Source organism: Micropterus salmoides, unplaced genomic scaffold (assembly GCF_014851395.1).
Source record: "Micropterus salmoides isolate LMB-PRFRI ecotype aquatic unplaced genomic scaffold, ASM1485139v1 Ms_hic_scaffold_15, whole genome shotgun sequence".
In the NCBI taxonomy this organism is placed as follows: domain Eukaryota; kingdom Metazoa; phylum Chordata; class Actinopteri; order Centrarchiformes; family Centrarchidae; genus Micropterus; species Micropterus salmoides.
In genome coordinates, this window is record NW_024040596.1 from 14,463,971 (window position 1) to 14,586,024 (window position 122,054).

Consider the following 122,054-nt stretch of genomic DNA (forward strand, 5'->3'; position numbering starts at 1 on the left):
ATTTATCTCTAGTAAGCTGCCATTTTATATGAGTCAAATAAATGTGTTTAAACTTCTTACTTTTGACTGTTGGTGTTTTTCTTCTTGTGTTTACTGGTAATTGATGGTCCTTTTCACATAATGAGTCACCTGTTGAACATTTAGAATAGGTTTCATTTTGTTTTAAACTCAAGATATTCAGATATCTGATCAAAATAGGAATATGAGCCAAAAATGCAGGTGTGGTTTTCTGCCTTTTTATATGTGGAAAAATACCTGCTTCAATTTCCTGCCTTTTAGAGGCAACAACTGTGTGTGTTTTGTTTCCTGTAACTGCAAGACTATCTTCTTTAGATTTTGCTAACTCCTGAATTCAGCTTCCTACATGTCTCCCCTCTTAACAGTATTTCTGTCGATCAACTCTCTGCTTTATGCTTTAGTGTATGAAATACACGGATGGTACAGACTGATTTCATGTTCAAACCTTTGAGTACACAGGCAGAAAACTATTGCAGCAGGGGTTCCTGCAAGTTAATTTTCCCATCAAATGCCGCAGGATAAGATTCTTACAGTCAAATCACTGCTGAGGTGACCCTGTAAAACTTGAGGCATGGCCATAAGACCGTAAAGGTTTGGAGCAAGTAAATTACCTCAGGGACTGGACATTGTGTCAAGCACACAGTCATGAATTTCTTACAAACTATATCAAAGTCCTGCTCAGCCAAATCCATCCCTCAGCTGGAGTCCCATTGAGATGCATTAAAATGTAAGAACTCGCATTTAGGGCTGAACCGAGTGTCTCAAAAGGAAGATATCAATAATTTGGTAATGCTGATGGTTCACAAAATTCATGCAGTTGTCACATATGGCTGGAATCTGACTTAGTGTAGCATGACGGCTCACATGTAAAGCTGATTTATGTGAAAATCCACCATAAATCGGAATTAATATGTATTATTTTAATGTTCATGAATCACCGCTTCTATTCAGGATCATAGAAAAATGTTAATTCTGTTTTAGGGTGGATTCTCCCTTTACTTTAACAGTCGTTTGGTTTGACATAAGAGAGCAGATTACAACATTTGACATTTATCTGACATTTAAACCTGGAAGGAGAAACTGACTTACTTCTCTTCTGCACAAATACAAACTTTTGGAGTTGACTATGAAATTGTTTACAGCTGTGATGGCTGAGCTGGTCAGTAATTTAGTTGGTTACAGCTGGTTAACTGAGTTTACTGTATTTGGCCTTTTTAGAATGATCTTTTCAACTGTTTTGGGCCCCCTTGTGTCAAAATCCTTTAATACTAAAGTGCACAAAGTGAATGCATGTAGACTAACAAAGTGCAATGCACAAGACATAAATAATGGTTTTAGAAATTATTAATAAATCATTTACAAATGCTTTACAGTTGATTTGGATTCCATTAATTAATAGCAAGTTTTGCGTTGCCAGGTTGAAATAAAATCACTTTGGTGGCTGTTTATCCTTTGTGTCGGTTATAGTTTAGTTATAAATGTTAGTATCTACTCCAGGGTTTCTCTTTTTCTAATAAACCGTCAAGTCTGCAGTATGTCATCGATAAAGTGTTTTTATAAGAATCCATCTTACTGATGAATTAAAATCATAAAATAGCATGCCAATTTGTCTCATTATCCTGGGGGAGAATAAACATCAGCAAGGGATTTTTTTAACAACTTGGCAACCCGACAGGTGTTCTTTCTTATAACTGATTTATTAACCATTAGTAAAACAATTAATTGTTAGTTAAACAGTGTATAAAGGGTGCCTTCTAAAAAGTGATCATGAAAATACTGTTCACACATTCAGATGTTGAAACCATTTACAATATGACTTGGGATGACTTCCAACAGGTCTAAGTTATTAAAGAGCTAAATGTAAACAAATACACACACAGTTGTGTAAATGACAGATTAATACAATGTTGCTCAGGATGCAAAGCAGTGACCTACCTGTTTTCTGCACATTTTTAAAAAACTTTATACAACAAACTGTGTCACCCACTGCTGCCATAACTTGATGTAAACAAGATTGATCTCCACTAGTTTTTTATCAGTCAACAGTGTGACTACACTACTCCTGTAGCCAGTTTTGTAGTTTAACATGGCTCCAGTGTAGCCCAGCAGGACTCCCCCTTTCCCTCATGACTGTGTGTAAAGCCGTGGGAGAGGACTGGGAACATTAATCCCTTCAAAGGAACAGATCTAATTCAAAATCTGCCGCTCCAAACTAGTTGAGAGGACAGTGATTGTTTCTGCAGGGAAGCCAGATAAAGATCAGAGAGCTGATATAGAAAACTACAACTTTCATTTCGACTGCTCTGTCACAAAAGTTTGGATATTATCTTACGAAAACTGCATACTTTTTCCATCATAAAATGTTTTGAAACAAAAAAAGGAAAGAATATGATATTGTACACCAGTTTAGCCTTTGTGTTAAAGTTCCCTTACATTATAAATACCGCTGTTTAATTTGGATGCATGGGATCTTGTGCTTTTCTGAATGAGAACTTCTTCATTGACCTTTCAAATTTACAAGGAATCTTAATTGAGACATGAACATTTCAAGTGCTGCTTTTGTCACCTGATTTAAAACAGAGGTTTCCCTTTATGTCATGTTAAGTAATATGTTATAATTTGAATTAGCTGCTGGAAGTTACCCTAAGGCTCTAAAAGCTTACATTTTGATGCTCAATAAAGAGAGGGAATGGGGGTGGGGAGTTGTAAATCAGGAGTAAGGTTCTGATAAAACAAATGATTGAAATGAGCAAGGAGACTATTTAAATAATTCAGAGAGGGCATAATTAAGTGTTTAATGCCCATGTTGTAGTTCAAAGGAACAACAAAGAAAATTTAATTCAAATTAGAAATGTAAAAGAGACGCAGATTCTTCCGAGATGAGAACTTTGTGTTGAGTCACTTGATTTGGTCTCCTTCCTCCATCAAACAGTCAAGGCAACTCTCTTGGAGATCTCCAGAGATAACAATGTCACATTGTCACATAGGGTTCTGCTACAAATCCTTAATTACAAAAAGAGGATCAGATGACTACAGCATCCAATACCGGGGTCTCCAGGCGGCATGGGGGTCTTTGATCAAGAAAATCCAATTATTTGTGTATATACATTTCCCACATAGTGATTACTTCATTAATTGTCCCGCCTTTATCTCCTCCCTTCCCATCCCCCCTAATAATCAGCTCCTTTATCCAGACCAACAAACACACCATAGGAGCTTTGTGGATTCAAAGGATTTGCTTTCCCCTCTCAAAGAGCCGCTATTCTTTGATGATTGGGCAGCGGCAAACTTCAAAGTAATAAATCTTATTTCTGACTGGCTGGCGGCCCACCAAAGTCCTTATCAAATTCTAAGAAGTGATCCCTCACTCTTCAGATAGACCGAGGATATCTCAGAGAGAGGAAGCACACAAGAGTGAAGACCTGCTCGACACGAAATTTTACTGCGAATGCATATTTATCCAAATTAGTGCTGTTATTTTTTTTATTGTTTTCATCGAGAGGGAGGAGGACGTTTACCATGGCAGCAGTGGCTGTACTGCGGAATGAAACACTCCAGGCTTTTCTTCAGGTTTGTGCGCAAGTTTCTGTAGTATACTTTACACGACTTTAATAACTTGTAAACTTACCCAACCGAATTGGGTTTTACATTTGGGTTACGACTTCTCTTGTGTAATTATATCATAAGATAAAAGTCTGCTACTTTAATGGGCCAGTGTAATATTTAATTACTAACGCTGTTTTGCGTGTTAACGACTCCTGCTGCAACATAACGCCAACTTTTATGTCACATCACGATTCTGGCTACAGGATCGATCAGCAGAGCAGATGGCATTCAAACTATTTAGACAAACTATTCCATCATTCGGTTAAATATTAAAACGCAGCGAATTTTCTGTCGTGTTTTACCTCAAAGTGTGTAAGATAATGATTGTAATACAGAAAATATGTGTCTCGGTTATGCAGGATCGCACTCCAAACTCGTCTCCAGAGAACTGTAAGCACTCTCCGCTGGCTCTCCTGGCTGCCACTTGTAACCGGATCGGGCACCACCACGGATCCAACCCCACAGATTTCCTCCAGGTCCCTTACGACCCGACTCTGGGCTCCCCTTCGCGTTTATTTCACCCGTGGACTAACGAGGGGACCCCTCAGAGTAGCCTGGCCAGCAACGCTACTTTCGGACTATCCTCAAAGCCCCAGCTGTCTGCGCACATCCAGAGCTCCTTCAGCTCGCACCACGAACTGCCCCTCACCCCTCCGGCGGACCCCTCGTACCCCTATGACTTCTCCCCTGTGAAGATGTTACCTTGCTCCATGCAGTCTCTGCAGTCCACCTGCCCTCCCACCTACGTCCCCGCAGTCAGTTACGCAGCCCCAACCCCCATTCCGCCCGCAATGCCAAGTTTTGTCACGGGACCCTCCGGCCTTGTGCACCAGCAGCAGAGACAGTTGTCCCCAAACCCTGGAGAGGATATTCCGTGGTGGAGCCTCCAGCAGGGGAACCATGTCAGTCACACTTCCTCCCTTGGTCCCCATCGCTTCCAGCTGCAGAGGGGCTTGGTTCTGGGACATACGGACTTTGCGCAATATCAGACGCAAATCGCGGCTCTGCTGCACACAAAGTCCCCTCTCGCAACTGCGAGGCGGTGCAGGAGGTGCAGGTGTCCTAACTGCCAGTCCTCCACGTCCAGTGACGAGCCGGGGAAGAAGAAGCAGCACATTTGTCACATACCGGGTTGCGGGAAAGTTTATGGTAAAACTTCTCACCTCAAAGCGCACCTGAGGTGGCACTCTGGGGAGCGACCGTTTGTGTGCAACTGGCTGTTCTGTGGGAAGAGTTTCACCAGGTCGGACGAGCTGCAGAGACACCTGAGGACTCACACGGGGGAGAAGCGCTTTGTTTGCCCAGACTGCTGCAAGAGGTTCATGAGGAGTGACCACTTGGCAAAACATGTCAAAACTCACCAGAACAAAAAAAGCAAGTGCCATGACAAGACCCTTGACCATGTCAAAAGGGAGGACACGAGGAATATGTTGTAACACCACTTGTAGTCATTTAAAACAGTACAAATCACTAGTGCAATACAGTCAGTCCTACATTAGTTAAAAGTACACAGTGAGCTGCATTTTATAGGGTATTTTGTTTAGTTTGGTGGTTGATTTCTTACATACAATAGTTTCTAACATTTGCTGGTCTGTGTAGCACATTTTTGTATATATAAAGTTTCCTAATTTAATTTGGGACCATGGAGAACTTATAGCTCATGAGTTTGGATTCACTGTCTATATCATATGAAGAAGACAAGTTTTCAACTTGTGTTTTGATCATTGTCTTCGGTGGAAGATCTCACTCCCCTGTAAATTCTATTTAATAGCTTTTGTTGAATGAAAGTGTCCGTTTTTTGCTCCATATGGGGTGTTTTTAAGCATGCTCTTGAAAAGATCTGCTATTGTTGATATGACCCAAATACTGTGTGAGAATAAAGATTATAACATTTTCCTCAGCTCAAGAATAATTAATTTGATATCCCTGATCAACTGGCTGATGATATAGATTCAGTATTGCCTGGATTAGTGTGGCTTGTGAAATTGTTGTCAAAGTTACTGCAGTCAGTTTATTTTTAGTTATTAATTTCTGTAAAATCTTAAATTTAAGTGATTTGAGGAAGAAAGTGTGCAAATATTTAGTTTGGAGCAGTTGGTGATGGAAAAAAAGTGAGTCATTCACCTAAAATAGAACAGTGTTCAGAATAGCCAAAAGTGATTTTAAAGACGAAAAAGATGTCTGCATTGAAATCCAATTTTGTTTTTCCATGCTACTCTACTGCTATTGTTGTTTAAGCTTTAACATAAGCGATGCGATATTTAAGTTTTGAGAACAGAAGTTGAGTTGATCTGGACTGTATTTGAAAATCTTCGCAGGAATGTTTGTACATACACTGTCTAAAAATGTACAATACAATGTTAAACAGTGAAATAATAGCTGTGTGAGCCCTGATATCTGTCCGCCAACTGAGTAAAAACGGACATAAAGCATGTTAGATATTCCTTTCCATCATATGTAGACCTGAGCGCTTCAAAAGTGCATACATGTGCTAATATTCTGAAACACAATTTAATTAAATCCCAAACTCTACAAGGTAGGTTTATTTGTCATTTTACAACACAGGATTGTATAATGGGATTTAGTTTTTTGTGCCCTTTATACTACTAACGAAGAGCAAACATTATGTACAAAAATTATATAAAGATATACAGCTATTTTGCATGATGGAGTACTGAGGATGAATTAAGGAGTCTCACAGCCTTTAGGGAAGAAGCTGCTCTGGAGCCTGGTGGTACAACAGCTACTATAGGTAGCAACTGTACTTTTTTCAGTATGGATGTACTAACTAGAGTATATTATGAGGTGAGAGGGTTTGCCAAAAATGTGCTCCTTTTCATAGATAAAAATGCAAACAACCCTCAAAATAAATTAAATTAAATTGTACATTAAGCTGTTTGGAGAAAATCACTCGTTCACCACATTTTCTTCACAGTTGATGTTAATTTTTCCTGCCATTAGAATCAACTGCAGGAATGCTCTAATTTGTTAATGCCCTCTAATAGATCTGGGGGATTGTTTTGTGCCACAGTTTTTGCATTTAGTGTTTACCCCTGAGGACTTTGCAGTGACACTGAAGGCTGAGATGAGACCCATTAACAGAGAAACACTTTGCCTTTTACCTGGAATACCGCTGAACTTGTGTTACACACAGGATGTGTAGCGAGTTCAATGTCTTACCTGTCTGATTCAGTTACTCAGAGCCATAATGGGCAGTTTTTTGACCAAACTAATTGTCTGAAAACTCTTTCTAACTTCTTCCACCCATATTTTCCCATAGTGACTGGGGACTTTAAGTGACTTTCTAGTAAAAAAAACTAACACAAAACTTGATTTTCTAACCTTAAGGCAACCACTTCCATACAACTAATCAGCACAGAGAAGTGATGCACTCTTCAATACCTAATAGATCTGAACGATGATCCAATGATCCCAACATCGAATTCAGTAACTCAATTATGCAGAGTAGCACTGCTGCATGCCAGCAGTGACACTGTTGTCCTGTCTGTTTCTGAGGGATCACTCAAAATGTCAGTATGAAGAGAATAACCACTGCCAGTCATTGGGTTTTTGACAGTTTTCTGCCTCAACAGCGCCCCCTTTTGTAAGTTTCCTCAGTGGTTCGTCAGAGCAGACAAATATTATTCTAACAAATGTAACTGATTCCTCTAGAGGTCCATGCTTGAAAGTGAATTACATTTGACATCAGAAAAAGACGTTTTATCATTCTTGTGCGTCTTACATGTTGTGCACTCTGTTACTCTACTCTTATAAATCAACCTTTAACTAACAGTGCAGTAGCTTTATTCAGGTTTCCTTGTTGTATGGTGGTACAGTTTGCCGCAATATGAGTTAGAAAGTTTTGCCTATTTGAAATCCAGTTTAGTTCAACTCAATTCATCTGGTGACTTAAAAGTGCAACCAACTGACTTCAAAATGCAATTTAGAATCTAATGTAAACATAGAGGTTGCCTCCACACCAAAATTCAAAATACAATAATATAATTGTACAATAAAATAATATAATAATATAATTTGAACCTGCTCACTCCCAAACTGACTTCAAACTGACTTCAAACTAACCAAGGACAGTTGCTGCAAATTAGCATCACCTGGAAGCCCCATATTTCTTATATTTGTTGCACTATGTCTCCTTATACTACGTAACAATCTTGTCCCTATTTAATAAAAAACTAATAACTAAGTTATTATGTTTACTAGTGTTGTTAAAGGGTTGTTTACATCAGTAATATTTGTTAATAGCAGCAAATCAGATCTATGTTTCTTAATGATCATCAAATGAAAAACAAACAAAAAGAGTTTTATATAATTCTATAAGCCAGATGATTCAGTTATATGCAGTCTGAATGCACCTGTATTTTATATGGGCAGAAATTACTGGTAGGCCCTTTAAAACGAGCAAGACTATGCAGTTTTGTGTTATATTTATCAGCCGTTGTATTTGGACCAGAATTTGCATATTATCCTGCACTGTACTATACTCTCTTGTATATACAGCCTTTTGTACACATGCTGCTATTTGCACTTGATAATCGATGTGCAAGTGAGAATGTGAGAGTTCCAGTTTTACCAAATCCCAAGAATGAACAATCTGCATGACTATTAACATACATTCATGACAAAAAGAGGAGGTATGTAGAAAAAAAGCTCTAGTGGTGTGATGAGATGTGACCACTTGAACTGTAAAGTCTTTATCCCAATTTTATGATCCTATTATAAAATGAAGCCTATGGATGGATATGTTGAATGCACCCGACTGGCTCTGCACAAAGGCATTGTTCGGCTCTGATTTGGCTTCATTGTCCAAGACAGAGTCACTATTCTTTAACACTGTAGGAGGCCATAATGCTTAATTGTTCACGGAAAGGAAATCATTTGTTGTGGCTTAAGTTTATTTCCTAGAAATGACTGAATGAAAAGTTCAGATATTTATATTATAAATGCCTGTCCATGTAGGGTTTTAAACAATTTAGTCTTTACTGTCTGATACAAAGCATCATTAATATTATTAGCATAAGCATTATTGCTGATTAAATGCTCATCTCATTCTGTATGTCATTCCCTTCAGGGTTACTCCCATTATATAGCACGTGTAAGCAGTATCTAAACAGTGAATGAATGGTTTAAAACACTCTAAAAGTAGTTGTGAAAGGGGATAAACATTTAATGTGAACAACTATTACTTCTATGGTGCTTCTGTATAACTGGTGTATGCACACAAAAAACAATGGGTCAATATGGCACAAGCATAATAATAGGTTACCTTTGCCCAGTATCATGGTTAGAGAAACAATTGGCTGTTTTGAACCAGTATTAGTGCCATTGTATTTTATTACAGTTGGGTTATTTGCCCAAACTAAACTATATTATGGGGTTGTGATGGTGCAATGGATAAGATGCATGCCTTTGGTGTGACCCAGGTTCAATTCCCCACTGTGGTACATCCACCAGTGTGTCCCTGAGCAAGACACTTAACCCTTAGTTGCTCCAGAGGCATGCGACCTCTGACATCTTTAGCAATTGTAAGTCGCTTTGGATAAAAGCGTCAGCTAAATGAATAAATGTAATGTAATTATGGTTGTGGACTGTTGTGGACAAATGTGTATGTCACTATTTGTGACTGATTGTTAATAATATGTGGATCCTTCGCAATTTCTAATGTCATAAGCACATCCTTTTGTACAAATGACATGACGTTTATGACGTTTCAGGGTAAAGGTTGTTATGTCTGAACACTTGGTCAACACAACAGTGATCTAAAAAATACAACACATTGGTACTGTTAACCCAGTTATAATATCAGTAGATCAATATAATATAATTTTTACCCAGTGATTTTTAGTGTGTAAACAGAAAATGAAGGATTGACAATATAATATCAACCAACAGTCATAATCATATAAGATATGTCTTCGTATTTTAATAAAAAACTTCTTCTCTCTCCATGCCAACTTCAAAAACACCATCCACTGATGAAGACCAAGGGGTGCAGCGCAAAGCTCCAGAAGCAATCTTATAAGAAGTGAGTAAACTACTATTTCCAAAGACAAGACTGAACATTTTGGCTCAATATTTCTTCATTAGTTCTAATGTTTTAAATCTGTCTGCGAATGATATTTCAAACAAGCATCCTGAGATTTGTCTGTGTTTAATTATAGATTGTTAAATATCATTGCAACTTTTCCACCTCGTTATCAGTAATTTATTAACTTAGCTATGGATGTTTCATAAGAGAGGTTACAGTTGTTGACAAATACAGTAATAAACACTTTAAACTTCCTTATCTCTGCTACACTATACTGTGTTTCAAACAATGTATTACATTTTTAAACACATGCTAGATAGAAAATAATTGATGTGCATTGAACTACTACATCAAAAGTGACAATGGGTGCTGAAAGAAAAGTTAAGAAGTTAATTACACTTTTGGTTTAAAAATAAATAATTAATAAATCAAATATTAACTACCCTGTTTAGGAATCATATTGGAGTGTAGTGAGCTTTGGGGATCAGGTTCAGTAAGCACTGGGACAGACTCTTTCATCAAACATGATCCTACTTCACTGTGGCATTGGCTCTGCAGAGGCTGTTGAGAATAAATGACTGACAAGCAACAGCATGAATTAAATCCCAGATATTAGCGCTGCTGCACTCTATGGAGGATGGTTATGTATTGCCTGAAATTTTGTAGCCAGTGTTACATTTAGTGTGGCAAGTGAAAACGGTCTGGACATTCAGATAATGATTAAATCTGCACTGTTTGAGAGGCAACTTTGTAGTTGTATCAGTGCTTCTGTGCCTTTAAAGCAACAAAACATGGTTTCAAATCTTCAGAAGAATTCAGTAGTAAATCTTGAGAATATTCATAACTGTGCAAAAGCTAAAGTTCAGAAAAGAGCATAAAAAAAGTCAAAAACTCAGCTAATCTGCTTCATCAGGACTGTGTATTCAAATAATGCTAAACTCTGATTGGTGCGTAGAAATGCAGTGACATCGCATTTTTCCTAACTGAGGCCCCTCCCACTTAAAATAATTGAGATGAGCACAAAAAAACCCCACAAAATACAGAAAATACTTAATGTGAAAACAAAATCTTTCAGAAAATGTTATGTTCATGTAGGCGCCTATAGCTCACAGCTGACTGAGAAAAATATAGGATTTCAGGGACTTAAAGTAATATATCACACTATGGGGGGCATATTAAACAACATATTAAGATCAGAGTCTTCCCATTGTGGAAAATGAAACATTTACAAACCCCTTACAAGGCAAGGAAAATATTTGCTAAATCAGCAGACAGACAAAAGGACGGCAATGTGTGAAAAACACGGACAGTGATAAAACAGCAGCTTCGTGTCCACAAGTGTATGTGGTGTGACACTAATCTGTCATTTTAAGTTACATAGTCAGTAATAAAACCTCAGTGCAGATATTTACATATTCATACATGAAGGATAAACTAGTTAGGATAAATTAGTTTTTATTTAGTTATATTTGTTGAAATCAAGGAGTTTGGTTATAATGGACTTCATAAAATATTCAGGTAATTTTGCTTCTAAACTGTGCCAGTAGTACAAAATAGCTCAGTTTCCAGCACATCACTTATGGATTTGAGGTTACTTTTTTAACACTTATTAAGTCTTCGCTGGTCATTATGACATCTGTGCTGTGATTCAAATCAAATAGTCCAGACCAGGTCTATTGCTGGAGTCCTGGTGGTTTTGTAACAAACCTGAAGCAGCTTGCAAGCCTGCCTGCTTGTTGGAATTATTCTGTCTTGCTGACCCAAAAACGGACATTTTAATGGGGAAACTGGCTCTCTATGAGGCCCTGGACAAGAGATGTTCATTACAAACAAATCTTTAATACAGAATCTTTAAACTGAACTGATTGGACTGATTCACTACTGTCAGCTGGACTGAGTCACTACAGTCAGGTGACAGAATCCACGTAGGGAGGACGATGGGGTGGATGGTCAACAAAACATCCAACTTTAAGCATGATCACAAACCCCGTTTCCTGAGCCTCAGGGAAGTTTTCATTTTGACCAAACCACATTAACTCTATAACCATAACCTCTATCTACTTATTTTAACCCAAACCCTCAATTTTTCCCTAAACCTTACCAAGATATTTTTTGCCTACCAAAATCTAATGATAGAATCATAAAACTGATTTCTTCCTCAACAGTAATTTATAACAATTTTAGAAGGAACAGAAAAATGTCATCCTGTCAAAATGGACATCTGATTATAAAAAGCTTCTAGAAAAATTATTTATTTTGTCGTTTAATTTGGAGGACTTGTTGAACTGAACTAAAGACAGTGAACGTCTCAAAGTTATGAACAGTGATGCTTTCACTTACTGTTATACGTACTGAAGTGTGTTTGAACGATGATGCAATTACTTGGCTTAGATAAAAACTATAGTCAGTGACTATGAATCTTTGAACTTAACGAAACAATTTCAATCAACAGGGTGATTTGTAATTTCCTCCTTTACCCCGGACTTACCCGCACAGGAATAAACAGGTGGCTGCTTTCTGGCACTTGTAACTGCTATACAGAGACTCTTTAAGGCGGACTAAGATATTCAAGCTCAGCCCTTCTGTGTGTTCACACCGGAGCTTTAAGTGTCTCTAGCTGTGAGAAGGTGATAGGGGGTTTTCATGTCTCACAGGAGACCCGTTTAAAGTACACCCAGTGGTTAGGACAACACAACGGACTCATTCAGTCAAAGACAATAAACCTGGTTTTGTAGTCTAATCAAGATGACCTCATGTTGCATCTCATCCCATCTGCAGGGGACAACAGCAGGAGAATGAAAAAGCAAACATCCCTTTTTGTTCCTTAGTTTATTTAATGTTACTGTAGATAGAGATGTCATTGCTTTCTGATTTCATGAAGACGTGAAGACTTATTTTCCATTGTTAAATAATTGCTCCGATTGTAACTAGCCATTTCGAGTCATTTACATTTTTATGAGAAAATTAAAGGATTGCACTTTTGCATATTTTAATTGGCTTTTAAATGAAAAAAAAAGGGTACTGGGTATTTAAACCATGAAAAATTGTTAAATTAGATTCTTACTTTGACTTATATCTAGATGTATAAAAGTGTTGTGATAAAGAGGAAATTTCATGCCTGTTTTGATTAAAATGGTGGTCAGTAGAATCAGTCTCATGATGGGCAACATCAGTGCACAGTGATTAAAATGTAATTAAAACATGTTATTTTTCTTCATAACTAATTTCCATCTCTTCATTAAATACATAAATATGTTTAGATGCAGATAACCATTTACATAGCTTCACAGTGGATGTCCACTTATACAACAGTGCGGTGCAACCACTTGAACCAGCTGCTCCCTTTGGATGTGTTTTTATCCTCTGTGCATTCAGGATCCAACCTTATTTACATTCTGTCCTTGACCCTCTTTGAGCTTCAAAACATCTTTTTTTGTAAACCTCAAATGGAGAGTTAACATCCCTGTCTTTAAAAAAATGGTACATGAAGTTACAGCAAGCAGACGGTTAGATAAGCTTAGCACAAAGACAGGAAAACAGGGGAAAACAGTTAGCCTGGCTCTGTCTTATTAGCTTATTTCTTATGTTAACGGGAAAAGTTTTATTGTTATCTTGAGAAAATGCTGATGAATGGCACCTGTTGTTGTTGTATTATTACAGATTAAATTAAATTCAAAATTGTACAATTGTATAACTACAGTACTTAAGTAAATGTTCTACATTCCACCACTGTGATTATCTTTACATTGCTTCTGATTTTTGTGTCCCCACATTGTTCTACAAAACTAACAAGCTGCTGAGTTTTTACTGGAAGATGCACATTAACTTCCTTAAAGGGGCTATATGTTGTTTTCAGCGGCCACTAGTGGTGCGGTTTTCAGATTCCAACCTGGTGTGTGCTCGTACTCATGAGAGAGCAGAATCCACAACAGAGACCGAAACACTGGGAGACAGCTTCACACAACATGCTGGAAACTCATTTAAACTCCCAATGCAACGTTGCGTGATTTTATTTTTATTGTTTTTTTCCATGCTCGTTGCTTGATAACGTTACATTGACTGCATTAAGATGACATGATACATCGTCATTAGGTCAACTGCCCCTTTTCAATAAATATCTGTGTATTTTTCAGCAGAGGCTCAGCAATGTGAGCACAGCTAATTGTATTGGATGATAACAAAACTAGCTGGTAGCTGGTCTGAATATTATAAATGAGTTGTTGTCACACTTTATAACAGTTAGACCAAAGTTAGTAACATTAGTGTGGTGAATGGGTGTCCACTGTGAAGTTGTCCTGCACCGTCATGTTGAATTATTGAATATTATGTTGGTCACGTAAGTTACAGCGACGGTGGAGAGGCTGTGTACCTAATTGTTGGTTAAACGACATTAAATCTAAATTGTTACGTTACAACATTACTATGTTACAAACCAAAAGGCAGTATATCCGTGCTAACAATAGCTGGCTGTCCCTGCTCTGTATCACTATATGCTAGTAAAAACAAATTGCTCCACACTTGCTTTGTAATGTTACATAATTTCTTGCAGGCTTAAATCAACACTGACATAACACCAGTGGTACACAGGATAGTAATATAGGTCGCATTAGCTGGTTAAGTAATGTGGAAAGCCATACAACTAAGTTATAGTATTTTGCAGCAGATAACGTTAGCAACTAGTCAGCATTAGCTGGCAAGTTAACGTTATCTAACTTGAGCCAGCTAAAACACAAAATCACAATATGTTTCACATGCTTTCAAGTGATCTTAGTTTACCTGTCCAATAGGATGAAAGCCAACTCTGTATCGGTTTTGTCGATTTCAAAACAAAGTGGAAGACTAACAGTGAGTTAAGCCTTTCTGATGTTGACTGTGTTTTCACCTGAAGTCGATCTGATTCTCGTTTTGTCCGACGGGCTCCAACACATACAACTTTATTGTTGTTGAGTCTGCTGTGCTGAGAGCCGGTATTTTCATGGTTTTAGCGGACTCCATGTCTTTAGCTGCTGTGTTGTTGCTTTGTTTACGGTACAGAATCAGAAGGCAAGAGGCCCAGTCAGAGCCAATGGCTTTACAGGAAATCTGACCCTGAGTCTGCATATAGGAATAGGCCGACTGGCCTTCAGATGTAACAGAAAACCCCGGCAAGTGGATCGTTTTAATGTGAGGTTACATCCCCTTCACACACAGGCAATAAAACACTGATTCATTTCATTAAAAAAAGTCTACATATAGCCCCTTTAATGACAAACTACAAACAGCACATAATTGCCCTGTTCCAGTTTGTTATTGTTTACATTAAGCTTGTTTTCTGCACCTCCTAGTGGCGAAATGTGACATTTTCTCTCCTCATTGTCACGTGACACTGTCACGTGACATTTACAGGAAGTAGGTGGTCAGATCACAGGCACTTATGCTCAGCCTCACCTGGATGTTTGTCTACAATCCATCTGTACCTGCAGGCATCCTCAGCCCTCTGGTAGCATGGTTTGTATATGCTGGTTTATTTTCATCACACCTTATTTTCTAGATAAGTATTTTAGTAAACAAATATGTATTGAAATTGCCTGTTAAAAGTGATCTTATTTCTTATGTTATCATAAATTCATTGGGATGCATTTGTTTGTCTGTCTGTGAAGAGTACATGGTTTGTGTAGAGGACAGTGCAATGATTTGTGTGAAGTAAAGTGAGGGATTGCTTGTAACACCACCTCACCTGAGGGGGCACATAAATAGTAGCAAAAATGAATGAGTTTTCATGTTTTGTGCTTGTTTGTGAAGGTGATTCAGGGATAATCAGTGTAATCAATGACTCACTGAGAAAGTGGTCAGTATGTCAATTTACAGATATCTATGAAAAACAGTGGTGGAAGAAGTACTCAGATTTTGTTTACCCATGTACACATAACAATACCACACTGTAAGAATACACTATTACAAGGTTAAGTCCTGCATTTAAAATCCTACCCAAGTTGCAGTACAGATAAATGTACTTAAACTATTACGAGTAAAAGTACTCGTTTTGCAGGACATCAGCTCTGTGAGTGATAATGATAGATTACATTCTTAATACAAATGCTAAATAAAACTGTAATTTTATTTTATTGTTGGAGCTTGTTGAGGTGTGGAGTGTATTTACAGTTTATACAGGTAGTTTAGTCCAATGGTTCCCAACCTAGGGGTTGGAACCCCTGAAGGGTCATGAAATATTTAATGGCAGATGATTCTGATATATGAATTCTGATTCATTTCTCAGACCTTTGCCTCTTTGTGAAATACGGGAGAGTTTGACCTCTTTGGGTCCGTTTTAAAATAAGCCAAATGAGAAGTTTAAAGGGGGAAATGTCTCTTTGGTGGAGCTACTAACAACTCATAGACATTAGATCAGATGTGTTTTATGCAGCATTTTAATCTTAACTGTCAAATAAATGTAGTGAAGTAATAAACATTTTCCACATAACTGTAGGGGAACAAAAGTATTAAGAAGCATGAAATGGAAATACTTTGGTAAAATACCTCTGAACTACTTAAGCTGCGTTTCGATCAAAGGAACTATACCCCTGAACTAGGAACTTTTGGAGGAACTCACTGCGTTCCCACCGCAGGGACCAGGGTCTAAATTTAGTTCTAGGGTCTTTATTTTACCCCCCAAAAAGTCCCTGCTTGGGGGATAGTACTTTCAGAGAGTACTGATACTTTGGGGGGGTGGGGCTTGCCTTGCAGTGAATTTCTGAATGGCCAAGTAGAGACTACTGGTTTTAAATCGAGCGTGTCGACCGTTTTTCTACTACTGCTCCTCTTTACCACCATTATTTGCAAACCAATAAATCACAATAAACAGTCAAATAGCCACACACAAGTCTCGTCAATGTCCGGCTGAGATTGTATGTCAGCATTAAATATATTGCTCGAAAATAGCAGCCAGCGTGCCGTGGTGTGTTTACAGCAAACAGCTGATGGAGCTACCCTAAATACTGGGTCCGAAGTTGTTGTTTTAAGTTTTTATTGGTCAGGACGTTTTTACGCAGAGCCGAAGTCGGTCTCCTCCTCTCCAAAACAAGCGGAACAGCTGATAACAACAGGTAATAAAGCTTGTTTAAGAACGTGATGGCTTTATCCAGTGTGTTATTAAATTTGTAACAATCTTAATCGTGTGTCTCTTCATTATACTCCCACACAAAAAAGCAGTTTTTAATGGTCAAGCATATCCTATAGTTTTTTATTATATTCCAGTCAAATCTGATGTTCATTTATAAATTTTGCTCTTGGAAAGTGGTTACAAATAATAATGCCTGTGCATCGCTTTATACGCAGTATAGGCCTACCTCACCTGGTTAATTTGCCTAATATTCACAGGTCTTTAGACCACACACACAACAATGGGCTGAAGGAACCTTTTAGTTCCTTGAAAAGAGATCCACTTTTGGTGGAAACGCAGCTTTAGTTACATTCCACCACTGTTAAATAAATCATTATAGTCTCTCAAAGTCTGTTCTCAAAGATCTCTTCATTATCTATTGTATATTCCTCAGAGTTATGAATGAACTGCTTGCTAGCTGTTCATCATTTATCAGGTTGTTCCTAATTCATTCATTCCAATACCAAGTTACTCCCTCACTACATTATAAAGTGTTACCATTTAAACATTTTATTATAATAAATTCAATTTGAGAACATAAATATAAGACATCTTAAATACTCTCTGTTTGATGTTGATGAGGGGGAAAAAGAGAGTGATTCGTGGCCCCAAGCTCTTCTGAGATTCTGGCTACGGCCCTGAAACATTCCCAGATGATGGCTGCTGATGGTATCATAGCTTCACCTGGTTTAACAAGATCAAACAGGGCTTTTTTTACTCAGTGCAGCTTCTCCCATTTTATCCTTATTCTCAGTTCTAAGCTCTGGGTTGAGAGTTAAACGTCACCACCATGCATCTGCTCTCAGCAGGTGTCTGTATGCTGACTTCTAGAAAGTTTCTCTGTTTAGTTTAGTGATCGCAATTAATCGTTTTTTTTGTAAATTGCTGCTTGGTGTACTTTAATTACCTCTTTATTTTATTCACACAACATGCTGACTTGCCTATGATAACATACTGACTTGCCATAGTTACGGGACCTGTTTATTCAAGCCAGATTTGTGAATAGGTGCTTCTTGAGATGAGAGTAGGGTGAAAAGATGAAACGTTTGCAACATGAGGGAGACAGCAGTGACACCAGTGAAGACGCCGTGTGACAGTCAAAGGAAACTGACAGCTGCAGGCTTAGAGAGAAACAGGACCAGGCAGTGTTAGTTCTCTGAAGGAGAATTCTTATTTCTTTCACATGCTTAAGTTCAGTCACTGGCAGTTCAGATGGCTGGACTTGTTTAAGTCTGATTTAGTTCACAGATTGCAGTGAAATTAATCTTGTGTCACAAACACAAATACAGTTTCTCACTCTCTGCGTTTGGATTATGCCCCATCTTGTGGACAGTTTTCATACAGCTACTGGTGAAAAGGAACCCCACCCCCTTTCCCTTTGTTTTTTTAAAAATAAATTTTGTTGTATTTTTATTAGCACCACTTGGCAGCTGAGAAACAGCAAACAGAAAAACCTTCTTGTGTGCCACTGCAGCGTGGCTTTTTCTGTACAAATGCCCTTATTTGGTATTTGCAGAAGACGAGTATCTATTAGAGGTGTGATAAGAAGAAATGCATTTGTTGCGAAGAATGTTAATTGTATCAAACAGGCAACTTTGACCCTCAGAGGCTTAAAAATCCCAAGTTTACTGTGTGACTAGAGTTGTGTTAATTTGATTCATTGTAAATTTGCTTATGTAAAATACATACTGAAACAAAGGGCCTTAAAGGATAGGTTCACATCAAGTCTTATAATTACACACTCACATGCCCATATGTTCATTGAAAGAGTTATTGGTCACTGTAATTATTCCTCTTGTCCATACTGGCTGTGAAAAGATCTCTTCCTGATGTGATTCCAGAGTAAGAGATGGGGGACAAAATCCTCGCTCTGTGCAAAAATACATTTTTATGTTCAGTTGAGGCTAATATGAGTTACACTGTGCATCTGTCAAACGTGCAGTATTTTTAGTATTATTAGAAATTTAGTGTTTCTACAGATTGTGCTCCTGTGCTACCTTGCAGTGCAGTGATAGTAACAGAAAGGGAATTTCATATTAAAAATGCTGTGACTTCATGTTAGGAAGGGATTTCTTCAGTATGGATAGGAGGAACAATTGCAGCAGCAGGTAACTCTTTGAAAGGACCTATGTGCATGTGAGTATTGTTTTAAAATAAACTAAATAAAATGTAAAAATATCCTTTAAGGCAGGTCTTGCATTATAACTAGTTCCATCTTGTAGAGGAGCCCTGCTTGAGCTTTTATTACTTATTTTACATGATGTCTATTCCCATTTAAATAGGTTTAGTCAAATGACCAAATCCTAACTGACACACAGCAATTCTGGGGGCCCCTAAAGGGAGGAACCTGAGAGCCTGTAATCTGTAGAGGAGCATGAGCAGGATGTGGAGCTGTCCAGTACTGAAAACACGCTGTCTTTATGTCCAGTTTCCTAATCAACTGTGTCACAACATCACAAAACGACATTTAATCAGATTCATGGCATAAGAGGTAACCAGTCAAAGAATTATTGGTGATTGCTTGTGATTGGCTGTCTCGTGTGTGTGTGTGTGTGTGTGTGTGTGTGTGTGTGTCAGTCCGTCCGTCCATTCGCGGTCGTGTGTGATGGTGACGTGTTCCAGATTAATAGGTCGGTGTATAATTAGCTTCGTGAGGTATTCCTGGAGTGGCCCGTTTGTGTGCTGCAGGAGTCATTCTTGGTTTCTCACTGCCACCTTGTGGATTTGGGGGGGTTTCGTCCCGTCCAGTGTGTCATAATGTCGTGGGTTACATCTTCATCATTCAAACGCCATCCTGTCTGCACAGAAAGTGGGGAAATAAGATGTGTGGATGACAGGTGCATTTTGTAGCTGTAATGACAAGCAGCGTTAAGATCATCTGCAAACGTTTTCTTTGATCTCCGTTCATATTGCAGAAATAGCAGAATCATTCATGGGGTTGGAGGGGGAAGAAATAAATAAATAAAAGCAATTAAAGAGTATTTAGGCTCGTGATTGTGGTGCTTTCTTTACTGTTGTCCTCTTGTTTTTTTCCACAAGAACAAAACCAGCGATCTCTCCCCCTCCCCTCTTCGATCCTGAGCCCTCCTCACGTAATGTGTTGCTCATACCATCAAACTTCAAGTCCATGTTCGTGACCAGGATTCAAACCAGAGCTATATAGATCCGAAGACAATCAGCCCCCCCCCCCCCCCCCCCCCCCCAAAAAAAAAAGAAAGAAAGAAAAGAAAAGTGATACTTCAGGGGCCGAAAAGCGGCGCCATTCAGTGTCAAACCTACAGACTGTCTGAGATGGGTCCTGGCTCTACAAACATGCAGCGCCGGCTGAGGTAGTAGCCTGTACTCGCCGTGAGTCATTCGTGCGCAATGACAATAAACAGACAAGGTTTGCTTTAAGTGTCAGCAAATCAAAGCTTCTTCAACAAAAGCAAGGTCACCTTGTCTGGGATCTAGCGGAGAACTGGAGCTCAGGTTTCATGTCGTTCTTTTTCTTGGAGTGTACCAAAGAGCGCAGCAGTCTCTCCTTCAGGACTTAATTTGGTGGTAAATTCACTGTCCTTTTGTTTTTGTTTTTTTGTTTGTTTTTTGTTGGACTGCACCTGTTCACCTGGACCCACACAATCACGGTAAGTGGCTTTATTCATTTGTTGTGCTCTAAACTAAATGAACTGTTCTTTATTGTCGTTGGAGATGCTCTAACAGGTGTTTTATAAGGTTTACTCCCTGCAGAATAACAGGTTTAAGTGATGAAATGTGGCCTGTAGTTTGCATGTGAATTGCATGCGTGTAAAAAACTGTTTATGTTGTTGTTCTCAATCAGCCTTTAATAACTAGTTAATGGTTTGGAAAGAGGGTTGCACGTCGTCCTTCTCTGTGGGTGACTTTAACCTGCATCACGGTGATAATCACCATGAATTGATAACCTACGTGTCCTGTAAGTTTGTGAAGCCAGAGCTATGCTGATACAGGCCTTCCTCATTAATTTGCTTTTTCGTAGACTTTTATTTACATTGTTTTTGCACATGGCCTTACCTTTCAGATGTTTAATAGTCTATTTGTGCCAGTGTTGATGATCTGACAGCTGTGATTTTCACAGCCTTAGCCAGAGCAATTAGGGATGTGCTATTTATGATGAGGAACATGAAGCTGTGTGGCGGCTGTGTAACCATCATCCATCCTGAGCAAGATCAAGATGCTGAAATAATGTGTTCCTGTCAGTGGCTATCGGATGGTTAAAGTAGGCTATATGTACTGAGGATTTGTCTCATACCTAAACTTTTCATCCGCGATTTATTAATTTCCTTTTTCCGACTAAAGGAATCTCAACTTGTGAGACAGACTGTGACCTTGTCGTCTACAGGTCTCTGTCTGCAACTTGAGCATCTCTTTCAGAGGCGCATATTTAAAATGCTGCACATCTTCTGGGTTTCTCCCTTCCCCTGACAGTGAGCTTTACTTTTCATCTTTCATAGTATGAGGAGAGATTTTTGGGGGGCACTGAAGTGGGGAAAGAAAAGTGACCAGCTCTTTGAGGTGAGGACTTTGGCACCAGGTCTCGGGAGTGATGGCGGCGTCTGCACCCTCCTCCTCTGGCGGCGAACCGGATCCCAACTCGACAAATTTACGACCACCGGGCTCAAGTAGGTCCATCACAGATAAAATGCTATGTCACGTGTGCTATTTACTTTGTGGGCAATGCCATTAATCATTTCCATCGAGGGAGAAAGAGAGAGGGGGAAGAAAAGAAAATCCGCTGCCGTTTGAGAATGCTTCCTCCGCCACAAATCACCGCTGCATTTCATTCAGCATACGGACCTCCCGGCAAAACGTGTGACAGACGATTGCTGCTGTCGGAAGCTGATGTCCTCTTACATTACAGAAGGAAATTAGCCAGAGGCTGCACCACCGGGACATCTTGTCAGGAGAGCTAAAAAAAAAATATATATATTTATCAGCAGAGTTACAAATAAATAATTATTAATATTATTATTGATATTATTAGGCCTATTATTAGGGGTGGGGTGTTAATGCATTAATGTTTTGTTTTTTCATTGGTTTGGCTAAATGTGCTCTGGCTGAAGAAAGTGCCTGCATGGAAAAATTGAAATTGCCCCTGAAGTGGCAGTTAATACAGCCATATTAAATTGCCCCTAATGGCACACTTAAGCATTGTACTCTACGAGAAGGGGTACGGGAGAAGGAGAAACCATACAACCACCACAGTCCTTTCATTGTCAGCTGGTAGAAAAAATAAGCCTGATTCTCCAAGTGACTAGAGGTCTGAAATCATGTTGTAGATGTGCAAACAAGAAATAAACAGATATTCGCGAATTATACCTTTTTTTTAAATTGCAAACAGTGCAAACAATAAAAATTTCTCTCACCAATGTTTGATTTTAATATCGGAATGGCTTTGCATTGTCAGTTGATGTTTGATGAGAAGCAGCAGTCTATAGTAGGAGACGCCCACGCAGAAATTGCCTACAGCTACAATATCCTTCAAGCTGAATTCCTGCAAATGCATAGTCTGGTCTGAATGCTATGTGTCAGCACATCTGCTCTTGTCCTTTTTCTTCCATTGCCTTTCCTGATTTTTTTTTGTTTGTTTGTTTGTTTTTTTTAGTTGTGTCTTTTTTGCCCATCTCGCTTGGGGAAAAATCATTGTGAGGACTGAGTTAAAGTGCTCCAATGAGCTACGCAAGGCAATGATTTATCTAATGATCCAAAGCAAGGGGTTAAATTGGGATGTGGGACTGGGACTGCCCCCCAGTCTCCTCCCCCCACTCCCACCCCTCCTCCTCTAAATTGCTGCTTTTGAGGATTTCGTCTGTGCTTCCCATCCAAGGTGCCCCATCCCCTCTCTGGCTGGAAGCCCTTGATAACGCAGTAATTCTCTATCTGTCACTGGCCAGCCGCCCCGTGTCTACTGATGCTCGCATTTTAACCAGCATCTTTTCACTCAATTAGATCTTTAGGCTGGCATGGATCCAAACGCCTAATTAATTTTAAGCCCTTGCCTATAGGTCATGAACGGTGACGTACAGGGGGAAATAGGCTAATCCAGATCCAGGGGCCCGGGGAGTGCGGTTTAGTGTTAAAATAATCCCAAGAGACCCATGCAGCCTATTTTTGTTTTAGCATGCGACATCACTCGACCTCATCTCTCCATTTATTTTCAGCATTAATTTGTTCAAGTTAAAAATGTACACTGAAATGTGATTTCTTTTTTTGAACTAGGCTTCTGTGAGGCCCTCTAATTGTGTTTTAAAAATAATTTCAGGTTATGATGCTTGGTGTGGAGTTGCTCATGGATGTACTAGAAAATTGGGAATGAAGATATGTGGTAAGTTCGCATTTTGGTAATTAAAAAAAAATCATGCAAAAATATGAATTGGGAGCTTTCCAGAAGCATGACTTCATGCACATGGCCTGCATCATTTTACTCGCGGCTCAGTGGAAACAGATTCCTGTTCCAACGAGATTTCGAAATATCACCCAAACAAGGATTAAACATTTAGATTAACCAATAGGCTGTTATTTATCTTATTAAACTACCATCACACCTGATCTCGGTAATTTAACCAAAATGAAAGGGGGGAAAAAGGCCAGCAGCATCAACTGCCAAAAGCATCAATTTATCCCTGAGTTGGAGCTGATGAAATGAAAGAGGGGAATTATGCAGGATGGATTTTCCGATTTCCACTTTGAGAGTCTATTTCAGTCTCATGCTGCACTAACCAAAGACGGGCTGACATCTACTATAATGTTCAATGTCATGCACCAGTGCCCAGTACAATTTTCTGGTATTTCTGACCGACACGTTCTGCTGGTTTCATTAAGGCCATTTAATTACCCATAAAGCTACAAAACACAAAGAGGGGGGAAAATCTGTGTTCTGGTTGGATTATTATCAGGAAACAGTAGGTTTGATGTCTTGAAAGTAGCGTGTGGCACACATTTAAAATGCAATTTCTGTAAAGATATAGGCTACTTGCGGACTATATTCTCAGCAGGCTTTACTGATAAATTCCCATCTATTTTTTATCATTATTATCAAATTTGCCTTTGTGCTGTAGGCCTGTTGTTATCGGCTGCTGTTTGCTCCCATCTGAAGTGCGGACTATGGGTTGAGCTTAAGTAAGAATTTAACGCCGCTACATGACAGCGATATGTTTTTCCTTGGCTGGAGTTTGGTGCTGATGTCATCGGGCTCATCCTCTCACAGGGCCCTACGCCCATAAATAGCACTCCCTTTGTAGGATGGGACCCTTTTCACATGAAATAGAGAGACAGGAAGAGAGAGACACAGAGAAAGAGAAAGAGAAAGAGGAAGCGAAAAAGAGAGAGAGCAAGTGTAGATCACCGGAGAAAGACAAAAGAGGAGATTAAAGTCAGAAATGGGAGAGTGGAGTTATTAGTGGGCCTGGTAGAGTAAAAAAAAGCTGCAGCCCAACATGTATGGGAAGTGTACTCACACTGCGGACTCCTCTTCCTGTAAACGTTTAGGATTTTTGCAGAAGAACAACAGTCTGGAGGAGAGGAGCAGGATTGTGAGTTCCCTGAAGGAGCGCACAGCCAAGAACCTGCTGTCCTGCGATAACATCGGCGGAGACGCGCGTTTCAGACGCACCGAGGTCGACTTCTCCAACCTTTTCGCCAGAGGTAGGCTCGGGAAGACGGTCGAAGTAGACGAACTGTGTTTATTCTTTGAAATGAAACACGATGCACTTAACATAGAATATGCAACTTGGAGAAATCCAACATTGTGTGGACATTTTAATGTGAAGTCAAGTATGCAGGTAATGCCAGGAAAAGAAAAAAGTGAATGATGAATCAGATTGCTAATGACAAAATATATATATATTTTTTTAAAAATCTCCAGAGATGGTTTTCATGAAACAAAGTCTGTTTAACTACCTTCATTGCATTTGTTGGGTGGTATCACTTCCCATTTAACCCAATTGTTGTATCATTTGCACAAAATAAATGAGTAAAAGTAATTCTCAACTTACTGAGAAACCCAGAGGTCACAGGAAATTCAACAGTAAACTGTGAAAATGACCTGTGAAAATGCTCATTGTAAATGTAGATAACCACAAGAGACCCAAGCAGACACTGAGTGAATGGATGTGTTTTTATTTTGTAGATCTGTTGCCTGCCAAAAATGGAGAGGAGGTGACCATGCAGTTCTTGCTGGAGGTTGTGGAAATCCTCACCAATTACGTCCGGAAGACCTTTGACAGATCCACTAAGGTCCTGGACTTCCACCACCCCCACCAGCTGCTGGAGGGCATGGAGGGCTTCAACCTGGAGCTCTCTGACCAGCCCGAGTCTCTGGAGCAGATCCTGGTAGACTGCAGGGACACTCTGAAATATGGAGTGAGAACAGGTGGGAACAAAGGCCTGAAGGAGCAGCGTGTCCTGCTGCAATCAATAACTCTAATTAGCTTTACACGCCAGTATAGTGATTACAGATACGCTGTTTTCTGTCTCAGATTCTCAAATGATTAATTGTTTTCTGGGAATTATGTTGCTTTGTTGTCTCTTTATCAATTGCAGGTCACCCCAGGTTCTTTAACCAACTGTCCACAGGGTTAGATATTGTTGGGCTGGCAGGAGAGTGGCTTACCTCTACAGCCAACACTAACATGTGAGTACTGTGATACAGAGTCATTGATCAGTTCCTTTAAATAACCTCTGCACCCCATAAACACAGTAATGCATATTGAGATAGAAGCAATAAGAATTACACCCAATTAGGTTAATTTTATTCTACTTTTTTAAGGCTTTTTTTGTACTCACTGTTTTTAAATGCCCCATGTTGAAGAGAGGCGTTTAGTTAGAGGAATACTCGAAGTGACATACAGTAATTACTGTCTTTTACTGAAGAATACCCTGCATGTGCTAATAGATTGTCAATCAAGCAAGAAAATAAAAAGCACAAAAGACAGCGTTTGTACAGCCACTCCCCCAGAGTATTGTCAGTGTTGGCCTGCGCTGGGGCTGTGGTCACATAATTCAGCCCTGCAGGCAAACTAAATTGCATATTGATTCGCGTTCACAGTTTACATGGTGTCTTTATTTCGTCTAATGCTCGTGGGGGAAAGCGCCTCTACCCCCCCAACCATCAGTACACAAAGTGAACAGCCATCACTGCTACTCAGCATTGAATTCTGTCTTTTGTTTTTCACAACTGTGTCAGCGATGTGTTGACTATTGTATTTGATGGCATTCAGTTGTACCAGTGAGCCTTTTAAAATCTGGTACCTCAGTGTATGATGATAAATTTAAAAGATGGAACTTGGACAAACTCTGGGACGTCCAACAGTCCGTCTTTCACAGCTTATCCCAAAGAAGTGCTGCAGTTAACTTGTGTGTTATTAGTGACATCACCGACGATGACTTGAACCAGAGGGTGGAGGTTGCTTACATACTTGTAATTTACCTTTATTAATTACCCCATCAACCCTAATTACCCCTGGCAGATATTGACTGACACTAATAGACTGACAATCACATCCAGGTCTTAGATAATCAGAATGAGTGAGCGTTGTCTGCATGAATGAATGCGGTGAAATTAATGTGCGACATCTGCAAACTGGCATCTGACTTGTTTACCCCCCCCCCCCCATATTATTGTGTGTATATATGCTGTGGGGCACAATGTGACATTCTGTAATGTCCCACTGATTCATTTACTTTCTTTGCATGAATAGACAGATACTTATGTAATTAGAAGAATATTGGTCAGGAGAAGATGGATGAGCCCCTCTGTGCTGTAATTCCAAATCGACTGTGCTCTTCCCTGAGGTCGAGGGGTTTTAATGTACTTTGATGATAAGGAAAAATATCATATACTTGAGAGGATAAAACGTGAAAAACCTTCCTGCCATGAGAAAATGAAAGACACCTGAAACAATTTTGTGAGTGTAACAGCGGACCATTCTCGTTATTTCTCCAATGTTGTTAATAGTGGTAATCCCAGTCAAACTACATTGTTCATATTTTGAATATTCCCACTGGACTCACTTCACATTTCTGGCTAATTTTCTGCAAAAACACGCTCCTGATGCTGAATGAATGAGCCTGTGTGGCATTTACTGTGTCATTTTACTGCAGCAGAAGGCCATTTCTAAAACAACAAGATGGTGTTGTCATTGAAGTGTGACTGTGTACACAATGCTGGATCTGTTTCATTTTTATTGAGAGAGCTGCATGCTCAGTAACCATGCTGCACAATTAGAGTATACAAGTGCATGTTGTTAAATATTAGTGTATATCATATTGATCTCATCAGTCTCCCCTGCAGTCTGTAGGTGAAATGGAACTTAATGAAACCACAGAGAGAAAAACTATTATTTCTATACTGTTGTTCAATTAACACACAACAAAGCACACATGTAAAGTGAAGATTATACTGTTTCTTCAATCAGGAATGAAAGAGGCGTTTACTTTGCGTTAATTCACATATTAAAATTACTATTTTCTCCTGTTTGTTTCAGGTTTACCTATGAGATCGCTCCTGTATTTGTGCTCATGGAGCAGCTGACACTGAAAAAGATGAGGGAGATCATTGGCTGGCCTAATGGAGAAGGCGACGGAATATTTTCTCCAGGTGAGAGCCAAACCAGTGATTGAACAATAGCTCGATAACTCTTGTGCAAGCATGTCAGACTTATTATTATATCAAATTTTATCAGTTACCACTAGATGTTCTGTTTAATTATTTTTTTTAATTTTAGCTATGGTTCTGAATCTGTAGTTTTCACCTCTAAAAGATCTCAACTGGTTTCCAGTGATAAAGAAGTAATTCTCAGATCTTTTACTTAAGTAAAATTAGCACAGCGTAGAAAAACTCATGCATTCCAAATTTAGCCAATTGTTAGCATCAAAACAAAAACAAAATACTCATTATGCAGAACGGCACATTTCAAAGTAATCTATAGAATAATTTCGGGTTATAGTAATTGAATAATGTGTAAGAAAGGCTTTAATGTTGCAGCCTGGAAAGGTGGAGCTAATTTTAACCACCTTATATACTGCTGGTTAGCATCATTCATAATTTATTTGTTGATTACATTTTGTATTAATAATCTAAATCTGCAAAGTAACTAAGGCCATCAAATAAAGTGGTGTAGTGGTGTTAAAAGTAAAAAAAAATTACCTTCAAAATATTTGTAGTGCGAGTATGAAGGACCATAAAATAGAATAGTACCTCCAATGTGTACTTAATTACAGCACTTACTTTCTACCTATCTCGGTTTTTCCAGGAGGAGCAATCTCCAACATGTACAGTGTGATGATTGCCAGATACAAGTTCTTTCCTGAAGTCAAGACCAAAGGCATGGCAGCTGCACCCAGACTGGTTCTCTTCACCTCAGAGCATGTTAGTCTGACACTGTCTCTCAATTAAATACCTTTGACGATTTTATGAGTATCTTCAGTGTTAATCCAACCTGAATTGTGATCTGTTCTCGCAGAGCCACTATTCCATCAAGAAAGCCAGTGCAGCTCTTGGCTTTGGAACAGAGAACCTGGTCCTTTTAAGCACAGATGAGAGGTTTGCTTTATGCTTAATCCACATGCAGACAGTCTGGTAAAAGATATAAAATGTCTGGATGACTTATGTCTTCTTTTCCAGAGGGAGAGTCATTCCTGCTGATTTGGAAGCCAAAGTAATAGAGGCCAAGCAAAAGGTGAATGTCAGCAACAATGACTCAGACATCATCCTCTCTAACTTATTTATTTGCTTCTATCAGTACAATGAGAAACACTCTGCGGAGTTTACTTGCAGCAAAGGAAACACACAGTGTGTGCCAGAGTAGCAAGGTTATTTCAGTAAGGTTAATACTTCTGTCTGCTCACATGTGATGCTGCCCTGGTCTATAGTACCTCTCCTGGAGGTAATTCTTCCAAGGTAAAGTGATAGCAGTGCAGACTAGAGGAAATGGGAAAGTAGTAAGTCCAGATGGGAAGAGTGCATTATTTAAGAACTGTGTTTTAGCCCATCAACAAATTTAATTTAATTCAGTCCATAATTTTAGCCAGTGTCTTACTTTACCCCCAATACTTTTGGTTTGCAGGGGTATGTTCCAATGTTTGTGACTGCCACTGCTGGTACCACCGTCTACGGAGCCTTTGATCCCATCAATGAAATTGCAGATATCTGTGAAAAATACAACATGTGGCTTCATGTGGATGTAAGAGAATATTCATAATATTGATCATCTTCAATACAAAATAATAACAGCAGCTGTACATATCAGCTACATATGTTGTGTCCTGTGCAGGGTGCATGGGGAGGAGGTTTGCTAATGTCCAGGAAACACAGGCACAAGCTGAATGGAGTAGAGAGGTAAAAGAATGCAGTACATAAACATATAATTGACAACTAATGTAGTACATCCTCAACCAATTTTACACATCAATCATTCAGTTTACTCAACACAGAGAGGACCACTCAGCCTATGAAAACAGTATAATGTCTTCTGTGGAGAAAATAACCCTGATGACATCACCAGGTCAATCCCGAACCTAACACTGATGACAGTCAGTGTTATTTTTGTCAGCGGCTTGGAGACTACACATTTTTAGGAAAGAAACTGTTAAGCTGGGGGCGTTGTCTTTGAAAGACATTCACTATAGTCACATGGCGGCCATTTTCCTCTGACATCATGCTCAGGGAAAGAAGCTCAAATGCTGTTAACATAAAAATGATGTCGCTACATCTTGGCCGCTACAGTGGCCTTTTATTGTGGCCAGCCTAAGGCACACCTGTGCAATACCCATGCTGTCTGATCAGGATCTTCATATGCCACACCTGGTGGATGGATTACCTCAGCAAAGGAGAAGTGCTCACTAACACAGATTTTGACAGATTTGCGAACAATATTTGAGAGAAATAGGCTTTTTGTGTACGTAGAGAAAGTCTTAGATCTTTGAGTTCAGCTCATGATGAATGGGGGCAAAAACAAGTGTTGCGTTTATAATTTTGTTCAGTGTATGTGTGGTGCAGTAGTTAGCACTGTCGCCTCACAACAAGAAGTTCCGGGGTTTGAACCTTGGTTGTCCCAGGCCTTTCTGTGTGGAGTTTGCATGTTCTTCTCTGTGTGGGTTCTCTCCAGGTGCCCGGGCTTCCTCCCACAGTCCAAAGACATGCGTAGGTTAGGTGTGAATGTGTGTGTGATTGGTTGTTTGTCTATGTGTCAGCCCTGCGATGACTTGTCCAGGGTGTACACCGCCTCACGCCTAAAAATCAGTTGTGATTGGCTCCAGCAAAAGTCTGGGAATGGGTTTGATATACAACATACCCTTTGGTTGGAACTGGGTGCCTTGCATGGTTGGCACCTTAACCCATAGACCACTAGGGCACCCCAATCCTACCCCATCTTCATGGAAGTACAATAAAAAATCTGGGACAAAATGATGTATGATGTCAGAACTAACTCAAACTATATCTTTCAAAAGACCTGTGTGCACGGGTATTTTGATAACATTGAAAGGATCAATGCCTTCTTAGATTACCACTTAGATTCTGGTCCTAGACTTGAGACACACACACACACACACACACACACACACACACACACACACACACACACACACACACACACACACACACAGAGCTGTGTTTACGGTTTCTATATCTGTGCAGGGCCAACTCAGTCACCTGGAACCCTCATAAAATGATGGGAGTGCCGCTGCAGTGCTCTGCTATTCTGGTCAGAGAGAGGGTGAGACTTGTGTTTTTCACTTGCCTGCTGCCCACGACTCCTGCACAAATGCAGGCACATACAAAACATTGACACTGTTTTCTGCAGGTGTTTAGTAACCTTGCTATTTGCTTTCCTTTGCAGGGATTATTACAAGGCTGCAACTCCATGTGTGCTGGTTACCTCTTCCAGCCAGATAAACAGTATGATGTTACATACGACACAGGTGACAAGGCCATTCAGTGTGGACGGCATGTTGATATCTTCAAGTTCTGGCTTATGTGGAAGGCAAAGGTTTGCATTTTATCAGTTGTTTTCTTCTAAAGCCTCTCTCAACCATATATAGAATGTGATGGTAACAATGCCTTATTCATTTTTTCCTGCAATCTACCTAAAAGGGAACAGTAGGTTTTGAACAGCATATTGACAGGTGCCTGGATCTGTCAGCGTACCTCTACAGTAAGATAAAAAACAGAGAGGGCTACAAGATGGTATTCAATGGAGAGGTGAGATCATTTCTTTCAATGCTTTTCAAATGAACACCTAAATATTCACTGTACTGAGCAAGAATACATATCAGAATCCAATTGATATTCAAGCTGATCAACTGAACCAGCAAAGGCAAACTGCCTATACTATTCTTATCTGGGTTTTTGTGCTTTATAGAACACCTTTTTTTGCAATGAATGATGACAAAAATATATTTCATATCTTAACTTGGTTTTAGGATTGATTGGACCATTTTGCTTTGCTGACAAGTTGACAAGAAAAGCTGAAATTACAGAAGGCAATGTTTATCGGTCCTCATTATTAATGTTCCCATTTTCTCATATCAGCCGCAGCACACTAACGTGTGTTTCTGGTATATCCCACCGAGCCTGCGTGGCTTGCCTGATGGGGACGAGAGGCGGGAGAGGCTGCACAAGGTAATGACTCATCAGTCTGCTTTTTAAGCTACTCTTCTAGTTCCCCTGCCATCTTAGATTGATTCATGTAGTGTTTACTTAGATCATACATTAAAGTCACAGACAATTATGTGTGCAAATGCTTGTGTAACACTGTATGTTGTCCACAACAGGTGGCCCCAAAGATCAAGGCAATGATGATGGAGTCTGGGACTACGATGGTAGGTTACCAGCCACAAGGAGACAAGGTCAACTTCTTCCGCATGGTCATCTCCAACCCCGCTGCTACCAGGTCAGACATCGACTTCCTGATCGAGGAGATTGAGCGACTGGGGAATGACTTGTAAGAGCTATTCCTAAACCCTTTCCCCACCCAACACTGGTCTTTTCCGACTCTGGAGGGTCCTGAGCTTGGCTTCATGTCCCTTTTGTCTCATAAAAGACGTTGAAATGTTTGCTCACAGCTATTCTCTGGCAATGCACAACAAATAATAAGCTCTGTGCCTCTCTTCTCTGTCTCTTCTGTCTTTAGCAGCGATGACATATATTCAAAACATTTGCACACAGGTCATCTGAGTGAAAAGGACATAAGTCAAAACTTGAGAGAATCACAAAAGCATTCTTGCTTGGTATTATTGCTAAACTACATGTCAAGTAAAAAATAAACCTAATATAATGTCAATTAAATGATATTAGCACTGGTTACTTTTCATATGAAATAGAAAGAATGTCTGAGCACTTGAATGATTCCCTCAATAGCAGCTACAGTATAAAAAAAAATAATTTTACTGTTGTACCATATGAAGATCAGTATAAAAAACAGAATAAGACCCGCATATTTTTTCACAAGTAACAGAGCACAATGTAGGGAACCTTATTGCATTGACATAAACAGTATTAATGTAAAAAAAAAAAACTGTTGTCTGTCCATGTCGTCTATGTAATTATCAAGCCAGATGCACCGCCACATTGAACCCATATGTTATTTCCCTTTGATATTACATAGGTGGAAATATATAACACAGTCATTGTAACAAGTTCTGTACTTGTTTGCTATGTTTTTAGAGATTTTTTGTGTAGATTGTGTATAGTATTGTTACATTGCCTTTGTGCCAAATGTGTCCTAGTTTTACAGTGAGAAAATCCTATATGTAAATCTGCCATACAGTATAGTATGTAATAGATTAATTACTTTATTTATATCCAGAGATTATAATTGTGAATAGGTTATCTGCTTTTCTGTTCCATTTGTAATGTATCCTCTTCCTATTTGGAAACTCTGTATAATATCACAATGTTTTAAATAACATTGAAGTCTTTTAGTGTATTTGTGAACCAAAGAAGGGTTGAGTTATATTTCTGATCGTGTACACGACCCTTATTTTCCCTTATGGATGCATTCAGATGTTTCTATAACAGTACTTACCGCCCTTAACTTTAGTGCAATCTATGTTGTGTATCTGTGCAGTATCATTGTGATTCACTGACTGAATGCGATTGAGACACTGGCGTGACTGGCAGTGTGGTGGCAACTGCCAGTGCTTTATTAATGATAAAAAGCACAATGCTAAACCATGATCATGAGGCAGCTTTTATCCTATGGACAGATGATTGTCTGTATTATAACATGTTAAGTAGAGTAAAACTATAATATGCACATTTTAGTTTGTCTTAACATGCTCTCTCTAGGCACACTTTTATTTTGAGAAAAAAACAATGTGAGAAATTGTAATAAGATTTATTTAACAATTGTACATTCCGGAATTAGTGGGATGAAAGATCCCATGTTAAATTCAATGTGGGCACTTTGACTTCACGCCATCATTTGCAGAGTATCACTGTTGTATCCACAGCACCAATAAAGACATGAGCTGTAGAACATCTGTGGGCACAATTTTTTGCAGTTTGTAAAAGGACATTTGAACTTCACAAATAAATATGTATGGCCAACAATTCTGGAGAGACTTACCTTAACTCGTGTTTAATTGAGCTTAGTTTTTTCCTTTTCTTCTGACTTTTTTAAAACCCAATATATAAATGTGTGTGTATCTAATACACATGTATTTCCTCCCCTTAACCACAAACTGGGCTTGCACATTTGATGAAGGACTAAAAGAAGAAACTTTATTACACCAAATATTTAAATATTCGCCAAAAAGTAATTCACACAAACTGAAATGTATGACACGCTACATAGTGTTGTTACTTCAGGTGTCAATTAAACGTGGTCAACCTCTTGTGAGCAAACCCAAATCCAAATACATTTTTCACATCATGCGGGACATGGGTGGGGTACTGCTGCCTAGACAGCACCACCAACTCCAATCACGGACACAGAGCATATAAAAATGCACTGTATTTAAACATGTTTTCTTAGTAATTATCATAAAATTAGGAGAACTCATGATGTATTAAGGTGACAGGTCAGTCACTGCCAAAGACAGGTTGAGTGCATCAAGGTGTTGAGGAGTTGACATTGAGACAAATCCATGCAAAATAAGTACAATATGGATAAAAAATTCACAATCTGATAAAATGAGTAATGAATCTTGGACTGATATTGTCTATATAAAACATGTTTTCCATTTGAAATCTATTTTCTTTTTTTTTTTTCAATGCACCTGGCCATTGGTCAGATTAATCACCCTGGAGGGACTTTTTATTGGCTGATCATCTCACAGTTGAGATTTCAGGAGCACCCCCTGCCAATTCCTTCACTCCTCTCATTACTCACACTTTTAAGATATTTATCATAAAAATCATTAGACTGTGCTCTATTAACATTTTTTCCCCCCAGGCGCCAATTTTGAGGCTCTGCCTGGCTGCATTTTATTTCGACGCAGACATAGAAGGGACTGGCTGTTTCAGTGGCTCGCCTCCCATCCTCCACCAGGCAGACGCTGGTTCTTTGTTTCATGCTTCAGTGCAGCGATCATTACAGACCTGGCGTCACTGGCTGCTTTGTAAAGTTACAGGGACCAGAGGATTAAAGGAATAACTACTCATATAATAGTGTAATAGAAATAATAACCCTTGACTTCATTCCAAGGGAGAGTGATTTGTTTAATTTGTTTGTTGCTCTAAGGACGGCAGTATCATTGAAGGTTAAATGTGCCAAAGCGTGATGACATGGCTAATTTGGAAGCAGGTGTTGGAGAATCTTCTAATGATTGAATACGAATGAAACCAGCTCAGCTCCTATAGTTAGTCACAGTTTAGTAACTTGCAAGACATAAATGAATGGCCGTCCAAAGGAAGTGACATTAATAACTGAACCAGTCAGTTTATACAAATATAATTATATTCAGTAAAATGCAAAATGTTAAAGAAAAATATTTATATTGGGTATATAAAGCATGAAAAGAACAGGTCTGTAGCTGATGTAGACGATAAAATTTATATTTTGTAGTATCAGTATCTTCATCAAGTCTATAATAATAATGATAAAACTTTGATCAAGAGAAGATCAGGCCAGTAAATGAATAAGCAGTTGGAACATTTCTGTTTTTGCAGTAGCCTCTGTGTCTGGAGGGTGGGTGGGAGCTGGAATTGAACAGACTGTGAAAGACTTAATGTCTGTCCCTGCACTGTCTGTTCACCCTCCAGTTCACATCTGGCAAACACACACACACACACACACACACACACACACACATGTACGTATGCACACAAAGGACTTAGCTTCCATTTGAATACTACAAATGAAACAAAGACCACGTTTATTCATCGCATTGCCTTTGCTTACTGTGTGTTAATTGTACTTCCGTTTCAGACTCCTTTTTTTTGGAGGTCGATGCAAAGTTTCCTTTCAGACACACAATAGGTCGCTCGTCCATGCATCTATGCTCTCTCAACGGTGTTACTCCTCTCTCTTATATATCCAAGAATCTTGTCAGTGGATTCCTGATGCGCCAAATATATCTCCCACCCCTGGGATTCACTGCCACATTAGCTTCCTGATATATACTGACGTTCCCATTGTGTAAGGCAAGTCTAATGGAATGATGATGATGGTATTGACTGCGGGCTGCTTGCCAGCCCTCCCCCCTCAGTCTTCTCCACCCACCATTTATACACGCATACAGCAATGGCCACAACTTAGTCTGAAAACAATTTCTTTTTTTAACCTTTTCAATCTTATTTACTTAACAACTCATAGTTCAATATGGGCAGCAGTTTTGCTCTTATAGTTGTTCAATTTAAAGGTCAATAATTATGTGTTCTTTTGCTGTAAAAGGTGTTTATGTGCCACCACAGTCTGTTCTTTTTGTTCTTAAATTCAAGCCAAATAGCAAGCATGCTTGACATTAAAGAACAGCGATAACAGAATCAATTGTAATACCTTAAGGCCTCTGACTTCTAAAGTAATTATAATGGGTTACACTTATCTAAATAGCCTCCTGTTATTGACTGTGTGTCCGTGGCTTGATTAATCTTGGCAGAAAGTAAGTTTTAAGCGGGAGATTAATAGTCCAGACACCGTAACTTGCCTGTCTATACGGCTTGGGAGTGTAAAGCTAATGTGGCGGTTGTTAAAGTTGAAAGGCTGCTAGTAAATGTCTCTGAGCCCATGGAGCAATTACACTGCAGCTCTATGTGTGGTGATTGCTATCATGCATGCTAAATAAACAAAACAACCTCTAGCACATGTCAGTAATCTTGTAGCTCTGAAGCTTTCAAGTACAGGCTGCTGCCATTTTATTTTCCCCGCATAGGAACTATGGGGCAGGACAGGAAACATGTGTCTAATGTTGCTGAAATTACAGTGATAAACAACAATAACAGCATGATAACTACTTGTACTGGTGTTTGGCTGTGTTGCTCTGTCATCTTAACACAGGCTTTTGTAATTCACTTAGCATTTTATCTCCCTCCCAGCAATACAGAGTACATTATGTTAGCACATAGCATGTATTTATTAGACAACCCTTTCATCCTGCAAAAAATGACCTCTCACAGACACGACATTAAGCATCTAAACCTGACAATATACCGCTTGATGATGTTTGTAGCTGTGACTTTGTGTAGAGACTTACTGTGTAGAAATGCAGAGTGTGAAGGTGGGAACAGAAAGCAAAGGGACCCAATAGATATTTATCAAATTATGGACATTTTAATTTCTGGCCGCTTCTTTGTTAATGTCTCCCTCGCCTCCTCAGACTTTATGTCAGTGGCAAAAGTACAGTGCTTTGCAGCTTTAGTTATAAATTTTTTGGAGGACTGAAGAAGTATAAATCTGAGAGAGCTATCCAGAACAGCAATCGCTGGGTTTTAAGGCGTCAGCAACCTTCTGCTGAAATACAGAGTTTATTTATCTGCTTTTTGAAGGAGCAAGTGTCACCACGTAAAGCATCTTTCTCACTGGTAGTAAATAATTGATATGAAGGTCTGTTACACATAGGAACCATGAGTTTAAAATGTGTATGGTATTGATGTTCCCGCTACAACTAGAGATTATTTGTATTAGTGATTGTGCTGATTATTTTTACAAGAAATTGTGGAAAATTACCCCAATTTCCTAGAGCTCTACATGATGTGTTCAAATTGTTTTTTTTTTCTTAACCAGCAGCTCAACACCCAAATTTATTCAAACAACAAATCCTTACACTAAATAAGCTGGAACCATCCAATGTTTTGTATTTTTCCTTGAAAATTGACATAAATTATAAGCGATTATCAAAAGAGTTGACAATTTTTTGTCTAATAACTAATTGTTTAATCAACTAATCACTTCAGCTCTATGTCTATATGTTGATCTAACTGTTTGTAATGAATAAAAAATATTTAAAGAAGGATGGAAAGATATCCTACTATATCCTATGTATATTTATGTACAATGATAGGATCCCAAATCCCGCGGCAAGCGATACACAGATACACAGTTACACAGTTACACTGAACATTTCTTCAAAAGGTAAAGTTTCCACATCTTTTATGGACGAAGAACAGAAACTGACTTTAATTTTGCACTTCAGCTCTTCCCATTGTCTTGCAAATTCTATATTACTGGTGAGGGACTAAGAAAATAATTGAGTTACAACAAACCGTTGTCTTTGAAGAATGTCTTAATAAAAGAGAATAAACAGAGAAGTACTATAACACCTATACAGCTGGTCCAGAGACCTGCTGCCTAGGGCAGTGTGTGTGTGTAGGTCAGTTTAGGTCAGAGCTGTGAGATTATTAGATAATGATAAAAGATTAAATGTAAGAGGAAACATTTTTCTGCTACAACACAAATGTAAAAATGATGTTGGCCTAGCAACATGCAAGTTTCACTTCCTCTAATTGCCTGTGAAACCACACTTGAATTTTCCATCTCAGAATATGGAAAACCAGAAACACCATAAAGGAGTAGTGCAGGCAACCTATGGTGCATCTTGTCATGTAAAATGTAGCCAAATCTGTGACATTGTCGATCGATGCTCCTGAAAGGATTTGAGAACAAGGTTTTGGTTAAACCAGTCAAAATGTGGGGAAGAGCAAACAACATTCCTGGGACTGAGCTTCTTACAACAAGTTATGCATCATAGTGTTGTCATGAAGCTAAAACATAAAAACTGTATGTGTTGCATCAGTGTCTTCAGAGATGTTGGTGCAATTTTGTGGTTAAGTTTTAAGGTTGTAGTGTTGATGCAATAATCAACCACAGTGTTTACTGACATGTTATTCATGTTCTGCATATGTCATGTTTTTAGACTGCTGCCTTTGTTGTATTGTTAAAATAATCAGTTTTGTCATTTGTCTTTGGAGATATGTTGTCAGTTTTGATTTTGTTTTTTATTATAAAATTTTCTTCTAATTGATAGTCAAATTAATAAGAATTGCCCTTTTCTTTGTCAGTGTTTCCACATTTTAAGCAGAAGTGTAGCAGACAAAGTGTAAAATAATAATTGTGGAGAATCATTAGGTTATATATGAATCACAGTGTTAGTTCAGACCAAAATGTCAAGAATAAAATCTTTTTGTCAGAATATATCACACTAATGCTTGATCTCTCTTGAATGAAATGTGTTTTATCCAGCGCAGCCTGCAGAGAGACGAAATCAAGGTGAGCTCTCGTGGACTTATAGACTGACAGGATAACTGATGATTGATGAGGAGAATCACGATGCTGAGCAAGTTTATTTCAAATTATTTGATAAGAGCTGCTGCACTACAGAGATATTCAACTACATACACATTAATCTACTCCTTGAGCCCATGTTCTTTATAGCATTGATGGTGTCCCTTATTATTGCAGTTTGATCACAAAGACAATTTTATTCTCTCCCATCTTCCCTGGACCTAGGATCAAATCAAAAAGCAGCTGGGATCTGAATAAAAAAAGGTTATCACAGATAATGCACAGCTATGTAAATGGTTATAGATTGTGACAGGAAGTTACCGGCTTAGAGGCTCATTACTCATCTTTCAGAAAATCTAAGGTAGGGTCTCTAAACAACAACTCATTTTAACTTTTCAAAGTACTTATTGTGAAGAATACCACATTATTATTGAATTATTGATGCATTTTAATGTTTTGGCAAGTCAAATTGATGTACATCATCATGTTTCATGAGCTTATTATATTTTGAGTACCATTTTATCTGGAAGTAAAGTTTTTTAGCAAAAGAAATCAGATAGTAGCAAAAAGTAGCCTACTGAGTTTTAACTTAAGAGTAGTACTACTTGTGGGATTATTTCAGGTTATATTGTGCCCACATGGTGTATATAAGAAATGTGTTTGATCAATTTACCACAAAGTGACTCAGAAAACCTGATGGCAGGTTGTGTTAATCCAGAATTCTGGTTAGTCACTGTGTAATCAGTGCAGTGAAGCTGCCGTGTGTGATCTGTGACATACACAGTGCACAGAGGGACTGTATTTGTGGAAACTCCATTGCAGACATGAACCTGGGGCGTTTGGAGACCCTGACAGAGGGTTGCACCACAGCGGAAGTGCTGGGAACCAGGAACCACAGGAGGCACGGCGCATGATCTGGCGCAGAGCCGCCTGCAAACTAACACCTACTAACACAGCCCTGATACTACACACACACACACTCAGGCTAACATGGGAGCGTCTGAGAGCGTCGAGATACCAGGTGGAGGAACTGAAGGCTACCACGTCCTCAGGGTAGGATCCGTCTTCATGTCCCCGTGAGACGCATCATGTTTGCTGTCTGTGAGAGAGACCTCCTGTTAGCTGCAGAAAGACAGGAGCTAACATTTTACTAACGGAGTTAACAGCTAGCTTAAATATTGACAGTCATATATTCATGCAGAGGCAGTTATTTGACAGGAAAACGTCGCTAATTTGTCATCACATACACCAGCTAGCTAACAACATGAATGAGTGCTCGTACTGTAACGCTAGCTAGCTTGCTTAACGTTAGTTGGTGTTACGCCCCACACTGTGAGGTACATCATCATTGACCTGAAACGGATGTTGTGCGTGAACTGTGTTTAGTTATTGTTTCATATCATTTTTGTATAATAATCACTGGCCGTTCTCAATTTTGTCAGGTGTTTTTAAGCTGTATGCATTGATATGCCCTGCCATGGTTAATTGTCACTAACGTTACTCAATCCACTCCCCTCTGTTGTCTCTCAGTGAAGTGAACGCCTCTTTGGGAGTTTTCGCGAAAGAACAGTGCTGTTGTTGTTGGCAGAATAACCGGTGTGGTTACTAAACATAACATTTAAAAGATGGGTGTGTGCCTTCATGTCCAAAAAAGGCGATGAATATACCCCTTTCATGTTAACGTTACCTTTTTTCCTTTTTATATAACTAATTACATTTTACTTTGATTTAGGCTGTAAAGAAGACTTTCATTACAGATTAACATGCATTTCCCCCCTCAATTAATCGTTTATAAAATATTAATTTGATTTAGATATTTGCGTTAACAAACAGGTGTTCTGGTGTACCTAAGAAAGTGGCCACTGAGTGTAAACATCCAGCAGATGATGGCATTTCCTCATTAACGTTATATGAGAATCATTTTGTACTCTGATGTACAACCCTGTCAAGCATAGCAGATTTCTATTAATACTCATCTTGTAATAATAATATAAAAATGGTCATTATTCATCCTCTAGCTACTACAAGCGACTGTGAGTTCAAGAAAAGCGCTATACAAATTCAATTTATTTTTATTATTATTATTATATCTCAGAATGAACCATTTCACATGTTCGCTGATTACAAAGCTTTGTTGTCTTTATGATGCTGTATTTTTCAGGTGCAAGAGAATTCCCCTGGTCACCGGGCAGGACTGGAGCCATTCTTTGATTTCATCATTTCCATTTCTGACACTAGACTGGTAAAGCTTACTTTAATGGCAATAATAAAACTTGCTGCAGCTGTTGGGCCTGCTTTAGTAAGTCTCATATAGCCACACCTGACGATTTGATTGTTTTGATCTCCCATAGAACAAGGACAATGACACCCTGAAAGAGTTGCTGAAGATGAATGTGGAGAGGCCCATCAAGATGCTGCTGTACAGTAGCAAGACGCTGGCAGTAAGGGAGACAATGGTCACGCCCAGCAACATGTGGGGCGGCCAGGGGCTTCTGGGAGTCAGCATTCGCTTCTGCAGCTTTGAAGGAGCAAATGAGAATGTCTGGCATGTCTTGGTGAGTGTTTGCCGATCTGCGTGCTGTTTAGATATGATATAAGATTTTTTGGGATGTTTAATCTTTCATGATCTTGGAATTATAAGCTTGATTGTATGTGTATTCTTACATCATACATACTCCACATTGTTCATAAAAAGAAAAAGCACAGAAGTGTAAAATTATTATTATTATTATTTTTTAAAGTTATTGCTTTCACCTAATATGTTTATAAATGTTGTTGGGGTCCAGGAAGTGGAGCCAAACTCTCCTGCAGCCCTGGCTGGTTTGAGGGCCCACGCTGACTACATTATAGGAGCTGACACGGTCATGAATGAGGTACTTGCTTTGCAGATGAGTGGTAGATTAGTTGACTTGAATTCGATAACAGGTTGACCTGTCGTGTATCTCTGCTCCTTCCCCAGAGTGAAGATCTGTTCTCCGTCATTGAATCCCACGAAGGGAAAGATCTGAAGCTGTACGTTTACAACACAGATACAGACAACTGCCGCGAGGTGATCATCACTCCAAACTGTGACTGGGGTGGAGAGGGCAGGTATGACCGTCACAAGACAAGCCGCATCTACCTGAATTTGACTTCTGTTGCCAGTTAAATTTTGGTATTTTATTGTTTTTAGTTAGAAAATGATGATTTGCTCCTACAGTACGAAGGAACCTAATATAATCCAGGTGCAAATCTGGCCCTGAACCACTGCTGCGTGACTAAACTAAACATCAACCTTGAATGACAAAAAATAGTACATTTAAATTTACTCAATTAGTTGACACTTCTATCCAAACCGACTCACAATTGCTGGGCCCACGCAAGTGTCTTGCTCAGTGACACGTTGGTGAATGTGTCGCAGTGGGAATCAAACCTAGGTCTCCCACACCATAGGTATGCGTCTTGTCCACTGCACCAACCCAAAAAACAGGATTCTTTATATTTGCAATGTATTTATGATTCTAATAACGCATTTAAATAAAATTAAAATGTACATTAATTTTTCATTTCACATTTGGTAAAAGAAAATAAAAGAATAATTAATTATAAGATTAATTTAGTTTTATTTGACTGCATTTTATATTATTACAACTCTTTTTGTGGTTTATGACTATGTTAGATGTTTAGTTTTAGGGAGTGTAAGGTTGTCATTGGAAATCATCTTTAAGGCTACTGTGTTAGGATGTTTTCCCCTCACAGTATTGCTGTCTCTTCAGTCTAGGCTGTGGAATTGGTTATGGCTACCTGCACAGGATACCTACACTGCCATTTGAAGAGGGCAAGAAGATCAGTTTCCCTGCACAGACTCCCAGTGAACCAGCTCCTCCACCAAAAGATGACTTCACAGAGGTAGCTCAGCATTGTAAACAGAGAAATAATTGCATCCGGACGAAAACATTATTTTGATAGGATCTAGGTTCCAGAGCTTGTTTACTGAGGTCATTTCTGGTCACCAGGTCCATCTCTCTGCTGTCATTCCAACCGTTCCAGTTGTTGTGTCATCTTCTGCATCGATTGGATTAGAGCAGTCTTTTGCTGGCTTGTCAGTGAGCTCTAACCCAACCACTGTCGTTAGCAATCTTCAAACAGGTACACTGTCATCTCTGACTGTTTCCTGTGTGATTTGATGTGTGGTTGACCTAGCTATAAAGCTACACCTATCTGCATTCCCATTTAGACATTAAAGCACATTCCAAGAGACGCTTCTATCCACATGCAACATAATAATGGTTTTGTTAAATTGTTTCAGGAGCTCCTACTGTCCCACTGCCCAGCCAAGTCCCCTCCACACAAAGCGTCCCCCTGTCTGTCAATCCTGCTGCCACACTGCCAGGTTAGTAGAAATGAGTTCCCCAGGCTGTCAAAGCTAGCTAGTCTGAAACCCAAACTTGCACAACATTATTAGTCTGTTAACCCAGCACTGTCTAAAATATATAATATCTGTTGCACAGGTTTAATGCCCTTTCCTGGAGGTTTTCCACCCTTTCTCAATTTACACAATCTAAATATCACCTTGCCACCTGGAGTTGGTAGATTACATCATGCAGGTATTATTATTGTATTCTCTGGAGTGTGCTTGGGTTAGTTGTAAATCATCTTCAAGGGTAAGCCTGGTGTTATTCTGATAGTCCGCAAATCCCATGAAAACACCACATCAAAACCAAAGATGATTGTATTAACAAGTATTGCATGTGTAGCTAAAGCATGCTTACAACTCATTCCACAGATCTCCGTTGATGTACAAAAACTATTAAAAACACACAGGCCATACTTTGAGTATTAAACGTACAAATGCATAGCTTAGTTTTTTTCCATGGGATTTGCGATGACAATAGAAATACAGAATATCTCTATCCTCAAATGAGTTTTAGAAACCTATGTATGAATGCTAATTTCTACTGAGACATTGCATTCTTAGATGTGATTCAGCAAGTTCATTATACCGTTCACATTTGCGAGCAAGTACCATTACAGGTATGTCTCCTCCTGGAAAATCATTTATGGTTTAAAAAAAGCAAACTATGCAGTTACCCACCACATTTGAATCACTAAAAATGCAATGAAAACAGCTTTTGTTGCCAGTTTGACTTTAAATGCATCTCTGCAGTAGTTGGTAATAGTTTTTGTTTGTGCTCCATAGGTCTTCCACCTCTCACCCTGCCAGCTGTGGTCCCCGGTGTAACTGTGCCTCCGTCGGACTTTATTCTTCCTCCAATCACTGCTAATACAGCTTCCTCCTCCCATATCCAACTCAACAGTTCACTGACCAAAACCCCCGTACCGTCAGCAGTGACTGCCTGTGAATCAATAAATATCACAATGACTGCAGACTCATCTTAGCAGAGAGCCCCATTTAAGGTTGTCAGCCTGCTCTTAAGTCTGAACACAGTATAGCTAGTTTATTAGCAGCACCACTCAGTTGACAAATTGCTCCTACACATAGTTAGGATTGCTGTACGAGCTTCAGTATCTCGAGGACACTGGAACTACATTGCTCGCATGCAGCAAAACTCAAGTTTTCCCGTGAATGTGTCTGCCAGTCAGGAGCAGTTTGTTGATGGCGGTGAAAGGAAAATTACATCACACCTTTCAGCAGAGTTCAAATATACACTGTTGCAGAACATTTTTAAATAGGTCACAACTCAATCATAATAATAGGGTGTTAACACAAACTATGTGGGCTTTTAGAGCTTGGCTCAAATGCGAAGTGTAAAATATGTGAGAAACAGGTTGCTTTTAAGTGTGCAAGTCACTATTTTTACATTTTTTTTGGGGGGTCAAACTACCATAGATTCCCCGAAGGGTACTGGTGGAAAATTTCTTTTTGGGAAGTACTTGTTAGCTCACAATATTGTTTTTGCATTCCTCCGATCCATGAGAACAGACGGTGTGTTATATGCTGCTAGTATAGGGAAACAGGAGAGATGGGACAGCTGCAATGATACAGACTTGTGCCTAAGCCACTCATGATGGATTAGAGTGAATGTAATGTAAGGAAAATCCCAATGTAAACTACTCAAGGTCTTCAGGGGCAGACGGGGCATTAACTTGTACTACTGAGGGTTTGCTTACTGCAGTCCTGTAGGCATTAAATATAGACAATGTTTTGGTTTTGTACAAAAAATAATTTGTAAAGTAAGATCTCATTATCTTGATTAAACTGATGTATTTTCTGTAGCTGAGCTTCTGTATTTATTCAAGTGGTTCACATTGTGAGCATCCATTGTACACCCTGTAAAAATGCAGTACCAAAGAAAACCACAGAGTGTCAGTATTACCAAGTGATGAGTACAGGTGTGAACTTGAGAATGAAAAGACTGATATAACTATACAGTAACATTCACTGGGAGAGAAATATTTCCTGGCATTTTTTTTTATTCACTCTTTGCAGCAACTGTACAATTTGTACCCGAAGTAGAACATACAGCCCTTGAAAAAGTAAGAGCAACATAATGAAACACTCCAGGAAACTAGTTTTACATGGGGAAACTCTTTGTACATGTTGCTGCTGCACTTCAAAATTTGAAAATTCACTTGTACAGCATATACAGTCCAATTTCTGTTAATTAATATTCCTGCATAGGATTTTTTACATTGTAATTTTTCTACATTTGGTTACTTTGTGCATTAAATGTAAGTATGCTGCCCCAACCTACATGTCACTAGATGCCACTTGTATGCTACACATTACATTCTCATGGCTAAGTAACTCATTATTATAGCCTAACATTTGTGAAAAACAAAACATTTAGCAAAATCAATAGTGAAATATCTGTAGTTCTAAATAATGATGACTGTCATCTCCTCACAGTAAATTAACTTCTAGCAGCTGAATCATTTGCACCCTGGCAGGACCATGTCATTGAATCTAAATGGCGGGCTGCCAAGTCTCCCTTCGGCCCTTTAAGGCTTTATCCGTCTGCCACATCTGAGTGTCCAGTCACATTTTCTTCAAGGTACGTTGTCAGTTTCAGTGCTTTTGTCGGACCCTCAGAAGTTCCTTTTACTCATGTCCTTTTTAAAAACATCCCTTCACTGTCCCTCCATTGATCAAGCCCTGGTAAACAAGTAGAAGCCTGGCACAGGTCAGAGGAGGCCAGGTGAGATGTCCCCACCAGTGTCCTGCTCGTCCTGTCGCTGGCTGTTCCTTCTCCCCCGAGCCCCCGAGAGGCGCAGCAGGTGGGGAGCAACTTGGTCAGTTTGCCTTTTTGTCACAGTACAAGGCTGTCAGTATGAGATGATGCTGGAGGAGGCAGGTCCTGAGCCAGCAGCACTCATCTGCAGATTTCCAGAGGAGCTTGACCTCCGCATGTGTGGGAGCAGGTAGGGGTCGCTTCCCATTTGGTGAACATCAACCCGGTCTTCCTTCCTGTATGCCAGGCACCGCCTTATGAAGGCCTGGAGGGGGGTAATATAAAAAATTTGCAGACATATGAGTGGTGTTAAGGTGTGTAGGATAATTGTTTTTACAAATGGCTGTTTCCCTTTTGTATTCAAATTCACCTACCTTCGCTTCATTACTGGCAACAGGCTTGACAGGGAACTGAACATCGGTAGCTTTCAGTATGGTGTTTTCCTGCAGGATGTCCTGTTGTGACTGGTTGTGGCCAAAAGGCTGGAGAGAAAAAAACAAAACAGAAAAAAAATAAAACCAGGAGCAGTGCTTAATCATCATTGCAGTAAATTACAAAAACATTCAAAAGGTAGAATATGTATTGCCCTCCTTACCTTCCTTCCATACAGACACTGAAAAAAGATAACGCCCACAGACCACACGTCCACCTTATTGGAGATCTTTGGAGGTTCCTTACCAACTACAAAACATTCAGGAGGCAAGTACCTGACCAGAATAAAAAAAGCAGACAAAAGTTGTCAAGTGTCTGTAGTAACAGTAGTAGTAGTAACAGCCTGCCATACATTTACATGTTAAGTAGTGAAATTTAACTTCGCACATTTACTCAAGTGGTGCAAGTTCACAACTTTACTTGTGCATTTCTATTTAAAGCTACTTTGTACTTCTGTATTTTTTACTATATTACATTTATTTAACAAATGTCAGCAGTTACTTTTAATAAAGATTTTATACAAAATATATTTCTGTGAATTAAATATGAAACATGAGATTAAACTACCCCACACATACAATAGGTAACTTGGACTTCTGCATAAACAGTATTTTCACTTCTGATACTTGTAGATAATACCAACACACTTTTATTAGGTGAAAATTAGAATTTTACTGACAATGGAGTATTTTTATAGTGTGGTATTGGTACTATAACCAAGAAAATTTCTCAAAACTTATTCTACCACTGTCTATGTCTTGTAGTGTATGTGAGACATTTCTTCTCACCAATAGGTCCCAGCACCCTGTGATGTCAGGTCCATCCCATCTACGCCATAGTTGTCATCATCCATGATTTTGGACAAACCAAAGTCAGTGATTTTGATTTCTCCACAGGCTGTGCCGTCCACCAACAAGATATTGCCTTGAAATCAAAGTAAAATTAGTCAGCACTAGAAAAGAAATGGCCTAGTATTACTTTGATGATCAGTTCAGCCCACTAGAAAACTGACACTCACTGGCACAATCTGATTTAATGTAGAATAACGGATTGTTTTCTTGAATTGAGGTTCATCAGAAGGGTTTTACCTGGCTTAAGGTCATAATGGATGATGGGGGGTTTGATTTCATTCAGGTATTTTAGTGCGTTCACAATCTGCATGACTATGGACCGTGCCTCCTTCTCAGACATTAGCTTATGCTGTTTCAAGTAGAAATCCAAGTCGTTGCCTTCGCAGTACTCCATGACAGTGCAAAACCTATTGAATGGAAAAAGGGTTACAGCCCAGATCTAACAGAAACCAACTTCAAAGTGCTGGCGATGCATGAACAAGAATTCATCAAGTACACTAACGTGTCTGTGTCCAGTGAGAAGTAGTCGTAAAGTTTCACAATTCGGGGGTGGTCCAGCTCCTTGTGTATTCTGTACTCTCGACACGCATGCCTGTGGAGAGGAAGGTAATTATGCTTCTATTAGCAACCAAAGCATGAAGGTGCAGGTGATGTATTTTGAACTGACAGCCTGGCATTGGGGCTTATGGAGATGAATAACAATACACTGAAAGCAAAGGACATCAGAACAGCTCGTACTCGTAACAGCAACATACTTGTGATAGTTCTCCTTCTTCTCTTCTCTCCAGTTCTTGTTAAGTTGGTGGATTTTCACAGCAGCATATCGTTGCTCAATCAAGTCAAAGGCCTGCACAGCATACACAAAATGTTGACTTGGAACTTGAAAAGCAATGCCTGTCAAGAGTATCATTTCATTTTATAACCTATGAGACCAACATTTAATCACTTGCCTTGTAAACTTCACTAAAGCCCCCTCTTCCTAGAAGGTGCAGGAGCAGATATCTTTCATTCAACGTTGGGTGATCTTTAAATCTTTGGATGAAAAATCAAAAACAACATATAAAAAGACCTGTGTGTCAATGGCAACTTCTTCTGAATTAGCCAGTAAATTACAAACGTGGAAAAAGACAAGAAAGCGTCATCCAGTGTGCAGTTACTTAATGTCACCACTATGTTCGAGGATACTGACCTTGTGTGTGCATCATGTTCCAATGTCAATGCAGTAACTGTCAAAGATATTGATTCAGACTCACTGTGAGCTGTCTTCGTTATTTATTCTCTTCAGCTCCCGAATGTGAAGGTTGCGCACTCTCTCCAGACGCTCCAGCTCCGCCTGGATCTCAGCTTCTTCCTATAAATGATTCAAGCACGAAAACACACAAAACGCACACAAAGAACTTGAGAGCTCTGACTACAAGGAGAGGAGCTCATCAAAACACAGCTGACTAGTCCTGTATTAAATATAATGGATGACTTGCTACAGAGTCTGTCAGGGGCTGCCTGTGATGCTCATTCATCTGGAAAACAATGAATACGTCGACAAACTACAGGCTCACTCCATCCTTAGGGTGATTAACACAAAAGAAACACTGGTACAGCTCAGGAAACACGAGAATAAGGCTGAATGTGTTCAATTATCCTCATACAGAAGAACATTTAATAATTTATTCACTCCAATTAGGTTTTTACTTATAAACTGTGTAAAAGCACCCTTTATCCTCATATCCGCCGGGCCCTTGAGAAATTGAGTAACTTATAAAATGAATGAATACATAAGGTCCTGTGCCTGGACTGCACAGAGGGACAAATTCGCCACCGGACAAATGAAATAAATTGTTACTGTAGGTCCAGCATTGGGCAAACCTTCTTCAGATGTCCAAGTCGCAGTTTGAAGATCTCTTCCTGTTCATGGTACTCTGCTAGTGTCAGCCTGTCCAGGATAAGAAACATGGAAAAAGGCATTTGCTTTTGTAAACGGCTTCTCCATGTTAACTTAGATTACTACATTCAATTGATTCAGTCAGTCATTTACTGTGCAGTCCTGTCAAGCTTGCTTTACAACACTTGACTATGCAAAATAATAAAGCTAAAACTACACTTAATCTTATACACTTCCCTCGGGAATGGCTGCTTTGATATCTGTAATTTACACAAGTCCTGAACTTACAGTTGAGGTAGGCTGGGTTTTAGAAAAGGATCACTTTCTGCTCCATTCACTGCCTTGGTTTTGCGTGGCTTTGGCTCCGAGTTTGTGGTTGGTGCTTGGGAGTTGCTGGAGGACGGAGGCTTCCTCTTGGCTAGAAGTTTTCTCTGCCTCTCAATGTCCTCTCTCTGTTGGTTTATCGACTCTTGCTGTCTGCAGATGGAAATAAGTGCTTTTCGTTAGATGGGATTAGTACCATTTCCGTACCTGTGTTCCACTACGACTTCTTATCCAAACACTTAATTTGACTTCATGAGAGAGATGCTCACAAGTCTCAGAGCTAGAGTCCAAGTCAAGTCTCAGAGCTAGAGTCCAAGTCAAGTCTCAAGTCACTCGTGGTTATAATGAATGTTTTATCACCTGCTGCATTTAATTCAGGATGCTTATAACACTGCATAGCTATAAGGAATTCTGTAACTGTAACCTGTTTTTCCACTTACAGAGCACAACCATGTAATGTGCAATGCACTATGACTACTTTTAGTCAGCACACCCTGCAGACTCTCAAACCAGTGTAATGTTAACTTATATTAAATAAAACTGTAACGTTACATGATCAACAATAAACCTGTAACTTGTTTTTCACAGAGCTCAATCATGTAGCCTAATGTACAATGCGTCTACAACTAATGACAGCTTATAAAAAACTGTAAGTCAACACACACCCCAGACTGTAAAACCAGTGTAACGTTATAATTAAATCAAACTGTAACATTGCATGATCAACAATAAACCTGTAACCTGTTTGCAGCCAACGTTAATAATTAACGTGATTGCAGCCAGCGGGACATAAATGATTACGTTAGTCGACCACCACAAGTTTGGCAAGTAAACAAACACTCATTCATCTTTTCATAACACAGGCGGAGTTAACCTCCCGTAGGTCGTAGCTAAAGCAAGAAGCAAGCTAACGTTAGATGGTCAATGCTGAGCTAAACATGTTTACTCACCACAGGTAACCTATTTTGCGTTCAGTGTTTCTTTGTTTGGGCCTTGTTATATGAAGTTTTAAAGCCAAAGTTTGATAAATGGCACACCAGCTGCTGCGGTTTGTTGTCCTCTCTCACGTGTGGCCGCATGCAGCTGACACTACGTGTTATGTAGGTAAGTTATAGGTAATGCAGGGAGGGGAATAAGCTCATCAGAAATTTCCTAAAAATAAACATTGTTCACGAGTCCCGCACCTGGAGTCTGAGTCCAGAAGTTTAGCCGAACTCATTCAGTGGAATTGAAATAATCAAAATGAGTAGGAATTACGGGACCCTTCACACTTAAGCTCTGAGACCAATAGGCTGCTATTCATTGTGAAAGGCATCTGGCGTTGCACCTGTTGAGCTACAGAGATTTAAAAAGATGCCCAGAAACAGAAGCACAGAGTTATCTACTTCTACGCTCCACAAGAGGAGTTGGGATTGCTTCCAGTGCAGATACAGGACCACTATGCTAATCAGTCTTGCCCGCTCGGGCATCATTGTTCATCAAGAACACGTACTGCAAGGTAAAAAAAGAAAACAAAGAAAGCAGAAATGAGTCCAAACAAAGGTCCAGTTGGAGAAGAGTATGTAAATTACAAGCACAGAGCTACCGCTTCATGAGAGGCCCGAGACTGCCTACTACTTTGTATCTGTATGTGTGTAAGCAGCGCTAAGGTAAAGTAACAAGGCCTGCATTATCCTGCTTTGTTTTATCTTGTCTGCTCATCTAAAAGACCACACTGCTTGTTTTACTACCATCTTTCTAAAACTTAAAGGGGGGAAAAAGAAAAAGACCTGACAAAATAAAGTAACATGACCAGTAAGACATAGACAATCTTACTAAAAGCCTCTTACTTCACAAGGTTTTGGAAGGCATAGCCATCAGTCCACTGTTCTGTGAATGAGGCTCCATGTCTCACTGTAGTGAAATGACCTAAACGAAGTCTGTCCTGCATGCTTTTCTCTCGACAGGCCTGCTTCTCCTGGGTGCTCTGGAGAACAACACAAAATACAGGTTAGCATGCAGGTTTGTAGAGTGATAATAAAGGGTTAAGAAAAACAATTAAATTTACCTTTTCTATTAGCAACTTCTTGCTCATGGTGATGCATTTATTTAAGCGTTCCTTGTACTTTTCAAGTAATTTTTGTTGTTCATCTATCTGTCTCCTGAGATCACAGTTTGCCTATGAAGCAGAAAAAAAATAAAATAACTTAAATCAGCAGCTGCACAAATTATATTATTGTCCCGAACCACCAACTATTTAAAATCTTAAAAAGACTGTTTACAAAGTTTATAAAGTATTTTCTATTACCAAACATTACTTTGACAAACACTTTGTTTTGCACTAAGTAACATCACATCCCATTCAAGCCTTTCTGCAATATAGTAAACAGAGTAAGACCTTCTCCTTACCCTTAGCAGATCATCTATTCTCCCCTCCTTCTTTTCAAGGTCTAGATTCTTAGTGCTTTCAAGTGCAGCCAATTTCAACACTGTAAGGTCAGTCTAGAGGGGAAGACGACAAAAGAAGTTGTTTAAAAACTGGGCCAGCAATCTTAAACACATTTAAGAGTAATTACAAAGAGCCAATGGTGTCTATCCAGTTACCCCCCCCTCACCTGAACAAATTTGACTGCTAGTTGCTTTGGATGCGTCATGTGGTCCCCAAAAGACAGACTAGTAGGAGATGAGCTATTTTGTCTAACCTGCAACAGAAGAGAGAGCACTTCTTTTAGAACAGGGCAACACCAAAATGGAGCAGTAAAGGAGAGTTTGAGTACAAGTTTTGGGGTAACCTACAGCTGTGCCCTGAGCGGAGTGGGAATGTGAGTTCTGGGGAGAACGAATCACTGGTGGGGCACCTCTTACAGGACTGGATCCATTTCCTCCCTGGAACTTAAGGTCAAGACATGAAAAGTGACATCACTGCATAACATTTGACAACAGCAGACCCACCAGCGGCTCCCTTCTTTTCACAATGCTCTTATTTTAGAGACAGGAAATGGATTATGCCTCATATACTGAAAGACTAATACAACACACATTATTTGCTCAACACTTCCTTTCAATGTCTGAACCATCTGAGGCCAAACTGAAAACTTACATCAAAATAATCACTTATTTTGGGTCCTCGCAGTATTGACTTCCCTGTGAAGGGAAAGAGGGAAAAGAGTGTTGTGATTTATCAAAATATTTTAAGGAAATACTGCAAGCAGGAGCCAAAATATAACAAGTCTAACAAAGAAACTCACCTTGGCTGCTCTCTGATTGGATCTCAGGTTTCCTTTTTCTGCCTCTGGCTGTTTCCGACTGTTTCTTCTCTGGGGTCTGAAAGAGAAACTTTACATTTTACAAAACAATTACTTCACAAAATAAAGTTGTTCTGACGTTTACCAAGACTTGGTGCTGCTGTTTACTGCATCACAACACTGTGGTTTTGTGAAGTTTGGTTAGTCTAAACAAATCAAATTTTTACAAAAGTTGACAATAAGCTAAAGCTACATTATACCAACACTGATTCTAAAGACTCACTGTAATGTGAAATTACTTCTGCAAATTGTGACAGATTTTATCCACATCAATAACAGATTTTACTTTGACTTGACTAGCTACTCTCACTGCAGTTTCATAGATCAGGTCTGCTTTTTGACAATAATCACGTATTAGTTGATCATTGACATTATTTCAATCTAGTCTAAGCCTGTAACATCAGCACTAGATCTACATTTTGCTGTAATAGTAAAATATATTCTGAATCATTAAAGATTACTTAAAAAAGGGAATAAATACATGCTAATACAATTAATGACAGCAAAGTCTTTGTTACATAGACTTTCCACTAAATATGAAGTTAAATGATCATACCAAAACAAATACAGGGCTCACTACAAATTGCAGTCTTGAGCTATGTTAACCGCAGCACTTTCAGAATTAACTATTTTTTTTACGACTTCATGGCATACCTACCGAATAAGCAGGAGAACTGCCTCTTTTCACATCTGACCCCTATTACGTGAGAAAGGCAAGAGTTTCAGGCAAACATAAAAAAAAAGAGCAGCAACAGCTGAATATAACCAGCAGATTCTGTTTAGAAGATGGTTTAAGACCTTTTACAGCAGTACTTCATTATGAATAGACTCTTGTAAAATAACAATTCATAAAGGATGAGCATGAAATAATTAACAAACAGCACATTGGTTACAATCCTAGATTGTGATCATTACTTCCATTTTACAAACGTATTATCCAACCAATGCAGTCAAGGCATTTGTCAACAGGTGCTGGTCAGATCTAAGTTGTTCCTTGTGCATCATTAGGAACAATGTCAAATGTGTGCTGAGCAACAGCAGTTTCTAGTTTTTGTATAAAAAGCAGTGTTTAAAGGTTAATTCAACTAAAGTCAAAACTCTGGATTAACAAAATGCTGAAGAAAATATGTTACTGCAGCTTTAAAAAGGGCATTAGACGAACAATAGCACTAATGTTTACATTCAAATTCATGCATGCAAATTAAAAAAATGCACTGCGGAATGTTCGGCGTGTATGTATATAAATAAAATAATAAATAAAAACTGTTTATACTGTTTTATTTTATTTCATGTTACCATATTTTAATATAGGCCTGCACTTAATTATATGTTGTGTGTGGCATGAAGGAACTACAAATTTCATTTTGTTATGCAGCCTTGTGCTGTGTTAATGACTAATAAACAACCTTGTTCCTTGTAATGCAAAACAAGACAAGGGGCTGCAGCGGTGTAGGTGAGTGCTGCTACAGCATACAAGAAGAACAAAAAATGTGAACATGGAGATCCACTTTGAAGGTTTATGAAATAGCAGGGCACAGCATGGTGGTTAGCATCCCACGCTACACCGATGCAGTTGTCTTACTGAAATGAATGAGGAAGTCTTTGTTGGTCTGAATGCAGTCCAACACACTCCCTGATGGAGATTATGTCTTTTAAATTCACAGGTATGTAGCCATATGGCCAATAGTCAAACTGTAGTGAGGTGAAAGGTTAAACATTTGTCATCGGGTATGGATGATGCTGGTCATGATATGCATTAGTAGGGCCCTATGTTGAAATCGCCGACTGAATTGCACAATTTGACAATAAAAATGGAATCAACTGTAAAACACAGAATATCGCGGACAGAGACATCCCATCATATCGAAGAGTCAGCATGTTAGCAAGACCTCATCGCAGATACAAGACGCAACCTCGTAGATTTCATGGCTGTGTGGGCGGAGTCAGATATTCAGTTTTTTAAAGGTTAAATCCGGTCAAGCTACTTTCAAGGAGGAGCCTTCCTCAGATCCACTGGTGATGAGCTTGGTGAGCACACAGAGGCCGTCAAGTACTAACCTATTTAATAATAGACACTTCACAATAGTCATATACATGTATTGCAATAATGCATTCATTGTGAATTGTCCCCTATTAAACAGTATTACAGTATTCAATATCCCACTGCTTGTCCCCATAAAAAATAGCACGTACATTTGAATATTCCTATATGCATATTTGCATGATACATCAAATTCTTTGATACTGATTAAATTTTTAATATTTTCTCAGTCATCAACCACATGATCACTCACTGATGACAAAATGTGCTTAAATTGTAAAACACAGAATTCAGAAAAACAGAATCTGGCAAAATTAAAAAGGATTTCATAGAGCCCTAAATTAAGTGAATTAACTGTAATGCTTACAAAACACAGCACAAATGACCATTCAGACCATTTACACTGAATGCAATTTTCAAATAAGAACTTGTTTCAGATTAATGGACAAAAAAGCCACATAAGCAAATAAGTATGGTTATCATTAGCTAAGCATATGATGAATATTTTAAGTTTGGTACCATTATTGAGACAGCAGACATACAGAATATACACCTCAGTCACACAATGACTGGTATTTTATGATACATACAACAACCCTTTACATGCTGGTCTACATCCTAGCTGAGGAAAACTGATCTGGTAGGCCACTGTCACTCATTAATTAAGCTCTATAGCAATAAACAAGAATATAAATGGAATTTTAATTTTAACATTTAATAAATTAACTGATATAACGATTTGTCTGATCATTCTAGTCCATGTAAATGCAGTTAGTGTCAGTAGGTTAGTGTACCTCTGACTCCTTGTCACTTAAGGATCCCAGACTCCCAAAACTGTGATTTGAACATTCATTATTGGTCAAACCCTAGGGGGGAAAAAGAAAATTAATAAGGCTTAATAAGGCATGGACATTAAAAACAGTATTTTGACTAATTATTATTATTTATTTTTTTTTACAAACACAGACATTGCTAAATATTTACTCACTTTGGTTCCCCCGCTTGTGCTGCCAGTGCTGCCCCCTGTGCTACCGCTGACCCCACCCATAAAGCGTGCCTCCAGCAGCTCCTGTCTCCGGGGGTCCAGGCTGTGCAGCTCCTCCATGGTGCCTGGGAGAACAATTCACAGTATGTCTCAGTTATTCAAAGATCAGGTTATTAAAAGCATTTGAATGCACAGTCAAGAGCAGATGACACCATAGAAATGAGCTTGAGAGCACAGTTATGATGTATAAATTTACAATCTCAAAACCTGACAGGTGATAATATTTTAGTCTACATCAGAATATAGGTCAAGACCAAATCTACACCCATCACCTAGTGGCATTAAAAAAAACCCACAGGGTTCACTCTACGTTTGTGTCTGTGAAGGTCATATATACGAAGTCATAGTTATCCAAAGAAGGTTAAGGTTATTGAACAACGTACACCACAAAATGGAAGCACATCTGCCCAGTACAGTATTGGAAAAGGTCATGGATTTCATCAAGTATGCACAGCTACCTCAACACAACAAGAGCAAGGAAAGTCGGACTCGGAAATTCCAAAACCTACAGTCAAGAGCCAGCAACACAAACAAAACAGCAGAATTTTCTTGGAGGAGAAAGGACGACAACCCCATAACGCAGGAAAGCTGTCAGATAGGAACTCATCCAAACAGAGCAAGACGTTCTGGCCAAAGGGTTAAACTTTGCCATCACACCTCAGCAGCTGTCTATAATGGACCTCATCACAACTACAGAAATCGGCCATTAGGAAAACACGAATTAACAGAAGCAGAACAGCTCAGGCTAAACTAGGGCTGGCCTAAAATCAAAATCATGATTAATTGAACATTTCACGTCGATTACGATTATTGAATGATTATTTTGTTGGGGTTTTTTTTGCCCTCATTTCACTGACAAGGTTTGTACTATTACGCTTACTATTAAAGCTGGGTTTATTTATTCAAAGATTTCACAAACCCATTACGCTATCAAAATGTTAATTAATAAGGTCATGTTGACATTCACATTACAGAGACATGGTTCCTCTATATTCGACACAGAACACAATTATACACGCAACACTTGTTTTTGCCCCCATTCATCATGAGCTGAACTCAAAGATCTAAGACTTTATCTATGTACACAAAAGGCCTATTTCTCTCAAATACTGTTCACAAATCTGTCAAAATCTGTGTTAGTGAGCACTTCTCCTTTGCCGAGAATATCCATCCACCATAGAGGTATGGCTTATCAAGATGCTGATGAGACAGCCTGGGTATTGCACAAGTGTGCCTTAGGCTGGCCATGTTTTAATGTCTGAATGTTTATTTCTCTACAATAAGCCGTCTCCAAAAGCGTTTCAGAGAATTTGGCAGTACATCCAACTGGCCTCACAAACGCACAACATGTGTAACCACACCAGCCCAGGACCTCCACATCCAGCATCTTCACCTCCAAGTTCGTCTGAGACCAGCCACGTGGACAGCTGCTGAAACAATCGGTTTGCATTACCAAAGAATTTCTGTACAAACTGTCAGGAACCGTCTCAGGGAAGCTCATCTGTGTGACAGCGTGTTCCAGGTCCTGCCAATATCCAGCAACTTCACACAGCCATTGAAGAGGAGGGGACCAACATTCCACAGGCCACAATCAAGAACCTGATCAACTCTATGCGAAGGAGATGTGTTGCACTGCGTGAGGCAAATGGTGGTCATACCAGATACTGACTGGCCTTTTATTGTGGCCAGCCTAAGGCAAACCTGTGCAATACCCATGCTGTCTGATCAGGATCTTCATATGCCACACCTGTGAGGTGGTTGGATTGTCTCAGCTAAGGAGAAGTGCTCACTAACACAGACTGAGAGATTTGTGAGCAATATTTAAGAGCAATCTGCCTTTTGTGTACATGGATAAAGTCTTAGATCTTTGAATTCAGCTCATGATATATGGGGGCAAAAACAAAAGTGTTGCATTTATAATTTTGTTCACTGTATGACTGCTGCTACTAAAATTTCAGTCAATTATTTAAATCAATGTGAAACAAATGGTTTTCACCCGCACACGTGAGCACAGTAAATCATGCTTTGATAGCTTCCTCTCCTCATTCGTCAAAGGACATCTATGTGACAGGTGCTGTTATAAGAGCAGTGGAGTCAGGTCTTTTAACTGCAGTGCAATGTGTTTACGCAGCGAGTGAGTGGACGAGCGAATGAGAGCGTGAGCGGCAGAAAGGGACGCAGAAAGTGAGCGAGTAATAAGTTGTCAGTCTGTAAATGTACAGTATAGGTCACAGTGTTTGTTAATAGAAAATAAAAGTCTGTCTGTTGTCCACAACAGCAGGAAAGTGAAGGCAGTAGCGCCTAGTCTGTGCTTCAGATTCCGGTCTGAAGGCTGAGCAGAACTGAATGGGGTGGAGTCACGGTACTACACTAGGATGTTTCAAGGGGAAAGTAGGTCTACATGAACACACACAATATTAAGGATTAAATAACCAACATAGTTAGACGCTCTGAATCTCGGTTTCGATGACTTTTCAAGTAATTGTCTAGCCCTAGGCTAAAGGTATCGGCAGCCCTTTCTAATGCGAAGCACCCCATTCCAACCTCACCATCCAAGACAGGAAGGCACAAGGAAGGCTCTGCGCAAGGATCACTATCCTACCTGCTGACAAAGGACTACAAAAAATAATAGTCACTAACATGATTTATCACATCTTAAAGTGTGTTGAGTAGAAGCCCAGAAGTAACAGGTAATTATGTGTCCCAAACACTATTATCCTGAGAACAATGTTTCGACTGCTAGGCGCTGATGAATACTGTGCTGCTGTGGGACTGTTACGTGAGCTCTCTCGGCTTCAGTGTTGCTGTGGACTCAGAGGGATCTGCCTGCTAAACCTGTGCTTTAATGAGACTGCCATTTTGAATCTACAAAAAAGGAATCGATTGAAGTGGAGGAAAACATAATACACTGAGAAAATCTTCTGACCGAAAAGTACAAAATCTCCACAGCCAGAAAGAGCATACTCGTGGTCAAATGATGAAAGTGCACCAAATGTAGACAAACATACTAACTCATAACATCCATTTAAAGCCACATACAAATCAACTATGACAGCAGCACATGGAGTTAGTCTTTCCATCCAAAAACTAATTGCATAATACCAGTAGGTGAACGAGGAATGCAAAAGGCTAAAGGCAAAAAATACACCGTATAAACTGGAAAATTCATGCTATGATACCATCTAATACTAAATAAGATATGTAACTTTGGTTAATCACGAGGCGGGGGGATATCGGTGCATTTAAGCAGTGTTCCAGGGAACTGACTGAGAGAAATGACAGATAATGAAACAAAGACAAAAATCTCTTTCAGATGGAGGGAAACAATACTTGTAATCAGAATGTGGTTGTCTGAACACTTTATTTATTTACAACATGTTTATTAAAAAACCACAGACTTAAATTTACTAAATAAGCAGAATTTGTGGAAAGACAAAATACTAATTTTGTGTGATGCCAAAATCCTTGTTGACATGTTCAAATAACAAACAAAACCGCACACAAACGCACATACCAAGTTTCACATCTTCAATCATCTTGCACTGGACTGAATTTGGGCTTAATTTAGGCCTTGACTTGTAGTGTCTGGCATATGTAGGATATGAAACAAGCCTTAGCAAGAATAGTTAAACAAAAAGCTCTTCATTGCATCCTCTAAATCATACCAGTAAGTTACGCATTGCCATGCAGTGGACAGCACACGGTCCCACTTCAGTGGGAAACATGAAGTCAATTGAGAAATGTGGCATAACAGTTATGATAAAGCTGACTCACTTAATAATATTGACTTGCAATTTTTCCATATCAGCACAAGCAGGTATCCAAAACAAAAATCACAAAGTGGTTCATATCATTAAATCAAATCACCTCCTCACTTACTTTAAAATCAATGTCAACTACTAAACCAGCTCCAAAATGTATTTACACTTTACATTAACAAAATATTCCAATAAGTTCTTAAACAGTTTAATTGTGTTTGTGTGGATAATTAATATCTTCATGACCAGTATGCCATTTACAACTTGACTAAACAATCACAAAATTGTACCTGGCTACAGCTAATAAGCAATGAAACTGTTGCCAGATATTGATATCCAGGCAACTATATAAACTGAAATTCAAACGGCAACAGAGATAAAGAAAAGCATCAACACATTTTTAAATAACCACCATGGTGATAGATCGGTCACTTGTCTGTATTCAATGATAACCTAGACTGGGCTCCATGGGATGAAAATTGCTGGCAAATTAAAAATAGGCTTTCTAAAGCCACATTTATTGATGCTGTCATGATTACCAATGATACTCTGTACACCATGAACTGCTCAGAAACGCAATGAAGTCAAGTCTAGCAATCCAGAAGCAAATGAAATCAAGGCCACATTCAGTACTTGTCTGACTGAGACTCAATTATTGGACTCATAAAATTGTCTAAACATAAGAACTATGCATCATCATTATGATCTGCATGCAAGTTATAACTGAACTTAATGATGTGGTTTACAAAAAGACATTTCCCTGAATTAAGATGCATTTGTTCGACTGACAGCCTAAATTGTAACCATCACATAACCCTCTTTTGTTATTATCCCCGCTACATGTTGACCCCTTACTACAGAAGAAGTGATCACATTTTCAGGAGTTTGACAAATTAAACTAACCTTTGCCAACACCATTTTGCCTGATAACACCTAAAGCTTACATTAACTGTCACTACCCTCCCCATGCTTAGAGACACAAAAAAATGTTAATAGGACAAATCTTCGTAACAATCAGACAGCAGGTCCATTTCCTCTTCCTAAAGCATCCAAGAGACAACAAACTAGGCTTGTCACATTTCCCATGATAGATCTGTGGCTTCTAATCAAGTTTGTAGTCCATTTTGCTGAAGAAGTCATCTACTGCAGTCATCAGTCTTATTCAACTGTAGGAACGCTGCCTGTGATTGCCACATTAGCCATCTGCATCAATTTGAGAGCAAAACAAAAAGCTGCAAAAGAATGCAAAATGTGATTTTGCATCTTGTCATTAACTAGCAAAACTATTTTTCAATAAGTATATACAGAAGGACTAAATATCTAGCCCTGTAATCACAAACACGTACAGAGTCAAGCTTTCTCATTCATTGCCAATCTATTCAAATGAATGACACAATTTTCACCTTTCACTTCACTAGAGTTTGACTGGCCAGCCTAACTATTGTGGTCAATGTTTGCCGTTTTATCATAATGTCAACATAAGCACTGCATTATTCACTAGAAGCTGTTTTAGGCGTTCAACCAACCCTGTGAAAATTACATGATTTTACCTATAAAAGCTGTAGCAGCTTAAAACCTTCACTAATGCTCCTATTCAGAACGGTCTGAAATGGATCCAGAACCATACACCAATTTTTGCCTAGAATGTTAATGCCAGTTTCACATCGTAGTGTTTCGCAGAGATTTCCCTTTGTTTCAAAAACAGAGGCTTCAATACATAACTATTATCTATATTCAAGCCCCTGCAGGAACATATGGTTGAACCCTTACAACTCTTTGCTGTGTCATTTTAACTCTGTGCTGTTCAGTAGTGACCATCTGTTTATGGCAGACACTCAGGCACAAACTGAGGTTGGACTAAATCAGGCATTGGCAAATTAAGCTTAAAAAAAACCCCAACAACAATACAGACAACAGGTCATCCAATTTTCAATATTTGTAAGAGTCATGCTGATATAGGCAGCCATCATTGATTAATGTCAGTAAATGCACTGATATTGCAAATAAATTAAGAGGCTAAGTAAAATACCTACATCACTGTAATGTCCAGCAAAAACTACTGAGGGTGCAAGGAAGCGTGATTAAGTGACAACTATATTGGGTCACCAAAAACATTAGTTACGTTTGTGTGCGAGTTAGCATGCTGCAAAGCCCAAAGCAGGCTGTGGATTTCATTCATTTTGGTTGGAGCATCTCATGTTACGTAAGTTAAACTCTTTACTCTAAGTTAGTAATACAAAAGGTCAAACTAGGCTACCTACCATCCAATGCAGTTGCACGGATGGTAGGTAGATAGCATATATCAAATGGTTATCTTACAGACCAAAACTAGACTTAATGTTAGATAACGTTACATAATATCATGTTTGAAGTCCACCTAACACACTTCTGTATTACCGTCAAGATGACGATTAACGTTAAGGGCAGTTAAACATCCACAGACATTGTGAACATTGTTAGTGGTCAAACACCAGAGTCTACACACAAAGGATTGCTAACATACACAACCTAACTTATGCATTGCTACCAATCCCGTGGTATAACGTTAACCATCACCCAAAAATGCTTGATTTCTCTCCTTGCATTTACTGATCTATTATTACATCTAACGTTATCTGTAACTTGACTAGTGTTTACTCGTACAACGGCAGCGTGCTTGAAGGATGCGCCGACTACAGCGGTAACCTTTCTGCTCTCGTAAAGGTTTATCGCCATTATGGAAGTAACGTTATTTCTTTAGGTTACTGCACTGGCCTGAACACAGTGCTACTAGCTAGCCAAACAGGCTCAACTGACTTTGGAGCTGACGCGTTACTGTAACGTTAGCTAGCAAGCAGGTCTCGCCACCACGATTTGCTCGGTCATTTTAACACACTTTCCTTTCGCTCTGCACAAAATCACCTTAACGAGCCAACAGAAAAGACATACGCGTCTTAAAACGTATAACAATACCTTCCCGGGCCTTCACCACTGTCGTGGTATGTAGCTGAAAACACAGTCCGTGTTGGGGACGTGGAGAGCTGGGACCAAAGATGGCGTCCCCTCCAAACTTCCACTACTTTGGACACTCATCAAGCTACTTTTCGTGTGTTGGCACTGCAGCGCACACGGTTAGTTTTTCGCACAGACTGTAATTCACCGACTGGCATACATCAATTGTTTGGCACATTGGCACAATGACTGCCACCGGGTGAAAATGTCAAATTATTTTGGTTTAAAGGGCACAAACCTCTTCACACCCCAGCAGTGCGTCCAGGCTCCAGGGCCACCTCTCCGTCTTCAAGTGGTTGCCTATGAAACGTCATTCATCGTGTGCAAAATTCTTATCGCGAGCACGAGGGTGAAACATTTTTTCTCAACCTGAAGAAATAAATCCATACATTTAGACTGCTTTTATGAACTATGCATAATCACACTTTGCGTACAAGCTGTAGACTGATCACTGGAAATGATTATGTTCAAAACTCGAAATAACTATTTAAATAACTGCTGGTCAATATCAAAAGGTCAGTTTTTACTTTAGTTACAATTATGACTGATAGCCTAAATCAAAATCATCAAAAATAGTTAAAGTAAAAACAATAGTCATAATATGACCTATAATTCAGACGTTTTGACATACTTCTATATTTTTATCATGCAAAAGCATGTAGTCGCTCCCATCTATAATATGCAGTCCAACTTAAAGCTGAAAAAAGGAAAGATTAATTTTATTCCAACCATAATCCTCATTTAAAGTTGTTCCATTTTGAAAGTCTGCATGTTCACAGCATTTCCCCCGTGGACCTTAAGAAGCTCTCTTGATATAGTGAACATTGATAATACAGTGCTGTACCATATATAAAACCAGATAATGTCACTGCTGTGTTTGACAACAAGTTTATTGGATACAGTTTTTGTTGTAGTACAGATACTTCTTTGGTAAAAAAAACAAAACAAAACAGTTTTTCAGGATTGAACAAATAAAAAGAAAAGTATAAAAAGTAATTTAGCTCCAAATTAGGCAGTGTATGGTGGGTGTTAAGATGGTGAAGGTGGATATGTTTTCCTGTACTTGCTCTGCATCCAAACCCGGTGCATTACAACTTTCTTTCCTCTGTTCACTTGGAGTCGTCTGTCTTCAAGATTCTGAATTTCTTCCAGTCCGGCATTGGAAAATAAATCATGAACTTCTTCTATAAAAATATAACAACACAGTTAGTAACCAGGGCTGAAGCCAGGATGTTTTTAAAATCTGACCAGACACTGAAAAAAGAAGTAGTCTCAAAGTAATTATTTAGATGTTTTAATATAATTGTATTTATTTGGTTAACTGTGCAGATTTATCATTTGTAGATTTGTCATTGTAGATTTGTATTTTCCAATGCTATTTCAAATCCCTTTGCATACTGCAAGGAGTAGAATTCTAGTGGGGAAATAATTAGTCCTTTATTTATTCAAAATAGTCATGTCATGTGCAAATATACTGTGTCAAACTATTCTAGTTGTCCCAAATACCCACCCATGTAGAATTAAAACTCCTCCTGAAACCTCCAAATTCCCAGAAAGAATACTAAGACATGACCCCAGGGTCCTAAAGGGTAGCCATGGTCCCGTCAGCAACTATTTACTCCATAGTAAAGATCTCATGGTTCAGAATTACCTTTAGTGAAAAAGTACACGCAGGTTCCATCTCCACGTGTGTAGAAATTCTCTGATAAGCACCGTCCTGATTATAAGAGATTAAAAGATTAAACTAAACGATTAAGGATAAAATATATTAAATTGTCAAAAACACACAGACACACATAAGATTATACAGAATATACAACAAATTAGGTAAAGTACATAAAAATGCAGCATTCAGGTGTGTGCTGCTATTTGGAGGCTCACCCTTCTTAAACCTGAGTTGTGAGAAGTCATGTCTCCCATAATCACGGAAGAGGAACGTCCCTCCATGTTTCAGGTATGTAGACAGTCGGTTCACAACTCCCTGAAGTCTGCCAATGAAATGTCAATTAATGGAACAATAAGAAAATGAAGAATCAAGTAGCCTTAAGACACAATATAGGCTATGTATTTATTAATGCCTCAAAACATATAAGAAACAGCTAAACAAGTAAAGTATTACAAGCTGAAATGTGTTAAATGAACAGTGCTAAGATACCAATGTAGGTGCATTTGGTAATACTACATCCTAAAAATTAAAATAGGTATGTTGCCATCCATAAAAGTGAAGGCGGGTTTAGGGGTGTGATATCAGCCTGTCTGTCTTGTAACCTTCACCTACCGGTCCGGATGAATGGAGGACAGCACAAAGACTGCTAGAATAACATCCAGGCTCTGAGGAGGGAAGGGAAAGGAGGCCACCTCCTCACAAATGTCGTGGACAAAGGCATGACACACAGAGTCATCGTATTCTGGATGGTCCTATATGGGAGAAAATAAAGCTTTATCCCAAACTGGTTTACAGTGACACAAAGTACATTTCCAAATAGCTACAATTTTTTTGTTTGTATTTCAACTATCCATTTTTAACACCATTTCCAAATGTCACGGATAATGAAAAAACTAAGTTCCCTGTTCTCTCTTGCCATCACTTCTCTGTCATACTGAGTGTGTCTTAATATTGAATGTCTTAAATATTGCAAGTGCACTGCGACCTTGACCTTTGCACTCTATGCACTATGTAAGTGGCCGCTTATAAGGAATTATGTTAATTTTATAATTTTGCACTTTCTTTAAGTTGGGTTAAAATGTAAATGTATAGTATCACTACAAATGCTGCTTTACATAATCCAATAATTTATTATTTGTTTAATATTTTCAAAATGTATGATACAAATCTCTGTTTTCATGAAATATTAAAATAATCCACTAAATTAGCTAATGGATACATCTCGGCCTGTATCAAGAAAATTTTATGTTTTTTTTTTTTGTTGTTTAAATGTAATTAATCTATCTCAGTTGATCAATGTCAATTGTAGCTCTAAGAATAAAATAATTACATTCAATATACAATTAATTTTGGGTTATCTTTACTTGCAGATCAGTATTTGACTTCACATGGTAAGAAGACTAATTAGATGGCACAGATTGCACACATGATGATGTCATCTCTTGTGCATTACTGAAGTAGGTTTCCTTGTGTGAGACTTTCTTTACTTTAAAGACATCATATATAATCCTTCTGGGGTATTTTTAATTACTTGGATGCACACTATAAGCGAACAATGGTCTAAACTATAAAATCTAATTTGAATCATCCCAGAAAGCTCAAAGAGTGACATTAACAACAGCTTTACAATGAATGAAGTGAATGTATTACTTCATCAAATGATAATGTAACCTAAATATTTTAACAGTCTGACATGGGGGATATGTAAATACCCTCAACTTATTATCTACATGACCACAGTACTATAAATACACCATTGCTAATTTGAATGGGGGTTTATATAGCTTTGGTTGTTTTTAAATATAAGTAATATTTGTCAGTATTCCTTTGACTAAATGTATTAACACCAATACAGTATATACTCTGCATGTTCATACCAAGCAATATTAGAAATGCTTACCTTCACCAGCTGAATTGCACATGGGGAGAAGTCACAACAGTATAAAAATGCATCAGTTCCTCTGTGAAACAGAACAGCCAACTTAACAACACTTATATAAATACATAAACAGTACAACAGTGTGATAAAGCACTGTTTCCTTTTATGGAGCTCTTATTCAGACATTTATTGCTTTGATATCAATTATGCTGCTGTCCATAGAACTCAACAAAGATGTTACATGATATTATTCATGACGTGCCACACTTTTTTGCTAGTTGGGGGATGTGTAGCTGGATAATGTCATGGTGCATGCACTATAAACATAAAACAGTACTTTTTTGTCCAATATTGGATGTATGTGAAATGTTTTGCTTCTGTAAACATAGGTTGCATTACATATAACCCATACTGTACTGTGCTCAAAATATATACTCACTTTATGCAATTAACGATGGGAAACATACTGTTACCCACTCCACATCCAACCTGTGAAGAAAAATATCTGTATTTGTGTACATTTATACAGTTATCTAACAGCCTACTACTTTTTATATCAGAATTATGTCATGGTCCATATGCAACAGTCCATATTATAACAATCTAAATTACATCTAAAACATGTAAACAGTTTTGAAAACCTCCAAGATCCTGAAAGATGCATGCTGGCCAGGGAAAGTAGTAGTCTGAATGTGAGCTTCATTTTTTTCTAGCGCTGCTCCTTGACAGGTCTCCTGATTGGAAGTGTTTCTGTGATGGGGTCTGGTCTCTGTGCTGGATCTAGTAGATAGTGGGTATGCTGCCAGATGATCATGCAGACACGTGTTTGTGGCGTGGCTTTTTGCACCTGAAGGAAGCAATTCTGGGAATTCTAAAAACAGCCACTTGCGATCTTTAAAGAACTTGTCCTGGTGCATCTCATAAAATGTGTCCCAGTATTGCCAAGCTTCTGTGTCGAATTTACCTGCGTGGAGAAGATTTAAGAATATGTTCACAAAGGTTTTATTTGCCATGTAACCCCAGTCAAATCTAACTTGGAGAATATTTTTGTGAGAGTATATTCTTGCCTTGTTCCTTTAAAGGAATTTGTACGCAGGAATTTTCTTCCGCCTTCTGCCGTGCGTTTTCTTTATCCAGTTCTGTCCATTGCACATGATCCCTAAAATATAAAGCATTACAAACGCATCTGTTGATACATCTGTTCAACTACAGTAATTAACAAACTGTATCAAATAAAAGACAATACAATACTAAAATATATAAATCCAGATATTCCAAATCCAAATACTGTTGTGTTGATCAAGTTGATCAAAAAGTTCTTAACTGTAACCCTAAATTTCAGATCAGCATTGTTAAAAGTAGACACACCTACACTGTATTCCTACTATCTCCATAAAAGGCATCTACAGATGGGTGACAAATTAAAGTCTCACTGACCACATGTTGTGCTTAAAGATGTCATCATGATTGGTCAGAATCCGTGAACCCAGTGGGGCTGAAGGTCTTCCTCCTGTGCTCTTTAGTCTTGGGGATATTCTGCTTAAAACTTTAGCCAGTTTGGCTACAGAGAAGCTCCGCAGTTTATGCATTTACGCTGTAAAAATGCAGGAAGAGTTGAATACATTTTACAATGAGTTGACAGTGCACCTACAGCTAATAAAATGAATGGGAGCTGTAGCTGTTTACAACAGGTCCCTGTGTGCTCAGTTAAGAACTTACCAAAAGAGATTTTTGTGATCGATTACTTATGTAATTGTGAGTCGATATTACCATTTATTGGGGGGGGGGGGGCATCATTGCTATACTGCATATCACAGTGGTAAGTAAACTGCTACATTTAGCTTTTCCTGCTCATCAGGCTAGTACCATAAGAATTTATTAGGAAATAAATACAGGAATTAAAATAAAAAAGTTAATTAATTAATTAAATAAATAAGATTAGATTACTTTATAAAATAAAGTAATCAATAATAATAATAATAATTAATGACACAATAGAATAATGTATTCATATTCAACAATTAATTAATAATAATTACAAAATCACCTTCTTCCCACCCCTTCCCACCTTTTAAAAGGAGGCATTTGTTTTGGCAAGATTAATCTAAGGATATAACTTGTATCTTAATGGTTAGTGTTGTTATGAATTGGATTTTTTTTTAAATGTTTTCTTTCTGAATTTGTGGAAATGGACAGACTTGGTTCAGACGTCTGAATTGTAGTCCTCACTTCTGATGTCATTAAATAAAGTAAAAACAATACTGTAACTACAGTAAGTTTGAATTTTAGGCTACTTAGTCACCATGAAAAGCATCTAAAAATAAAAGGTATACTGAAATTCAACAGACAATGGTATGGTATTTCAGTGTGATTAGAAGGAACTGCAAAGGGTAACACCTTATTTGGTTATTTGAGAGGAGATAGACAGGGCCTGTTTGGGTTTTAATATGTCAGTAAACATCTCACAGCTTCAGTAGAAAGCTGCAACATGCTAATATATAAAATATAAATATAATACAGTCAAACGTTGTGAAAAACGATTATTTTTCCTGCTTAAAAGCTTCTTAAGGGGAAATACAGAGGGAGAAACTAATGGTTGAGTTCAGTTTTTTTTTTTTTACATCTATTCTCCATGATCAACATAGCAGCGGTCGACAGGAGGGCGCTATATTTCCAGGCTGGGTGCTGCGCACTTTAATTCTTCAACTAGAAGAAGAACGCTTGCAAAGACTACAAAAATGGAGTGGGAAGCTAGCATTGGCAGCTAATGCCGCGCCGATCATTACGCGACATTGTTGTCAATTAACCTTTTCATTGCTCATATCACTTATTTGTTTCTCGCCCCTGGACAACTAAGCTACCCAGTTCAGCTAACGCTGCGTATAGCCACGACTTTGTAACGAAGTCAACGAGCGCTAACTTTTAAGTTATGCTAGCTGTTAACTTTTCGTGTTAGCTAACGATAAAGGAGGGCCAGGGAGGTGGTTCGGTGGTCTCGAAGAGGTGGAGCGAGGGGTTGCAAAGTTATCGCCCTTACCTGGCTCTGGCTGTGGTGTTGAGGTCAGGTGGTTGTGTCTTCTGATGGTACCAGACAGTCGTCCTCTTACAAGAGCAAGAACAAGTGCACCCTGCTGATGGCGCACTACCGGAGAAAAGGAGCCATAAACGCCACTGAGCTGCTGGACCAGAGGAGCAGAGGTGTTGGGACTCTGATCAGACACAATATGAAGGTTCTTAGAGGTATCCTCCTCCAGGTAATGGAAAAGACGATGCGTTTAGATATTCATTGTACCTAATCGGTGTTAATGAATGTTTTACTAATATACTATACTTCTGTGCTATTGTTATAATGTAGGACAGCAGGAGTTTTATTAAAGTATGGAGCAGGACCTCAAAATCCACAATAACGTATGAGAGTGGAAAAATCTACTTTGACAATTACCAGAACTGCTACAGCTGGTGAGTATGAATAATTGAATGATTTTAAGTCTTATTCACACTTACAATACAAAATAATACCTTAGATCTATAGATTATTTGCAACATCTTTAAAATTGGCATGCAAAAGTCACTGTTTTTATCTCTGAAGAAGTCCAAATCTGAGAATCACTGCAGGGCAACTATGAGACCTTGCAACCCAATCTGAGAGATTGCCTTCTTTTACGAATTAGGTGGCAGGCCTTGTCGCTCTGAAGATATTCTGTAGCTTGCCAGATACAATTTGATGTAGTTTAATAATTAAAATCAGTGCTGCTGTGTGATTTGGAGCAATGTGAAAACATGAGTGTATATTGCGATGAAAGTTGCAGTGTACATGGCATTCAGGTGTAAAAATGTAAGGGACACTGACAACAGAATGAATGGTTTATACCCTCTCAGTTAGTGATTCAATCTTCTGGCTTCAGTGTTCACTCAGAGCCTCAAGTTCTATACAAGTTGCCGCAGAGGTCTAAATTGGAGAAATTTGAAGATGCCTTGCTGTGTCAGAGCTCAGTTGTAAGTGAAATTAAACATAAACAAACATTTTGTTTTTGTTTTTCAAATTAAAGCTGTAATCACCAGATTTTAACTACCCAGATTCAGATTGTCATTTAATTTGTCTTGTTGACAGGACAAAACATTACCCTCGCCCTCTGATCATAAACCCAGCCTCTTGGTTTTGACAGCCGATAACTGGCTGTATCGCCTTTCAGCTGAAACAGGAGAGGAGCTGCAGAGAGTTTACCTCTCTTCAAACCATAAGTTCAGGTATCATCAAGTCTCTGTGTCCTCTGTTCTTTGGGTGGAGATTAATACATTTGTTTTCGTTGATTTAAAAATATAAAAAAACGTTAACCTCACTCTATGTTGTTGTTGTTGTTGTTGTTGTTTTTGGTAGGTATCTTGGCTGGGATGTTTCTCAAGAGACATTTTATGTTAAATCTGTTCAAAATAAAGTAACATCTGTAGCACGACAGGTAAGTCTATTTATTTTCATTAGATTTGCGGCTAGTTGAAGGGTGGCGGGACACTTTATTAGTGTTAATAAAGCCTAGGATCTTGCTGTACATGGAATTTCTCAAGTTCATGAACTTAATCTAACTTGCTATAATCAAGAAAATAAATATAAAATCAGTCAAGGATTTTTAACTATCACTAGAAAAGGGCTGCACCTAATGATTTCAATTATCATTTAATCTGTCGACTACTCTTTAGATTAATCGATTAATTGTCTGTTTTGCTTGATAAATGACTAAATTGTTGCCCATGAATGTTCTTATTGATTAATCAATAATTCATTTTACTAATTAAGAGATATAAGAGAATTTTCTTTTTTATAAACAGGCAGGTATCAGTCAGAGTACAGTGATGCACCTCGCCATCTTTCATGTTTTCCCCTTGGAAATTGTGGGCATTTTGGAGATCAACAAAAAAGTAAGCAGATTTGTTTGTAGTTTATTTTTTTATTTTACAAATTGGCCTGCGGGTGTGATACGTCATTATTAAAATGAGTAACTTATTCTTTCAGGTATTTGGAAATGGTGTTACTGATGTTGTCCTATCTCAAGGTGTCCTTGCAGTATCTCACAGCAACAAGTCAGTGAAGCTGTACAGCTTTGAGCACATTGTCCAAAGGGTGTGTATTTCTTTTTGTTCCTGAAAGACTGTCATGCATAATGGCGAGAAAGCCAAATATTTGACTGAATCAAATTGTTAAACTCTGCATCAGAAAAACATTTGTTGAAACCTGTACCTGTGAATGTTTACATATTCAGTGCTTCATTATCCTTCTGGCTTAATTGCTGATAATATCGCTGTGTGTCTGAATATTTTCTTTGTTTTTAGAACTTGTTAGAGAAGTTAACTCTTGGAAAGCAGAGTTCACTTCCTGGAGGCAAAATAGTGGGAGATTTTCCTTTTGGTATCCCAGTAAATCTCCAGATCACAGGTGAGTCTGTTTTTAAGTCTAGATCACCACTGATATTAAAGATATATGTTGACCTACTTGGCCACTGTGAGCAGGAATGTTTTTCATTTCAAAGTAAAGTTTTTTCCTTACTGCACAGATTGCCCTCCCGTGCTTTTTGAGTCATGCTCTGATAACGGTATCCAGATTGGAGGCTACCCATGGCACTACATCTTTACACCACCGCATAAAAATCACAAAGGGACTCACCACATCTGTTCACTGAAGGACAGCACTATGGTGAGTTTAACGAATCCTCTTTCACCATATTCTGTAACATGACATTTCAATAATAATTTGGTATTTGGAGCGCAAAATGTAGCGTGTTCTTTGCTATAATAGATAAGTATCCCCAATATTTTTGTGACTTAACTTGCCACCAAATTGGCCAGAGCCCACTGAATGTGTCAGGTTAAGAGGGGCCACAGATGTCTGAGACAGGCTAGCAGGAACCTGTAATCACTATTCAAAGCCCCTCAAATGGTCTAACTACTATTGTGTAGATCTTTGCTGCATGTGTAACACAAGCTTCTGTGTATGTTGCCTAGATTATTCCAGATTTAGTATTTTTGACGACCCTCCTCACATTAATGTCTTACCAGAGACAATTGTCAGCACCTAAGGCTGCATAATAATTTGTGTGAGAAACGATTAAATCACGTTGGAGCCGCCACCGTTTCCAAAACACAAAAGTTTTTTTTCTAATCAATGTGGTGTATCTGAGATACTGGTAAAAACAAATACTGTATAAGTTTACAATGTAAAAGAGAAATACATTTGTGATATTTTGAAATAGTACAATACATCATTAGCAGAAACCTATTAAGCTGAAATCTCCACCTGAAATTTAAAGTATCAAACAGCACTGTTACACAGTTTGAAGCTCAAAAGCTGCACAGAAGCTGAATTTTACACCCCCACGAACAGTGGTTAAGCTGAACTGGAGCATCACTTTAATAAGTGTTTCCTTTTCCACAGTGGTGTGTCTGAGTTGTTGATTTGCAGACTCTGACGCACACTTATGAATCAAAGTAACACATTTTCATATTTAACTTGCATGCTAAATTTTCAAGAACATCAAGAGGAAACCTACAGTGAGGAAAATAAGTATTTGAACACCCTGCTATTTTGCAAGTTCTCCATGGAGGGGTCTGAAATTGTCATCGTAGGTGCATGTCCACTGTGAGAGACATAATCTAAAAATAAAAATCCAGAAATCACAATGTATAATTTTTTAACTATTTATTTGTATGATACAGCTGCAAATAAGTATTTGAACACCTGTCTATCAGCTAGAATTCTGACTCTCAAAGATCTGTTAGTCTGCCTTCAAAATGTCCACCTCCACTCCATTTATTATCCTAAATTAGATGCACCTGTTTGAGGTCGTTAGCTGCATAAAGACACCTGTCCACCCCATACAATCAGTAAGAATCCAACTACTAACATGGCCAAGACCAAAGAGCTGTCCAAAGACACTAGAGACAAAATTGTACACCTCCACAAGCCAAGCAATTGGTGAAAAAAGGTCCACTGTTGGAGCAATCATTAGAAAATGGAAGAAGCTAAACATGACTGTCAGTCTCCCTCGGACTGGGGCTCCATGCAAGATCTCACCTCGTGGGGTCTCAATGATCCTAAGAAAGGTGAGAAATCAGCCCAGAACTACACGGGAGGAGCTGGTCAATGACCTGAAAAGAGCCACCGTTTCCAAGGTTACTGTTGGTAATACACTAAGACGTCATGGTTTGAAATCACGCATGGCACGGAAGGTTCCCCTGCTTAAACCAGCACATGTCAAGGCCCGTCTTCAGTTTGCCAATGACCATTTGGATGATCCAGAGGAGTCATGGGAGAAAGTCATGTGGTCAGATGAGACCAAATAGAACTTTTTGGTCATAATTCCACTAACCGTGTTTGGAGGAAGAAGAATGATGAGTACCATCCCAAGAACACCATCCCTACTGTGAAGCATGGGGGTGGTAGCATCATGCTTTGGGGGTGTTTTTCTGCACATGGGACAGGGCGACTGCACTGTATTAAGGAGAGGATGACCGGGGCCATGTATTGCGAGATTTTGGGGAACAACCTCCTTCCCTCAGTTAGAGCATTGAAGATGGGTCGAGGCTGGGTCTTCCAACATGACAATGACCCGAAGCACACAGCCAGGATAACCAAGGAGTGGCTCTGTAAGAAGCATATCAAGGTTCTGGCGTGGCCTAGCCAGTCTCCAGACCTAAACCCAATAGAGAATCTTTGGAGGGAGCTCAAACTCCGTGTTTCTCAGCGACAGCCCAGAAACCTGACTGATCTAGAGAAGATCTGTGTGGAGGAGTGGGCCAAAATCCCTCCTGCAGTGTGTGCAAACCTGGTGAAAAACTACAGGAAACGTTTGACCTCTGTAATTGCAAACAAAGGCTACTGTACCAAATATTAACATTGATTTTCTCAGGTGTTCAAATACTTATTTGCAGCTGTATCATACAAATAAATAGTTAAAAAAAAATCATACATTGTGATTTCTGGGTTCTTTTTTTTTTTTTTTTAGATTATGTCTCTCACAGTGGACATGCATCTACGATGACAATTTCAGACCTCTCCATGATTTCTAAGTGGGAGAACTTGCAAAATAGCAGGGTGTTCAAATACATATTTTCCTCACTGTATAAGTAGTTATGTGCTCATAGTACTATGTGCAGTTTGCTATATAATTAATAAAGCATATCCTAGTTAATGAGTTAGTGTGATTTTTATGACATTAGGCAACCAATGGAATACAAAACATGGACTGTTGCTCTCTTGAGAGTGATTGGATCTTCTTCCACCCTGACAACTCAGGCAGAATCATTCATGTTGGACCTACCACCATAAAGTGAGTACTATAGTCAACTTTTACAAAAAAAAATAAAGAATGTACAAGGACACGGGGGGTAAAATGCCTGTGATGTGGAGGCAAATATACCAAAACAAATGAATTTTGAGACATTCCTGTTGAATGAAAATGGGTTTTCCTTTGCCTATGTTTTTCTCTTAAGTGTCCGAAAAATCCTCGGTGAACTGAACAGTGGTTTGCCTTCAAAGGTAGCTGAGGATTTCTCTCTAACAACTTATCGAAACAACAATGTAAGTGTCACGTTTATTTACCTAATAGGCCTACTATGTGCTGTACTCACAGCAAACTTAAATACTCATTGTGACATTGGTGGGAAATCCCATGTGAGAACTCCGGTCTACTCAGTTTTGGTGAAGCTAAAATGTGATGTATCTGTCTTCCATCTATTCCAGCCTACCTCGCAAGTCACTGTAACCTCTTCGGGCCGCACGGTGAAGAGAAGATTTCATCAGCTGGATGATGACCCAGATCAAGAGGTACCAAAGTGATTGCTTTAAATATTTATCCAGTATCCTTGCAAAGAAAAGACTTACTGTGCTGGTTTAAAAAAAACACACAGTAGGGTTCAAGCAAATTATATAGCTGAACATAAAATATATACAATATGTATATATACTCTCTTTTGAAGCCAGGAAGCAAACCCAGACTCACCTATTTCTTAAAAATCTTCATACTCTATTACTATACTATACTATACTATTCTGTTGTCAACCAACCTCATGAAAAGACCAAAACCAACAATGAAATGATCTAAAATCTGTAATTGATGGCTGAGATATCGCAGCAACACAACACTGGAAGTATCAAAACTTGAAGAGCAGAGTTAGATAGTCCATCAGCAAAATATTTTGTAACACCGTGCCTTTTTTGGCTTTTATAAATAGTTTGCAGAGCCGATAGATGTACAGTATCTCCATAATTCTCAAGTTCTCAGGCCACTCTTACACATGAGAACAAGTTTCTTGCGTCACCCTCCCATTAGAGCTTGACCAAAATCAGACCAGTGGTGACTGATACACCACCTGAGATACAGACGATCACAGTTCACAAGTTCAAAATGAGGAGATGAAGAGTTGAACATAATGATTGGGTTTCAAGCATCAGCACTTTTTTCATCTCCCTCGAAGGAGTGCTTGAAAATATGCATTTTATTCAAAGTGCACAAAGTTCAGGATATATATTATTATTATTATTACGTTATTGTCTAACATTTTCAAAGAACTGTCTCCTGGCCACATCCTTGTTGGATGCACCTGTAACCTATAACCTGTATCCCAACCCAAATACATTTTTGTGTAGCAGTTCTGTGGCGAGTTCACAACAATGAGTCTTTTACTCTGACAGACTTTCCGTATGGTGGAATATGAGGATGAGCTAGACCTTTTGGCAGTAGTGGTAACTAATGGTGAGGAGGGAGAAGGAAGAGCTCACATCCGACTACATGACAACCTGAGCGGGCAGTTACTGCGGACAGTTGATCTGGTTGAATCTTGGGATGAGGTGAGTGACTTGACATGACTGTACTGTTCCAGGGCCCCGAGGCCCTGAAACAACGTGCCTGAGGAAATCAGGGCAGCTGAGTCAGTAAACTTCTTTTTTTTTTTTTTTTGAGAGAGAGAGAGAGTTTTGAAAAGTGCTCTATAAATAAAGATGATACATATGTGGATTAATGTGCACTCTTCTCTTTCTTGTTTCAGACTTATCGACATGAAGTTTTCTTTGACAAAGACACAATTGTTCTTATTGAACAAAAGAATACAAACTTCTGCTGCCATGTTTACAAACTCAAGGCTTCCAGAGAATCAGTGAATTAAGCTCCTGGAAGGCATTTAATGGCTACTTTTTAAGATTATGTAAAGAGTTGTTTCCAACTTGGGTTTTTCTACAACTTTTCTGTAAAACTAATAATGCTATTTTCTGTAATGCTGATCATGTCTTTGTTTCCTTTGTGTGAATTACACTTGAGTAATACTTAAGTATATTATTTAAATCAGTTTAAGTTTCTGCACTTTATTGCTGTTAACAGTATTTAATATTATTTTGACAGTTTCTATTTTTTCCTAATTAAAATGTTATATTTTAGTTACTCTGTATGAATGCATCATTCTGTTTCCACCATGCTCATCCAAATATTAAGATATTTTAAAAGTTCCTTCCATTTAATATGTACAGTACTGTGAAAAAGTTATATGTGGAAAACATACTGTAAAGTAAGAATCCTTTCAAAAATAGACATGTTAATAGATTTATCAATAACCAAAATGCAGATTGAATGAACAAAAGACAAATCTAAATCAAAACGGCATCATTTATTCTAGGTACACTTTCACAAAGTCAGGGATTTTGCAGGCATATTGTCATTGTGTACAACAACCGTGCTGATCACCAATTCAATATGTAGGTTGAAACACACATTAAGTGAAACAGAAAAGGCACGTAATACCATCAAGGAAGCTTCTGATTGGCCCCAAACGTATTCTGCAACATAACTGCGACCCCAAACAAAACAGAACTATATTAAATATAAGGAAGAACAAGAAGTCCTGGAAGTGACGATATGGCCTCCACAGAGCCCTGGGGCGTGTTCAATCTCAAAACGTTTTGCACCGGTTTGCAACATTGTCGGGTTGAACGACATGTTTCCTTGCTGTATCGAATCCAATTTATTAGATGTGCTGCCGGAGCAGGCACAAGGCACATGTTTCCTTGCAACGTACCGCAACGGGCTTCGAGCTTTTTATATACAGTCTATGGCTTCGAGGCATGTTTCCTTCTGTTTGGTGGGCGTGTCACAGGTGTTGGCAAATCAGCGGCGACAAGTTTGTAAACAACGGTGCACAAAGTTTCTGTGGAAAAAAACGTTTTGCTACGTTTTGTCTGCGCTGAACTCAGCCATGATCTCAACACTATCGAGTCTGTTTACATGAAGAGATTAAAAACTGAGTCTGCCTAAATCCATAGATAAACTGTGGGTAGTTCTCCAAGATGTTTGGGTCAATCCTGCCGAGTTCCTTCATAAACCTTTTGCAAGTGTATGTAGAGGAATTTGTGCTGTTTTTGAAGGCATAAGTTGGTCGCACCAGATAATGATTTGATTTACATGTTCTGTTCACTTACTTTGCATTTTGTTAATTGATACATAATCTATATTGTATATACAACGTTTTTTCCACGCATAAACCTTTTGCACAGTAGCTGTATGTGATCAAAATCAGCTACTTGCCTCCACAACCCACAGTTTTAACGTTAGTTTACTGCACTAGTAAGGTGGTACAACCCGGCAAGAGACATTAAAACCAAGTTTTCTGGGGCTTGTTTGTAGGAATTTTAGCACTCTGGTAGATGTTGGCTCTCCTGCTTTAATATTTCCCTCCATGTATCATTTGGTGTCTGTTAGGGACACTTTAATATGAAATACGCCACAACTTAGAAAACCTGAGGTTCAAATTGGGGAAAGACTTTTTAGTGTAAACACGTTTGTGCGCAGCGCAAAAACCCTTTTGTAACCACAAAAAGTTACAAAACCTCTTTCCTCCAAACATTAGGCAGCTCTGCGTCATGTGACCGTGGTCCGTCCTCACCAGCCGCCACTTGAAATAGTTGTATTTGTGGTAACAGTTGTGCAGTCGAATCGCTCCCTGTCGTGCTACTGCTTTAATGGCGATGGAGCATTTGGCACAGTTCGTGGTCGCTCTGTCTGTCGCCTCCGCCGCTGGCTTTGTCTCTATAATATTCGTGCTAAGATGGGTTCTCCACTATAAAGAAGGTTTAGCCTGGGATGGAGGACTGGCCGAGTTCAACTGGCATCCGGTGTTGATAGTCACCGGATTTATTTTCTTGCAAGGGATAGGTGAGAGGAGTTTTTCGTTTTAAGAAATATGATGGGAAAACGTGAATTGTGCTTTGCTTTGAAGAAATGTAAACTAAATGAAAGTTTTGCTCAAGGCTAAGTTACACAAGCTTCCCTTTTCCAAGGATGTTAGGGGGTGGTGACCACGGCTGAGTATGAGTAATTATAAAAGCTTACTCCACTGACTAAACTTCCACGGTTAACTATGGCCTTAGCCTATAAGGTAGCAACCACAGATGTGAATTGAGTAAATTATGAGTTTAGTTTGATAATATGGCTTAACATAAGAAAATTGCTTCAAGGAAGCCTAAACTATTGACACATTTTACATGGTTTTACAACCTAAAAAGTAATTTATATAATGACATATACACCTTTAATTGCAAACTTTAATATGTGCCTGTCATTGGCTAGATGAAAAGTTTGGTTTTTAAGGAAAAATGTGTTTAATATTGTCAGAATCTGAAAATTATTCCTCATAATTACATCAAGAATTGATAGAATGACACTGAATGATCCTCTCTTGCAGCCATCATTGTCTACAGACTCCCCTGGACCTGGCAGTGCAGCAAACTAATGATGAAATTCATCCATGCAGGCTTAAACTTACTAGCCTTCATCTTAGCTGTTATATCTATGGTGGCAGTTTTTGACTTCCACAATGCTGCCAAAATCCCCAACATGTACAGTCTGCACAGCTGGCTGGGCCTGATAGCTATGATACTGTACTGTCTCCAGGTAAAAAAAAAATTATATTTCAAATTATTGGAAATAGTGGATAACAATGCAAGGCACCTTATTGTTTTGTGGGGCAGTACTGCTTTTGCTGTTAGTAATAAATGGTACGGAGTTTGACATTTTGCACCTAAATGAGCTTTATTGTTGCATGTTCAAACCCATGTACCTTTTACTAATCTGTCTTTTATGGAGCAACACACTGTCCTTCTCTATATGTAATACATTATATATAGAGAAGGACAGTATGTCTTATACATAATGTGATATTAAGATTATCTTTAACCACAAAACAATAACCTCTTATTCTTCTGGTCATTTCTAAAATACAGAGTGAACAACAGTCTTGATTAATATCTGACGAGTATAAAAAAATGTTTTCTCTTTCAATGATAAGCTTGTTCTTGGAGTTGGCATGTACCTGATACCAATCACACCTGCATCCTGGAGAGCAGCGTTTATGCCCCTGCATGTCTACAGCGGCCTTTTACTCTTTACCAGTGTTATAGCTGTGGCGCTCATGGGCATCACAGAGAAACTCATTTTTGGCCTGTAAGTATTAAAATAGATAAAGAAATAAAGGCTTTTAATAGTGTATTAAAATCTACAAAACAGGTGTACAATGTTAATGTGCTGAATTACCATTGGAATAACTTAATTTTTTGTACTTCATCACCAAGGAGCAACCCCAAGTATAAGGACTCTCCTCCAGAGGCCATCTTTGTGAACGTTCTGGGAGTTCTCCTGGTGGTTTTTGGAGCTCTTATTCTCTGGATCGCTACTCGGACGTCTTGGAAACGGCCCAGTGACCAGATATTGCATACTTTGCATACCAGTGGGGGAGGTGAGGACAACTCCAATGTTGGTCCTGCCCTGCCTCAGCTGTCTGATAGAACTGATGCAGTGGCCTGTGGAGAAGTCAGGAAAAGGAGTAACAAAGTAGATGATGAGTTGAACTGATTGTGAAATAACTGACTGGGAGCTGATACTGTCTCCAGTGTTGAATGTATGCACACCCAGTCTATGATGTTAAGAGAAAGTAAAAAAGAAATCTATTGTTTTGCTGATCTTTCCATATAACTTTCTCTCTTGCACCTTTTAAGAATGTAATGTTGATAGTACTTTGAGCTTGCTGTTTTTGTTTTTTTAAATCTAGTATTGTTGTCAGCACATGTAAATAATGGTGAGCTACTTTATAACAACATTCAAATAATGTGGGAATACAATTTCTTGACATACACTACAAATGAGCATTTTATAATCTCTAATTCCTCTGGGGTTTTCAACCTACATTTTACATTAAATATTTGAAATCTGTAACTGAATAGCCTATTTAGAAATATATTAATACTGTAATTTTTAGCTGCAGAAGATGAACAATATTCACACAATGGAACAGTAAATAAATATGAGCACCGATTTGTCGTTGCGACATTAGGCTAACCATTACTCTTGCTTACAATTACTGTTTTATATTAATTTCTTTCAAATATACATTTACAACATGGACCACTAACATTAATCGAAAGACTTGTCCTCACATCATGAACGCTGCAATTTGAGGTTGAGCCAAGCTCAAAATCTCCATCCTTGTTCTCGGATAACAGCAGCCACGTCGCAAGCAAGCGAAATGCTTCTTTTTTGGCTCTTCCCAGCTTTCTGTAGTTAGGTCGGCAGCGCGTTTGTTTTGGCTGTGTATTGGTTTATTGGCGTTTGGTGTCAGGTTGATCACCTGCTTTAAGGTTTGTAATCTACACATTAGTGTCAATTTCGCTGTAGTATCACGCACGGGCAACATTTTTTGTATTTGTCGCTGCTTGAGGCCCAACTTGCGTTTTTCATTGTGCGGTCAGAAGAGTTGGAAGCGCATGACATCACTGCGGACCAGAGTCCGGGTTTACTGTTGTAGGTAGCTGCTAACACAAAGCTAACGCTAACGTCTCTAGCCATAAAGTCGGGGTTGGGGTGGATAACTCACATTTTCTATGACCCAAAAACCATTTTGCTTAATAATTGACATAAAGTACACCTGGTCTTAGTAATTACTAATTAACTGTTGTACAACAAGGATGGCTACGCCAGCTCTGTAGTCGCTCATAACAAGGAAGCCTGGCAGCGGCAGAGGCCGGTTGGATGCTAACGTTGCGTGTTTTCTATGAAACTGCCGTGTGATTAGCGAAGTAAAACACCACATCAACGCGGAGAAGACTTATAGTTTGAAAGCGTTTACGACAAGCTATTAAGGATCATAGACACATAAATGATATGAATAGGAAAACCCCGTGCTAAGCTAACCGGGTGTGGGCAGTTGCACTGGCTGTAGGGTGGGGCTCTCTGTTAGCTTGCTGACGATGACAGGTCATCCCGGCTGTGGTTTAAACTAAGTTACATGTAGCTGAGAAATGATCTAAGTATTTGTCTCTTAACAGCTTACAAATTTAGCTCAGTCAGCTGCAGAGAAGACAGAAAATACTATTGGATGGTCATTTTTAACTGTAATCTGCTGGGTGAAGTTTGGTAGCTAGCCGTCTCCATTACTGTGCAAGGTGGTACTGAAGCTGAGAGCATCGGCAACCGGGAGATGCTCGGGTTTTTAAGGCTGTTTTATTTGTCAGACTCTACAAACACGGAGACCACTGGACCATCAGGATGCTTGGCTTTTGTTTAATATGCTTAAGTCTTTGAAATGCAATCTTCTCCAATGTATTCTTAATGGAACACGAAGACAAACACAAATATGTTGTTTGTATGCAGCTGTGGCATCATGTCTGACAAAAGTGAGCTGAAAGCAGAGCTTGAAAGGAAGAAGCAACGCTTGGCACAAATCAGAGAGGAGAAGAAAAGAAAGGAGGAGGAGCGCAAGAAGAAAGAGGTAACTGTTATGTTTAACATTTTATGCATGTTTGAATATTTGCTGATATTGAATGCAAAAATGAAAATGGAGAATGAACACCATCAAAACTATTAATGGCTCAGTGTGAGCATGGCAAACGTTATTTAAATTCAAATGCAAATTTTCTCCCTACCCTTAGTTTTTGTTAGTATTGGACATCCAAATGGGCAAGAAATCATTGAAAACCACTATTGCAAGCCAAATGTAGTTTAGAGCCTAAGCAAACTTGACAACTGATGGTTATGTTGACAGACATGGCACAACATGTTCTAGTCCTCTTACAAAGACTTACAGTGGGGAGAACAAGTATTTGACACACTGCTGATTTTGCAGGTTTTCCTACTTACAAAGCATGTAGAGGTCTGTACTTTTTATCATAGGTACACTTCAACTGTGAAAGACGGAATCTGAAACAAAATTCCAGAAAATCACATTGTATGATTTTTAAATAATTAATTTGCATTTTATTGCATGACATAAGTATTTGATCATCTACCAACCAATAAGAATTCCGGCTCTCAGACCTGTTAGTTCTTCTTTAAGAAGCTGTCCTGTTCTTCACTCGTTACCTGTATAAAAGACACCTGTCCACACACTGAATCAAACAGACTCCAACCTCTCCACAATGGCCAAGACCAGAGAGCTGTGTAAGGACATCAGGGATAAAATTGTAGACCTGCACAAGGCTGGGACGGCCTAGAGGACAATAGGCAAGCAGCTTGGTGAGAAAGCAACAACTGGCGCAATCATTAGAAAATGGAAGAAGTTCAAGATGACGGTCAATCTCCCTCGGTCTGGGGCTCCATGCAAGATCGCACCTCGTGGGGCATCAGTATTCATGAGGAAAGTGAGGGACCAGAGCTGGGACCACAGTCTCAAAGAAAACCCTTAGTAACACACTATGCCGTCGTGGATTAAAATCATGCAGCGGACGCAAGGTCGCCCTGCTCAAGCCAACGCATGTCTAGGCCCGTCTGAAGTTTGCCAATGACCATCTGGATGATCCAGAGGAGGAATGGGAGGAGGTCATGTGGTCTGATGAGACAAAAATAGAGTTTAATGGTCTCAACAAAAACTCACCGTGTTCGGAGGAAGAAGAAGGATGAGTACAACCCCAAGAACACCATCCCAACCGTGAAGCATGGAGGTGGAAACATCATTCTTTGTGGAAGGGGACAGGGCGACTGCACCGTATTGAGGGGAGGATGGATGGGGCCATGTATCGCGAGATCTTGGCCAACAACCTCCTTCCATCAGTAAGAGCATTGAAGATGGGTCGTGGCTGGGTCTTCCAGCATGACAACGACCCGAAACACACAGCCAGGGAAACTAAGGAGTGGCTCCATAAGAAGCATCTCAAGGTCCTGGAGTGGCCTAGCCATGATCTCTGAAATTGCAAGCAAAGGATTCTGTACCAAATATTAAGTTCTGCTTTTCTGATGTATCAGATACTTATGTCATGCAATAAAATGCAAATTAATTATTTAAAAATCATACAACTAGATTTTTTCTGGATTACAGACCTCTACATGCTTTGTAAGTAGGAAAACCTGCAAAATCAGCAGTGTATCAAATACTTGTTCTCCCCACTGTAAGTTCATCTTAGAAAGTTGGCATGTTGTTTTAAATAACCAGTCAGTTTTTATTTAAGATCTCATGTGACTGAGATGTAGATCAGTTATTTAAGTTGATATTTTATTACAGAATTACTATGAGATGGATACAAAATACAAAAAAGAACTCTGACAATCCAGATTGTTTGCATGTTGAGATGTTAACATTTTAATTTACTCTAAATCGTAATTCTGTTGCAGTGTAGCCAATACATTTTACATTGATGATCTAAGATGTCAAAATTAAGTTAGCAGGTAAAATTATTTTTTTCTTTGGTTGATTGAAGTAGAGTGTATAAAAAAATGCTGAATTTGGGCCTAATCCAATAACAACAAAACATTCCAAGTTAAAATAAGTCCTTGACTGACATGTAATATTTGACTGGGTCTGCTTTTAAAGATTGAAGTTGTTACAACATTCCATAATGATAGGTAGCACACAGTTTGTAACCAAGATAAGCCCTGTCTTAATAACTCAACTGGTGACTGTGTGTCGTTGCCAGCAGAAATTATGTTATTGAGAGTGGAAAGCTTTAGAAAAGCCTTTCACCTTGCTATTTGCCACACCTACACCGCCACAGCCTACACCTCCAGCACAGTGTCATGAACAAAGTTGTCCTTTGTTCAGAAGCATTAAATTAAATCCAGTGTTTGGAAGTCCGTCTTTTTCCTTAAATTTTCTGCATACGCAAGTGTTGCTGATGACCTGCTCCATTGTACTGCACTTGGTATTTTCAACTTGCTCACAGGAAACCTGCAACAAGTTTAAGTTCCATACTTTATTGTCTGACATCATAGCAATTAATGGGTGTTGAATTGCTGTTTCCAGGCAGAACAATTGAAAGATGCCGCACTTCACCAGGATGATTCTGACCTGGAGAAAAAAAGACGTGAGGCTGATGCTCTTCTACAGAGTGTGGGCATAACCTCAGATATTCCAGTTGGTATGTTTTACATTACCTGTTGGTGGATTGCGCATACTTTGCTACTGTGATCTGTAGAAGATCTATAGAAACAGCCAAGTCCACAGGGTTCCAGGACTTATAAATTAAACAGTTAAAGTAGCCCATTTGCCATTATATCTCACATACATTGCAGTCATTGTATTAAGACAGTCACTATTTTTTGTGTTTTGCCTCTGACGAGTATTTGAGGGTGTTCACCTTCAATCTGGGTGAACAGTGTAGGAATCGTTGCACCTATTGTGTGTCCCCCAAAGCAGATCTAAGCAGTAGGACAATGAACCAAAACATACAGATTTCTTATGGCCAAACAGGTATTTTCTTTGCTGGTCAACTCAGTCACCTGACTTCAGTTTAGCTGATTATGTGTTTGACTTGTTAAAGATCAGACTAAAGGCAAAAAGCTTACAAATAAGGAAGAATATGGAAACCTTCGGACAGTCATTGACTGCGATGTATGTGCAACCAAATATTAGATATAATAACTTTAACTCTGTGTTTACTTGTACTATTACTTTCCATCCCCTAAAATTAGGTTAATATAATAATTTTTGTACCGTTCATCTGTTGCGGATGTAAACAGCCTCATATTAAAGCGGTTAAAATGTTATGATTTCATCTGAACTAATTTCAATGGAATGGAGTAAAGAGCCAAAGCAAGCAAAATGCATCACAGCCTAATAAGCTGCCACCTTGTTTGTCAGAAATTTCGCTAAGTAAAACTTTTCACAGCACGTCTTTGCATAAGTAACCTGTCAAACATGGGTCTTATTTTAGATTTCTAAATTGAACCAGTAGATTAAACTTAGTGGACTTAACAAAAACATGTCCACAAACACCTGTACTGTACAAGAAGAAGCACTGATTATTTAAAATAATACCATTGACTGTATTAATATTGTTTTGTGGCGCATCCAGGGATTTTTCGAGCATTGTCGCGTTGCTAACAGCAGGTGGCAGAAGAGATCCATACAAAAATCTCAGAAAAGTCTCAGGATGCAGACAAACTTGAAACAGAATTAAAAAAAACATAGTTCAGTGTATTTTTTAATAGTCTGTTCTACTTGATGCATTTATTCAAACATTAATTTCATTTAATTTTTTTTTAAAGTCAGTGTAATTGTGTTATTAAAGCCTCTTTGTCAATAAATGTTGAGCTTGCCAAGGCTTAAGTTTGCTATCTACAGACTGATTTGTATATTTTTAACTTGCTTTGCTGTTCATGTCAGGGCTTTGCACGTATCATGACGTGCTCACTGTCATGTAGCTGTCAGAAGATCTGCATTAAGATCGATAGCATTTGTCCAGCATGTGAAAGAAAAGGCTGCATGGATGCGTTTGTACACTGTTGTGAATAACGTAGTGTAACAAATGATTATTGTCTCTTATGTAGTCCCTCCTCCCATGTCTCCGACTACCAAATCGGCAGGCACACCCAGTGAGGCAGGGAGCCAGGACTCTGATGGAGCTGTGGGACCCAGGTACTGATACACGCGCACATGCGCGCACACATACACACACTCCTACTTCCCAGCAGAAGTGTGAGTAACAAAATAGTTTTCCCACTGCAGTACAGTATATTACAAGAGTGGAAAACAATCCCTATTATAACAATCCCTATTTAGGAAGAGTTAAGGGCTACCTCTCAAAGCAAAATGTTTAAAAGCTGAGTGCTTTATTGAGCATCATGTGTTGTTGTGCTCTTTACTGAAACAGCTATGCAAGCAAGAATCTGATTTCAGCGTCCTTGTCAGAGCTTCTCGAGCTACTTAAACTGCATGTGTATTGTACAACAAACTAGTTCAGAAGTATTTTGAATATTTCTTAGAATATTTTTGCTTTGTACGCTTTGCATCACTTTCAGCTCCAGACAAAGGCTGTGAATATATTCAAAGCATGATTACATTAAGAACAACTGAGCTAAAATCTTCCATGAAGTCTCATACCGTTAGTGAATAATGACAGGTTTATGCCAACTGAGTGCATGTTTATTTAATTTGTGTGCCGTTGAATTAGGACGATCCTAAATTAACAATAAAACAGCAGGCTGCTGTGATGCCTGGGGGACTTCTTAACCCCTAATTAGAGCCCCTTCCCTGGGCTGAAATTCAAGCTCCCCCAGTGTCCCATCAGGCCCGGGGAGCTGTTCCCCGTATACGTGTTGACTCATTTCCCTCACCAGCATGGCCATTTCCTACACACATGGAGGTCATGTTTTCTCCCCGAGGGTTCTGTCTCTCTCCCTCTCTCCCCTCCCTCTCTCCCCCCACAACACTCAGAGCCTTTGGTGTGACACAGTTCAGGCTTGGTCAGCCCTGCAGCCTGCACATTACACCCTATGTCATCCCAATCTGAGGGTCTGTTCATCTATGCATTTTATGCAGATACATTCTTCCATCTCTGAGCTGTTGTGTGGGCTCATTCAAGCTTGATTTGAGCTGCAAAACCATCCCGTTTTGAAGTGTGTTTTGATAACATATAAATTTCATTGATTTGTGACATAGAATCCAATCAGCATGTTGTGTGCCATAATGCTAACTTTATTTCCTGTCCTCACGTGTGCTTGCTTGTCTCTCTCACTAATGCTGCCTTGTTGCTGTGACACTAACCAGGACTCTGCACTGGGACTCTGACCCGTCCACTCTTCAACTTCACTCTGATTCTGAGCTGGGGTACTGGACACTCTCTTCTCTCCTTTCCTGGTCATTTTCCCTTCTCTCAATCTATGGCATGAGTACTTTGTCCTTCAAAGTCATTATTTAGTCAATGCAGTCCGGGAAAACAGTAGTACACACGATTGATCAGATAGAACATTTATTAATTAATTCACACTGGTTGTTAAACTAATCTGAAGTCTTGCCTTCCCATGTAATACTCATTGACTTACTTTAATCAGCACAAGAGTCCACTTGAGGACAAGGTGAAAATTGTTACAAAAACAAATGAGAATGTATGTTGTTGTTGTATTTGTTTTTTGTTAAAATAATAACCATTTTGTAGTGATATTACGATGTGCAAAGTTTGAGTTGTGCTGTGCTTTTAGGCGAGGAACTCCAAAACTGGGAATGGCTAAAGTCACACAAGTGGACTTCCCTCCACGTGAAACTGTATCCTACACAAAAGAGACCCAGACACCTGTCATGACCCAGCAAAAAGAAGGTGATTTTACAGGTTAACCTTGAGAAAAACTTTGTGTGTACATGAGCCTGACTATGTGGTTCATTAAAATGAATAACAAATGTTTTTATTTTACTGCAAGAAGGGTGCCACCACTTCTTGAGAATTATTCACAACTGGGGTCTCATGGGCTGTATGAGTGTACAAGTGGGAACCGGAAGTGAGCAAGTTGAACGAGATCTGATTTGAGATGAAAGTAAAGGAAAAATGAGGCACAGGAAACATAAGAATTCAAAGGAAGAGATTAAATTCAGACTGCGCTTTGGTATAATTAATGAGCAGAATGAGCAAGCCAGTGACAGGAAGGAGAAATGTGATTTTATGGGGTAGATATGAAGCGCTGCGCATACAACTGCTTACTGCCTCCAAAGCATGTCAGTATGTATGTAATTGCTGCACTGGAGCTTTCATGTGGGTTGGCCAGAGTGAATATTTGGGTTTTCTACTAACATCCACATGTTAAACACATGTTCCATAAAATATGCAATATTTGCGGGCGTGCTGCTTGTTCTTGGTTGATTTTTGTAATGACAGATGGCGAATAATGCACTAGACTGAAATACTGATTAGGTTTTTTTGTCCCAAAGAGATATCAGAAGTAGCCACAGGTCTTTTCAAACTCCTCCAGCTGTTGCAATGAGTCCTTCTTTTTAGCTGTTTGCTCAGCACCAGCTAACACACATTTTTAAGCATCCTTGAAAGCCTGGTTAGGATTTTAAACAGTGTACTGATTGTTGGTTGTTGTCCCATCAGGTGACATGTAGAAAATTCTGAGCTGGCATGCAGCGTGCGTAAGAAAAAATTGTGCGATTTTGTGGAAAACTGAGCAGAGCTAGTGAAGGATGAAGAGCATCCCTGTGTTCCTCGTTGCTCTTTACTCTGGACTCTACTGGGCATTGTAAAACTGTGTTAAACAATGATGGTTTCTGCCAGCTGTTCAACACGAGGCCCCCTTATCCTCTCTGCCACTATGTAATCATTTCATCAACTCCCTCGCTTCCCTGTCTTCTCCCTTCACCGAACAGGCACATAACAAAACACACTCAGTGACATTGTGCATTTTCACACCATCACTTCTGGCACTCGATGAGACGGCATCCCCTTTCCCAGCTTGCTCCCCTCTGCGCATTTTTGATGTGTGGGGTGGCGTCAGGTCTCTTCTCTGATTGAGCGATTTATCATGTTGTCAAAAGGAGGCAACGGCCCAGCACTCTCAAGGTCAGCAGGCGGTGGCATTAGAGGGAGCCGCCACCATGCCCCAGCTGCTGCAAACCATTGGGTTCCCAGTTCCCGCAGTGTCTGCAAGACCTCGGAGAAAGGAGTAAAATATATAAGATTTTAATATCACCTGCCCTATTGACCTAAAGAAACCAGCGCGTCTTCGGTTTAGATGATTTGTTTGTGATTAATGGGGACATTATTATATCACTCTACACACAGTCTTTGTTGCACTGAAATCTGCTCCCAGATGTCTATGACATGTACGATTTTGACATTAATTCTAATTCTTTATTTGCAAGGTTTGTGACCATCAGACAACATAGGTCCATTTTGATTTTAGATTGAATTAGTGCTGTTCCATCTGTGGGCACTTTGAGAAAATAAGTTGATTTTTAAGCCATCAGATATGTGAATTTCTGTGCCGCCGCTACAGTATCTCCAGACTGCACTAGTAGGTAATATGCTGCATCAGTATGCACTCCTCAACAAGAGGCTATAATTATATAGTAAGATATTGTTGGAGGTTGGGGTCTGGGGGTGGTGTGTGGAGTGGTTGGTCTGGTACAGCGTTTAAAAAGGCTTGTCAGGAATATGAGTATGTGGAGCAGTTTAGTAAATTTAATATTTAATTGAATGTGATTGTTTTAATCACTCTGAATTCAGAGGCAGGTCAAAACTTTTAATCACAAAAGCCCTTAATGGCCTTTTTGTGTGAAGTGCCACTTGTAATTGTGGTCAGCCTTTATGCACTTGATGATTAGGACTGCTAAATATCTATTGTGTCCCTCTGTCATACAGTAGCTAATCATTCCGAATGGAAAATTGTGTATATTCTTCTTTTTGTTTCTTAGTGCACTGGTGGTATGGTTTGAATATTTTGGACCTTGACAGTCTGTTTTTTGTTCTCAGTCTTATTTAGCAAGAGTTTGGGTTTTGTCTGTAACAGTGCTGGTTTTGGGTTTCTTCTTACCGTTGGCCTGTTGGTGATCTTTAGACCTCAGTGTCATTAGAGACATGTGTAACCATGTTGAAGAAGTTGGAAACAATAGAATCCTGTTTCACAGATGACGAAGTCTGGAAAAGTGTTATCAGATTGACAGAAGTCTGACTGCTGATGTCTCTGTTTTTTATTTTTGCCTTGCTGCAATTTGAAGTTTGCTGCTACACCACAACCACAAATGTTGACGTTGTACCACATGGAACAGGCTGATCACAATGTTTAAAGTGCATTTTGTAAACTGGTGCTAATGGTACTCTATTGCACATATTTTTGTGTTTGGGGGGGGGGGGGGGGTGTATTGGTAGAGTTTTATCCTCTATTATTTCATTATTGGCCTTTTATACAGCAGGAAAAAAAAACAGTTGCACATGCTGAAGTCAGACCTTTGTTCAGTGTGGGCATATAGAAAGTGGAAGACACCTGCAGCAGGGAGCAAAGGTCATTTAGTTTTATTCTTGTACATCACTGGCCACATAACGTGTTTGCATTAATATATTGTCTACTGACTAAGACCTGTGATTACCCACCCCCACCCCCACCCCTATTCGGTCCCCCCAAAAAGCTTTTATTTCTTAAGTGGTACAAAAGCCATAATTGGGCCTGCTTTGAGAGGAGGTGTCAGTGTATGGGACATCGGTGATCCGGGTGAATTCTGTTAAATGCAACCCTCCCCTTCCCCTTCCCCTTCCTCTCCACTCCACCACCCACCCTCACTAGGCGCTGCTACCCCCCTACACATCCCCAGCGGGGTCACCAGGATCACTAGCTTTTCTGCAAATGGCCATTTTGGCTGGCAGGTGCATTATACCCTTTATTTTCAGATTGTCTATCCGCTCCTAATGCCTGGCAGGTTGATTGCTCTGGCTGCCTCACCAGGGAAAGGGCTGACGAGCACGGCCGGGACTAGCTGAAAGACAGTGATTACTGTTTTCCTTTAAGCCTGATTGAGGCCCTTGAAAGGAAAGATTTTAACCTTGTCCTGTTGGTTGCAGAGTATGGCCGTACATTGAAATGGCTTGTGTCATCAACCCAGTTCTGTAAACTCATCAGCGCACCGAATAACCTTCTTCCCCAAACCTCCATCTGAGAAAGAGGATAAATCACTTTATGGACAAAGTGACAGATGACATTATCATTTAGATTATCTCAGTAGGAAGGAAATTCTGGCATGTGGCGCTGTCATCTTAGATTAACTATAAGGCTTATAGCAAGATGAATGCCTGTAGGAACCAGGCAAGTATTTCCCCTCTCCTTATGAATCTGTTTTGTCCTGTTTTTGCTATTATTTTTTACATTGAAAGCATAGGCTGGGGTACCGCCTCTAAGAGATGTGTTTTGAAAAAGCGCGTTCATCCTCTTTGAGGTAGAACCGGTGTGCAGTTTGCCAGCTGGTCTGGCCTGTATTTTGTCGTACATTCTCTGAGGTTGAATAGGAGTTGTAGGACCTCCTGCTAGGATGGTAATTGCGCAGGCTTGCTGTTCAGGGAGAAGCTTGTCTCGGGGCAGCCAGGCGGAAAACCTCTGTGCCATCCCCATGCCACCTCTGAAGAGCACAAGACAATCCCAGCATCACCATCTGCTTTTGCACCATGCTGTCATCTGGCCAGACCAATGGGAAGAACCCGGGCAGCTGCTCCACACCCTCTGCCCCGCTGCCCTGTGGCCTAGAAGGGGGCAACCTGCTACTGGGACACAGAGGAAATGGCTACACTGACAACTAGACTCTCAATTGAATGGCTAGAGTCTCATTAACAGTTGGGAGAGACAGGGGTCCCTATGACAACAAGACACCCGCTGCGCTGTGTCCCTTTAACACAAATGACAAACTTCCCTGCTTTAGAAGAGCAGGTTCTTTTTTGAAAGGGGACATTGTGCTGACAAACCAAACAAATGCAAGGCAGAGATACAAAATCAGTCTTTTGCAGTGCCCATAATCACTGGGGAGGAGCTTTTATTGAAAAACAGAAAATAATGGATGTGGAAGATGTAGTGACCAAAATGTATTTAACGTCTGTATGAAGGCATGATCATTCGTTGTGTGAACTTTGAATTTGATTCCATTGTTGACATTTGAAGTTTTGACAAAATTTCTATCACAAAAATTATTTACATTGTCTTGTCAGTGATGTGGTGTATACAACCTAATTTAGTGTTGTTTTGCAGTGTTTAACAGAGTTATCTTTCTGATCAACAGAGGAAGAAGAAGAGGAAGAAATTGCTCCGTCTCAACCGGTAGTCGAGATTCAGACAGAGAAACCGGACCAGAAAGAGGAGGAGGAAGGTACCTGGCTGGACTATGAGTGATGATGCGTAATTGCAATGCTGAAATTGAGCCTCTTCAGTTCTTCTAGGGATTTTATAATTGTTGCTTGAGTACAAAGCGCGTTCTATTGCTGTAAAGCGGTGCATCCATATCATAATAGCAAGGAGCAGTGGGGATCCTCACTATATTTCAGCGTGTTTGTGTTTCTCTGTATAGCACCCCCCCATGAGCTGACAGAGGAGGAAAAACTCCAGATCCTGCACTCCGAGGAGTTTGTTAATTTCTTCGACCACAGCACTCGCATTATTGAGCGAGCCCTATCGGAGCATGTGGACCTCTTCTTTGACTACAGTGGTCGTGACCTGGAGGAGAAGGAGGGGTAATAATTGAACATCTAGTGTATTTTTTTCCTTTTTCGAACGTGTAATTGTTTGAGGTTTTTTTGTTTGGTTTTTTTGAAGAAGTGTTTTCATTGATTTGTGGTGCTTTGTATTCCCCAGTGAAATCCAGGCCGGAGCAAAGCTCTCTCTCAACAGGCAGTTCATGGATGAGCGCTGGTCCAAGCATCGTGTCGTCACCTGTCTGGACTGGTCTTTACAGGTCTTTTTTTTTTTTTTGTAATTAAACCAAACAGTGGAACAAATTTGTCAGAGCACCATTTGGAAGTTGTTTGCAATTATGAAAATGTCAATCTTAAAAATTAACTTAGTGTGTTTTTATGCTAAAATAGAAGTGCGAAATTGTTGCTAATTGGCTGTTGAAACAACTTAGCTTTACACACCCATAATGCTTTATGATTACATAGCTTGAGTTTGACAGCATTTACTTTTAGCCACAAGTCCCTCAGGAAAAGTAAGTTATGTCCCACGTAAATTGTCACTTAGTCGGAGGCCATAATGATTTGTTTCCTCTGGTGTCTAAGGTCATTTAATGCATCATTCTGCAATGGCTTTTGACAGTGATTGAACACCATCTCTTTGTTCACAGTATTTTCTAGCTCAGAGCGATATCCATACCCTTGCGATTTGAAATTATGAATTCACAAACTGTAAATCTCCGATCAAGGATTAGGGGCTGCAGAGGTTAATGGTTAGTTTACATCTGGGTAGTGTTTCTGTAGTCATTCTCTGCCTGCATTTTTAATATGCACTTCAGTGGGTTTAAATTCTAGATTCTCAATAATAAGCTGCTCTGTTTTGGTCGACCACTGTTCTCCCGAGCGCTTTCAGAACTGTAGCTTTTGGTTAAAATTCTGAAAGGAAATAAAAACGTAATTTACCAAAGTTCTCCGGGGGCGGGGGGGTTGGGCTAATTAAACGAGCCATAAATCTTGAGGAAAGGATTACTCATTATTTAAGGCATTCAGCTGCACCGCAAAGGGCAGGCGAGGCTTGTCCACATGGAGCTAAGCCTGGGGGGCATGTCTGCCTCCTCCCTGAAATTCATTTGGGCTTTTTTTTTCTGTCACCAGTATCCTGAACTTCTGGTTGCCTCATACAACAACAATGAGGACGCTCCTCATGAGCCAGACGGCGTGGCCTTGGTGTGGAACATGAAGTACAAGAAGGCTACACCGGAGTACGTCTTCCACTGTCAGGTACCCCAAAGCAAAGCCTTTTTTTTACCCACCCCTCCCCACGCCCTCACCGTTGACTTCTTCCATGATAACCAGCCACTGTTTGCCCCCCCCCCCCCCCCCCCCCCCCCCCCAATCCCCCTCCTCCTCTGCTCCTACAACCCTCACCCTCCTTCGTTCACATTGTGAGTTCACCGTACTGGCATCCACCTCCGCCACATCTATCCACAAACACATGTTCGTGAGGCGCCGGAGAAGACCTGCGGTGCAGCAGGAGTTGAATGGAATCTGAGCACTGTAGCAGGATTAAGTGTGTGGGACTGAGCTGGTTATCATGTGCATCTAAACAAGGGCCCTGTGTTCAGACAAGCTAGCAGGGAGAGCAGCAGAGCCCCTCCACTCTGCCCAGCCTTATTATAATGCCTGCCCTGAGGCTCTTTCACCAAGACAAGTTGAGTAGAACCACATGTTGCCTTCAGAGCGGATGTAGATGCAGGCGTATTGCTCAGATGAATAAAACTGAACAGAAGTGTCAACGTTTTCTCTGTGCCTCCCAAGTCAGCTCATAATGAGATTTTCCTTAACCATGCACCACACTTTTTATCCAAAAAACGTCCCATAAGAAAAATATTAAGGTAAGGTTGTGATAGGTGAAGCAATGAGTGCACGTAGGCCACCTAAAAAAACAAACTCAAGTCATTAAAACTCATGAATCAAGTCCTAATCCAAAAAATAAATAATAATCCTGTTGACCTGCCTTGCGGTTTGTTTTATATGCACTGTAAGAACTGAGGCATGAGTGATGAAAGATGTGCTTGGTTGTGTTTTGGTAAAGAGGGAACATGCACAGACCAGTTCTGTAACTTTGAGATGAGGCAGGAAAACAACAGGTTGAATTTGATGTTTTCCATGTTCTGATTATTGGCAACTTTGAATATGTCATGTGCATAGCAGTATTTTGCAGCGATCTAGCCAGAGCCTGATATGATACAGTTTTACCTTGTGGTCAGTTACCTCAGTGGAACATCTCACTCAAGTTATTTTGACCCAAGGTTTGTGTTTCCTTTCATTTTCATCCAAAAGTAATGAAAAATGCTTATATTGTTCACGGTTGTTGGTGGTGAATGGGGGGAAAAGCCATTTCAGAGGAGATTCATGCATTCAGTATCCAGTTTATTAGGTACACAGCTAAAACGAATGCAGTCTAATATAACAGTCCTGCAGTTAAGCCTCCCTTCATGAAGGTTATAATCTTCAGTTTTTGTTGAAACTGTTTGAAGGCTGCAGTTTGTGCTGATGGAACTGTATTTTGTTATAATGACAGGCATTTTCATTATTTTGTCCACCCTGTGTATATCAGTGGGGGTAGGCTAAATAACAGAAACACCTCTCTGTAAAACACTCGACATTACAACCTTCATGAAGGATTTATTGCCGAACTTTTGTGTTAGACGGCATTACTTTTTAGGTGATCTGACAACTGAATGTTTGAACTGAATGTGATTGTTTTTTGTTTTTTTTATCCAAACAGCACAGAGGTATTTATACCTCAAATTTGGACTTAATGAATGGACAAATTACTTTTTTACTTCATTTTTCATTCACACTAAACATGGGGATAATTAGATATATATTATGATATTTTTAATGGACTAAATTTTGTTATGTAATGTCAAAAGACATAAAAATGTTAAGCCATACTGACCAGCCCTCCCACACAGATTTTGCATGACTTGGGCTGTGATGTATTCTCCTTTCTTTAATTGGATGTGACATTGTACATTTCTAGACGTGACGCCAAGCTGTCTCACTTCAAACATGCTGCTTTTTTATCACCAGAGAAGCTAAACATTGCCTGTCCCTTTTTTCTATTTTCCCCTCTTTCTGACAGTCTGCCGTTATGTCGGCTTCATTTGCCAAGTTCCACCCTAACGTTGTGGTGGGGGGGACATACTCGGGGCAGATCGTACTATGGGACAACAGGAGCAACAAGAGGACCCCGGTGCAGAGGACTCCCTTGTCAGCAGCAGCACATACGGTACACTAAACAGCTGACACAGTGGGCTGGCACTTATTTTAATACAGCAGATGAGTAAACGTTCTCATTCTTTTTGCAGCACCCAGTATACTGTGTGAATGTGGTTGGCACCCAAAACGCCAACAACCTGATTAGCATCTCCACTGATGGCAAGATGTGCTCCTGGAGTCTGGACATGCTCTCTCAGCCACAGGTAACGTTTGTGTGTCTGTGGGTGGTCAGAGGAATTAGGATTAACGATTTAACCCTAAAATGTAATTGCCATGTTAATAATACATCACATTTTAAAGAGTTGAGCTTAGTTTTTACATTTTGTGTACTTTCTGTCTCTTCAGTTTTAAATTCCACACACTTCCTGTCCCTCCCATTCATGCTAAATGTCAAGCCTTTTGGCCGGACTCCTTTGTTTCAGCATTCCACTTTGGCATTTCCCCCAGCTTTACCCTTATTTTTTCTTCAACTAATTTTTTCACTTTCAGGGAAATTAACTTTGCTAGCTGTGTCATTTCATCTGCACTGCCAAGACCTCAATGTCAAACTTCCATTTTTTTTATAAAGTGCTAGTTGAATTTAGATTAAACATTAATAAACTGTCAAGTGATTTTTATAGGTTGTGCTTGGCAGAACGTGTGTTAACATAAAGCCTGAGCAGGGAGCCTGTTAAGGATGTTGTTCCATACCGCCTTCCCCTCCACAGGACAGCATGGAGCTGGTGTTCAAGCAGTCCAAAGCTGTAGCTGTTACCTCCATGTCTTTCCCTCTTGGCGATGTCAACAATTTCGTGGTGGGCAGCGAGGACGGCTCTGTCTACATGTCATGTCGTCATGGAAGGTGCGTTCATAAGCAACCGTGTCCCTCCCGAACGCCACCAGGAAACTGGGCGGCTTGTTAGGCCCACCGAGGACCGAGTGTCAAATAAATATAGCCCACTCACTTCCCATTGCAACACAAATCCAACACTTGATCTCCTGCTGTTTGAGGTTTCACTCCTGCCCAGCCATCCTGTTTTTCTTTTCCGCTTGTCAGTTGTGTTTGTAAAGGTCGTTCAACATAAACAGGGCACACATGCAGGGGAAACAAATCATTTTTTCCCTGTCCTTTTTTTTTCTTCTCAGTATGTTTCTGTGGGTGAGAGAGTTTGTTTACAGTCGGTCGTCCTGGGGAGAATTAAAACTGCAGTTCATTCCACAATGTTCTCATTTAAGAGACTGGGGGCTCCTCTCACTGTGGACGGTCCTCTGGTAAAACAAAAATCAGACCTGCCAGTGAGTAGCGTGTTAGCCCCACGCTAATTGTCCTGCATTGTGCCCAGAGACCGCAGAGAGGGGATAGCTGCTATGTTTTGCACGGCAGAAGCACCTCTGTAATTGAGGGAATAATTTTCCACCTCATTTACAATGGTATGATACTCTCATTGCAGTTAATAATGCATAAGCATCACTCATGCTGAGTATTTACCTCTCTACATTAATTATCAGAGCCTCAGTTGGGTAACAGTTCTGCAACATGTGGTTGAGCAGTTGCAGGTACTTTTGCCACCCTGCTGGTAATCACATGATATAAGTAAACGATTGATGTGAAGACGTCCAGCAGAGGTCCATCTGTGCCTGTTGCTTTATTTCATGCTTAATGTAATGCCCCATCATTTAAAAAAAAGAAATGTGTATTCATAACATTATCACAACTGAAGGTCACTACTCAACACCTGCTGCTTTTGGAAATTAAATTTGTCACACTTGATTTAATGTGTCTGTACATTTGCACTTAATTGCCCCTCTTGGTCTCTGTGCTCCACAGCAAAGCGGGCATCAGTGAGATGTTTGAGGGCCACCATGGGCCCATCACAGGGATCGACTGCCACACAGCCCCAGGGCCCCTGGACTTCTCCCACCTCTTTGTTACCTCCTCTTTCGACTGGACTGTCAAGCTGTGGAGCACCAAGGTATGAGCATTGCATAGGGTGCATTTTACAGGTCCAAGAAAACCTCAGGATTGTTTTGTTTGGGTGAAAAGACCCATCTGTGTCTAGGAAAAAGTTTTCCCCTCTGTGTGTTTTGTGTTTCTACAAGGTTCCGTATAATCCAGCCTTTGTTCATTTTCAACTGCACCATAGTTCCTTTTTAATGGCGATTTTCAAGTCAAATGTTTCTGTTAAAATGGGTATTGATTGAATTTGACATTTCACAATACTAGACTCTGTTTAGCCAAAAGAATAATTGTGTTACCTCTAATTTAAAAAGTCTAAAGCCACTACCAGCTCTGTGATGCTCATTGTAATGATAACCATGTTGTGTGTTTTAAAAGTTAGCGTTGGCAGTGGTTAAGGTGCACCCTCATTGTATGGACAGCACATCACACTATCTAACAGATTAAAGAGCAGCATCAGCTGATTTGTCATGCCTACTGCCTGCACTGCATTTCAGCAGGTTTGCGTTCCCTTACCTATTATCGAGCACAGCCAATGGGAACATGCTAATGTTTAGATGGGCTTTACCATTTTTGTTTAGGAATGCAAATGGTGGTCAGGGGTCAAATTTTTTTAGCCATAACTCAAGAATTGATTAAGTAATTATGACAAAGTTTCACCCTGGTGGTTAATGAGATTCAACGAGTAAGTGATACCCAAAGGTCAACTTCACACTGAACAGGTGACACAATGACTCAAAGGTCATACATTCTGCCTTTCACTTCCTGCCTCCTTCTGAATTTCAAGCGTCATTGGAATCCTGCAACTGCAAACAACGTATTATTAACGCCTAGTTAATCGTGATCTGAGTTGAGTGAGCGAGTTTCCCATACTGCTCACAGAGAGCCTTCACATGAAAATGCCAGGAGATAACAAAAGCACCAGGATTTTGTGTCGCTATACTCCATAGCTATATAAGTATCAATCTGTATATAGTAATCAAGTACATGTTAAGCCAATACATGACAATCCTTCATTAATCAGTTTAACAATGTATATTAACTGGAATCATACATAATAGTCAATACAGTATTAACTTCCATTATTCAGTTAATTCCAAGTATTCACTACATATGAGTGAAAAGTTTACAATTCATCCAGCTAACGTGAAAGTCTGTACCAAATTTTGTGCCAATCAAGCCAATATTACTGCAACATACTTTGACTCTGGACTAAAGAGGTGGTGCCATGCCTAGAGCCCTGCCAAGAAGGAATAAGGAGGAAGAAATAATTGAGGTTTTAAAAATGTTATAACCTAATAACATCATCAAGTTCTGTATTCATTAAGTATGTTAGAACATATATATACATTACATTGATACCTTTGTATAAATACATGCATAGACCATATATCAAAAAGTTTATTATAAATTAAGTGATTTAAATGTTATTTTTTTATCTATCTCTATATGTCTGCAGAACAACAAGCCGCTCTACTCATTTGAAGATAACTCGGATTACGTGTACGATGTCATGTGGTCTCCGACTCACCCTGCTGTGTTTGCTTGCGTAGACGGAGTGGGCCATCTCGACCTGTGGAACCTCAACAGCGACACCGAGGTACTACATTCCCACTAACAGCATACACATATATAATCACATCTATTTTTGCTCTTTTCCTTTACATCTTAGAAGAGACAAACACTCAAATCTCAATTACACATTTACCTACTTAAAAAAAATAATAATTAAAAACGATATAAACTTGTGGAAAAACGTGTAGAGTTTGCGGAGCATGTTTCCACTGTTCCAGCTGGTATTTTATGGTGGTGTTGTTTTAGGTTCCCACTGCCAGCGTGACAGTAGAGGGTAACCCAGCCCTCAACAGGGTCCGATGGGCTCATTCTGGCAGAGAAATCGCTGTGGGAGACTCTGATGGACAAGTTCTTGTGTATGATGTTGGAGAGGTGAGCAGGCGTGACTCAGCTTTTTGCCATTATATTTCTCTTGACTCTTCTGTTTTTTTAACTGTAGTCACTTGGGCAGCCTCTTACCTGCTCTAATTTGTACTGTAGTGATTTATTGAAAAAAACATAACTGTGGGCAGGTCACCTTTTAATGAGATTTGTGAAGAGCATGTCATGTATTTAAGTCAAACTATTCCTTGTGGTATGAGTACGTCATTTCGCTACTCTCCATAAATATGAATATAGAGCATTCCCTGTGACCTGCCACAGCAGAAGCTGGATTTTGAAATTTAAACAGTCCCTCTGTTGTGCTCTCCCCCCCACCCAGCAAATTTCGGTTCCACGAAATGACGAATGGACTCGTTTTGTCCGCACACTGGCAGAGATCAACGAGAACAGAGATGATGCAGAGGAGCTGGCAGCTCAGCGCCTGGCTGCCTGAACCCCCTGCCATGGACGTGATGTTTAAGGGACCAGTGGCGCTCTTGTTATCAGCCCTGTTTTGATTGGAGGAAAAGATGCCATGACAACATGACTGGAAGAAAACATGAAGTTTTGATCAGAAAGCAGTATTGACATCTTTTGATTTCTTACTCCTCCTTATTTGGACAACTCTGCCTTCTTAGTTAGCTGGACCATCACCAGTCTTCCTTGGAATAACACAAGTAACAGGGCTATCAACCTCAGACACTATCATGAAGCCATACACACAAACACAAACCAGTCGTCCTTTCTTCAACCAGATGCCTTAAACTTTGATTTTAATCTTTCCTACCTGTCTTCACTTAGGGAATGTTATCAGCCTTAATTTTGAGTTGAGTTTTTCAACCCAAATATGTGCCCCACTACACCCCTTCATAGCTAAACTCCATTTTCACAAAGGTAGTAAAGCAATCACATCTTGAAACACCCAGGAATGTAAACTTCTTGTAACTGTAGCCCATGTTGTCATCTCTGTTCCTGTTAGACTTGATAAACTAAATATTGACTTGTTTGTAAAATACTGAAATGTCCAAAATCCAAATGTCTTTCTACTTTCTATATTCTATACTGCACCAGTTTTCACTTAATCAGTACAGCTGGTTAGACTTTAGATAGTTGGAATATCCTCAAAGATAATCTTGTATGCTGTAACTGCTCAGTGATTTCCAGATCTGTGATGAATGTTGACAGGATCTGAACAGAGATGTTTTTTCTCCTGAAGAATCTCAAAGCTTGGTGTCAAAACTGAGAATGTACTTTTCACACCATAGAAACAGTTGAATGATTTATTTCAATAAAATACAATAAATACATTTAAATAATTTCCCATGTCCCTGGTTATGATTTCAAAACTTACACTTGAAAACATCTGTACATCCTCGTGTCTGAGATTCAGCTGACACATGCACACAAACTATTGCAAACCAGAAAACAGTAACAATCCTTTGTAATGCCATAATGTCCCTCTGTAGAGAAGTACAATATGTACAATAAAGTTGTGCAAGCTATGCAAAGAAACCACAATAAAGCCATAAGCGTGCAGCATTCAGAGTACAACAACTGCTCAAATGCATTTGATTGAAACGTAGTTCAATAAAATCATTTTGGAGGAAACGTGATGACTGGAGGAGCATGCAGCCCTCGGAAGTCACAATGAGTGAAGGTTTATGAAGCCTGCGGTTCTGTTTTGGACTCAGCAGGTTTGATTGTCACTTCTCCAGAAGGCTTGAACTTGGGCAGGTGCAGACCAAACTTCCTTTCCACACCTGCAAAGGTTGCAGCGGCCAGATGGTAACCGCCTACGTGGTCTGGGGTCACAGACGGAAGGTCCTGGATCATGGGTTTTGGGGTCGGCACAGAGCCAGTAGGACGACTGAGGAGAGAGTCAGATTAGGGCAAACACACTTGTTGACATTGACGAGAGGCACACACTTGTGCAAATGGTATTAAAGTACTTACTGTCCTCCAAAGTCAATGTATAACCATCTCTGTAACAGTTCGTAGGTCACCAGGGTTACACCAAACTGAGGTGAAGATCTGAAGACGCGAGCTAATGGAAGATAGTTAGAAAATTACAATGCGGGATTTAATATTCCTGTGGTGCGTTCTAGACAATTACAGCCACCACAGCGAGCCTCATTTCCCAGTATTGAAACCATTTACAGGACTGCCGAGTGTGTGTATGTATGTGCGCATTTACCTCCTGTGCCCTTCCAAAATGCCCTGAAACCTTCCTCCTTGAGGATCTTCCTGAAGCAGTCGATGACTCCACTGTATGTCGTCTGGCCTGCTCGAGCCGCCACCTGGAGCCTGGTTTTGATGACATCAGCAGGGGTCACCAGCGAAGCCGCCGGTACACCTTGGGAGACGTTTCGCAACAGATGTAATGAAGTGCTTTCACTATGCACAGATGGTGTCACATTCTGACATCCCCGCTGCAGCGTCATGCAGGGCTTGAAATGGGTATGGCTATATAGTGTGGTATGACAAAAGGACTGTATATACAGTTGTGAGATTCAATTCAAACCAGGGAGGAAACCAAAATGCATTTCTTAAGAGCAGAAAATGTGACACGTTGCTCAATTAAAACACAACTGTTTGGATGTCCATAGACCCTGAGCCTTCCAGATGTTTGTTACCTGCAATAGCTCCAGCAGTGAGCAGCTGCAGCGGCCCCAGCCTCCCGTCCTCATCTGCCAATTTCGCCTTGGTGTGGGCATAAACAGGGAAGTAGATGGCGGAGAAGGGGATGTCACGCAGAAAGCAAGCTTTGGCTCCCTGACAGAAAACCCCCCCCACAAAGAGATACATTTAAATATATATATACATCTTGACCACAGTCAGTCATAAGCAGAGGCAGTGTTTGGGGAGGTTTGTCTTGGGGATTAAGTGGTCTGGGTGCTGTCTTATTCAACCTAGAGGGGGTTTTAGTGTTGATGATGGAGCCAAAGAGCCCCAGGCAGAGCTGCAGCACTGGGCCTCCAGAGAGAAATCCATCACACACACACACACACCAGTGTGCTGGCTTCTTCTGCCAAGAGGAAGTCAGCTTTTTTTTTTTCTTTCTTTTTTTTAACAAGCCACACACTGTCTGCTACTCATTAAAATATGGAGTATGAACACATGACTGGAGCTGTAAGTAAACCCACAAGGATCTGGAAAAGGAGCAGTAGCAAAGCGTAATCCCTCAATAATTTGCTGTTGGTCGTTGGCCACAGCATGTTTAACGCTGTTTCAGAAAATTGTAAACAGTCAGCAAAAGGACCGTTTGATCTTCACATTTCTGATCCTGATCTCTATTATGTCTATGTACACATACAAATGTTTGTTCAAAGACAGTAGTATTTCATCTGTGCATCATTACAGGAAAATAAAATCTAATCATGTTAATATCCAGTAGTGGAAAGTGAAGTATATTTACTCAAGTACTATTTGCTTTTATATTACTTTACTCTTTTATTTCACTACATTTAAGAGGGAAGAATTGTACTTTTTACTCCATATTTACTATATTGAAAGCTACAGCAATTTGTTATTTTACAGATTATGATTTTACACCCAAAAATATAGCTAAAACTAATGCCACCATAACCTACTGCCACAATCAGATAATAATTCAGTAATATTTGTTTATAATAATATAACACTCTGAAAGGGGCCACTCTATCAAATTAGATTAGATACTTGCATATATGCTGATAATACTTTTTTCTGAATGGAGGACTTTTACTAAGCGCTGTTACATTGTGGTATTGCAAATCATTAATTGTTTAACTACATTTTCAAACAAAAAACAAAGTTCCACCTTAATTGTGAGGATTTGATGTTCTTCTTATTTTAAAAATGAATCTCTTTGGGTTTTAGACTGTTGATCAAAACAAAACATCTGTAGACATCACCTTGGGCTTTAGGAAGATTGTGTTTTCGACATTTTATAAACCAAATTATTAAGAGATAATGATTTGTAGATTAACCAAAAATGAAAAAAGTTTGACCCAACTACTAGCAAACTCCTTCCATTGTTACTATACACAGTAGAGTGAACAATAGATAAACTGCCATGTTGTTAGTATTGTATCTCAGGAACACCACCTTTCACCTGCCCTTGTATGACAGTTAGCAGAGGGTGATGCTGCAGACGTCATGGTGCTGCAGAGGTGCTGACCTACCTTGTAGAGGCCAAAGAAGCCCAGGTCTCTCACAACATTCAGGGCACTGACCCTGGGGCCTGTAGTTATCTCTCCAGCCACCTGCAGACGGATCTTAACGATCTCCAGAGGATTGGTGAAAATCACCTGGGAACCTCCAGCCTGCAGGATGCAACAGGAAAAAGAAGCCGCTGACAAGTGGTTTATATGCACAGACGTAGGTTTCTAAGACTGAGTGAGGTTACACATCTGAGGGGTGAACTTTGGGTGAAGCTATAATGATGTGTAAGCATTTCTCCCTAATAACAGAGTTTTCAAATTATCTCAGTAAACTTAAGCACAAAAGGTTCTTCTTCTCCCGATCTGATTTCATATAGTCAGAGAATGGCCTTGACAGGGGGAGGAAAAAGCAGGCATTGATAGAAGAACCACTGGGGTCAGAATAGAGCAGGCGCAGGGTGAGTGGAAGCCCCGGCTCATGGCTGAGAGGCTCTGACCCTGGCACCGGCCCTCTGCCCCCTTGTCTCCCCTGAGGCACCTCCTGTGGCAGGGTGAGCGGCCCAGCCTGGCCTCGCCCCGCACACTTCCCCAATTCACCCCCATTCCCAGGGGAGAGTGCTGAATCACCCGGACGGCTTGGGGTCCGGGCAAGCAATGCCCTAAAGGCACAGCACCCTCTGACTCAGGCAAATTTATCACCCTCCCCAAATCTAATCAGGCCCCAGGATGGCTGCCAGTGACATTCAGAGCAGGGGTCTTATCTGTAAACATCCGAGCAAAGGTCTAAAAAAAACTCAGGCACATTTAGTCATTTTCAAAGCGGAGGGGGAATATCCGCTGCTCTGAAGATTGATGCATTCGTCCTCTCTCTTTTATCTTCTTCAGCTCTCTCGTCTCAAGGGAGTGATAATTTAACAAGACGTCAGATTAACCAGACTTTAAACTTTGACAAAATAACATGAGGATGTCTTCCAGTTCATATGGAAGAACATAAATCTCATGGACACACAATCCATAGATGGGATGTATCTATGTATCAATGTATATATGCATAGGAAACATCCTTGTTGTCCTGTGTGCGGACCTGCACTGTGACCACGCCTCAGGTATGTACCGCGTTGTCAAACTCAATCACACTGAGCTAGACCCAGCTACATCCAGGACCCTCCAGGGCCTCTTCCTACAATTACACCCTGACAGGGGTCACGACCCCGCTCCTCTGTGAGCAACATGCAGGCTCTGCTGCATGGCCTGCCTGTTTCACTACACCACAGCCAGTGGAGAGGCAGAGTGATGGAATTACATCTTTAATCTGGTGTTGCAATCAAAAGATGTAAAAATAAAAAAAAAAACAGAGAGAGAGAGAAAAGGTAAATTTTAGGGAATTTATAGACAAAAGTTAACTTTTGTATTCAGGGAACCCATGTAGGACACCAAAAGATCGTCTGAATAATTATAATCTCTCAGACAAATTTAATAATTATAACTGATGGAAAAGAAATTAAATGATTACTGATGGAAATTAAATGAGAAGCATTTGCTGATAACTTGACCCACAGAAAATGAAAAAGACAACTTTATTAAACAAATCACCACAATTAATAAGAATTCCCCATAATTGAAAATTCATGAAGCTAAAAATACTACTAAATTGTGTCTGCCAAAACAAAAAAAAATTTGTTCAGTTTACCCGCCAATCTGGCTGGTATGATTTTCAGATATTTCAGACATTTTAAAGGTCTAACATCAACATACATCTATTTAGGTAAACTACTTAAGTACAAATATGAGGTACTTGAGTATGTCCAATTCAAATGCTACGTTACGATTCTACTCCACTACAATTTTTATCTTTAAACCCTTATCTAAGATTTTACATACAAAACATGATGAGCTTATAAAGTGTGATGCTTATTGTTATAAACTACCTAATAGTACATGAAATAGTGAAAACATACAACAGTAAAATGCTACTTTAATGCATCATTAATAATGATCCAATAATATATGAGTACTTTTATTTTTTTACTTTGACACTAAAAAGTAAATTTTGGTAATAATACTTAGGTGACATTCTCAAGGCAGGTCATTTTACTTGTAATCGTGCATATTTACAGTGCAGTATTGCTAAATTTACCTAAATAAAGGATCTGAATACTTAAACCACTACTATACATAGTCCTTAGACTGTTAACAAATAGCGATCTGGCCCTGCAGGTACAGCGGGTAACATCCAAACAGCAGTGTGATCAGGAGTGTTGGCAGGAATATGCTTTACATCTAAAATACTTTCATTTTACTTTGGTTGGTAATGACAAGTATGTATTGTAGTAAACCACCTCATGATAAACCAAAAGACAGAAAATAGTTTCCGATATTTACCCACATACATGTCTTTAAAACCGTGTTTATTTCTCATATATTTTAGGTGTTCATGTACTTGGTTTTGAGTTCATCTACTGACTGATTTTCTAAGATCTCTAAAGCACTGTAATGCTTACACATCCACCAGCGAGAATTTCCGCAGGCAGAGGGATGGTATCATCTTGTGTGGTGAACTTGTCTCTGACAAAATCATTCACCTGAAAAAAAAGAGAAAATAAAAGGAAAGAAGACATCAAGAGAGAAGTCAGATGAGACCCAATCCCAATCTTGATAGCAGGGCATTAATGTTAACTTGTGGTTGCAGTCCCTTCCTGATTGCGAAGAGTGCGCTTCTTCTACGCTCTATGCATGTTTTTCATTCACAGTGAATCATTCGGGGCAACTTTTTTGAACACTCGGAGCTACACAGTGGGATGACTTACCGTGAGTTTGATAGCTTTCTCCGGGGCAACGCCAATGAGCTGCGGGAGGAGACCTGCAAAATATTATTCATGGATACCATTAGAATACCTGACAGGGAGAGAGACGAAGTCTGGCTTGAAATGAATGCACATTTTTTTTATCTTTTGCTGAATGAATACATCCACTGACAGCTAGAACAATGTAAGCTGCAGGGTTCTTGTGTGTGTAAAACAAACCCATAAATATTTACAGATGTGGCTGATACATCTGATGCACCAAAACACAAAGGTCCCATTGAAAGTGAATAAAAGTCCAAAAATATGACACTGCTGGTGCGTATGGGATCAGCATTGTCGAGGCCTGAACCCAGTGTTGGTGGGGAACAGAGAGAGCTGTGTGGTCACGCATATGATCGGAGGGGGTGAGGGTGAGGGGGGCTTGGTGCTACAGTGGCGATAACCACCATACTGTTTCACCGTCTGTCCTTCATCAGGCCAGATAAACTTCTGAAGGAGCTGCTGAGTGACTGCTGCTGGTATGCCGCCACAAAACAGCCGAGCGTGTCTGTCTCTGAGTCAATCACCCTCTTATCATGTGTAAGAGGGGAGGAAGGAAGGCAGAGGGAGGCAGATCAGAGCAACAAAGAGCTGCAGTGGTGGAGGTAGCAGTAGATGGCAGTCTTGACTTCCTTCATATGAACAGCCTGAGGGGGAGAAGTGTTGTATATCACAAGCCTTCAGCACCATTATCACCACTCGGGCAGAGACAGATCAGACACTGCTACTACATGAATTCTCCTGGTCATTTTCCTCTGGGAAGCTCTCCCAGGTATTGAGATAATGAAAACGTGACCCCTGTGTGTTGCTTTATTCACTGCCGAACAGGGAGGGCAAAGGTTTCTGGTATCAATTAGCAAACCATGCTGCTGATATTAGCACACTGAGAATTCCTAATGCTTTCCCATCAGGCGGTTTTGTTTTGCACGAGACCCACATGTTGGCCTGCACACACATTTCAGGTCCTTCTTAAGTACTATAAAATCTGTCAAGGGTTTACCTCTGTAGAATCCGAAGATGCCCTCGTAACGGAGCACTTTCTTCGCGCAGTCGAAGCTGTTCTTGTACATCAGCTCTCCTACAAAGGAGCCTGTGGAGCGCTGGTTCTGCATGCGTGTCTTCACCAGGTCGATGGGGTACACAGCCGTGGCACCAGTGGCTATAAAACACACACATTTTTTCCACTGGTTGAAATCTTTGCTCTGTTTTTCAAGAAGCAATGTTTTGCCAGCATTTTTAAGTATCTGAACAGCATGTCAAAAATTATGTAAATATAAATGTATTAACTTTATTGTATTTATGATTTAGTTTTCTTAAGACACATACTTAAAACTGTGAGGATTAGGGCTGCAACTAACAATTCTTTTCATTATCGATTAACTGTTTGGTCTATAAAATGTCAGAAAATATCATTTCACAAAGTCCAAGGTGGCATCTATAAATTCCTTGTCAGCAAATCCTCACATTTGAGAAGCTGAAACTAGTGACATTTTGCTTGAAAAATGACTGGAACAATCAATCGATAGTCAAATTCTTTGAATTTCTTTTGATGGACTAATCTATTAACTAAAGTTTCCAGCTTTAGTTAATAGATTATTAATTATTATACTATTTAGTTAAATAGTATTTTCGAGCTCTTGGACAGTCCTCTTGGTGCATACAAGCGACCATGGCACCCCAATTAATTTGTTAGTCTCTTGCACAATTACACAATTATTGTGTGCTGTTTAATGATCACTGACAAATGGTAGAATAAAAAACTGTTGGCATGTATGGGGTGGCAAAGCTGCAGCAAGTTGCACTAAACTCCTGCTCTCAGTTTTACTTGCCATGTCTTGTCTGACATCAAAGGCTGTTGTAATCTCTCAAACATGCAAATAGCTCTGTCAGCATAGAGGCCGGGTGAGAAACAGCTCATTATCACCACAAAGACATGGCGGTTTCACCATAAGCATCACGATATACATTGCTTTTTTCACCGTGCCTGAATTGGCCGCTGGTGAGTGAGGATTGATTTGCGTGTTTGAGTAGAGCACACACACACACACACACACACACACACACACACACACACACACACACACACGCACACACACAGGATCCTATCTGAGGGGCAGTTATGTCAGTTAGGTTCCTTGTATCAGTTCCTTCCACTGTAATTAGACGGAGATTCCAGAGAGTGCGGTTCCGGAAGATTTGTGTCATTCCAAAGCTCCGACTCCAAAGACAGCCTGGAGCCACCAGTGGCACGGCAGCACAATGCCGGAGCCTCACATCACAACCCCTCTCTCCCTGCATGCACAATGGCTGGCCGCGGGGCCTCAGCGCCAGTCTGGCCCGGCTAAGGTTACCCTTCGGGCAGGCAGGGGGCTCTGCCGCAGACATGTCACTCACCTCCAGCGATTGAGCCCAGAGCAAACCTGTAGGCAGACTCTCCGGCCTGGAGCCAGATGGGCCGAGACGTTTCATGGGTGTGCTGTATAGGAGAAAGAGACACCAGTGGTCAAATGAATCTGGAGAAAGACGAGATGGGGGGTCAGAACACTAACCATGAATCGGGCTGGCTATTAAACTATAGCAAACCAGATACATTGTGGAAAGGAAAATGCTATGGAGTACTCAACGACGGAGGAAGGCGATGGAATGTGAACACGTCACATAAAGTCTGATTCATCATCAGCCAGTATTAAATGTCACAGACAGACCACCTCTGGATTCGGTAAATGACTGTGTGAACCTGTAGCTGAATTTTCCACACATGCTACATGTGGGAGGCTACAAGCTAACGGTCTTCTTACATTATTACAACAAAGTATAATTTCTCTATTATCAACTTGATCTCTTGATTGATGTTTGATGTTGAAAGCGGAGACCCTTTGTTTTCACTGTGGTTCAGGGGAACAGATTAGCCCCACAAGCCTTTCCCATGTACAGATAAGTATCTACATGAATATTACACAGTCCGGGTGAGACTGTTAAAGTATGGTGAGTAACTTCTCCCGGAACAGATGAGAAGGGGGTTGAGCAGATCAGTTTTTTCCTCTTCCCAGATGCTTCCACCGAGGGTTGCATGCTAACAAGACCAGGTCTTGATCAAAGGGTTTAAAACAATTAGCCTTCTTCCACTAAAGGGCAGGCCTGAGAATTGCAGCATCCCCCCCCAAAGGAATCAAATTCCAGACCTCTGAGTATGAGTCCCAGGAGCATGAGTGGCCTGAAAGCTCTGACCACAGCCTGATATAGAGCCGTGTTATCCGGTGGAGGCAGGAACTATTTTGTTCTCCCACATCCACCTTGACTCCCACTCCCCCTTCTGCCATTAGCAGACTTTACTAAAGGCTCCCTAAAACTCCTCAAGCAGCACACTGATAAAAGCCTCTTATTGGCTTCTCAGATGTGTGATTGCAGCTGATGTGTATGTGCAGCTATACTGAATAAAATGGGGAGAGCCTTTCATGGAGAGGTGCAACGCAACAATCCATTTCTCTTCTGTAACTATAATTGGTGTACTTTTATCTAGGAGTTTAAGTAATGCGCTTCACAAGGGAAGAAAAACATGGGCACTCTGCTAATTCAGCAACTGAACACCTTTTTTTGCTCCTTTCTGGGAAAGAAGCAGAAAGGGGAGAAGAGGAAAAGGCTTTGATAAAAGGCAGGAGGATGTGAGGTGTATTAGAGGAGTCAGTCAGGCTACCTGTCTCTGGGCCTCTGCATGGTGGTATGGCATGGCTCCCTCCTCCAACGGGGCTATCCTCTCGATGTCTGTATGGTTCAGCCGCCTTAACACACAACAGCAGGGGAGGGAGTTAGGCCAGGAAAAAGCACAGAGCCCTGCATCTCCTGTGAGTAGCAGCCAGTGATGTAAGATTTTCCACAGACCTTTTACTGGGATATAACTCCAAGTTACTGCAACTTTAATTTAAGCTTATATAAACAACAGACAAACAACGCTGGATGAGTGCCCGTGGCCCAACAAGCAAATGAAAGTGTTTTGTTACTAAATGTTTGAGACACAAATATTCCCCACTGGCCTGACGCATCGTAAAGTCTGTATCCATGTTTTATGTTGTAAATGGAGCCACTGTTGTTAAACGGAATGAGCAATAACTTTATCTTTACAGCCAATAAACAGACCTGTAACTTATTTATTCCATTCATAGTGGGATAAAAGAAAAAAAACACGGTTTTGTATAAATGTTTTGAATGCACCGAAATGGAAACAACATATTAAGCTGCCAGGAACCCAAAGTACATAAGAAATGACACATGTGTATAAAACCTTACAAAGTCATAATCATCCAACTCATTTTGAGCCTTTTTTACTTAAAGTCTATGTATGCCTGTAAATGAATGAAAATATTAATAATTCACAGTTTTAAAAGTTCCTTTCAAATGTTTTATGGTCTGCAGACATAAATGTTAAAGCCCCACATCAGCACTTTCGCTCTACATGATATATAAATCAAGTTATATTACTGTAAATAAAACATGATCCGTGTGTTCACTGATGCACAGACAGACTCCAGAGGAGTAATTCCGAATCTTACCCGGAGTGAGAGTGGAGACCAACGAGCTGGTACAGGATGTCAATCTCCATTGGCGTGATTTGACCGAACTTATTTGCAGCATGAACAAACTCCTCTACAATGCAATAGAAAGAAGCATCAATACATTAAAGTCAATAGGAAGCTGAGGGGTTAGATATGTTAGGTATTTTCTACAGCAGGCTAGTATTAAAAAGTGTTTGCAAATACTGTTCCTTGTTTGTTTTGATGTTATTGTGGATGTTGCTGCTAAACAGGATATTTAAGGAAAGATAGAGATTCCTGAAAGATATTTTAAAAAACTTAGTGTACCCTGAGTACACTAAGTGAGCATGCATCCTCCCAGCAGCATCCTGCGTCACTCTCTTATATGTGCTTTAAATTCATTTTTTACTGTTGCCTGCTGAGAAGTTCCATTACCATCAGGTGGTCTTTCTCAAAAGAAACCTAATGGTAGTCGTTGAAGGAGGGAAAAGACTTAGTTATTCACTTCCCTCACAAAGACCTTCCTGTCAGGTCCAAGCATTGCAACCTTTGGTTACAAGCTGCCTTCTTTGATCTCGAGTACCGCAATAATATACTTTTCTGTGACTGACCGCTGACACATGAGTGTTAACTTCACACTTAAAACCCACCCATCTCATATGCTGGTAATACAAATAACAAGAATTATTTGCAAATACTATCTAGCCCAAAGTCTTTTCTGGGAGGAGGAAAACGATGGAGAGAAAGTAGAGTAACAGTCTACAGTTTGCATCTCAATGGGAAACACAATTAGGAGCAGATGTGATTGAGAGCAACTATCGTCAACACAGGTCTACATGTGGTAGGTGATCTGATTACCAAGTTAAAAATGTACATTTACCTTTGTAACTTAGTTCTACAGTAAATGCTCCTTGTGTGTTCACTCACACCGCTCTGTCAAGAAAGTTAAAACATGATCGCACAGCTACATTTCATATCACATATGAAACACACAACAAATTTCAGCGGTGTCAGGAGCATCTCAGGTGTACCTTTGGTAACAAGTGTGTCTCTGTGAGTGCCGGCGAGGGTGCTGTAAATCTTGCGGACCAGCTCCATGTTGTTGAGGAGGGCGTTGAAGGCATTGAAGTAGGAGAAGCTCACCATGTGGGAGGTGCTGCCTCCTGCAGCCTAGAGAAAAATCCAAATGTCTGTCATTGCTTCTGTATAGGAAGACTTCGGCTGGATCTGGATTTTTTAGAAAACAGTTTTTGGTCTCTACCTACTCCTGAGGGAAATATGTGGCTCTTTAGCTGATAAATGCTCCACTAAATTCACCAGCTAGTCGCTAACTGTGCTGTTTGATGCTGAGCGGGTAGTGCACAGTGGGTTTTTAGAGCTTTTTCCACTGAAAACAGCTGCCTGCAGCGGCCGAAAGCGACACTATGAGAGCTGTGAGAGTGAAACAAAACAGTAAAGCTGCATGATAGACAGCTAAATTCGCTGTAGGTTAATCACTACTCAAAAACCCCTTCATCACTTTTTTTCAAGCTGTCATTTGATACATTGTCATTATAAAAATATAGATTACAGCTACTTTAAATATTTGCAACTGGTGTAGAAGTTCTTGTTAAACTTACTGAAACCAGGTTCTCCTCTACAAATGGAGTCAGCATGTGATGTCTGATGGTGGCCATGATGTCGCTGAAGTCCAAGGCTGTGATGGTGCCACTTTTGTTCTTGTCTTTTTGTGCAAACGCCTGGCGGGCATGCTCCAACTGTAACTCCTGCAGCAACACACACAGAGAGAGCCAGCTGTTAACTGACAAAAGAAGCAAAGAATGTGCTCCAGTGATGAAGAGCATTGCATTGGGAACAGAGAAATAGAACTTTGGAGGATTTAAGTATAATATCAGCGTCTGACAGAAGCGAAAGTCATCAGATGTGTCAAACACTGGCTTTTGTAATCACCACTGTCTCTCTGGAGGCTAATGAAAACCATGTCCCGACAAGTCCGATCCCGGAGCAGAGCCGAGCAGTTGGTGAGACAGCCGGCGTCCGCAGGAAGATGATTCAATATGACAACCATGCAATCAGATGTGGATGCAGGAGGAGGCTGACCCCAGGTCAATGTCTGCTGTCAAAGCTCATCGCATATGACCAGGGGATCACAGAGCAACGTCACTGTCATATTAAGCTTTACTTCCTCTTTACACTCTGGTTCTGATAACCTAATCAGTGGATTGTTGCTGAAGATGGATTCTCTCAGTATTTGCTGATGAAAACTCATGATGAAACTTTTGGCGCCTCACAAACATTACAACTTTTCAAGCGAACAAATGCTCCACTTTGTCTGCTCTCACTGAAGTTTCAAGTCCAGCCAAATACTGCAACAACCACAGGGTGGCAGAGCCAAGGCTGTTTGAAAAACAAACAATCAAGTCCACACATAAATCTGTACTTTCATACTACTCAGCCTCAGTTAAAGGAAATGTACTGGGATGTGACGGAACAACAAGACAATAATAATAAAAAATGTAAATTAAATCCTGCACACACAATCTTTGGTGTAGCGGTGGGAAGCCCTAGTCTAGTATGATAAACCACAAACTGCTTTGAGGGATCCCACACTGCAGCGCAGCCTGTTTAACTCTTGGACCACCCAGATTCTGCATAAGACCACAGCCCTCCACTCCAAACCAGGTTCCTCTCTGAACGAACTGCTGCTGCTGATTTAACAGCACAGAGGTCTAAGTGAGATACAGGCAACGGCCTACAAAGCCAAACAACAACGTTAAGTGTCTTAATGGCTCACTGGGCTACCGCAAACCACTAGAACGGTTGAAGAGATGAAACACTAAAGATGCATCTCCGCACCACAACTCCATTATCTTAAGAGATGATATACTGCATGTAGTTCACATTGCATAATTTGTCACCTCAGCAGGATGAGAATGCCTCACCACAGGATGAAGGTGATCATTATGAATGGTTTCACATTTACTGATCCGCACTTTCTAAGATGTTGAGGGAAAAAACTGAAAAATACATTCTGTGTGCTGTCCCTATGTTTTGTAGCATATAGTGTTGCATTTACATACAAATCTGTTTAATCGTAGATCTTATGAGCTGCTAAGGTCAATAAATGTACACTGTACTGTGCTAGCATGACAAGACAAAACATTATGCTTCTTTTAGATGCAAATAAAGCACAATCTTTCTCATTCATATTAAATGTTGGATTTCTAAACAATAAGAACAAAACCAAATGCATCCATCCTCACTTTCACTTTCAGTAAGTGGTTTGGTCACTATGATCAACTTTATCTCACTGAGTCGCGTTGATGTAAATAAACGTTCCTACAGACGGGTGATTAAAACACTCCATACCATTGGGTGTCAGTAACACGCCACAAGCGTAAAACAAGCAAGAAGGGGAAGATGTTTCATTCCAAACCGAATACTTTTTCTTTTTACTTTTAGTATATACTGCAGCTGCCCTTACAAAGTACGTACTGTTGCATGCCGTATACTACTTTGTCATAACATTGTGCCTAGAACTTTCACCCTCTTGCTCATACTGTGCAGAGGATTGTGTCTCAGAATAGCCAGAAAAGCATGCTGGCTTGCATACTGCAAAATGTGACTGCATGCAGTAGGGCATCCTGGTATTTTTGGCATACTGCTTATCACATACTACAGTATGTATGGGACATACTAAATGTTTTTCTGGCATACTAAATAGTATGGTCATATGCGTCTTGGAACGATCATGTCAGAGGAAGTGCTACAGCTAGTGGGTTCATTACGCCTCCATTTGGGGGTATGTTTTCATTTCAGTTTTTGTTTCAGTTCCAGGTTTGTTTTAAATACAAGTTGTACATCGCAGCAATAAAGCAATAGTCTAGCATTTTGGCAAATACACTTTTTTGCATTCTTGCCAACAATTAGTTCAATAGATCAATACCACTCTTGTTTCTAATCATTATATGAGCATGATATTAATTATAGAGCTGGAGCCAGCAGCCGGTTAGCTTAACAAAAAATAAAATCTTTTACCGGAGGATATGTGTCGGACAATTTTTGCGCAGTTACTTTCTGGAGGTTATCAGGCAACAGCACAGACTCCAAGAATGCACTACACTTGACCTAGGAAGGTGCGTCTCACTAATTGATTACGATTAATTAAATTAATTAATGCTAGTTAATGAGCAGATTTTTTTAATACACCTTAGAAGGAGCCAACCTAGCTGTTTCCCTCTGTTTTCAGTCTTTATGCTAAGCTAAGCTAACTGGCTTCTGGTGGTAGCTTCATATTTAGGGTATAGTACATACATGTGATGGGTATCAATCTTCTCAGCTCTCAACTCTCGGCAAGAAAGCGAAGATGATGAAGATGTTAAACTATTCATTTTCCTAAGAATATTGACAAGTTTATCATGCAGCTCATGGTTCTAAAATAAAACAGATGAAGGTATAGATGCACAACATACCTGCAGAAACTGAGTGAACTCTGTGTAGCTAAGGTTCTTGTTTCTTTCATGGCCAAAGTGTAGCCTGATAAACTCACAGTCCCAGTTGAAGGGAATGTGGTGATGAACTGTGGTCTGGCTGAAGATGTCACGTACATTCTCTGGAAGAGTGAGACATGAGTGAGCAATAACAAGAAACACAAGGAGAAACATGCAAGATGCAATTGCAACATCCATCTCACACCCTCATGCCATTTGTGGAGAACCTTGTTAAAGTAGAGGAAAGAGTCCATTTGGACTGTGAAGCTGAATAGGCTGTTTGACAGTCCCACTCCTTCCACATTTTCATGGGACTCCATCCAGGAAATTTTCTGTATAAGCACTGCTCTCAATTTCAGTCGCCTTTATGGAGGCCCATTGCACAGACAGAGCATAGCAGCAACTTCTTTGTAAGACTCTGCATCTCTTGCTTTATGACATGCTGGATTCATTTCTCTTCTTGTCAGATGGAGCTGGTTATAATGACTGGTAATAATGGTTATAAAGACGTGTCTACTGCTGCATTTATTGACACATGCTTTTAGAGTAGCACTTGCGACCCACGAACGATCAATGTTATACTCAAAGACACCTCTTGGAGTAGTTTTTGGCACTTTCCATCATCATTGATTTCTATTACGTATCCATTAAAACTACAACAAAAAAAGCTCCTTAAATACATTTCTTACCTACATGAATTTAAAATCTTCAGTCAAAGTCAGAGCTATTCTAACATGGTGTTTAAACAACACTGTATGTACACAACATGATGCTTAGTCTCCAGTAAAGTACACCCCCACACCAGTGTACTGACATTAACCACCATGTACATACCGAATGAGATGTTCCCTGTGCCAGTCTTGTCAAACAACTGAAAGGCAACTATGAACAGGGCATCTGGGGCACATAGAACTGATTCAAAGGCCAGAAACTCCTGGAAAGAGATCAGCCTGTTTGGACGAGAGAAAGAGTGCAATCTGATAACAAAAACTACAACTACAGACACAATCCATCCTGAAAAAAACACAAATACACTGACTGAAGGACAGCAGAAAATGCAGTTCAGTCAGACAACTCACAATAAATGTTTATTACAGCAGAACATTGTTACAGTTTGGCTTCAAGGCTTCGACCTCTTTACTCCCCACAGATACAGTATCTTTACACACACACCATTGCCTACTGGTGGATGCTGGGGCTGAAAAAAAGCAGCAATACTGATGCAGGCAGCAGTGGTATGACAGAGCAGAGGGATTGATGGGAAATATTTTTTGAGAGGGTGTGATTGTTTGATGATGAGGAACATTAGGTATGTAATGTGTGTTTCTGGTGCAGCTTCAGTTGAATGCGTGAACTAGTTTGCAGCACCGCTTTATTAACATGATACTAAGCCTAATTCTCAGCTAAGCTTTAAATTTTACACTTGACCTTGGAAAGAGTATTTGACAAAACTATTTCACCAACAACAAGGTAGTCGTTCTGGAGCTTTCAATCACATCACATGATCTTCATCGACAAATGGAGTTTGCCCAGTTGACATAAATATTAGTAGATGGACTTCTCATCCATGGTGTCTGAAGGCTGAGCTTCATTCTATTATATTCTGTTGTTTATTTTATAAACTATATACATGTATTATTGTACAATTACATTGAACCTCAAGTGACATGGACGAAGAAGTCCTTAATGTGCTCAGAAAAAAATGGGAATTTGAACATTTAAGGACCTGAAGGTGACATTTATTTTCATTCTTCAGCTTACAGTGAAACATAGCGAAGATCTAACTACAGCAAACTTTCATTAAAAGTTCATATAAGTGCAGCTAGAACCATGAGATATAATTTTGCTTATCTTATCAATGGATTTTAAATCGATCAGCCTTTGGTGTAAAATAGTATAATAATAAAGATACATATTGACTCTGCAAACATCATTGAGATAAATCATTAACAGTCTCTTTGGCAGCTACTACACATGTTTGTGGTGCACTCCTTCAGTAAATCTGAAGAATATTTAATAAAAAGAGCGCAACAGGAGGCACACTGGAAATAAAAATTATTATACCAAGATTAAGAGAATTGTGTCAACGTGGCTTTAAAGGTTATCATGTGATATCCAGTTGCTTTAGTGACATAAAACCGATGAAACAGGCCTTCATGGTTTGCTTTGTTGTAAATATCCATTAAAGCTAAATGTATCTCGCTCTAACTGGATGAAGGTCAAGGTGGCCAAATGACCTTTTACATACATTTTGGCTAAGACACAAGTTTTTTGTGTATTTATTGGTGCCATATATGTAGTTAAATGTGTCACACAGGTTCAGGAATTTATCAACAAAGTGTGTAAAGACAATGTAAGTACAGTACATTTAATACAACATAATCCTAACATAAAAGGTCTTGTTGTGCTCACGTCAGTTAAGACTGACACACTTGTTTTCTTCTATAATAATGCCCTTTCATGTAGTGTGGTATCTGCAAAATCCAGTTTCCTTTGGTTCCCACACACAACAAATTATGACAAGTAGTATATACTTTTATCTACATTCAAATAGCAGCAACTCCAACTGCAAAGTCGTTACTGCTGGAGAAGTGTCAAGACAAAGGAAAATTCAGTTGTTTATATCAAAATGAGATCTAATGCACAGAGAGATAGCAAGAGGCTATTTCAGACCAAAAACATGTACCAGTGCTGACACGGGGATTTTCAGTGTGAGGAAGCAAAAGGTCTACAAAACATTTGTTGAGGAAATACAGACATAAAAAGGAATAACAATTAAGCTACATGTATCAACACATCGACATCAACAGAGGACTCCCACAGCAACTTTGCTCACATCACTGTAGGTACTCACCCATCCTTAGTAGTGTCAGCGACTCCAGCTATCAGTTCCACAGTTTTGGGATTATACTGAGGCTGTGCATGCAGACCCAGGTAACTCTGCACAAAGTCATTGGGGGTCATGTAATGCTCTCCATCCTGCACCACACTGGCATACTGCAGAGGAGACACAGACAGAGCTGTAAATGCGGATGTTAAATGTCTCAAAGCATGTGTGGATTTAGATTATTAATCTAAATTAAACGTACTGAATGCAATGACAGAGAAAAAACAAGCTACAGGTGATAAATCAACAAGTCTCGATTGGTATCTCTTTTCTTTCTGACAATAATGTTTGTGTACAGTTTTCTACCAGGACCTATGGTTTTCAGTTTACTGGCCCTACACAGTTAAAGCATATTAAATCTTTACAATGCTTCCCTACATCCCGTTATGACAAAGTATTGAAAAGCAGCAGCCTCTTTCTAATCAATGTAAGTCTTTCATGCAGGACAAAGAAACACGTCTCCTAGCACTAGATACAAACATATCCATCTCATCAACAGACAAAGGAGATACACAATTACATTTAAAAAGAATAACATCAGATACAAAACATAACATACAATATAGATGATGCATGCTGTGCGCCATACACTTTAATAAATATGCCTTGTGATTTATTACATGTAATGACTATGCTCATGATTGGTGTTTTGGTGAGAGTGTATAACTGTGTTTTAATCTTTATTTATTAATGTGAGGGACTGCTCAGGGCCATGCTTTATTTTTCAGGAACACCCTACTCACACTCACACAGTCACTGAAATTCACATCATGAAGCTGCCCAGTACAGTGTGCTGGCCACAGTGCAGCTCTAACTGGAGCATTTCGAGGCTCAGGGCATTGCTGGAGGGCTCCTGTTGGATGAGCAAGTGGTGCTCTATCACTTTCTCCACCCAAATTTATCCTGATGGCCAGGTGGTATACAGTCCAATACTGTACAATAGATAATCTAGTGTCTTAAATGTCTGTACTTTATCACACTAATTCGAAAATCATGTATATCTAATATTACCATAAGTCAGTCCTGCTCATTTATTTGCAACGGCCGGAAATCTGAGACTGTAGCTCCAGTTTTTAAGGGATACCTCGTCTTACTGTATATATCGTCATTAGGCCCAAACCTAATTTAAACTGATAAAACGCATAGTGACAATAATTTAATAAATGACCTTGCAAGCTTTGTGTTACGACTGTGTTTTACTTGACTGAAGCCAAACACGTGCAGCGCTGTGCCTCAAACTGAGCTCTCAGTCAGTCTTTAAGACGTAGGGTCATTTTTAGAGCCCAGGTTGGGTTTCAAAGTTGGAACAGAGATAGCTCTGGAAACACAAGCGCCAAATGAACTGGCAACAGAAAGGCCGCGCTTGTGGGTCTGAGCCAAGCTCGGATAGAGAGAGAGAGCACGAGATAAACAGAGAACGAGGGTGGGAGGAGACCTTCACGACAAGTGTTTTTCAGGGCTACAATTCAATGCACTCTGTTGAATTAATGTTTTAAGTGAAAATATTAATTCCAAGCAATTTATTGCCACATTACTCCATCACACGATTGTGTATCCATTCACCCTCACAGTAGGCCTCAAGTAGTTCTTAATCAAATTATACAGGCAGTCAGAATGAGCTTCCAGTAATTAACTCTTCCACCTGAATATGCATTACAAATTACACAGCCCTCTTATCGAGTCAAGAGATGTGGAGGGACCATAAGGCGACTTGTACCTCAAACAGACTCCCTACTCTCAGGAACAAGTTTATACTCCAAACAAGTCCTGAGGGGGTAAACAAACCTCCACACTCTTGCCAGGGGAATTGTTTCTTTGAAGGGTAGCGGACAGAGCGTGACGAGAAATTCAATGACATGCTGAAGATCAAGACACGCAAGCCAGACAAACACACACAAACAAAGTCAAAGCAGCGTTGGGTGGGGGGTTCTTCTAGCTGATCCAAAATTAGTTGAAGCATTTGAGTGACCTTTATTGAACTATGCATCCCAATGGACACCACACAGAAACCACTCACTGACTGCAACGCTAGTACACTTGTAACACTATGTATTTGTGTGTTGCCATGTAGGTTAAAAGCTCCAAATGTTTTGGTTTCTGTGAGTCTTACCTTCAGAAAAATAGCCTTCAAGTCATTGGGGTCGGCTCTTTTTGTTGCTTGCACCTATAACACACAAGTTGGAGTTTGCTATAACAAAAAAAGTCAAGAGTATCAAGATGGTGCATACAATCAAGGCTTCAAAAGGCTACTATTCCATATGTCCAATCAATAAAACTGAAGTTCAGGCTGTCATTTTGGCTTTGATTTTTAGGATCGATCACAGACTGCAAATCCCTGCATGGGAAAATAACCGTTCAGACTACAAAATAAAACAGCTCCATGCCAAATCTCTCACAAACACACATGGAACATAGGAAAGAAATTACAGTTGTCTCTGCAAGGCCGGCAGTGACGCGCCTATGTAAAGATGCAGAGATAAAATAATGGGTGACTCCGCTGCATACAAGAGCTTTAAACCCACGCGTCCCCACAGCCGAACCTTCCCCGCCGCTTTACTGCCTTTAAAATTAATATCAGATAAGAAATATCGACGGAGTCACCTTGACCGCCATGCTGGGTGTGACGTCAGCTGCAGTGGACTAGCGCACGCGCTGGACATCAGGATGGCAGGACGGCCGAGGACTGAGACGCCAAAATATATTTAGCCAAGTATCGTCCTGTACTGTCTGCGGGGCGGTGTGTCCGACGAGAGAGAGATGCTCCGGACAGAGAGAAACCCGCTCTGCAATTGCATTACAGCACTTCCTGTGTGCTCGGGTCAGACGAGGACACGGTTCCCTGTGCCTGCAAACAACAAACAGGACAGCACTGTGTGCAGTGCGCATCACTCGTTTACTAAGTGACTCTACTTGATGTAACGTTAATGGCAAAAAAATGTTTAACTTTTAAGAAATCTACGAATATTTAGCTTCAGCGAGCAAATGGTGTAACAGGGCTGCAACTGATATTTTCGTTATCCTTATACAGTGGTGGAACAAGTAAACATAAGGTACTTCTACCTGAGTTTTTTCCTGCCACTTTATACGTGATATTGTACTACTCCACTTAAGTTCATAGGGAAATGTTATTTCTTGCTAGTTACATTACAAATGAAAACCATGTTTTGAAACTACCTGACCTCATACAGCTGAAATGATTAGTTGATTAATCAATTACTCGCTTTACAGACAATTAATTGGCAACTATTTTGATCATCATTTAACTCATTTTCACAACTTTTCATGCAACAACAACATGTTGAGGTTATGTTGCGGTTTGGACTGTTGGTTGGACAAAACAAACATCATGAAGGTGTCACCTTGTTCTCTGGGTATTGTGATGGCATTTCTCACCATCTTCAGAATTTTTATAAACCAAAAAATCAATTGATTTTTTGAGAAAATACTTAATCCATAATGAAAATAATCAATAGTTACAGTCAGATACAAAATGAGCTCCCAGTCATAGGGGCTTTTTTTCTGCATTGAGTCATACTTTAATTACATTTCTGTCATTATATCTACAAAGTTTTACTTTTTTACCCATGAAATAAAAATCGATTTTCAAATTTGTTTTTCTTGCCTTGCACTATATGTCACCAATACACCAGCATCTGGCCCAACAATGATGAAAACGTTTCGAAGGTATTCTTGATGGTATTTTAGAGTTTGACATTTCCTGAAAAATGATTTTAAAATGTTGATGACTCCTCCTGCACTTGGGGCGTGTATTAATTCAGCGTCCAATGAAAAGCTAATTTTTTATATCGCTACCAGAATCTAGTG

The 122,054-nt window shown here is 39.7% G+C and overlaps 10 protein-coding genes across 12 annotated transcripts in view; 7 read left to right on the top strand and 3 right to left on the bottom strand.

Annotated features, from left to right (window-relative positions):
- The window catches only part of myo3b (myosin IIIB), a 70,214-nt gene extending 70,154 nt beyond the window's left edge, over positions 1 to 60 (top strand). The window contains exon 37 of the mRNA XM_038720488.1: positions 1 to 60. This exon is cut by the window's left edge and continues 73 nt beyond it. The gene's annotated coding sequence lies outside the window, so the exon portion shown is untranslated.
- A 3,208-nt stretch (positions 61 to 3,268) lies between these two features.
- On the top strand, positions 3,269 to 5,525 carry sp5a (Sp5 transcription factor a). Its single transcript, XM_038721082.1, has 2 exons — positions 3,269 to 3,588; positions 3,984 to 5,525. The coding sequence occupies exons 1-2, from the start codon at positions 3,538 to 3,540 to the stop codon at positions 5,058 to 5,060; spliced, it is 1,128 nt and encodes a 375-aa protein (XP_038577010.1). The 5' UTR covers positions 3,269 to 3,537; the 3' UTR covers positions 5,061 to 5,525.
- Positions 5,526 to 20,035: 14,510 nt separating this feature from the next.
- Positions 20,036 to 33,378, top strand: gad1a (glutamate decarboxylase 1a). The gene is made up of 17 exons (XM_038720489.1): positions 20,036 to 20,434; positions 21,281 to 21,448; positions 23,089 to 23,151; positions 24,315 to 24,470; positions 24,955 to 25,197; positions 25,368 to 25,458; positions 27,311 to 27,423; positions 28,079 to 28,194; positions 28,289 to 28,368; positions 28,450 to 28,504; positions 28,892 to 29,008; positions 29,099 to 29,163; positions 30,463 to 30,541; positions 30,665 to 30,814; positions 30,919 to 31,026; positions 31,357 to 31,446; positions 31,599 to 33,378. Exons 2-17 carry the CDS (start codon positions 21,373 to 21,375, stop codon positions 31,770 to 31,772), a joined length of 1,776 nt encoding a protein of 591 aa, XP_038576417.1. The 5' UTR covers positions 20,036 to 20,434; positions 21,281 to 21,372; the 3' UTR covers positions 31,773 to 33,378.
- A 5,972-nt stretch (positions 33,379 to 39,350) lies between these two features.
- Positions 39,351 to 44,704, top strand: LOC119904096 (Golgi reassembly-stacking protein 2-like). Its single transcript, XM_038720497.1, has 10 exons — positions 39,351 to 39,541; positions 40,650 to 40,730; positions 40,840 to 41,043; positions 41,275 to 41,361; positions 41,448 to 41,578; positions 42,244 to 42,376; positions 42,484 to 42,616; positions 42,777 to 42,860; positions 42,979 to 43,074; positions 43,668 to 44,704. The coding sequence occupies exons 1-10, from the start codon at positions 39,479 to 39,481 to the stop codon at positions 43,865 to 43,867; spliced, it is 1,212 nt and encodes a 403-aa protein (XP_038576425.1). The 5' UTR covers positions 39,351 to 39,478; the 3' UTR covers positions 43,868 to 44,704.
- A 180-nt stretch (positions 44,705 to 44,884) lies between these two features.
- On the bottom strand, positions 44,885 to 62,493 carry tlk1a (tousled-like kinase 1a). Its single transcript, XM_038720492.1, is given in 24 exon segments — positions 44,885 to 45,925; positions 46,035 to 46,142; positions 46,256 to 46,367; positions 46,881 to 47,016; positions 47,181 to 47,350; positions 47,446 to 47,535; positions 47,699 to 47,790; positions 47,894 to 47,975; positions 48,197 to 48,294; positions 48,807 to 48,873; positions 49,111 to 49,299; positions 50,976 to 51,112; positions 51,194 to 51,304; positions 51,535 to 51,627; positions 51,741 to 51,827; positions 51,922 to 52,017; positions 52,226 to 52,269; positions 52,374 to 52,449; positions 53,089 to 53,127; positions 55,266 to 55,337; positions 55,460 to 55,581; positions 62,227 to 62,263; positions 62,265 to 62,303; positions 62,305 to 62,493. Coding segments are annotated over 24 exon segments (2,310 nt in total). The 5' UTR covers positions 62,347 to 62,493; the 3' UTR covers positions 44,885 to 45,754.
- Positions 62,494 to 63,137: 644 nt separating this feature from the next.
- mettl8 (methyltransferase like 8) lies at positions 63,138 to 68,982 on the bottom strand. 2 transcript variants are annotated; one of them, XM_038720499.1, is made up of 10 exons: positions 68,848 to 68,982; positions 67,248 to 67,404; positions 66,878 to 66,969; positions 66,452 to 66,774; positions 66,288 to 66,299; positions 65,832 to 65,840; positions 64,544 to 64,683; positions 64,147 to 64,253; positions 63,917 to 63,982; positions 63,138 to 63,449 (listed from the first exon to the last, which is right to left on the bottom strand). In XM_038720499.1, exons 2-10 carry the CDS (start codon positions 67,397 to 67,399, stop codon positions 63,295 to 63,297), a joined length of 1,056 nt encoding a protein of 351 aa, XP_038576427.1. In that variant the 5' UTR covers positions 67,400 to 67,404; positions 68,848 to 68,982; the 3' UTR covers positions 63,138 to 63,294. The 2 variants fall into 2 exon arrangements, with proteins under 2 accessions (XP_038576427.1, XP_038576426.1); XM_038720498.1 differs by having other exon boundaries at positions 65,832 to 65,892; positions 66,250 to 66,299.
- Positions 68,916 to 76,238, top strand: dcaf17 (ddb1 and cul4 associated factor 17). The gene is made up of 14 exons (XM_038720496.1): positions 68,916 to 69,064; positions 69,166 to 69,269; positions 69,716 to 69,806; positions 69,922 to 70,058; positions 70,189 to 70,267; positions 70,635 to 70,724; positions 70,819 to 70,926; positions 71,136 to 71,238; positions 71,357 to 71,496; positions 74,019 to 74,128; positions 74,292 to 74,379; positions 74,542 to 74,625; positions 75,494 to 75,649; positions 75,847 to 76,238. Exons 1-14 carry the CDS (start codon positions 68,945 to 68,947, stop codon positions 75,961 to 75,963), a joined length of 1,527 nt encoding a protein of 508 aa, XP_038576424.1. The 5' UTR covers positions 68,916 to 68,944; the 3' UTR covers positions 75,964 to 76,238.
- A 1,486-nt stretch (positions 76,239 to 77,724) lies between these two features.
- Positions 77,725 to 80,177, top strand: LOC119904099 (cytochrome b reductase 1). Its single transcript, XM_038720500.1, has 4 exons — positions 77,725 to 77,999; positions 78,529 to 78,737; positions 79,132 to 79,286; positions 79,415 to 80,177. The coding sequence occupies exons 1-4, from the start codon at positions 77,807 to 77,809 to the stop codon at positions 79,692 to 79,694; spliced, it is 837 nt and encodes a 278-aa protein (XP_038576428.1). The 5' UTR covers positions 77,725 to 77,806; the 3' UTR covers positions 79,695 to 80,177.
- Positions 80,178 to 80,322: 145 nt separating this feature from the next.
- On the top strand, positions 80,323 to 100,654 carry dync1i2a (dynein, cytoplasmic 1, intermediate chain 2a). 2 transcript variants are annotated; one of them, XM_038720494.1, is made up of 17 exons: positions 80,323 to 80,476; positions 81,489 to 81,606; positions 84,070 to 84,184; positions 85,596 to 85,683; positions 86,815 to 86,874; positions 87,246 to 87,361; positions 91,795 to 91,881; positions 92,080 to 92,242; positions 92,364 to 92,463; positions 93,335 to 93,460; positions 95,331 to 95,477; positions 95,557 to 95,670; positions 96,175 to 96,308; positions 97,275 to 97,419; positions 98,863 to 99,003; positions 99,225 to 99,350; positions 99,679 to 100,654. In XM_038720494.1, exons 2-17 carry the CDS (start codon positions 81,499 to 81,501, stop codon positions 99,790 to 99,792), a joined length of 1,884 nt encoding a protein of 627 aa, XP_038576422.1. In that variant the 5' UTR covers positions 80,323 to 80,476; positions 81,489 to 81,498; the 3' UTR covers positions 99,793 to 100,654. The 2 variants fall into 2 exon arrangements, with proteins under 2 accessions (XP_038576422.1, XP_038576423.1); XM_038720495.1 differs by lacking the exon at positions 86,815 to 86,874 and having other exon boundaries at positions 80,324 to 80,476.
- Positions 100,605 to 121,242, bottom strand: LOC119904093 (calcium-binding mitochondrial carrier protein Aralar1-like). Its single transcript, XM_038720493.1, has 18 exons — positions 120,831 to 121,242; positions 120,340 to 120,393; positions 118,197 to 118,339; positions 116,177 to 116,292; positions 115,325 to 115,464; positions 112,472 to 112,618; positions 111,884 to 112,022; positions 110,871 to 110,964; positions 110,018 to 110,102; positions 108,718 to 108,799; positions 107,324 to 107,482; positions 106,288 to 106,340; positions 105,982 to 106,062; positions 103,502 to 103,642; positions 101,972 to 102,110; positions 101,533 to 101,691; positions 101,292 to 101,382; positions 100,605 to 101,205 (listed from the first exon to the last, which is right to left on the bottom strand). The coding sequence occupies exons 1-18, from the start codon at positions 120,840 to 120,842 to the stop codon at positions 100,998 to 101,000; spliced, it is 2,043 nt and encodes a 680-aa protein (XP_038576421.1). The 5' UTR covers positions 120,843 to 121,242; the 3' UTR covers positions 100,605 to 100,997.
- Positions 121,243 to 122,054: the final 812 nt, after the last annotated feature.

Coding starts and splice junctions, on each gene's coding strand:
- dcaf17 (XM_038720496.1), top strand. CDS start 68,945: ATGGCGCACTACCGGAGAAAAGGAGCCATAAACGCCACTGAGCTGCTG. Junction 71,239..71,356: donor AGTAAATCTCCAGATCACAG/GTGAGTCTGTTT, acceptor CTTACTGCACAG/ATTGCCCTCCCGTGCTTTTT. Junction 74,129..74,291: donor GTTGGACCTACCACCATAAA/GTGAGTACTATA, acceptor TTTTCTCTTAAG/TGTCCGAAAAATCCTCGGTG.
- sp5a (XM_038721082.1), top strand. CDS start 3,538: ATGGCAGCAGTGGCTGTACTGCGGAATGAAACACTCCAGGCTTTTCTT. Junction 3,589..3,983: donor CACTCCAGGCTTTTCTTCAG/GTTTGTGCGCAA, acceptor TCGGTTATGCAG/GATCGCACTCCAAACTCGTC.
- LOC119904096 (XM_038720497.1), top strand. CDS start 39,479: ATGGGAGCGTCTGAGAGCGTCGAGATACCAGGTGGAGGAACTGAAGGC. Junction 41,044..41,274: donor AGAATGTCTGGCATGTCTTG/GTGAGTGTTTGC, acceptor GTTGGGGTCCAG/GAAGTGGAGCCAAACTCTCC. Junction 41,362..41,447: donor CTGACACGGTCATGAATGAG/GTACTTGCTTTG, acceptor CTCCTTCCCCAG/AGTGAAGATCTGTTCTCCGT.
- dync1i2a (XM_038720494.1), top strand. CDS start 81,499: ATGTCTGACAAAAGTGAGCTGAAAGCAGAGCTTGAAAGGAAGAAGCAA. Junction 95,478..95,556: donor TGTCAGCAGCAGCACATACG/GTACACTAAACA, acceptor TTCTTTTTGCAG/CACCCAGTATACTGTGTGAA. Junction 96,309..97,274: donor ATGTCATGTCGTCATGGAAG/GTGCGTTCATAA, acceptor TGTGCTCCACAG/CAAAGCGGGCATCAGTGAGA.
- gad1a (XM_038720489.1), top strand. CDS start 21,373: ATGGCGGCGTCTGCACCCTCCTCCTCTGGCGGCGAACCGGATCCCAAC. Junction 25,459..27,310: donor TCTACAGCCAACACTAACAT/GTGAGTACTGTG, acceptor TGTTTGTTTCAG/GTTTACCTATGAGATCGCTC. Junction 28,369..28,449: donor CTTTTAAGCACAGATGAGAG/GTTTGCTTTATG, acceptor CTTCTTTTCCAG/AGGGAGAGTCATTCCTGCTG.
- mettl8 (XM_038720498.1), bottom strand. CDS start 67,399: ATGCATAAACTGCGGAGCTTCTCTGTAGCCAAACTGGCTAAAGTTTTA. Junction 64,684..65,831: donor GTGCAATTCAGCTGGTGAAG/GTAAGCATTTCT, acceptor TCTCCCATATAG/GACCATCCAGAATACGATGA. Junction 63,450..63,916: donor CGTGTACTTTTTCACTAAAG/GTAATTCTGAAC, acceptor ATATTTTTATAG/AAGAAGTTCATGATTTATTT.
- LOC119904093 (XM_038720493.1), bottom strand. Junction 106,063..106,287: donor AGAAAGCTATCAAACTCACG/GTAAGTCATCCC, acceptor CTTTTTTTTCAG/GTGAATGATTTTGTCAGAGA. Junction 103,643..105,981: donor AAATTCTCGCTGGTGGATGT/GTAAGCATTACA, acceptor TGCATCCTGCAG/GCTGGAGGTTCCCAGGTGAT.
- LOC119904099 (XM_038720500.1), top strand. CDS start 77,807: ATGGCGATGGAGCATTTGGCACAGTTCGTGGTCGCTCTGTCTGTCGCC. Junction 78,000..78,528: donor TATTTTCTTGCAAGGGATAG/GTGAGAGGAGTT, acceptor CCTCTCTTGCAG/CCATCATTGTCTACAGACTC. Junction 79,287..79,414: donor GAGAAACTCATTTTTGGCCT/GTAAGTATTAAA, acceptor TTCATCACCAAG/GAGCAACCCCAAGTATAAGG.